The following is a 144179-nucleotide window of genomic DNA, read 5'->3' on the forward strand; positions in this document are numbered from 1 at the left end:
TACATAAGACTCTGGCCTCTATAAGAACTAAAGAAATAAGAACAAGAGAAGACCTAACACCCCATCGAGCCTGCTCCACCATTCAATACGATCATGGCTGATCTTGGGCTTCAACTCCACTTTCCCACCCACTCCCCATATCCCTCAGCTCCCTGAGAGACCAAAAATCTCTCCATCTCAGCCAGAAATATATTCAATGATGGAGCATGAACAACTCGCTGGGCTAGAGAATTCTATGTGACAGAGAGAGAGAGAGAAAAAGAGAGAAGGGAGTGGGAGAGGCAGATGGAGGAGGTTAGTGAACAAAGCACAGGATGTCAGTAAACAGAATTCAAGCACATGGGATTGGGGTAATATACTGCTATAGATTGAGAATTGGTGAACAGACAGGAAACAGAGAGTAGGAATAAACAGGTCATTCTCAGGATGACAGGCTGTTACTTGTGGGGTATCCCAAGGATCAATGCTTGGCCCACAACCATTCACAAACTAGAGAAATGATTTGAAGGCACCCATTTAAGAAGCACCTAAATTTTCACGTTCTCATCCTTGTTTTCCCCCACAGTTGTGATCATTCCTATCTCTGTAACCTCCTCCAGCCTCACAACCCCCCGAGATATCCACGCTCCTCGAATTCCGAATTCCTGAGGATTCCTGATTTTAATCACTCTATCCCTGATTGCCATTCTGTCATATTCCAAGGCCCAAGCCCTGGAATTCCCTCCCTAAACCTCTCCGCCTCTCTACTTCATTTTCATCCTTTAAGATGCTCCTTCAAACCGACCTCTCTGACCAAATTATTGATCACCTGCCCGAACATCTCCTCATGTGGCTCAGGGTCAAACCTTGTTTTGCAACATCTCCGTGAAATATCGCAGAAAACTGTATAGCATTAAATGTGCGATATAAACACAAATTGTTGTTGTTGATTTGGAACATATATCACTGTTCCTTCATCATCACTGGGTGAATAACCTGTAACTCATTACCTAACAGCATTGTGGGAGCACCTTCACCACACGGACTGCAGCGGTTCAAGAAGGTCAAACATCATCTTCCCCACAGGCAACTGGGGATTGGCAAGATATTGTAGCATCTGTGGAGAGAGAAACAAAGTTAATGTTTCAGGGTGTGCAGAATGAATTACAGGGAATAAACATGCTGCAGAATTTGATGGTTAACTTAAGCTCAGAAGTGGAAGAGAAATGGACCATAGCACAGAAAAGACAATTCCTGACTATGAAAGATACTGTGGGAAGATAAAGCTGGTAAGACAGCAGCACGTGGTCGGGGGATGGACAGCGGAGGAAACCTCATTGAGACACAGTTGGTAGAAGTAGCAGTAAAACCCTAAACAGAGCTAAAATACACCCAGTATTAGGGATAGAGGGAGTTAGACAATGGCAGAGAGGTGATCAGAGAGAACAGAGGTGAAACAGAGCAATGGATGGACATGGGTTCTGATCCACAGTAAAGGAGTCACACCACTCCAGAGCCATGGAACCCCTCACAGATACAGAGCGGAGAACTAAAACCTAAACTAAAAGTTGTAGCTGAATGGTGAAAAATACTCACCTCTTAAACAATTTCAGTTTTCAATTTTAAAATCTCCTGCTGGAGCCTGCAGCTGGAAAGACATCAGAAGCACTGGAATCAGAGAAAAATCTCCCAGTTGAGGAAATACCCAGGGAGCGGGGTGATGTCACCGTGTAATTGTCGATTTGTGATGATGTCACACACATGGACACAGAACATCTGGGTCTGTACAAACCAGTGATCACCACACATTATGAAGGATGGAAGGGTCCTGAGGTTTATATGAGGTAGATAAAGAAAAACTATTTTCGTTAACTGATCGTAAAAGGGTTACGGGAGACAGTTTAAAGATTTTGTGAAGATCTACAAGGGGGATATGAGGAAAAAAGTTCACACAGTGAGCGATGACCTGGAAGTCAATGCTTATACTCAGAGACCGATAATATCCAGGTCCGGATGAATGAAGTGATTCTTGCAGACTCTGATGTGATGATTGATTTGAATTTCCAATCTGCAAAACCTCATCTTCTGGTATCCTGTAAATGGAATTTACAAAATCCATCACTGTCAGTGCAGGATAGAAATTGAGAAGAGACAAACGTTTCTCTTGGTTTGAGTTTGCTGTGTATAAATCCTCCCCTTCTAACCCCCTGTAAAAGGAGTTTCCAAAATCCATCCCTGTCAGTTCAGGATAGAATTTCACAACATTCTTTCCTCCTGCTACCTGGACCAGGATGACCGCGCATGCGCCCTGCTGCACATTGCCCCCTATAAAGATGGCGGCCGTTACCCCGGGCCTGGCGAAGGGAGAAATCCAGACTTTTTCGGCCCGTTCTCTGCAAACACAAGACTGGTACCTTGTTATTTGGGGTCTGCGGCCTGCACTGTATCTTTATGAAGCCTCCCTGCCCACTCCGCTGGCTCCATTCCTCCTCACACACTCACTAACTCTGTTAGTTTGCTCCACTCGACATTCTCTCACCCTCTCCGGGCAGCTTTAGTCACTGACCAGCACTGCGCATGCTCATGAAAGAGACAGCAATACACATGCTCCAAGCACACATCGCAATGCGCACGTGCGGAGTTGCTGCTGTAATGAGGATAGGGCACATTCTGTCCCGCAGCGAATGCTGGGTGTCTGCTCCTCCATTGAACCGTAAAATTGTAAAATCGAAACCCAAGTTCAGTCATCAGAATATGATGGGTGTCATAGGGGCCAGGATATAAAATTGTCGAATCAATTGATACAGCAATTAAAATGCTCTGTATCCGCCATAATTCTCTCCTGGATGTAATGAACAGCAGAACAAACCCCTGTACTTAGATCTGAACTCAATGGAGTCTCAGCAGATGGGGTATTTTTCACCATACATGGAACATTTAAACCGTGTCTTGCCAGTAGGAATGCTGTGACTGTGGATTAAATCCTTTGAATTTTAAAGTTGGTGTGTTTACTGCTTTGCAAACTAAATAAATTCCTTTGCACACATAAAGTATCTGGATGGTCTCACACTGGCGCGACTGTGTTGCTGTGTCAGTACTGGGGCAATAGAGTTCCATTTTCAGCTTGTGCACACCAGTTTACTTACACATTTTCAGCTGAAAATTGGGTCTCAAACTCTTCTCGTCATGGGTTCCACATTCTTTGCACTAATTAGTTAATGAAAATCAAAATGCTGCAGATGTTGGCTTTCTGAAATGAAAGAAACCAGAAAATTCTGGAATTCTAAGCAGATCTGATAGCATCTGTGGCGAGAAAAACATATATTTTTTTTCAAGTCTGTAACCTTTCAACACAACTGCACTACATCTGTGCACAAATCTGGCAGAACAGGAATGAAAACCAATAACAGGCAAGGCACCAAAAAACTCGAAGGGAGACCCAGCTGTATGACATGGATGTGTCTGCAGTGGGTGGGATCAAACTGTTTCCATGTTTCAACAATCAATGTCTCACCTGTTCTTTGAGAAGAGTGAAACTGATAGAGAACAATTGTCATTTCAGTGTTGGCAATTTGAAGCTTTAACTCGCTGCCTCAGTTTAAGATATCTTGCAGGTTTTGCTTGTGTGAGTCTCTGTTGTATGATTGGTAGGAATTTGGTAGGAAACCGGAAGGTTAGCAGTTTAAGACCATCAGGAACGAAGTCTTTGATGTTTTCTCCCCATCATCATTCATTCCCACACAGTTCTGGGGTGACAATGGGCACTTTAGCTGCAGGTAAATGTTCGCCAAACGTTGCCAACTCAACTTTTATGCAATGGATTCCCAAACTGACATGTTTTATCATGAATATTCAATTCAAATACAATGAGAAAACATTTAGACCTACCATGTACCTACGTCATTTGCAATCTATGAAGTTAATAGATTCAAACAAACCCATCAATAATTCTCTTCCTCAGCTCCACAGTGAGGGAAACAGGGAAAAGCAGAAAAGCAGCAATATTCCGGCCCTGCACTTTCCAATCGCCCGCTGCCAGCAGAAAGCAGCGACTGCAGCTTCAATCAGCGGGTTACTGCCCATTACTGGGACACAAGATACTCCAACCAGGGCCAAACCTCCCAATATACCGAGCACAGGCTCAGGAAAACACAGGTAGATTATATCCCGATCACTAAGCCTCCGAGCAGCATTTACAGAATACCCAAGTGAGTGAGCCACAAATAAAAGTCAGACCAACTTTCTAAATCTTTTCATTGTAAAATTCCTTCTTTTTATTGAAAAGCTGACTGTTGTGAATCTGAGAATGAGCACCATAGGATTAGTGTTACCGAGTGACTTGTTTTCCATTGTTTATCCAACAGGTTTGCAATTCAATTTGTGTTGGATACTGAAGCGAATCTGATTTCAAAATGAGGTCACAAAGCAGCTAAATATTAAATCCAGGAACAGATCCTGAGGAAAATGGATCACAGTGTTTGGAAGCAGATGCAGCTGAGAAGCGAAAACTGTGAATAATGTTATTGATGATAGAGTGGAAAGCAGTGGGCCCTTGGTCAGTTTCATGGCCGAGTGGTTAAATGAATGGTTTCATAATCAGTTGGGGTTTCCCCAGGGAGAGTCAAATCTTACCGACTGTGGTTCTCATTATTGCTGATTTCAACCAGGTGTCTACAGATCTATCGGGTCAATGGGAGGAAAAGCATTCTAAAATCCACTTTCGCTCTGAAGCCATACGGACTCGAATCGTTAACTCAGTTTCTTTCTCCACAGGAGCTGCGAGACCAGCTGAGTTTTTCCAGAATTTTCTGTGTTTATGTCATATTTTCAGCATCCACAGCATTTTGTTTTTATCCAAAAATTCTCGTGGTTTTTAGGCTCTAAGGGAATGAAGGGCCATCGGAATTGGGTGGCAAATTGCTGTTGGGGCTGGAGATCCGCCATAATCTTATAAAGTGACCGAGGAGGCTTGTGGGGCCTTATGACGTATTGTTGCTGCGTTGCTTCTGTTCTATTTCAGTATCAATACCAGACAAGGCGATGGGGAGTAACAGCCTGAGCTTGATAGTGTGGCCGAGCAGTCTAAGGTGCTAGATTGTACTTCTACTTTCTGTAGAGGGATCGGTTTGAAGCTTACATTGGCCAAAATTGCACTTTCAGAACTCCCATTAATCGAAGAAGTGCCAGCCTAAAGTTGAAGCAGGCGTGTGCAGTGTTTCACTTAAACAGGAAGAGCGAGGAGAGACAATACAAGAATAAATTGCTGTGGAGAAAAGGCGGGTTGTCAAAGTCGCTGAATTCCTCTTCCATCGGCCACCAGAGGCCGCATGTCCTCCTCCTCTGCTTTCCCCATCTATGCTTGTATACCATAAGGCCAGTCGTCATCGCCGAGTGGTTAAAGCCATTGAGTCCAAATACATTGCTCTTTCCCGTTTTTTACTATGCCTGGTTTTAACTGTGTCTACAGAGTTAATTATCGGTTAAATTGAATAAAATCCATCCAAACACTCGGGAGTTTTCCTATTTCTGTTCATTCACGAAACTTGCAGTTGGAACTGGTAAAAAAATGTTATTGTCATGCTTGCTGTCTGGGTGTTTGTCTCTCCTTAGAAACAATCCCTTGCCCTCTGTCACACTCGGTGTATATGTCTGTTTGTGTTCCTCCGTGTGTGTCAATGTGCTTCAGTTCCCGAGGGGGTGAGCCCATTTTTACCAGCATAAACCTTATTCACAATAGTTGTGCAGCTTCATCTTAAAATGTTACAGGGAAAAATATCAGGATGAAAGATGTAAGAGGAATTTGCAATGTTTGGAAGGAGGTGCAGCTAAGAAGTGGAAGATGTGAACGATGTTATTGATGATTGAGAGGAATGCATTGCAACCTTGGGGCTTTTGCTGGTCGATCACCTTCTACACTTTGAAATTCAGAACAAGCTGAAGCTCCAGGTGGAAAGCAACAGTTGTTTACATGTATGTTGGCATATGGAGCTTTTTCTTCCACATGCCCGGCTAGCTCAGTTGGTAGAGCATGAGACTCTTAATCTCAGGGTTGTGGGTTCGAGCCCCACCTTGGGCGCTGTGGCATTTTTTAAAATCTTGCTGCTTTTAAGGGAAAACACCAACCGAATCCCTGCGGCAGCTGTGAAACTTACAAGGCAGACATTAACCACTAAAAGCAACCGATGCATATAAAATTCAAAGCAATTTCATGTTGTATCTCTTTCTGCTTCTGTCCCTGCCTCTCGTCCAGCTCCCTCTGTCCTTTCAGCTCCCGGGTCAATTAGCTGCTTGATGCAGAGACAGTCAGTACATGGGAATGTAAGACACAGTAAGATAGGTTTGCAGACCATAGAGTAAAAAGACATCAGGATCTCATCTTCTCCTAGATGCTGATTACAGGAATGTGCACAGTGCCCATTACCGACAGTCACACTCTCCTTCCAGTCTTGTGTAGGTTGTTCAGCTTTCAAATTGTTCATATTTTCACACTGCGTTTCAATGTGAAGAAAGCAGAGCTGTGATAAGCCTATATTGATCAGCAGATGTCCTGCAAGAAGGTACATACAGGATGATGGTAACAGTGCTCTTTGGACGCGGTGAGCTCCAGTGAAGGATTGGCACCATTAATGTGTCGCTCAATTAGTCTTGTGACAAATCTCGTGCTGGAAGTGACAAGGAAACTCATTGAATTTGCTCCGTGTTTTGGTTTCAAAAGAGCCGAATACAAGGTAAGATATTACATCTCGCTGGTCTGGACTATAAAATGGCAGAATTATTGTGAAAGCAGCCGTGGTGTTGGAAAACATAAAATTATACAAAGTTACAACATAGAAGGAGGTCTTTAGGCCCTGTGCACTGCTTTTAAAAATCAGTTCTGATTGTTTGATCGATCAGGAGTAATATTTGTGCCAGTGCAAACAGGAGGCAGCAAAGTATATCCTTCTCCAACCCATATTTTTCCTCGCACCAACATCACTATGTAAACTGCTCTGCAACCAGCCCTTCTCTTGTCTTTCTTTCATTTCTTCACTCCACGTCTGTGTATGTTCTCGTACTGTTCCCAATGTGACATTTTGAGCTCTGAGGCAAAAATTCAACTCCCCCTCCACTGACTCTGGTGCAGCTGTTAAATGTTTTCAATCAATAAGTTCGCAACACTCGTTTTTAAACATTTCACAAAATCAATAAATCTTCATTCCTTGACCGAGAACCAAACCCCACCTGAGGCGCTAAAAGCACCGAATCCTAACCACTGGACCACCAGAAAAGCTGTCAAGTTTTCTTCCGGAGTGGCTTATCTACGCTGCTTTTACCATTTAAAAAAATACTTCAGACCTCCTTTACCACAAAACTGCATATTTAGACTTAACACAAACCAATTCTTCAGCCAACAAGAACATTTGCTGTGAGCTGGAACATGACATCGACAATGAGGTGAAATAGTCCGACAAGCTGCTCATGTTCAACTTACAACTTCTAAAACCCTCCAGCCTAACCACTGTGGGCCCAATGAAAGCTGTAAATCCGAGTCACGGGACACCAGAGGAACTACCAATAAGGCTTGAAATTTGGATTATGGAGCTACTTTTGACATTTTTTTTTCATTTTAGATCTCTTTCACCAGAGACAACTTTCTCCTGCCAAATGATCTGTTTGGGTTGAACACAAGTGACTTCTTCACCAATGAGAAGAAGCATTGCTGTTAGCTGGAACATGAAATCGATACTTTCCCCCTTCAAGACAGTTCTTAAAGCCTCCCCCTTTGACCGAGCTTTTAGTCACCTGACTGAATATGTGACTCGGTGTCACACTTTGTTCTATAATGATCCTGGGGAACGCTTTGTGACGTTTCATTAGGTTAAAGATGCTTTTTAAGTTGTTGTTGTAGTCCATACATAGAAAGAGACAAACTCCTCTTGCATCTTTCATCCTGATATTTTTCTCTGTAACATTTTAATATGAAGTTGCACAACTAAAGTGAATAAAGTTTGTGATGGTTAAAAATGTGTTCACCCCCTCGGGGAACTGAACCACATCGACACACACAGAGGAACACACACAAACATATACACCGAGAGTGACAGAGGCCTGAGGAGAAACAAACACCCAGAAAACAAGGATGTCACCAACAGGTCTAATTATTGTTCTATTTCAGACAGAGATTATGGTGAATGCTTGCAGATGAACGGAAATGAAGAAACGAGGAAGGGAAGCAGGAGAACCACCCGAGAGTGGTTGGAAGGATTTTATTCCATTTCCCCAATAATTAATTTTAATCTGGAGGCACCTAAAGGAAGGAGCAGCGAGGTCGGCAGGATTCAAGCCTTCATGGGGAGAGCGCAATGGATTTTAAATCCATTGTCTTCACCACTCAGCCATGATTACAGACCTTATATCGATTTTAACTTTTTTCATATAAAATCATAGACAGGTTTAACAGAGAGAGAGGACATTCGGCCCCACACATTCCCAGTCACCCTGCAATTCCTACTATCTCTCCTGGTTCATCCTGCCAGGAGGGACATCTTAATACGGCAACAACCACAAGCCCGGGCTCAGGTGAAGTGACTGAAAGAACAAAACAGCTGAAACGTTGATGGCTTGAGGATTCGAACACATGAAAACAACGAAACCCAAGCCAATCTCGTTAAAACGTGGAGCCACGCTGCCACCATCAACAGTAGACCAACCATTGCCTTGGGTGGTGTCGGCTCTGAATTAGAACATAACAAATAGGAGCAGAAATAGACCATTTTTCCCCTCAAGCACCTCATAGTGTCAGAGAATCAGAGCCAAGGCTACACCACAGATAGAGGCCATTCGGCCCGACTCATAGGAACAAAGGACTCAGGGACAGGAGTTGGCCATTCAGTCCTTTGAGCCTGCTTCACCATCCAATAAGATCATGGCTGATCAGGCTGTGGTCTCAACTCCTCTTTGCTGTCTGTCCCCACCTCACCCCCATAACTCTTGACCCACTTGTGTATCAAAAATCTGTCTAATTCTGCCTTGAATAAATTCAATGACCCTGCCTCCACTGCTTTCTGGGGAAAATAATTCCACAGACTAACGACCTCTGAGAGAATAAGAAAATCTGCTCATCTCCGTCTGAAAAGGGAGGCCTCTTACTCTTCTGGAAACTAACTCACCTGGTCCCACTCCCCCACCTTTTCCCCGGAGATCTGCATTTTCTGTACAGTTCTCTGTTGAAATCCGCGATTGAATCTGCCTCCCTCACACTCTCAGGTGGTGCAATCCAGATCCTAACCACTCCCTGTGAAACAGAGAAACTCCTTTAGAATTATTGGTTTTGGGACAAGCGGAATACTTGGTAACAGACAAGGCACCAAAAGGCTCGAAGGGAGATGGCACCAGTTGTAGGGGATCTGGTTCCCAGTGACATGGATGTGTCTGCAGTGGGTGGGATCAGACTGTTTCCATGTATCCACAATGAATGTCTCACCCTTTATTTGGGAAGAGTAAAACTGAGAGGATAATTATCATTCGGGTAGCGGCAATCTGAAGCTTTCACTCGCTGAGCCATTGCTTTAGGATATCCTACAGCGTGCAGGCATTTTCCTTAAGTCTCTGTGGCGCAATTGGTCAGCCTGTTCGGCTGTGAGCTAAAAGGTTGGTGGTTCGAAACCACCCAGAGGCTAAGTTATAGCCATTTTCCCCCCCATCATTACTCATTAATTCTCTGGCTTGTTCTGGGACCCTGAAACCACAAGAAAACCCCCCCACGTTGAAAACTCACCTGTCGCCCACTGAGCTCCCACACGAAGCTTTGTTTATGGATATTCATTTCGGATATAACAAAGAATATGGACGATCATGAACCCCCATCTAAATCAATACAGATCAACGAGGCTATTGGATTGAAACAAGCCCATCAATTAATCGCTCTTTCTCAGCTCCACGGTGAGTGAGACAGGAAAAGGTAACAATATTCCAGCCCCACACTCTCCAATCACCCACTGCCAGCGGAAACATCTTCTTATTTTGCTGAATGTTATCTTCAGAAATGGTGAAGAGCGAATCTAATGTGGCTGCAAGATCCAGCATTCAGTTCATATTCAACAACAAACAGGAATGGGAGCGATGCAACTTTTCCACACAGTTGGGTGATAATGTTTCCCCGAGCATCGAATGGAATAACTTACACATGCGAAATGAGCAGGGTAACTACAACGCTACAGGAACATTTCCCTGCCTGGATCCCAATGGAGCTGTCTGGAATGTTAAAAGGTGACGTCATGCTGCAGTACTTTGGGTCTTTGTTTTGAAGAAATGGAATTCGGCTGTTCTCATTAGGAATGCTGGAGACAGACTGATCAACAATGTCATCGTCAAGTGGCACAGCGCAGTAAGAGGTCCTTCCACCCATTATATTTATATCAGTTTTTTTTTACAAAGATCTTGCCAATTAGTCCCAATTTCCTTCTCTCTTTCCATTTATCAGAATTTTCTCCCTTTCAACCATTGCCAAATTCCTTTTCAAAGAAGTAGTTTCTGTAGAATCCATGAAGTTTGCCTTAATGAACATTTCCTTTACACAATGAAATTAAGAGTTGGAGTAGGGTTCTTTCTGCAGTTTTCGATATTAACATAAGTTATTTATGCAAATCATTTCATGGTGAACTTACAAAAGGTGTTTATTCTGATCAGACATGTCCTCAGTATTTTCTCAGTCATGATGACCATGAAACTATCACTGATATTGCCATATAAACCCATGTGATTCACCAGTCCTTTAGGGAATTCAATCGGTCGTCCTTACCTGGTCTGACTTGCATGTGACACCAGACCCACAGTGATGTGGTTGATTCTCAACTAACCTTTGAAATGGTTTAACAAGTTACACAGCTCAAGGGGATTTGGGGATGTACAAAAATGCTGGCCAACGATGCTCATGAAAGAACTAAGAACCATGATGAAGTGCGATACAAAGTAATTTTGGACCATCTCTCCCAATGTCTCGTGTTCAATCACAGTATCAATTGCGTCTGTCTTTACGATGAAGCTAGTCTTTGGATCACACTGGTAGTCATCTTTCAGTCAGTAAGTAACTGTGAATTTGTATTTGTAAACTCATTAATTTCTGTTGTTGATGAAAGGAACTGCTAGTTTTTTGTGCCTAGTCAGTTTCACCCTTCCTCGTTTTGAGAATGCTTTTTACAGCTTTGCGAAGGGCAAATTTACTGTAGCAGCGAGATACTATATTCAGTTAATATTCAACAACAAATGTGAATTATGGAACTTTCTCTCACACTTGAATGTGTAAATTTCAATAATGTTTCTACCCATTTCCAGACAGGGGACCTTTGCATGTATGTGATAACCAATTGGTAACTACAGAAACAATGGGCAGAACCACAGGGACCGACTTAAAATATCAAACTGTGCAGCCTTACTGCACTTCCAAACCCTGTTTTATGGAAGTACAATTCGGCTGAAAAACATAGCCATGCGGCAGAGAAATTGATCTGACATTGGAATCATAAAATGACAGAGCACATCAGCAGGTCATTCAACACTTCACACATGCACAAACTATCTTACTGTAATTCGTCTCATTTTTTGTCTCTTTCTCATTACCGTGCCTTTTGGAGAAAATCATTCAAAGCCTGGTGAAGTGCCAATGTCACATGGCTGTGAGATAATGTATTCGGCTATTGTTTAGCAAGAAACAGGAATTGTACAACTTCTCACAATTAGATGATTCAGTTTTCAAAATATTTTTGCCAGCTTTCGAACCGGTGACCTTGCGCATCTGAAGTGAATGTGATAAACACTACTTGTTTATTTGTTAACTTATGGTATGTTGACATCGCTACACTACAGAAACAATGTGCAAGAAAAAGCCAAAGGGACTTGTATAGAATTTCAAACTGTGTAGACCCACTGCGCTGCAAGATCCTGTTTACCGGAATAGAACTGGGGTGTGACACTTTGGAAAGCTGCAGAGAAATTAATCTAATTGTAAACTGACACAGCTCATTAGGTGGGCATTCGACCCATCGGGTGTGCGCTTTCTTCAAAGAGCTATCAACTTAGTTCCAATATCATTCTCTTCCTTCATAACCCTGCAGTTTTTTTTCCCATTTCAAATAATCGCCCAATTCCCTTATGAAAACTCTGAGTTAAGAAAAACAATATTGGAAGAGGTGCAGGAGCTTCTGCAGTGTCCACGCTCAGTGTGTGAACATTAACAAAGTTACCCTGACCCAATGGCATGGAGAGTTGAACTGGGGATTCACATGTTGTCTTCGAAATAAAGAGGAATATTTATTTAAGCAATTGATTTCCTATTGAATATTTGAAAGAAGTTTATTCTGACCAAACATCTCCTCATTTTTCTCAGTCGATTTATACAATCGATTCCTCTTGCTGTACAAGCTGTTACAGACGCTGTTATAGAAAAGAGGGAAAGGTTTGCTACAGCTAAACAAAGGCCTGGTTAGATCACACCTGGAGGACTGTGTGTAGTTCTGGGAACCGCACCTTATAAAGGATCAATATTGGTCTTGGAAACAGGGCAGTGCTGATCCAGCAGAATGTCAGTTCTGGAATGTAAGTGGACATTCTCCCGCCCGCAAATTGAGGTCATCCAAAACTGCTGCCTGTGTCTTCACTCACAGGAAGTCCCATTCTCCTATCACCCTCTACCCGCTGACTTACATTAGCTCCCGTTCAAAGAATGTATCTACTTCAAAATTTCTTAACCTTGTTTTCAAATCCCTCCTTGTTCTCGCCTCTCCCAATCTCTGTGATGTCCTCTAACCCCACAAGTCTCTGAGATATCTGTGTTCCTCTAATTCTGGCCTCTTGTACATTCCCAAACAGAATAGCTCCACCATTGGTGACCGTGGTTTCAGTTACCGAGGCCCCAATCTCTGGAATTCCCTCCCTAAACCTCTCCGCCACGATCTCACTTTCCTCCTTTAAGACTCTTCTTAAAACCTACCTCTCCGACCAAGCTTTTGGTCACGTGGCCTAACATCTCCTTATGTGTGTCAGTGTCAGACTTTGTTATATAATGATCCTGTGAACTATCTTTGGCGGTTGAATTACGTTAAAGGCGCTATCTAAATATAAGCTGTTGTTGCAATGGGGCACACAGAGAAGGAGACAGACTCTTTTTGTACCTTTCACCCTGATAATTTTTGATCTGAAGATGCACAACTAACGTGAATAAAGTTTGTTCTGTTAAAAATGTGTCCTTTCCTTTGGGGAACTGAACCACATTGACAATCACACAGACGAACGGAAAGAAGAAACTATGGGAATGGTTTTGATTCCGTTTATAGAACAAAGAACAAAGAAAAGTACAGCACAGGAACAGGCCCTTCGGCCCTCCAAGCCTGCGCCGATCATATGGCCCGTCAACTAAAATATTTTGCACTTCCGGGGTCCGTATCCCTCTATTCCCATCCTATTCATGTATTTGTCAAGCTGCCTCTTGAACACCACTATCGTACCTGCTTCCACCACCTCCTCTGGCAGCAAATTCCAGACACTCACTACCCTCTGCGTAAAAAACTTACCCCGCACATCTCCTCTAAAGTTTTCTCCTCTCACCTTTAATCTATGTACCCCTAGTAATTGACTCTTCCACCCTGGGAAAAAGCTTCTGACTATCTACTCTGTCCATGCCACTCATAATTTTGTAAACTTCTATCAAGTCGCCCCTCAATCTCCGTCGCTCTAGTGAGAACAATCCGAGTTTCTCCAACCTCTCCTCATAACTAATAACCTCCAGACCAGGCAGCATCCTGGTAAACCTCCTCTGCACCCTCCCCAACGCCTCCATATCCTTCTGGTAATGTGGCGACCAGAATTGCATGCAATATTCCAAGTGTGGCCTAATCAAGGTTCTATACAGCTGCAGCATGACTTCCCAGCTTTTATACTCAATACCCCTGCCATTGAAGGCAAGCATGCCATATGCCTTCCTGACTACCTTATCCACCTGCGTTGCCACTTTCAGTGACCTGTGGACCTGTACACCCAGATCCCTCTGCCAGTCGATGCACTTAAGGGTTCTGCCATTTACTGTATAATTCCTGTCTGTATTAGACCTTCAAAAATGCATTACCTCGCATTTGTCCGGATTAAAATCCATCTGCCATTTCTCCGCCCAAGTCTCCAACCGATCTATATCCCGTTGTAACCTTTGACAATCCTCTTCACTATCTGCAGCTCCTCCAACCTTAGTGTCGTCTGCAAACTGACTAATTAGCCCAGTTACATTTTCCTCCAAATCATTTATGTATACCACAAACAGCAAAGGTCCCAGCACTGATCCCTGCGGAACTCCACTAGTCACAGCTCTCCATTCAGAAAAGCACCCTTCCACTGCTATCCTTTGTCTTCTATGACCAAGCCAATTCTGCATCCATCTTGCCAGCTCACCTCTGATCCCGTGTGACTTTACCTTCTGTACCAGTCTGCCATGAGGGACCTTGTCAAAGGCCTTACTGAAAACCATGTATATAACATCCACTGTCCTTCCATCGTCGATCATCTTTGTCACTTCCTCGAAAAACTCGATCAAGTTAGTGAGACACGACTTCCCCTTGACAAAACCATGCTGCCCCTCATTTCCCTACCACTGACATAAGGCTCACCGGCCTGTAATTTCCTGGATTATCCCTGCTACCCTTCTTAAACAGTGGAACAACATTGGCCATTCTCCAGTCCTCTGGGACCTCATCCGTAGCCAGTGAGGATACAAAGATTTCTGTCAAGGCCCCAGCAATCTCCTCCCTTGCCTCCCTCAGTACTCTGAGGTAGATCCCATCTGGCCCTGGAGACTTATCCGCCTTAATATTCTTCAAGACGCCTAACACCTCCTCTATGTTGATCTCAACATGTTCCAGGCTATCTACACACTCTTCCCTAGACAAATCGACCGCTAAGTCCTTCTCTTTGGTGAATACTGATGAGAAGTATACATTTAGTATCTCTCCCATTTCTTCTGGCTCCACACACAAATTCCTACCTCTGTCCCTGAGTGGGCCTACCTTTTCCCTGTCTACCCTCTTGCTATTTACATATGTATAAAAGGCCTTGGGATTTTCCTTAATCCTTGTTGCCAGTGACTTTTCATGACCCCTTTTAGCCCTCCTGACTCCTTGCTTAAGTTTCTTCCTACTTTCTTTGTATTCTCCACGGGCTTCTTCTGTCCCCAGCCTTCTAGCCCTTACAAATGCTTCCATTTTCTTTTTGACTAATCTAATAATTAACTCCATAGGCACCTTATCAAAATCAGGAATGATGAGAACTGGAGCTGGTAGGATTTGGAAGTCTGTGAGGAGACCCCACAGGATTCCAACCCCATCCCCTTATCCACTCCACCGTGAACACAGGACCTGCACTGACGTCACTGATGTTTGTATAAAATCAGAAGCGGCTACATCAGACGGTCATTCAGCATGTCGTTCACAAGCCGACTCTCTGGAAGAGGAACTCAACTACTATAATTCCACACCCTACCTTTTCCCCGCAGCAACTCATATTTGTATTGTCTCTCCTCTTTCTTCTTGACAAAATGCAGCACAGGACGCTCAATTTTCGGTGGTGTGTGTTTGTCCAAATGGGGCTGCTAAATGTTTGGCAGCGGTGGGATTCGAACCCACGCCTCCGTAGAGACTGGAGCCTAAATCCAGCGCCTTAGACCGCTCGGCCACGCTACCACATCGGTGCAAATTATTAATCATCTCCTTCATTAGCATTGCCACTGAAATAGAACAAAAGCAATGAAGTAGGAATTGACCATTCGGAATCGGGATCCAGCTCCGTCAGTTAATCAAATCATCCTGCACTTTGTAACAAATAGAAATCATCTCCACTCAAAAACACAATGAGCCGCAGTGAAGGGTTGGCACCATTTAAACTGTCATTCAACTGGTCTGGTTCCGAATATCCTGCTAGAAATGGCAAGAAAACCTCTCACTGAATTCATTCCGGGTCTTGACTTCAGAAGGACAGGACACAAGGTAACAAAGTACATTTCGGTAAATTGGGTTATAATATGGCAGAATCACCTGGAAAGAGCATCCGTGGTATTGGGAAACATAAAATTATAGAAAGTTACGGCAAGTAAGAGGCCATTCGGCCTGGCGTGCTGCTGTCAAAGAGCAGTTGTGATTGGTTGATCAGGAGTGGTCAATTACGCTTCCATTTCCAATTGCGAATTTAGGGAATGTTTGCAGATGAACAGAAATAAGAAACACGGGGGTATTTGGACGGTTGTTATTCCAATTAACCGACAAGTAATTCTACAGACCGTCAGTTAAAATCACTTGGCCACAACTATTTAGTGAAATCGAACTGTTGTTTGTATAAAATAATAGAATGGATACAGGGAGTAACAGAGAAAAAGGATTTTCAGTCCCTGCTATTAACCCAACTTCGACTGCCCCTCCCCATCCTCCCAACCAAAATGCAACACTGCACAGATCTGCCGGCCGCACGGAGCATTTTTAGGAAGTGTCTCAAAAGAAAACCACCGGAAAGTTTAATAACCGCGGGAGTGGAGCCCAAATCACAGGAACCTTGACCAGCAGCTCAGTGTACTCGGCCACTCAACCACAGTCAGAGCAGAAACAACCATTACGTTGGCCGGCATTGGCACTGAATGAGAATATATAATCATCCTCCGTTTTGTCACGTCCGGGCATTTAGTAGCTGAACAGCCTGCACTCAAAAAGAAACAGAAATAAATGTCCTCTTGCATCATTTAAAACAGCGCTTTTGTTTTCTCTGGACCATCTTAATATGAAGCCGCAGGAATAAGGTGAATAATGTTTGGATGGTAAAAATGAGGAACTGAACCACACACAGAGGAACACACACAGACAAAGACACCGAGAGTGACAGAGGGCAAGCGGTTGTTTCTAAGAAGAGACAAAACACCCAGAAAGCAAGCCTGACACCAACCTGGCTCCGTTTCTGTTCCATTTCCGAATGCAAGATTCGTGAATGTTTTCAGGAGTGAACGGAAATAGGAAAACTCCCGAGTTTCTGGATGGACTTGATTCAATGTAACCGATAATTAACTCTGTAGAAACAGAGTTTAAGCAGGAATAATGAAAAGTGGAAAAACCCAATGGGTTTGGACTCCATCGCCTTACCCACTCGGCTATGGCGAACGGCCCTATGCACAAGTTAATATGGTCGGTATAAAATTATAGATGATTACAGCAGAGAAGTACTTTCAGCCCATCATGTCCATGCCATCTCTCTGAAGAGCCATTTAACTAATTCCAAAATATCGCCTGTTCCCCACAGCAATTTATATTGATGCTGTCTCTCCTCACCCTTCCTGTTAAAATGAAACACCGCACACAAACCCAAACATTCAATCTGAACTGGCACTTGTTCGACCTGCTGTTCAAGCTGCTCATGTGCAACTTTCAATTTCCAAAACCCACCAACCTCATCACTGCGGCTCCTGTGAAACTGACAAGGGAACACACGGCAGAAATTCATCAGTGAAAGTAACAGAAACACATCAAATTCCAAACACTGTCATGTCACATCTGTTTCTGCTTCTGTCCCTGCCTCACCTCCCAAGCTGCCAAGTCAATTAGTTGCTTGATGCAGACACAGTAAGTCCATGAACTCAATATTTCCCTGGGAAGCAGGGACAGGGAAGGAAGACACGAGAATTTGAGAAGGGAAGGGTTTACAGGATCTCATTTTCCTGATTGTCCTAGATGCTGATAACAGGAATATGCACAGTGTGAATTATCCACAGCCACATTCTCCTTCCAGTCTTGTGCACGTTGTTAAGCTTTGAAATTGTTCATATTTTCACACTGGATTTCACTATGAAGAAAGCGGAGCTGAGATGAGCTTATGTTGTTTAGCAGATGCACTGCAAGAAGCAACACAACAGGTTCATTTTGAAGGGGTGAACGGTTGAGACTACTTAATTGCCGTTGAACGAGTCAGGTGTCAAATTCAGTGATAGAAATGACAAGAAAACCCACTGAATTTGCTCATTGTCTTGAATTCAAAGCGTCGGATAGAAGGGCAGGGATTACATCTCGATGGATTGAGTTAGAAAATGGCAGTAAAATTTAGAGAGATACAACTGGGGTGTTGGGAAACACAAAATGGCAGAAAGTTACAGCAAAGAAATTGGCCAATCGGCCATGTGTTCTGCTTTGACAGAGCAGTGTGATTGGTTGATCTGAATATTCAAGAGCAATCGTCATTTAAGAAGGATGGGCAAAAAGGAAAAGGAGGTGGGTTAGTGCTGTTAATAAGGGACCAGATCCGCACATTAGTGGGAGAGGATCTTAGATTGAAGAATAAGTTTGGGTGGAGCTAATAAATAGTAAGAGGCATCAAACATTAGTGGGAGTTGTTTATATACCACCAAACTGTAGTGGGAATGTTGGGAATGGGATAAATAAGGAAATTAGAATTGAAGGTAACATGGGTAATACAGGAATAATATTTTGCCTCGCATCACCAGCTCTACAGTCAGTGCTTTGTTACCTATCACAGCCCTTCTCTTTTATTTTCACTTCCTCACTCCGACTCTGGATTTATTCTCGACTTGTTGCACGTGAGACATTTCAGTTCTGATGTGAAACTTCAACTCTCATTGCCCTGAATGTGACAGAACTGTGCTGTGTTGTTTTCAGCCAGGAAGACAATAATGTTGGCTTTAGCAGTTCGCCCAAGAGCAGAAAATCTCAATTCCCTGACAGGGAATCAAACCCGGGGTGATGCAGTGAAAGTGCTGAACCCGAACCAGTCGGCCATCAGGAAGCTGCTAACCAGTTTGGAAATTCGGCTCATGGAGGCTACTTTTGGAATTTTTTCTTTCCCGATCTCTTTCACCAGTCAACTTTCTCCGGCTCAATGGTCTGTTCAGGTTGAACACAAGTGGCTTCTTCAGCCAATGAGAACAACCATTGCTGTTGGCTGGAACATGAAATCGATACTTTCCTCCTTTAAGAAAGTTCTTAAAGCCTCCCCCTTTGACAGAGCTTTTAGTCAGCTGACCGATTATGAGGCTCAACGTCACACTTTGTTATATAATGACCATGGGCGTCGCCTTGTGACGTTTCAACAGGTTAAAGGCGCTTTCTAAATGTAAGTTGTTGTAGTATGCTGTAGTATTATAAAAACTTGCCCTTTTAAGTGAGAGAAAAGCTGCCTTGTTCCTGTTTGTTGTTGGATATTAACTGAACGCATTATCTTACAAGCTTCTTATATTCGCTCTTCACCATTTCACAAAATAAACACTCAGCAAAGCGACTGTATCTTTCTGCTGGCAGCGGGTGATTGGAGAGTGCGGGGCCAGAATGTTGCTGCTTTTCTGCTTTTCCCTGTCTCACTCACTGTGGAGCTGAAGAAGAGAGAATAAGTAATGGGGTTATTTGAATCCAATAGCTTCATAGATTTCGAATGTGTTATTTGGAGGTGCATGGTTGGTCAGATTATAAATTATATTTGAAATTAATATTCAGATAAAAATATCATTACTGTTGGGACTCGTTGGGCACAGGAGAGTTGGATTTTTTTCTCATTGTCGCTTAAGAACCCAATAACAATCCGTGGCTGTGTGACAATGGATGTTGATTGTGTTTTATATAAACGTGTCATTTTGGGGAGAAACGTTTCTCTAATGAAAGAGGCCTGAAATTACAATAAAAGGCACAGGTAATATGGATTAGCCAATGCGAATAAAGTTTGTGATGGTAAAAATGTATTCAACTCCTCAGGGGACTGAACCACATTGACACACACAGACATATGCACCGAGAGTAACAGAGGCCGAAGGAGAGACAAAGACCCAGAAAGCAAGGATGTCACCAACTTGACCAATTATCGTTCCTTTTCAGACTGCAAATTTATGAATGTTTGCAACTGAAATAACGTTTAGTAACACGGATAAGAAGAATTATGATCCTGAATGGAGATGAACGGAAATAAGAAGGAAGGGGGTGTTTGGTTGGTTTTAATTTTATTTAGCCAATGATTAATTCTGCAGACAGTTTGCAATTTATTCTCGGGATGTGGGGTTCGCTGGCTGGGCCAGCATTTATTGCCTATCCCTAGTTGCCCTTGAGAAGGTGGTGCTGAGCTGCCTTCTTGAAATGCAACTGTCCATGTGGTGTAGGTACACCCAAACTGCTTTTAGGAAGGGAATTCCAGGATATTGAACCAGCGACAGTGAAGAAACAGCGACATATTTCCAAGTCAGAATGGTGAGTGACTTGGAGGGGAAATTCCAGGTGGCAGTGTTCCCATCTATTTGCTGCCCTTGTCTTTCCAGATAGTAATGGTTATGGTTTTGGAAGGTGGTGTCTAAGGAGGCTTGGTGATTTCGTGCACATGTGATAACCAGTTCACTACAGAACAATACCTAACAAAGCCAGAGGCACCTGCACCTCATGTTAAACTGTGAGGTCCTGCAGCAGCACTTTGGGTCCTTGTTTTACAGAAATAAGATTCGGGTGGCAGATTTAGAAATGCTGTCGTCAAATTAACCTGGTAATGTCATCATAAAACGGCAGACCGCTTGAGGAGACCATTCAATCATCATATCATTATCAGCTTTTTACAATTTTCTTTCAATTAGACTCAATTTCCTTTCCTTTCTCCATAACTCTGATTTTTTTCTTCCTTCCAAGTCATTGTCCAATTCCCTTTTGAAAACTCTGAGTTAAGAAAAACAAAACTGAAAGAGATGCAGGAGCTTCTGCCGTGTCCATGCTCAGTGTGTGAAAATTAACAAAGTTTCCCTGACCTGATGACACAGAGATGTGGGCTGGGGATTCTTATACAGGTTTCGAAACAATCAAGTTCATTTCAAATGGAATTTGAAAAGGAATTTTATTCTGATGAAGCATCTCCATATTTTTCTTATTCGATCTATACAATCTAATTCCCCTTGCTGTATACCCTGTAACAGAGGCTGTTATAGTAAAGAGGGAAAGGTTTGCTACAGCTATGCAAAGCCCTGGTTAGATCACACCTGGAGGACTGTGTATAGTTCTGGGAACGGCACCTTATAAAGGATCAATATTTGCCTCGAAATGTTCAGAGGAGCTGCATTGATGAGGTTGGTGGGTTTTGGAAATTGGGAGCTGTACATCCGCAGCTTGTAGCACTATTTCACCTCGCTGTTCACTTCATGTTCATGTCTAACACACTCGATGCTGTTATTGACTGAACAAGTCTTCTGTGTTTGAACTAAACACACTCCCACTCTTGGCCCTCCTCAGGGAATGTTGTTTTCTTGTTGCTATGTGAACTGTCACAATGAACTGTTCCTGGAGTCTCTTTCCCCTGGGATCTACAAATCCCGTCACTTCTCTTCCTCTTTCATTCTCACGCTTTCATTCCCAGTTTGGGAGGGAGAACGAGGAGGGACAATATAAATTGCAGGGTTCCGGGGAAAAGGTCGGGTTGTGACAGTGACAAAGCGGGCAGAAGACCCTCTTTCTCTGCTGTAACTATTGTATGATTTCATATAAATAATACAGGCCTTCCGCCAAAGTCTTTAGTCGTGGCCGAGTGGTTAAGGCGATGGATTTGAAATCCATTAGGTGTTACCCCGCACAGCTTCGAATCCTGCCGACTAAGTTTTCCATTATTTCTGATTTTAACCAGTGATCTCAGAAACAGTAAATGGAATCGACATTTTCACAACACCTGCAATAGCGAAGTTTGACCAGTGGTTGGCAGTGAAATCGTGATTGCTCACATCACATGAAGCAGGCGGTGTCTGAATTATTACTGCATTTGGCACTGTCTCTGTTCAAATTAAATTAGAGGTGTCAGTTGTGGCTCAGTTCATAGCACCCTCGCCTTTGAATCAGAGGGTTGTGGGTTCATGTCCCACTCCCGGAAACCAAGAACTGTGATTGTACTCGAAAAGAGTTGCAATCTGTGACTGTTGATAACTCGAAAGAGTTTCATATTAAATTAGACGCTGTTTCTATTACACTAGGATACGACTCTGGTCATATTAGAGAAGGTCATCTCTCAATTGTGCCTGTAATTGGCTCAGTCACAGTTGTTTATGTACTGGACTAGGGCCACAATACACTTGGCACTATCTCAGTCATGACTGCACTGAAGCAGGTTTTGGCTAAAGTTACATTAAGCCATGCCCCAGTTGGCACTGCACTAGAGCTTGTCTCTGGTTATAGAAAACTAGAACATGTTTTTAGTTGCATTTCACAAGACCCTGTCTCAGCAATTACTCCAGTAGAACCTGCCACGTGTCTATGAAACTAGGCCCTGTCTCAGGTAATGCTGCACCAAAACACCATTCATCTCACACAATTTCCTGTTTCTGTTGTTATTGTCCTAAGCCATTATTCTCATTTCTGTACTTGTCCATGTCTCTGTTTGTATTAATCTCGTGTCTTTGGCGGTATTTAAATCACCAGACACTGCGTCAGTTTATATTACAAAGAGACCTGAATTATGTGAAGCTCCACTAGACCCTGTATCAGTTTACTTATAATGGATCCGGTCTGTGTTATTACTACACTAGGCAGGTTCGTATTACACGAGGTCCTGTCTCAATTATTACTGCACTCGGCACTGCCTCACTTATGTTCCACTAGATCACGGCACTGCTTATAACACACTGAATAATGTCTGCACTTATATTCCGCTAGACCATTTCAGAACAATTTACACTAGACTCTATATTAGCCTGTATCACGTTCGACTTGTCCGTCTTTTCAATTAAAATGGATCCTGTCTTTGCAGAGGCTTTGTCTTTCTACCTCTGTCTCTGCTTCTATTCAACTCTCCCTGTCTCTGTTTTTACTCCACGAGATCATGTCTGTCTCTCTTACACTGGAGGCAATCTCCGTTATTACGGCCTTAGACACTCTGGGAAACAATTACTCTATGCATTGTGCCTGTAATAACTGCCCTATTTCACTTGATGTTGATCCAGGCCCTGTATCAGTAACTACTGTACTAGCCCCGTCTCCCATATTGCAGCAGTAGACCCTGTCTATGTTAATATAGCACTCGTCCCCATCCCTGTTATTCGTGCACTAGGTCACGTCTTTGCTTAAGTAACATTAGATGCTTTCTCTATTATTACTGCACTAGTAATTTCCCTGCTTAAATTGCACTAGGCCCTGTCTCAGTAATTACCACGCCAGGCTCTGTCTCTGTTGTTACTACACTATTCTATGTCTCTTTAAGGTGGACGTTTAGTTACAAATGGGCCTCTGACTTTGGCCTAAAACTAGAGGTTTTGTTTGTTTGACTGTTTGTTCCGCAGAGCTCCTGATATTCATTTTCATTACAGCCAACAGAATTACATATGAGACATCGCCTGTTCTGTGTGTGTGTGTGAAAAAAAATCATGCTGCATCATTCCACAAAGATTTACCTTCAGCAGAATGTTTCAGCTTTGTTTATTTTCTCTTAAACTACAGATCGTCTAATAACGCAAATATTTATTGATAGTATATTCTGTTGTGTGGTCTTGTTAAAAATTCATGTCATGCCAACCATTTCTTTGGTAAGACGGGCACGTTTGTCGCCACATTCATTGAACGTCTGTCATCTCTCCACCTGAGACAGCGTCTAACTCACTGAAACTTATTGCTCTCTCACTCTCTCTCTCTCTCTCTCTCTGTCTCTGAGAAATTGCCCATTCATTTAAATCTCCGGTCTTCTAATAACGCTTTTTTGCAAAAATGAACTTAATAAAGAATAATCCCCGACATTAACCTGAATGATAACCTTCAGCCCATCTCCACCCTCAGGGAATGTGTTAAATCCCAAACAGTTCCTGCATTTTAATTGCAAATAGTTTAATATTGCCACTATTTATTGATAACTATTCGGTTGTTTTCCATTGTTTATAAAGTATTGTAAGACTGACCATTTCACTTCCAAGAATCGACTTTTCTGTTCCCAAAGATCATTTGGAAAAATATTATTTATTATTTCACGGGACGTGGGCGTCGTTGGTTAGTCCAACATTTTTATGCCCATCCCTAATTGCCCTTGAGAAGTTGGTGGTGAGCTGCCTTCTTGAACCGCTGCAGTCCATGTGGTGTAGGTACACCCACAGTGCTGTTAGGAAGGGAGCTCCAGGATTTTGACCCAGTGACAGTGGAGGAACGGCGATACATTTATAAGTCAGGATGGTGAGTGACTTGGATGGGAACTCCCAGGTGGTGGTGCTTCCATCTTTCTGCTGTCCTTGCCCTTTTAACTAGTAGTGGTCATGGGCTTGGAACGTGCTGTCGAAGGAGTTTTGATGAGTTCCTGCAGTGCATCTTGTAGATGGAACACACTGATGCCACTGGGCATCATTGGTGGAGGGAGTGAATGATGAAGGTGGTAGGTGAGGTGTCAACAAGTGGGCTACTTTGTGCTGGATGGTGTCGAGTTTCTAGTGTGTTACTGACGCCGCGCTCAGCCAAGCGAGTGGAGAGTATTCCATCACACTCCTGACTTGAGCCTTGTAGGTGCTGGGCGAGTTTGGGGGTTCAAGAGGTGAATTACTCTCCGCAGCATTCTCAGCCTCTGATCTGCTCTTGTCGTCACAGTATTTACATTGCTGGTGCAGTTCAGTTTCTGCTCAATGGTAACGCCCACAACGTTGATAGTCGGGGATTCAGTGATACTAATTCCTCTTTAAATGTCAAGGGGAAGTGGTTCAATTTTCTCTTGTTGGAAATGATCATTACCGGGCATTTGTGTGGCGCGAATGTAGCTTGATACTTATCAGCCCAAGCCTGTATGTTGTCCAAGTCTTGCTGCTTTTGGACATGGTCTGTTTCAGAATGTGTGGAATCATGACTGGTGCTGAACATTGTGTAATCATCAATGAACAATCCCTCTTCTGACCTGATGATGGAGGGAAGGACATTGATGAAGCAGCGGAAGATGCTTGGGCCTCGGACACAATCCTGAGGAACTCAGGGATTAGAATCATATCGAGAATGACGAGCATCTTAATGGAAAATGATCACTGCCGCATCTCACAGAAACTCCTGATATTTACCTCAAATGTCTGATGATGTACGCAAGCGACGGAAAAAATGATCCTGTACGTTTACCTGACATGATATTCACACACCTGAAATTATCCGATTTATTATTCCAATTGTTGGAAAGGATTGAAACTCTCGTTGTTCTCTTTCTACGGTTTTTAACTGTGAGCTTTAAAATTTCCACCCCGACCGTTCTAATCATTTTTGGATTGGTTTGTCTGTCTAGTTAATTTGTATAATCTATGGAATCTTATCTGAAATGACTCAGGGTCTGGTGTAGCATAAAAGGATAAACGACCTGGTGCAATATAAAAAGAGATATGGGCTAGTGCAGCAATAACGGAGGCGGGCTCTACTGTAACAGTAACTGAGATATCAGCTAGTGCAGTCATAATAGAGACATTACTTGTTCAGTATTAACAGAGACATTGATCTCGTGTAATATAAATAGAGATATGGGCTAGTGAATTAATAATAGAGACAGGATTTGCTGTAATATAGATAGAAATATGGACCAGTACAGTCATACCAGTAACTGGGGCTGGTACGTTATTAACATAGATATGGGCTACTTCGGTGATTGGAGAGGCAGGACCTGCTGTAACACAAACAGAGGTATGGGTTTGTGCAGCGAGGACACTAACTGTCCCTGGATTTAATATACAAATGTGATATGGGCTAGTTTGGGGAGAAGAGGGACAGGTCCTGATGATACATTCAAAGATGCAAGTCTTTGTATCAGCAAAATGGAAAATAATTGCTTTGTATTATAAAACATGAAGAGCCCTCATTGAAGCAACTAACAGCAGCAGCGTCAACTTCAGCAATAAAAGATAAAAGTTCCTATTGAAAACTGACAGGCGCAAGGTTTCCACTAATAATAACGATAGAAGTTTCCATTAGAAATTGAATGATAGGTGGCCCCTTAATGCAACCATTGCAACGATTACACCTCAAGAAACAGGATGCCAGTGTCTATTGGCTCATGATACCACCTGAAAGATACTGGGTGACATTTTCCTCAGTGCTACAGAGCCACCCAGGTCGTCAAGATGGGAATATTAATTTGAAATGCGGTTTTTCCGGCGTTAGAGCAAGATGGCATATTGGCGTGTGTGTGCGTGTTCGTGTGTGTGGTTATGTGTATGTGCATGTGTCTGCGTGTGTGTCTTTGTGCGTGTGTGCATTTTTGTATGTGTGCGTCTGTGTATCTGTGTCTGTTTTTTTGACTGTATGTATCTGTGTGTGCATGTATGTCTGCCTATATGTATCAGTGTGTGTCTGTAAATGTATTTATATGTGTGTGTGAATGTGCATGTGCGTCTGTGTGCGTTTGTGTGCGTGTTTGTGTCAGCGTCTGTGTTTGTGTGTGTGTGTATGTATGTATGTGTGTGTGTGTGTGTCTGTTTCTGTGGGTGTATGTGTGTGTGTGTGTGAGAGAGTGTGTATGTGTGTGAGAGAGAGTGTGTATGTGTGTGTGTGTGTCACTGTGTGTCAGTGTGTGTGGTGTGTGCGTGTGTGTCTCTGTGTGTGCATGTGTGTGTGTGTTTTTGCATGTGTGCGTTTGTGTCCGTGTGTTTGTGCTCTTGTGTGTGTTTCTTTATGTGTCTTTCTGTGTTTCTGTGTGTGAGCGTGCGTTTATATGTGTGTGTCTGTGTATGTGCGTGTGTTTGTGTGTGTGTATTTGTGCATGTGTGCCTGTATGTCTGTGTGCACCTGTGTACGTCTGTGTTTGTGTGTGCATGTGTGTGTGTGTCTGTGTCTGCGCGTGCGTGTTTGTCTATCTATATGTATTGATGCGTGCTTGTGTATGTGTTTATGTGTGTGTATGTGTGTGTGTGCAAATGTATCTCTGTGTGTCTGGCTGTGTTCGTGTGTGTGTATGTGTGTGTTTGTGTGTGAAACACGTCATATTTTTTGCAAATGAATTTCACAATGATCTTCGTCATCCTTCCATTCATGAAAGATGACGGACACACATCAAACAAATCTATTTCAGATGGGTTGTCTCCATATGCTGCACAGTTTCTGATGGCTGAGGAGGTCAATCCTTGAGGGGCAGTTTCCATCACAAGTGCCTCACATGAAGCTAAAAGCGATGTTATGGGTTGTTGTTTCTAGTCTTGGCGCCTGTTGCCAAGCCGCTGTAGCAAATGGGCATCATGGTGATGCACAACAGCTCACAGGAAGTGCTGCAATCTTCCCCTGTAGTCATCGAGTGAAATTCATGTCTGATAATCGCTAATTAGGGCCTCCATGTCACGCTTGTGAGTGTCATACAAGCAGAGCGTTGGACGTCTCACTAGCCGCCTGGCCCTTAGCTATGTGACCACCTTCCATCCTGTAAACGGGCCCGAGCCATCCAACCTCCCTCTGTTTGAGGAGCCTAACAGACTTGGGAGCTCTGTCTTTGAGAGGGCTGCCGCTTCCTGATTGTGTCCCGCCAGGAGATTCCCAATAACGACCGCACACAGCGCAGATGGAAATTGCGGAGCTTCTTTTCTTGATAGCTGTAAGTCGTCCATGTTTCACAGCCAGACAACAAGGTACTGAGGACACAGGCCTAATACACCATCAGCTTGGTGCCAAAGGTCAGCTTGATGTTATGCGCGTTTCATGAGTCAGGTGGTATCTGCTTTCCCCGTGCGTGTATCAGGAACTGCATCAAGGAGCAGACTGTCTGTCACCGTGGAAACTGGGGAGCAGTTTTAACTAACCACCTCCAGCCGGGTGTCACCTTGTGTGATCAGTGGTGGAAATGCAACACTTTAAACATGATTTTCTTAACGTTTTTTGTCAAATATTACAAGTTACAAGCATGCGAGAGCTGGTAAATGATTCATTGTTCATCTTCCTGTACAACACCTCTGTGTAACAGAATTTAATAAACCCGTACAGGGTGCGCTTATGCCCTGTTATTGCAATGCTGCCGGCTGAAAATCGTGCCATTAATTCAGGAATCTAGGATCCAAATGTAGTTCCACATATATTAGCTCCAATAAAACTACTGCTCCAAGTGAGGGTCGAACTCACAACCTCGGCATAGCCCGCTGACCGCACTGCTCTATAAGTACCGCGCGCTAACCGATTGCGCCACTGGAGCGCCCGCTAGTGGCTGCATTTGATCTGGTTACATTTTTCACAGATCACTGGGGTCAGACATGATTCCTTGGTGGCAGATTGGTCAATGGGATCTCAATAAATTTTAATGATATTATATGAACTGCAATATATTTTGAATTAAATAAAATGCCGACAATGGGGCAGGTAAACTTTGTTAATTTTGACGCACTGTACAAAGACACTGCCGGAGCTCCTGCGCCTTTTTCAACATTGTTTTCCTTAACTCCGAGTTTTCAAAAGGGAATTGGACAAATATTTGAAATGGAAAAGCTGCTGGGTTATGAAGATAGAGAAAGATATTGAGACTAAATGGGCAGCTCTTTGTAAAAACCTGGCGAGGGCACGATGGGTCCCAATGAGAGATTCTATTGCTCGATCAATATCTCTACGCTGTTCCTAAATATCCCAGCCCAATCCTATTTCTGCAAAGCATAATCCAGAACTGCAGCATGAGGACACAGTTTGAAATTCTATACAAGTCCCTCTGGCTAACTCGCTGTGCGGGGTTTCTGTCGTGTCAGCCATGATCTTATTGAATGGCGGAGCAGCATCAAAAAGCTGAATGGTCGATGTTCCTCTGTCACGGTCTGAATGGCCTCAAGATTGTTACCTTGGCTCTGATTTTATAGAACTGTGAGGGGCTCGAGCGACAAAATGGTCTATTTCTGCTGCTACTTAAGTTCTTACTCAGCACCAATACCACTCAAGGCAATAGTTACTATCACATTGCCAGCAGTAGTGTGTTTGAGTGTTTGCAAGACTTTGAATTGAGACTGCAGCCTCGATCGAGTCGTGGATTTGAATCTCATCACTGCCAAAGTTTCAGTTGGTTCATCTTTTCAGACGTTTCATCAAATCCCTTAGAATAGGATCGGGGCATTTGACACATGACGTGGTTCGTCTTGGTAGGAAGAACAAGGGAGGCTGTAGGAATTGTAGGGTGAGTGGGAATTGGTGGGGCTGAATACTCTCAGACTCTGCTGTAACCATTCCATGGTTTTACATGAACAAGATTTACACCAGTGTAAGGTCTCTAGCCATGGCTGAGTGATTAAGGCGATGGATTAGAACTCCACTGGGATCTGCCCACGCAGGTTCACATTCTGCCGATTGCGCTGCTCAGTGTTCCTTCCTTTTGGAAACTCCAGGGTTAATTATTGGCTAAATGGAGTCAGAACCTTCCAAACGCTCCCGTCTGTTTTTCCTGTTTCACTTCTGTGTTCCGTCTTTCCTGTTTATCCATAAGCATTCACAGAATTTGCAGTCAGAAATGGAACAAAGCTGAGTTAAATTGGTGACATCCTTGCTTTCTGAGAGTTTGCCTCTCCTCAGAGACAAACCCTAGCCCGCTGTGACTCTCGGTATATATGTCTGTCTGTGTTCATGTGTGTGTGTCAATGTGGTTCAGTTCCCCGAGAGATGAACACATTTTTAACATCGCAAAACTTTATTCACTTGTATTATATATCTTCATGGTAAATGGTACAGAGAATAACAACAGCTATAAAAGTTGCAAGAGGAGATTGACGCTTTCTGTGTTTATTTAAGTGGACACTGCTTATTGATTCAGTGTCCATACGCTACACAGCGGAGGAAGATTAAAATTTTCACTGAGCAACATTTGAACAGACAGTGGATTCACTCGGTGTGATGGTGTGTTCCAGTTCGGTATATGCAATCAGAGAATCAATTTCTATTCGTTGCTTTGAACCCAATATTTCTAATAGGATGGATGTTATGCACATGTTTCCCCCATTTTCTCGCTTTATTTGAAATGAATATTCATAAATCTATTTGTGTGGGAACTAACTGATTAACAGTAGAACTGGGAAACTTTGGGAAAGATTTCCTTGCAGCCAAAGGACACAAAGCAGAACTATGTAGGTAATATAAGTAGAAGCAGGAAGAGAGGGAGTCTACTTGACCCTCGGTGGTCTTAACCCATTAAACCTTCAGTTGGAAGCTAATTTCGTTCAAAGGTATGCTATAAAAACACCCTAATGGTTCAGATTCGACGCTTTCACCGACTGGGTTCCATTCCCTGTCTCAGTGTTGTGCAAAATGTCGTAACTAGGACCCAATTTATGGTTTGGAAAAGAGTCATGTTAAACATGAAACCTTCACTCTGTTTCTCCCTTCATATTTGCTGTCAGACCTGCTGAGAACTTCCAGCACTTTCTGTTTTTATTATAACATGAATTATTGTCTTTATCATACACATGAGCACAAGAAATATGAGCAGGAGTAGACCACATGGCCCATCGAACCTTCTGCATCATTCAATTCAATCATGGCTGACCTTGGGCTTCAACTCCATTATCCTGCCCATTCCCCATATCCGTTAGTTCCCCAAGAGAGCAAAAACCTGTCCATCCCAGCCTTAAATATATTCAATGATGGAGCATCCACAACCCTCTGGGTAGAGAATTCAAAGATTCACAACCCTTTGTGTGAAGTAATTTCCCCTCATCTCAGCCCCAAACTATCGGCCCTTTACCCTGAGACTGTGCCCCAGTGTTTTAGACTCCCTGACCAGTGGAAACAATCTCTGTGTCCACCCTATCAAGCCCCCTCAGAATTTTACAGGTTTCAATGAGATTGCCTTTCATTCTTATAAACTCCAGAGAATAGAAGCACAATTTATTCAGCCTCTCATCATAGGACAATCACTTCATCCCAGAGACCAATTTAGTGAACCTTCTCTTTACTGTCTCCATAGACAGTATATCCTTTTATCAATGTGGAGATGAAAACAGCACACGGGATTCTAGATGCCGTCTCACCAAAACCCTTCTTTAAAGATTTCTTAATTCTTGCTCTCCAATCCCCTTGTAATAAAGGCCATTGAGCTTCCTAATTTCTTGCTGACCCTGCATGCTAACTTTCTACATTGCTTGTACAAGGACACCAAGGTCTCTTTGAAAATCACCACATTCACTTTCTCACATTTTAAAAGCATTCTGCTGTTCCAATGTTTACAACAAAGTGAACATATTCGCACCTTCTGACATTATATGCCACCTGCCATCTTGCTGCCCACTCACATGACCTTTCGATATATTTTTAGAAGTGCTGTCCTCTAAGGTTACCTTGCCACCAAATTTCAGCTATAGGCCCCAGTGAGAATTGAACTCACGACCACTGGTTTACAAGACCAGTGCTCTAACACTGAGCCATGGAGCCACTGGCTATATCCCACTCACAGTAAGTCTCCTCGTAAAACGAGGAACAGAGCAAAGTTCTGCATGGATGATATTTGATAGACCAGGAAATGTCTGAGATGGAGAACAGATAATTAAAAGATGCGACATGAAAACGGCAGAATTTGATGTGTGTGAGTTGATTTCACTGATGAATGTTTGCCGTGGTAATGTGGTAATGATTTTACTGCCGACTGTTTACACTGACACAAATATCGCTCCTGACCAATCAATCGCAACTGCTCTTTGAAAGCAGCACGCCAGGCCGAATGGCCTCTTTCTTTGCTGTAACTGTCTATAATTTTATGTCTTCCAGCATCATTTCCCAGTGATTCCGACATTTTGTTACATTCTATGGGAACGTACTTTCTTACATCCTCGCTTTTGAAGTCAAAGCACTGAGCAAACTCAAAGTTTTTCTTTAATTCCAGCACAGGGTTTGGAACCAGGCCAGTTGAACCACACTTTATTGGTGCCAACCCTTCGCTGCAGCTCACCCATTAAAAACAGTGGCTGTCATTGCCCGAAGATGTCATTTATGATAAAATTCTGTAGCAGAAACTTATCTCTGGTGAAAGTATCTGAAAAAGGACAAATGCGGCGTTGATAAAGCATGTTACAAAGTTATAGATAGCTTTCCTCTTAATTTAGAGGTGAGGATTCGGCCCTTTCACTGTGGATTCGATTCCCGGCCAGGCTGTGAAGGTTTATTGATCTGGTACAAACTGTTAAAAGTGGACTGATTTACTTATTGATTGAAAACCGAAACACACAACAGCTCCGCCCGAATCAGTGGAGTGAGAGTTGAAGTTTCACATCAGAGCTGCAAATGTCACACGTGGAACAGCTTCGAGAAGAAATACAGTTCCTAATATCCGAGGGATATCAGTTTGGACTTTTTGCATTTACACATTCATTCTCTCGATGTGTCCATTGACTTAACCACTCGACCACAAGGACTCGATGTCTGGCTGTTTAAATGTTGCTCAGTGAAGATTTCAATCACCCTCCTCTTTGTAGCGTGCAGACACTTAATAGCTGAATAGTCTCCACCCAAAAATGCAGAAACAAAATTCCTCTTGAACCTTTTAAGCCTGTTTTTATTTTCTCTCTACGATTTTAATATGAAGCCACAAAACTAAGGTGAATAAAGTGTGGATGGTGAAAATGAGGAACCGAAGCATACTGACACACACAGCAGAACACTCACTGACATGTACACCGAGAATGAGAGAGGCCTAAGGAGAGACAAACACCCAGAAAGAAAGGATGTCACCAAACCGGCTAAGTTTTGTTCCATTTCCGTCTGCAGATTTCGCAAATCCTTGCAGATGAAGTTATGTTTGATTCTATTTAATCGATAACTAATCCTGTTGGCACCTGGTTAAAACCAGGAACAACGAGAACCGCAGTCAGCAAACCAACGTTGGGGAAACCCCGATGGATGTCAGAAACATCGTCCTCAACTCTCGTCCACGACTAACAGCACTTCCTTGGGTAAAACATCTTCATATTAAACCAGAGGCGGCTATAAAGTAAGTCTTTCGGCCCGTCGTATCTGTGCTGGCTCTCAGGAAGAGCAACTAAACCAATTCCACACTGCCGCCTTTCTCCCACAGCAATTTCTATTTACATTGTCTCTCTCCGTTCACCCTGTCAAGATAAAGGACCACAACCCACCTCACTCCCCGTATTAAACTGGACTTGTCTCTTGCTCACCCAAAGAGAGTTCCTAATGTCCCCGAAAGTGGGAAGCAGCTGAAAATTTGGGAGCGGTGGGATTCGGACCCACTCCTCCAGAGACTGGAACCTGAATCCAGCTCTCCCGTTTGTAGAGAAAATGGAATTAGATTGTAGACAGCAGCTCAGAAATAATGATGACCGGCTTGATCAGGATAAAGTTCTTTTGTAATTCGATATGAAATCAATTGCATAAATAAATAATGTTTGTATCGAAAACTGTTTGAGGAATCCTAGTCCAACTCTTCATGTCAATGGGTCAGGGAAACTTTGTTAACGAAGGCAAACTGCGCATGGATTCTGCAGAAATTCCTTCTTCAAGCGAGAAATGGACAATGATTGAAAGGGGGAAAACTCAGGTTTAAGTAAAGACAGAAGGAATTTGAGACGAATTGGTTAGCTCTTTGAAAATAGCTGGCACAGATACGATGGGGTGAAGGGCTTTTTGTTAAAGTAAAAACAGAAAATGCTGGAAAAACTCAGCAGGTCTGGCAACATCTGTGGAGAGAGAAGCAGAGTTAATGTTTCGAGTCGGCCTGACTCTGAAGAAGAGACTTACGGACTTGAAACATTAACTCAGCTTCTCTCCCCACAAATGTTGCCAGACCTGATGAGTTTTTCCCAGCACTTTTTGTTTTTACTTCAGATTTCCAGCATCTACAATGTTTTGCTTCCATCTTAGGGCCTCTTACTGCGCTGTGCCATTTGATGATGACATTGTTGATCAGTCTGTCTCCAGCATTCCTAATGAGAACAGCCGAATTCCATTTCTTCAAAACAAAGACCCAAAGTGCTGCTGCATGACGTCACCGTTTAACATTCCAGACAGCTCCATTGGGATCTTTACAGCGCAGGGTTTGTGCAGGGCAGTGGGGGGTCACGGTCATTTCACATGTGGCAGAGCAGTGGTTTGAAACCTGGTAAGAGCATCATCCAAGCTTGTTTATTTAATTGTGAGTGAATGTTCAATAATTTACATTTGTTGTTTAAAATGAACACATGGGTTCGAACCCTGCCGCCTGAGGATTTATCATTTTAAATAGGAGAAAACCCACCCAACCACACCCGTATTTTCTTGTTCATATGTCAGCATTCAGGAGGTGGCGTAGTGGCATTGTCAATGGGCTAAAAATCCAGAGATAAAAGCAAAATACTGTGAATGCGGGAAATCTGAAATAAAAACAGAAAATGCTGGAAAAATTCAGTATGTCTGGCAGCATCTCTGGAGAAAGAAACAGAATTAATGTTTCGATTCAGCGTGACTCTTCTTCAGAGTTCTTTGAGCAGCACACAGGACCGAATGGCCTCTTTCTTTGCTATAACTTTCTATAATCTTATGTTTCCCAACACCACGGCTACTTCTTGCACAGTCATTCTGACATTTTATAATCCCTCTTGCGAGTGGATTCAAAGGTTAACAATGTGCACAAGACTGGAAGGAGCCTGCGACTGTGGATAATCAGCACTGTGCACATTCCTGTAATCGGTATTTGGGAGAATCAGGAAGATGAGATCCCAGATTATCTTTACTATGTCATTTGCAAACTCATTCTTTCTAAAATCCTTGGGTCCCACATTCCCTGACCCTGCTTTCTAGGGGAAGCTTGGTTTCATGAACTGACTGTGTCTGCATCGAGCAGCTAATTGACCTGGGAGCTGGACGGGCAGAGGGAGCTGGAGGCGAGGCAGGGACAGAAGCAGAAACAGATGCGACATGAAAGTGTTTAGGATTTGATGTGTCAGTTGCTTTCAGTGATGAATGTCTGCCGTGTGTTCTCTTGTCAGTTTCACGGGAGCCGCAGTAATGATGTTGGTGGGTTTTGGAAATTGACAGTTACACATGAGCAGCTTGTGGGGCTATTTCACCTCACTGTCAATTCCATGTCCCAGCTCACAGCAACTGTTGTTGTCATTGACTGAAGAATTCGTTCCATTTAAAATGGAAAATTGTTAAAAGCAGCGTCGATAAACCAAACTGATAAAAGCTTCACCGCTTCCCTGGTGGTCATGCAGTCAGAATTCAGCGCTCTTATTGCCGCTGCCTGGGTTCGATTCCTGGTCAGGGAATTCAGATTTTTGATCTTGTTAAAATGGGTATTAAGTACTTTTTGACTGAAAACATTTCGCAGCTCCATCAGAATCTTTGGGGTGACAGTTGAAGTTTTGCCTCCGAGTTGGAAATATCACACTTGGAACAGGTCGGGAACAGAGATAAAGGCGGAGTGAATGAATGAATGAAAGGAGGACAAGAGAAGGGCTGGGTGCAAAGCACTGACCACAGAGATGGTGGCGCGAGGCAAAATATGGTTGGGGGAAGGACGAATTTTGGTCCCTACTGTTTGCACTGACAAAGATATCACTCCTGATGGGTCAATCACAACTGGTCTTTAAACGCAGCACATCAGCTCATCGAGGCCGAATGGCCTCTTTCTATGCTGTAACTTTCTGTAATTTTATGTTTCCCAACAGCGCGGGTGCTTCTTTCACAGTCATTCTGCCATTTTATAACCCACTCTAGCGAGATGTACTTTCTAACCTTCCATTCGGCTCTTTTGAAACCAAAATACGGAGCAAATTCAGCGAGTTTTCTTCTCATTTCTAGCACGAGATTTGTCACGAGACTTATTGAACAACACATTAATGGTGCCAATCCTTCACTGGAGCTCACCGCATCCAAAGAGCACTTTTATCATCAGCCTGTTATGTACCTTCGTACAGTACATCTGCTGAACATTATAAGCTTATCACAGCTCTGCTTTCTTCACATTGAAATCCAGTGCGAAAATATGAACAATTTCAAAGCTTAACAACGTATGCAAGACTGGAAGGAGAGTGTAGCGGTGGATAATCGGCACTGTGCATATTCCTGTAATCAGTACCTGGGAGAATCAGGAAATTCCCTGGTGTCTCTTTGCCTTGTTATCTGTAAACTGATCACGTTGTGTTTTATGTTCACACGAACTGACTGAGATTGGTTAATTAGCTCCTGGAAGAGCAGAGAGAGCTGGAGATGAGGCAGAAAGAGATGTGACGTGAAAGTGCTTAGAAATTTTTGTGCATCAAGTACTTTCAGTGGTGAATATCCAACATGTGCAAATTTCACAAGAACCGCAGTGATGAGGTTGGTGAATTATTTGTTTCGAAGAAGCTGTGCCCGCCGTGGGGCGAACCCAAGGCCCTGGCATTACGCGCCTTCGCTCTACCGACTGAGCTAGACACAAAGTTAAAACCAGGAATAATGAGAAGAGGGAAACCCCAATGGATATTGACTCCATCGCCTTAACCACTCGGCCACGACGACTGGCTCTATGCACAGGTTAGTGTCATTGGCATAAAATCATAGGCGGCTACAGGAGGAGGACATTCTGCCCATTGTATAAATTCTGGCTCATGGAAGAGGAATTCAGCTAATTCAAAAACCCCACCTTTTCTCCACAGCCATTTATATTTTTATTGTCTTTCCTCGTTCTTCCTGTTAAAGTGAAACACCGCATATACCTGCTTTAACTGTGAGCTGGCACTTTTTCAACCAATAGGGCAATTTCAGCAGCATTGGGGTTAGAAACCACGCCTCAACAAAGAATGAGACCTCAAATCAGCACCTAAGACCGCTCAGCTGCGATACCGAGCTCAGGATGCTATTGCCCATTGCTTTGTTTGGTATTTCTACTCAAATAGAACAGAATCAAAGCAGCAGCGACATGTCACAAGGCCCCACAAGACTCCTCCGTCACTCCATAAGATCATGGCGGATCCCCAGTCCCAAGACCCGATCCCAAGAGCCCTTCATTCCCTTCCAAAAATCAGGAGAATTTTAGGATGTTTTTTCTTCCATTGATCGGTGAGCTCTGTGGACACCTGGTTGAAATCAGCAATAATGAGAAGCACAATCGATAAGATTGGAACTTTCCTGGGGAAACGCGAGTGAATTTTAAAAGCATCGTTTTCACCACTCGGACACGATGATTGACCAAGGATCCAATGCTTTCCACTCAATCATCAATGCATCATTCACAGCTTCCACTTCTCAGCTGCACCTCCTTCCGAACATTGTGATCCATTTTCCTCAGGATTTGTTTCTGGATTTAATATTTACCTGCTTTGTTACCTTATTTTGAAATCAGATTCGCTTCAATATCCAACACAAATTGAATTGCAAACCTGACGGACAAACAATGGAAAACAACTCACTCGGTAACACAAATCGCATGGTGCTCATTTTCAGATTCCCAACAGTCAGATTTTCAATAAAATGAAGGAATTTTACATTGAAAACATTTAGAAAGTTTGTGTCACTTTTATTTGTGACTCACTAACTTGGGTATTGTGTAAATGCTGCTCGGAGGTTTAGTGACTGGGATATAATCTACCAGTGTTTTCCTGAGCCTGTGCTCCGTGTACTGGGAGGTTTGGTCCGGGTTGGAGTAGCTTGTGTCCCAGGGATGGGCAGTAACCCGCTGATTGAAGCTGCAGTCGCTGCTTTCTGCTGGCAGCTGGTGATTGGAGAGTGTGGGGCTAGAATATTGCTGCTTTTCTGCTTTTCCCTGTCTCGCTCACTGTGGAGCTGAGGAAAAGAGAATAATTGATGGGCTTGGTTGAATCCAATAACTTCATAAATTTCCAATGGGTTAGATATCGGTACATGGTAGGGCTAATTGTTGTCTCATTACATTTGAAATGAATATTCGAAAAAAGCCATTTGCCTGGGAACTCACTTGGATAACAGTGGAACTGGCAACATTTCAGAAATCTTTCCTTTCAGCGCAAGTACCTAATGACAGCCTGGAACTGTGTGACGATGAATGCCGATGGTGGGAAAACAGTGCAAGCTTCATCCCTGGGTGGTCTCAAACCACCAACCATTTGATTAACAGCCACACGCGCTGACCAATTGCACCACAGAGACTGATGCGGATTTAACTTAGGGTGTTAGCGAGTTAAAGCTTCAGATTTCTGCTACCGGAATGACAATTGTTCTCTATCAGTTTACCTCTTCCAAGATAAAGTTTGGGACATACATTATGGCTACATGGAAACAGTCTGATCTCACCCACTGCAGGCACATCCATGTCACCGGGAACCAGCTCTCCTTCGAGCCTTTGCGTGTCTTGTCTGTTCCCAAGTATTCTGATTGTCCCGAAGTCAATATTAGGTTTGAATTCCTGATGTGCAGAATCCTTTCAATGTCTCAGATCAGTTAATTTCACTGATAACATCAGAGTCAATGTTCAGATGCTTCACGTGTGCAAATAGCTTTATTCAGTTTGCCCACATGTCAACATTCCAACTTTAAAAGTTCAAAGGATTTGATCCATAATAAGAGCATTGCTACTGGCACAACACGGTTTAAATGTTCCATGTGTAGGGGGAAAAATTCACTAGCTCGTCCCATCTCCTGAGACTGCACTGAGTTCAGATCTAACTGTAGGGGTTTGTTCTGCTGTTCATAACATCCAGGAGAGAATTGTGGTGGAGCCTGGAGCAATGTGGCCGTTGCATCAATTGATTTAACAATTTTATATCTTGCCCCTATGGCACCGATCGTATTTTGATTGCAGGATGAAGATATTCTACAATTTGGTCTTTCAATGGCGGGGCGCTCACCCAGCTTTCACTGCGGGACAGAATGTGCCCTAGCCTCACAACAGAAATGCTCTGCGCATGCGCATTCCAGAGTGTACTGGGCATGCGCATTGCCGTCTGTTTCATGAGCATGCGCAGTGCTGGTCTGTGACTGAAGCTGTTCAGAGCGGGTGAGGGAAAGTCGAATGGAGCAAACTAACAGAGTTAGTGGGTATGTGAGGAGGAATGGAGCCAGCGGAGTGGACAGGGAGGCTTCATAAAGACACAGTGCAGGCCGCAGACCCCAAATAGCAAGGTACCGGTCTTGTGTTTGCGGAGAACGGGCCGAAAAAGTCTGGATTTCTCCCTACGCCAGGCCCGGGGTAACGGCCGCCATCTTTATAGGGGGCAATGTGCAGCAGGGCGCATGCGCGGTCATCCTGGTCCAGGTAGCAGGAGGAGAGAATGTTGTGCATTTCTATCCTGGACTGACAGGGATGGATTTTGGAAACTCCTTTTACAGGGGGTTAGAAGGGGAGGATTTACACACAGCAAACTCAGACCAAGATAAGCGTTTGTCTCTTCTCAGTTTCTAATCTTGGACTTACAGTAGTGGATTTTAAATTCCTTTTACAGCAGGGCTGTAGAACTGAACCCAGCCAGAGCAGAGGGACATAGAAAACTGGGAGAGGAAAGAAATGGTGGAGTTTGCATGATGGGTCTGGATTTCTCACCACAGGAAGGGGAGTGTGTGTGGGACTGTGATTTACAGTTTGTGGTGGGGGAGGGGAGATGAGAGGAAGAAATATTCCGTAGCAAGTGGAATTGTCAATTATTAATTTCCAGGCTGGACTGACAATGATTACTTTTTTAAACTCCTTTTACAGGGTCTTAGAAGGGAAGGATTTTCAGATGCCAAACATCATCAAATATTAAGATTTGTAGATTGGAAACGCAAACCAAACATCACATCAACATCTGACTGAGCCACTCGATTCATCAGGACCTGAATATAATCAACCTTTGAATGTGGAAGGAGAAATGTTTGACTGTTCTTTCTATGGGAAAAGATTTCAAACATCAGTGTGACTGGAAAAGCACTGAGACACACACACCCGAGTGAGAGTGTTCCAGTGAACTCACTGCGGAAAGAGCTTTAACCAGTTACACAGCCTGAAAAATCATCGCACCATTCACAGTGGGGAGAAACTGTACACGTGTTCTGTGCGTGGATGAGAAAATGTGAGAACAGTGTGAAGTTATTCAGTTATCCATCCCAGCTGGAAATTCATTGACACACTCACATTGGGGCCAGCACCATGGTGAAACCGTGGAAATGTGGGGACTGTGGGAAAGGATTCAATTATCCATCTCTGCTGAGAAGCCATCGACGTATTCACACTGGAGAGAAGCCGTTCACCTGCTCCGTATGTGGGAAGGGATTTACTCAGTCATCCACTCTGCTGACACATCAGCGAGGTCACACTGGGGAGAGGCCCTTCAGCTGCACTTACTGTGGTAAGAGGTTCAGGTCTTCATCCCACCTGAGTGGACACCAGCGATTTCACACTGGGGAGAGGCCATTCACCTGCTCCGTGTGTGGAAAGGGATTCACTGTGTCCTCCAAACTACTAAAACACCAGCAAATTCACACTGAGGAGAGGCCGTTCAGTTGCAATTCCTGCGGAAAGAGGTTCAGGCATTCCTCCGACCTCACTGCACACCAGCGAGTTCACACTGGGGAGAAACCATTCATCTGCTCTGTGTGCAAAGGGATTCACTCAGTTAGCCAGCCTTCAGTCACACCAGCGAATTCACACTGGGGAGAAACCATTCACCTGCTCTGTGTGTGCGAAGGGATTCACTCAGTTAGCCAGCCTTCAGTCACACCAGCGAATTCACACTGGGGAGAAACCATTCACCTGCTCTGTGTGTGCGAAGGGATTCACTCAGTCAGCCAGCCTTAAGTCACACCAGCAAGTTCACTCTGGGGAGAAGCCTTTCAGCTGCACTTCCTGTGGAAAGAGGTTCAGGTCTTCATCTAATCTTAAAGTACACAAGCGAGTTCACACTGGGGAGAGGCCATTCACCTGCACTGTGTGTGGGAAGGGATTCACTCAGTCAGCCAACCTGCTGTCACACCAGCGAATTCACAAGTGACTGCAGGGATTGAATTTTGCTGTTCCTGCTGCTGTTAGTCACATCCAGGACTGATAGTCAGATAGTATTAGCTTTGATTCTGCTGATATTAACAACCCTATAACTGGCTGGAGTTTAATTTTCTGGATCTGTCACTGATTATCTGAGCTGCAGTGTCCCTTTTTAAAAGCACCATCTGTGAACTTTCCTCTTAATTTCAGAACTCTCAACAGGAACTCGATTACAATAAAATTATGAATTTTTACTTCAATCCTAAATTTATCTTTGGAGCAAAGTCTACAATTCAGTGTCTGAGAGGATCCACTGATTAACATCTCCAATTAGAGAGTACTGATTAATCCTTGCTGACAATTCTTACTGACTTGTACATTCCACACAGACACACCTCCATGATGAAATTAATTTATCAAGGAACATAAACAAAACAGTAAAATATTTTACAGGCACATCAGTAAAATCTTCATCAGTCAACACTGATATTGCTGAATCTTGGAAGTCACTGAGTTCAATCATTTCTGACCCAGCAGCAGCAACATTTGGGAAAGGTGGAACCCACAACAAAGACTGGTTTGAGACCTACTCAGCAGAGATGAATCTGTCATTGAAGCAAAAAGCAAAGCCTGCCTGATTACAACATAAACCCAACAGCTCGAACACTGTGTAACTTGCAAATAGCTGAGACAGTCGTGTAAAAAACAGGGAGATACTGTGTAAATAAACACTGGATCAGCCCAGATCATGAAATCCAAACTGCCTGTGACAATAGAAATCTACGTGCTGTGTATGTTGGGATCAGGAGGGCGTTTGGTCCGACCATCATCAAATGGATGTTGAAGTTCTCACCCAGAGATGTAAACAGATGTCCCACTGGGTTGAATCTGCTGTGAGCTGTACTCCTGTGAGAAGGACATCTCCCAGTCTCCGTTTGACTCTCTCCTGGAGCTTCCTGTCATGGTTGAGTTGGATGAGGAACCCTCACCACTTGAGCTCGAAAAGGCCATTGATTGTTTAGCAAGCAGAAAGACACCCGGCAAGGATGGAATTCCAGCTGAACTGCTCCAACCCAGAAAGTCCCATCTACTGTCACAGCTTCATTACCTCCTCCTTCTCTGTTGGAAGGTAGGATCCATTCCACAGGACACATGTGATTGAAGAATGATCACAATATACAAAAACAAGAGTGACAGAGGAGATTGTCACATTTACAGGGACATCTCACTCCTCAGTATCACAGGGACGTCCTTCACTAGGGTCAGGCTTGAAAGACTCCATCTACTTGCAGAGTGAGTGTATCCAGAAGCACAGTGCGGTTTCTGTGCTGGCAGATCTACAGTGGACATGATCTTCTCCATACGCCAGCTACAAGAGAAGTGCACAATTGGGATTGAATCTAAAATGCTGCCAGCTCCTGTGCTGAGAAAAGTGAAAGGTTATAATTACTGAGTGAAAGTAAACCTTTACGTATGAATCACAATGAACTTGTATCATTATAAAAGGCATCGAAAAGTTGGATTCCCTAAAGATAAGCTTCAGCCTTGAGGTGATGATCTGGAGCTCACAAGCTGTGGGAAGCTCCACCCTCTTTAACTCTTTTCAGTCTCAGAAGGTTGAAGCTCCTTTTGCTTGTGAAAGTGAACTTTCAGTTTTACTTTTCTTCATTATTATTACCGTCATTTGGAAAGGTGCGTAAAGAAAGAAGAAAATAATAACATTTTGGAAAAGCTGAGAAAAATATCAAGAGAATTGGAAAAACAAAGATTGAAATGGGGTTTGGTTCATCCTTGATCTGAAAATGAAGTTACATAAAGTTGACACAAGTGTGCACATTTGAGAATGTTTCTTCAGCCCCTTTGCTAACAAGCTGAGAAGTTAACCTTTTCCACTGACAGCACAGTGACAATTTAAACAAAAGACTTTGCTTTTTAGAGATTTGGCTTCATCCCATTTGTTATCATCCAAGACAAATTGTCTGAGAATGGGAGATATGGGAGTAATCTACAATCTGATTGCAAGTATCTGTACTTGTGTCTCTGATCTACAAACACCATAATATGAGAGTATTAAATGGGGCAGTAAAGTTCCTCGAGTGCTCTTGAATGAGATCGAATGGTAATTCATGGAATGACGTATTTAGAATAAAAGATAGAGAAAATCACACCACCAATTGGGAAATGGAATAATTCACTGGGGTATAATTCAATGGAATAGTTCAAATTGATATACATGTACATTCTAGTGAAAGTCAGGGAAGTGTAGATAAGACCAGTAAACAGAGATTTCTCTTGGTGATGTTTGTGTCCTTGCCTCTGTATTTAAAAGAAACTGAATTTGATCGTCTGGCCACGATCCAAGACTCCAGAACCAGGCAGGGGTAGATCAGCAAAGATCTTCAGACAGACACCCCATTGATATTTTGATAAGATCACCTGAAAGACCAAGAGTGACTTGCATAGGGTGGCACATGCAGCATGGTATTGGGATACAGCGTGAGTGTGCAGATGTGATATGTCACATGTGGTGTAATTAACATGTGGAAATGCATGGTGACCCTGCACTGAAGAACAGGTCCCAGACGTGCTCAGCTACTTGACAACAGAACAACATGAAGTGATTATTGTGGAAAATTGAATGAGACATTTTAAATCATCAAGACATTAACACACACTCCATAGTGAAAAAAATTATAAAACAATCAGCATTGAATTAAACACACTGGTACCTATCAGAGGGAGTAAAGTTAAAGTGAAGAGGGAAATAGAATCTGGATTCAGAAAATAAATAGAGGCGGGTGAACAGAGACATGGAGAATCTTTAAAGTCCGTACATGAACTTTTGTTTGAACCAGATGTATTTACAACATTCCAATAATGTAGAATTGTGAGAGATGATCGGCAGGTGGGGAGGATGAATCTAAGTCGATAGTTATCACATTTTAGTCGAAAAATTTTGACATTTATTCTTGGTGGCAGCTCAAGGGTTTGTGTTGCTGATTCTGATTATTCTAGTAGCTTTAGTATGTTATCTACAGTTTGTCATCAAGAAATTAGGAAAACAAGCTCGGAGTTTAGAAATAGGTCAGTCATAAATCAGTTGTGAGAAGTCAATAAGGATATTCCCTTCTCAAGCTGGGGAGGTCTGTAAGAAATCACTGTCTAATAACCTTATAAAACCTTCAGAAATGCATTGAATATTATGGGAATAGCTCTCTATCTTTTGCTTAGGAAGAATGAGGGGAGATGGGAGAGAAACTGGAGAAAGATGTGGGTTCAGGACACAGACAAGAGGAAACTTTAGAGACAGTTTGTCCCGGTGGGCTAGTGGAAGGGAGGGAAGCAGCAGAGGCAGCTGATCGGATTGTCTCAATCTTCGTGACAAAGAAGCTCCATGAGCTCCTCACACTTATTTCATGGAGGTGAGGATGGAGGAGTCAGGGGAGAGGGAGAGCCCTTCAAAAGGAACTAACTTGTGTTAGAGATCTTTAAAAAACTTGACACAGTGAGTTTAACACAAAGCTGATTTATTTGACTTTTATCTAGAATATCAACCTCTATAACTGGGCTGTAATTTATTAACATCAGGAGAAACAGCCCCAAATGAACATGGTTAATCCTGGATGTGATTTCACAACAACATCCAATCACTGTAGTTACTTGTGAACCCGCTGGTGTCTCAGCAGGTGGGATGACTGAGTGAATCCCTTCCCACACTTGGAGCAGGTGAATGGTCTCTCTCCAGTGTGAACACGCTGGTGTGTCAGCAGGTTCGATGACTGAGTGAATTCCTTGCCACATTCTGAGCAGGTGAATGGCCTCTCCCCAGTGTGACTGCGCTGGTGTTCAGTGAGGTGAGATGACCACCTGAACCCAGTCCCGCACTGAGAGCACCTGAACGGTCTCTCATCAGTGTGAAAACGTTGATGGGACATCAGATTCCCAGAACTTATGTAGCACTTCCCACAGTCTGGACATTTAAAAGGTCTCTGCTCAGTGTGAACTCGCTGGTGTGTCAGCAGGTTGGATGAATCCGTAAATCCCTTCCCACACTCAGAGCAGGTGAAAGGTCTCTCCCCAGTGTGAACTCGCTTGTGAGTCAACAGGTGGGACAACCGAGTGAATCCCTTCCAACACTTGGAGCAGGTGAACGGCCTCTCTCCAGTGTGACTGCGCCGATGAATTTCCAGCAGGGAAGGGTAATTGAATCCCTTCCCACAGTCCCCACATTTCCACGGTTTCTTCCCAGTGTGACTGCGTTTATGTTTTGACAGGTCAGACGATCGGCTGAAGCCTCGTCCACACACAGAACACGTGTACGGTTTCTCCCCACTGTGAACGGTGCTTTTTCCTTCCATGTTCAAAATCCAATGATATACAGGTTACGATAGAATGGGCAACTCCATCAAATTCTGAAGTGATGTTTGGTTTCAGTTTCCTGACTATAAATCCTCCCCTTCTGTGAAATTGATTTAAAACAGAAAAAAGGGAGTGAGAGAGAACCCACAAAAACACAAAGGCAGGTTGTGAAACTGAGCTGAATGAATCTGGGAATTTGTGGGGCCGGTATGAGGAAAAAGTGACCATGAAAACTGCTGGATTGTCATAAAAACCCAACTGGTTCATTAATGTCCTTCAGGGAAGGGAAGCTGCTACCCGGTCTGGGCCTACACAAGACTCTGGCCTACAAGGGTGGAGAGAGGTGGGAGGGGCAGGGGGTGAAGGGATATCTACAACACAACAAGAACTTTGACAAAATTTCCAGAAACCTCAACCTCCACCCCCTAGAAGGTTCAGGGTAGGTGTATGTGACACACCATCACCTCCAAGTTCCCCTGCAATTCACACACCGTCCTGACTTGTCTGACATCCAGTATTTGATGAGCAGAAAGTTCCTCCATTTAATTACTGGAAAGACTGAAGCCATTGTCTTCAGTCCCAGCTAAAAACTCCACTCCCTAGACACCGACTCCATCCCTCTCCCTGACTGAATGAGACTGAACCAGACTGTTGATAGGAATAGGAGTAGGCCATTCAGCCCGTCAAACCTGCTCCACCGTTCAATCCGATCAATGTCTTTTTCCCCACACTATCCCCATATCCCTTTATGTAATTGCTAAGCCTATCATCCATTCCTTTGTTTCCTCTACACTCAACTCCCGGCCAGCTTCCCACATTCAGCACCCCTGTAATCCAGAACTCTGCTTACTCTCACCAGGTCTTGTTCACCCATCACCCCTGTACTCACTGACTTACAAAGGCTCTGGGTTAAGGAGAACCTCAATTTTAAATTTCTCATCATTAGTTTAAATTCATGCAAGGTCTTACCTTCCCTATCTCTGTAATCTCCTCCAGCCTCACAACCCTCCAAGATATCTACACTTGTCTAATTCCGACCTCATCAGCATTCCTGATTTTAACTGCTCCACCTTTGGTGTCTCCCCCTTCGGCTGCCAAGGCCACAAGCTCTGGAATTTACCCCCTAAACCTCTCTTTCCTCCTTTAAGATAATCCTTAAAACCTTCCTCTTTTAGTAAACCTTTGTTCATCTGCCCTGATATCTCTTCACGTGGCTCACTGTCAAATGTTGTTTTCTAACACTCCCGTGAAACACCTTGGAGCGTTCTGTCACACAATAGAATTAATTAATTAAAGTTTCAGGGTGGACAGTATGTGATAGTCAATATGAGCTCAGAGCGGGAGAGAAATTGACTATAACACAGGAAAAACAATTCCTGACTATGAAACATACTGTGGGAAGGTAAAGCGGGGAAGCCAGCAGCACATGGTCAGGGGATGGGCAGCAGTGGAAACCTCATTTTGACAGAGTCGGCAGAAGTTACAGTAGAGTATGAAACATAGTTAAAACACACCCAGTATTAGAGGCAGGGGAGGTTAGACAATGGCAGAGAGGTGATCAGGAAGGGCAGAGATAAAAGAGGGCAATAGGTGGACATGGATTCAGATCCACAGTGGAGGAGCAACACCAGCCCCAGAACCTTTGAACTCTCACAGAAAACACAACACAGCACTAAAGGTCTCAATTGTAGATGAATACTCAAAAATATTAACGTCTGAAACTATTTCACATGTTCCAACTTCAAACTCTCCTGCTGGATCCTGCAGCTGGAAAGATATCAGAAGCACTGGAGTCAGAGAAAAATCTCCCAGTTGAGGAAATACCCGGGAAGCGGGGTGATGTCACCGTGTAATTGTCAATGTGTGATGATGTCACAGTGTAATTGTCGATGTGTGATGATGTCACAGACACGAACACAGAACATCTGGGTCTGTGCAAACCAGTGATCACCACACATTATGAAGGATGTGACTGTCCTTGAGAGGGGGCAGAGGAGATTTATCAGAGTGGTTCGAGGGATGAGGGATTTTAGTTGTAATGTTAGGTTGGTGAAATTGGGGTTGTTCTCCTTGGAGCAAAGTAGATTGAGGGGAGATTTGATAGAGGGGTACAAGATCATGAGTGGTTTACATCAGGCAGTTAAAGAAAAGCTGTTCCCATTCGCTGATCGTAAAAGGATTACAGACACAGATTTAAGATTTGGGGCAAAATCTACAGGGGAGATGTGAGGAAGAGGAAGACATTTCACACGTTGAGTGGTAATGACCTGGAACTCAAAGCTTACACTCAGAGTGCGATAATATCAAGGTCCTGATGAATCGAGTGATTCTGTCAGACTTTGATATGATGGTTCAATTGAGTTTCCTGTCTGACAACATCCTTCCATTATCCTGTAAAAAGAAGTTATAAAATCCATCACTGTCAGTCCAGGGTAGAAATTGAGAACACACAAACATTCCTCCTGCTTTGAATTTGCTGTGTGTAAATCCTCTCCTAACCCCTGGTAAAAGGAGTTTCCAAAATCCATCCCTGTCAGTCCAGCACAGAAATTCAGAAAGAACAAATGTTTCTCTTAGTTTGAGTTTGCTGTGTGTAAATCCTCCCCTTCTAACCCCCTGTAAAAGGAGTTTTCAAAATCCAAACCTGTCAGTCGAGGATAGAAATACACAATATTCTCTCCTCCTGCTACCTGAACCAGGGTGACCGCGCATGCGCCCTGCTGCACATTGCCCCCTATAAAGATGGCGGCCGTTACTCCGGCCCTGACGAAGGGACAAATCCAGATTTTTCGACCTGTTCTCTGCAAAAAAAAAACCGCTGCCTTGTTATTTCGGATCTGTGGCCTACACTGTGTCTTTATAAAGCCTCCTTGCCCACACCGCTGGCTCCATTCCTCCTCACACACCTACTAACTCTGTTAGTTTGCTCCGCTCGACATTCTCTCACCCGCTCTGAGCAGCTTCAGTCACAGACCCGCACTGCGCATGCTGATAAAAAAAAGGACCGCATCGCGCATGCGCAGGAAGCTTCTATTGTGAGGATAGGGCACATTCTGTCCCGCAGTGAATGCTGGGTGGCGCCTCCGCCATTGAAATTGAATTGTAGAATGTCAATATCCTGCAATCACAATACGATCGGTGCCATAGGGGCAAGACATAAAATTGTTAAATAAATTGATGCAACGGCCACATTGCTCCAGGCTCCACCACAATTCTCTCCTGGATGTTATGAACAGCGGAACAAACCCCGACAGTTAGTTCTGAACTCAATGCAGTCTCAGGAGATGGGACGAGCTAGTGACCTTTTTCCCCCTACACATGGAACATTTAAACAGTGTTTTGCCAGTAGCAATGCTCTGATTATGGATCAAATCCTTTGAACTTTTAAAGTTGGAATGTTGACATGTGGGCAACTGAATAAAGCCCTTTGCACACCTGAAGCATCTGAATGGTCTTACAACAGTGAGACTGTGTTGCTGTGTCAGTAAATGGGATGATGGTGTGAATCCCTTTCCTATTCCAGCTGGTGAACAATCTGTTTACAGTGTTAGTTTACCTCTACGTTTTCAGCTCAGACATGGATCTCGAAATCTACTGCTGATGGGATCCACATTCTTAGCACTACAAAAGAACAAGGAGCAGGAGTAGGCCATTAGGCCCCTCAAGCCTGCTCCATAATTCAATAAGATCATGGCTGATCTGATAGTAACCTGAAACCTGTACCCCACCTATCCCCGATAACCTATCACCCCCTTGCTTGCCAAGAATATATCCACCTCTGCCTTAAAAATATTCAAAGACTCTGCTTCCACAGCCTTTTCAGGAAGAGAGTTCCAAAGACTCATGACCCTCGGAGGAAAAAGAAATTCGCCTCATCTCCGTTTTAAATGTGTGACCCTTTATTTTTAAACAGCTATCTCTAGTTCTAGATTCTTCCACAAGGGGTAACATCAACTCCACATCCGCCCTGCCAAGTACCCTCTGAACCTCATATGTTTCACTAATCAGGTAAAGAAAAGCAAAATACTGCAGATGCTGGCTATCTGAAATAAAAACGGAAAACACTGGAATTCTCAGCAGATCTGGTAGCATCTGTGGAGAGAGAAACATGGCTTCCATCAGAACGGCACTGCATCCGAAGATGTTGTATTGCCTGGCTGGGAATCGAGTCTGGGCCACGGCAGTGAAAAGGCCAAATCCTCACCTCTAAATCACGAGGAAAGCTGTCTATAACTCTTGCAACGTGCTTTATCTGGGCCACATTTGCCATTTTTCAGACACTTTCACCAGAGGTGTTTTTAAGGGGTAGCTGCAGTGAAGGATTGGCACCAATACAGTGTCGTTCAACTGGTCTGGTTCCAAATCCTGCTCAGGAATTTAAGCAAAATTTTGAAATTGCTCAGTGTCTTGACTTCAAAAGCAAGAATGTAAGAAAGTACATTCCCCCAAGCGTGTAATAAAATGTCAGAATGACTGGGAAATTATGCTGGGAGACATAAAATTATAGACAGTTACAGCAAAGAAAGAGGCCATTCGGCCTGGCGCGCTGCTTTCGAAGAGCAGTTGTGATTGATTGGTCAGGAGTGATATTTGTGTCAGTGTAAACAGTCGGCAGTAAAATCTCTCACATCACCGCGGCAGACATTCATCACTGAAAGCAACTGAACACGTCAAATTCTGCCACTTTCATGTCGCATCTTTAACTTCCTGTTCTCCCTTTCAGGTATTTCCAGGTCTATCAAATATTATCCATGCAGAACGTTGTCCTGTTCCTCGTTCCACTAGGAGACTTACTGTGAGGGGGAGAGTGTAAGTGGCTCCATAGCTCAGTGGTTTAGAGCACTGGCCTTGTAAACCAGGGGTCGTGAGTTCAATTCTCACTGGGGCCTGTGATTAATATTCAGAAAATTTGGTAGCGAGGTAACCTTTGAGCAGAGCACTGTAAAAAGATAAAAGCTGGAAATCCAAAATAAAAATGCCTGGAAAAACTCAGCAGGCCTGACAGCATCTGTGGAGAGGAACACAGTTAACATTTCGAGTCCATATGTCTCTTCAACAGAATCTGTTGTTTCAACACTGTATAAGGATATTGGAAAGTCATGTCAGTGGGCAACAAGATGGCAGATGGAATATAATGTAGGCAGCTGTGATTAAGTTCACTTGGTTATAAAAATGAGAACAACAGAATGCTTTTAAAATGTGAGAAATTTGTAAGTGCTGATGTTCAAAGAAACTTGGGTGTGCTTGTACAAGCAATGTGGAAAGTTAGCATGCAGGATCAGCAAGCAATTAGGAAGGCCAATGGCATGTTGGCCTTTATTACAGGGGGATTGGAGAGCAGGAATAAAGAAGTCTTGCTGAAGGGTTTTTGGTGAGACGGCATCTAGAATCCCGTGTGCTGTTTTCATCTCTACGTTTATAAAAGAATAGACTTGCATTGGAGACGGTGCAGGGAAATTTCACTAAATTGGTCTCTGGAATGAGCTGGTTGTCCTACGATGAAAGGCTGAATAAATTGGGCTTTTATTCTCTGGAGTTTAGAAGAATGAAAGGCAATCTCATTGAAACCTGTAAAATTCTGAGAGGGCTTGATCGGGTGGAAACAGAGTTTGTTTCCACTGGTCAGGGAGTCTAAAACACTGGGGCACTGTCTCAGGGTAAAGGGCCGATAATTTAGAGCTGAGATGAGGAAAAATTACTTCACCCAAAGGGTTGTGAATCTTGGAATTCTCTACCCAGATGGTTGTGGATCATCCATCATTGAATACATTTAAGGCTGGGATAGACAGGTTTTTTGGTCTCTCGGGGGACTAAAGGATGTGGTTAATGGGCAGGATAATGGAGTTGAAGCCCAAGATCAGCCATGATTGAACTGAATGGTGCAACAGGTTCGATGGGCCATATGGTCTACTCCTGCTCCTATTCCTTTGATAAAGACAGTAATTCATGTTATAATCAAAACAGAAAATGATGGAAGTTCTCAGCAGGTCTGACAGCAAATGTGAAGGGAGAAATGGAATTAAGGTTTCGAGTTTAATATGATTGTTTTTCAAACCATAAATTGGTTGCTGGCTACAACATTTTGCACAACATCCAGACAGAGAATGGAACCCAGGTGATGAAAGCACCAAATCTGAATTAGGGTGTTTCTATAGCATACTTTTTGAACGAAATTAACTTGCAACTGAAGGTTTAACGGTTTAAGGCCACTTCGGGTCAAGTAGATTCCCTCTCTTCCTTCTTCTACTTATATTACCGACATAGTTCTGTGTTATGTCTTTTGGCGACAAGGAAATCTTGTCCCAACTTTGTGAGCCCTGCTGTTATTCAGTAAGTTTCCGCACAAATAGATTTATGAATATTCTTTTCAATTAAAGCGAGAAAATGGAGGAAGCATGTGCATAACATCCAATCTATTGGAAATATTGTGTTCAAAGCAACAAATAGAAATTGATTCTCTGATTGCATATACCGAACTGGAACACACCATCACACCGAGTGAATCCACTGTCTGTTCAAATGTTGCTCAGTGAAAATTTCAATCTTCCTCCGCTGTGTAACGTATGTAACTGAATCAATAAGCAGCCTCCACTTAAATAAACACAGAAAGCATCAATCTCCTCTTTTAACCTTTAAACCTGTTGTCATTCTCTGTACCATTTACCATGAAGATATATAATGCAAGTGAATAAAGTTTGCGATGGTAAAAATGTGTTCACTGCTCAGTGAACTAAACCACATTGACACACACAGAGGAATGCACACAGACAGATACACCGAGAGTGGCAGTGGGCTAGGGTTTGTCTCTGAGGAGAGGCAAACAGGGAACTACAGACCAGCGAGTCTCATGTCAGTGCTAGGGAAACTATTGGAGAAAGTTCTGAAGGAGAGTATCTATCTCCACTTGGAGAGGCAAGGTTTGATCAGGGATAGTCAGCATGGCTTTGTCTGTGAGAGGTCATGCCTAACAAATTGGATTGAATTTTTTGAGGAGGTGACCAGGTGTGTAGATGAGGTTAGTGCAGTTGATGTAGTTTATATGGATTTCAGCAAAGCCTTTGACAAGTTCCCATATAAGGGAGACTTATAAAGAACGCAAAGGTACATGGGATATAGGGTAATTTGATAAGGTGGATTCAAAATTGACTGAGTTGTAGGAGGCAGAGGGTGATGACAGAAGGATGCTTTAATGACTGGAAGCCAGTTTCCAATGGCGTACCAGAGGGATCTGTGCTCGGTCCTCTATTATTTGTCATTTATATGAACAACATAGATGACTATATGGGGGGTAGGATTAGTAAGTTTCCGGATGACACAAAGATTGGCCGGGGGGTTAACAGTGAGGTTGAGTGTCTTGGGCTACCATCTTGGGATGGTCAAATGGGCAGATAAGTGGCAGATGGAATTTAACCCTGAAAAGTGTGAGGTGATACACTTTGGAAGGAGTAATTTGACAAGGAAGTATTCAATGAACGGCAAGACACTAGGAAATTCTGAGGAACAAAGGGACCTTGGCGTGTGTGTCCATAGATCTCTGAAGGCGGAGAGGCATGTTAGTGGGGTGGTGAAATAGGCATATGGGACACTTGCCTTTAGCAATCGAGGCATAGATTACAAAAAGTACGGAGGTCATGTTGGAGTTGTATAGAACCTAAGTGAGGCCACAGCTGGAGAACTGTGTGCAGTTCTGGTCACCACATTATAGGAAGGAAGTGATTGCATTGGAGGGGGTGCAGAGGAGATTCACCAGGATGTTGCCTGGGATGAAACATTTAAGTTACGAAGAGAGGTTGAATAGACTTGGGTTGTTTTTGTTGGAGCAGAGAAGACTGAAGGGCGACCTGATCGAAGTGTGCAACTTTATGAGAGGCATGGACAGGGTGGATAAGGACCTTAGTTGAAAGGTCAGTCACAAGGGGGCATAAGTTCAAGTTGAGGGGCAGGAAGTTTAGGGGGTATGTGAGGAAAAACTTTTTTAACCAGAGGTTAGTGATGGTCTGGAATGCACTGCCTGGGTGGTGGTGGAGGGTTGCCTCACATCCTTTAAAAAGTACCTGGATGAGCAATTGGCACGTCACAACATTTAAGGCTATGGGCCATCTGCTGGTAAATGGGATTAGGTAGGGAGGTCAGGTGTTTCTCACGTGTCAGTGCAGAATCGATGGGCCAAAGGGCCTCTTCTGCACTGTGTGATTCTGTGAATAGGATGCTGATTCTTTACGTAATAGGACACTGATTAATAATGTAATAAGACGTTGACTATTAACGTAATCAGGCACTGATTATTAATATAATTAGATCCTGATTAATAATCTAATAAGACATTGATTAATAATGTAATAAAACACTGATACATTTAACTGGGCATTGTCAGGGTACATGTGAAAACCAACATGGTGCTTTTGGATGATGTCACCAAGTGGCATGTAGTTGAGAAATGGGAGGGGCCAAGGATAGAGCCTTGTGGGACACCAAGTACAAGGACTTTGGAGAGGAAAGGGAGATTGGAGATGGGGCGGCAGTTTGCAAAGATAGTGAGGTCAAAATTTATTAGGATGGTTAATTTAACAGTGAAAGGGACAGTGCCAGAAGAGAGCGAACCATTAACAATATCAGCTAACATGGAGAAGTTGGGTGACCAGTCGTTTAGTGAGAATAGGGTCAAGGGAGCAGGAGGTGGGTCTGATGGACAAGATGAGCACTGAGAGGGCAGGAGGGGAGATGGGAGAGAAACTGGAGAAAGATGTGAGTTCTGGGCTCGGACAAAGGGGGAACTTCAGAGACAGTTTGTCCCGGTGGGCTAGTGGAAGGGAGGGAAGCAGCAGAGGCAGCTGATCGGATTGTCTCAATCTTAGTGACAAAGAAGCTCCATAAGCTCCTCACACTTGGAGGAGGAGACGGGGAGAGGGAGAGTCCTTCAAAAGGAACTATCTTGCCTAAGAGATATGAAAGAAACTCAACACACTGTATGTTCAACACAAAACTGATTTATTTAACTTTCATCCAGCACATTAACCCCTACAACTGGACTGGGGTTTATTAACATCAGCAGAAACAGACCCCAATGAACATGGTTCAGTCCTGGATGTGACTAACGGCAAAATTCAATCACTGTAGTCAGTTGTGAACTCGCTGGTGTCTCAGCAGGTCAGATGACTGAGGGCATCCCTTCCCACACTCAGAGCAGGTGAATGGCCTCAGCCCACTGTGACTGTGTCAATGAATTTCCAGCTGGGATGGGTAATTGAATCCTTTCCCACACTCCCTATATTTCAACAGTTTCTCCCCAGAGTGACTGCACTTGTGTCTCGACAGGCCAGATGATGGGCTGAAGCTGATCAAAGCTGATTTATTTGACTTTTAGCCAGAATATTGAGGCCTATAACTGGGCCGGAGATTATTAACATCAGCAGAATCAGATCCCAATGGACACAGTTCAGTCCTGGATGTAAAAAACTGCAAAATCCAATCACTGTCGTTACTCATGAACTTGCTGGTGTGTCAGCAGGGTGGAGGAATCAGTGAATCTTACCCCACACTGAGGGCAGGTGAACGGCCTCTCCCCAGTGTGAGTGCGCTGGTGTGCAGTGAGTTGAGATGACCACCTGAACCCTGTCCCACACTTAGAGCACTTGAATGGTCTCTCGTCAGTGTGAACACGCTGATGGGACATCAGATCCCAGGAACTTTTATAGCACTGCCCACAGTCTGGGCATTTAAAAGGTCTCTCCCCAGTGTGAACTCGCTGGTGTTTCAGGAGTTTGGATGACTGAGTGAATCCCTTCCCACACTCAGAGCAGATGAACGGCCTCTCCCCAGTGTGACTGCGCCGATGAGTTTCCAGCTCAGACGGGAATCTGAATCCCTTCCCACACTCCTCACATTTCCATGGACTCTCCCCAGTGTGACTGTGCTTGTGTCTCGACAGGCCAGATGATCGGCTGAAGCCTCGTCTACACACTGTACAGATGTGCGGTTTCTGCCCACTGTGAACGGTGCTTTTTCCTTCGATGTTCAAAATCCAATGATATTCAGCTGACAAAAAATTGGGCAACTCTGTCAGATCCTGATGTGACGTTTGATTTCAGTTTCCCGACTGCAAATCCTCCCCCTCTAATACCCTGTGAAATTGATTTAAAACAGAAAAAAAGGAGTGAGAGAGAACCCAGAAAAACAGGTTGTGAAATTGAGCTGAATGAATCTGGGAATTTGTGGGGCCGGCACGAGGGAAAAGTGACCGTGAAAACTGCTGGATTGTCATAAAAACCCAACTGGTTCACTAATGTCCTTCAGGGAAGGGAAGCTGCCACCCAGTCTGGGCCTACACAAGACTCTGGCCTCTTTCAGAACATAAGAAATAGGAACAAGAGAAGTCCTGACACCCCGTCGAGCCTGCTCCACCATTCAATACGATCGTGGCTGATCTTGGGCTTCATCTCCACTTTCCCCCCCACTCTCCATATCCCTTGACTCCCTGAGAGACCAAAAATCTCCCCATCTCAGCCGGAAATATATTCAATGATGGAGCATCCACAACCCGCTGGGCTGGAGAATTCCAAATGACAGAGAAAGAGAAAAAGAGAGAGAAGAGCGGGAGAGACAGAGGGAGAAGGGTAGTAAACAAAGCACAGGATGTCAGTAAACAGAATTCGAGCACATGGGATTGGGGAAATGTATTATTATAGATTGAGAATTGATGAACAGACAGGGAACAGAGTCAGAATAAACGGGTCATTCTCAGGATGACAGGCTATTACTTGTGGGGTACGGCAAGGCTCAGTGTTTGGCCCACAGCCATTCACAAACTATAGAAATGATTTGAAGGCACCCATTTAAGCAGCACCTAAATTTTCACATTCTCATCCTTGTTTTCCTCTATGGTTGTGATCATTCCTATCTCTGTAACCTCCTCCAGCCTCACAACCCCCCGAGATATCTGCGCTCCTCGAATTCCGACTTCGTGAGAATTCCTGATTTTAATCACTCCATCATTGATTACCATTCTGTCAGTTTCCAAGGCTCTGGAATTCTCTCCCTAAACCTCTCCGCCTCTCTACCTCATTTGCATCCTTTAAGATGCTCCTTCAAACCGACCTCTTTGACCAAACTCTTTGGTCACCAGCCCAAACATCTCCTCATGTGGCTCAGTGTCAAACCTTGTTTTGCAACATTTCCGCGAAATACCGCAGAAAACTGTATAACATTAAATGTGCGATATAAATAAAAAGTGTTGTTGTTGATTTGGAACATATATCACTGTTCCTTCATCATTACTGGGTGAATAACCTGTAACTCCTTACCTAACAGCACTGTGGGAACACCTTCACCACACGGACTGCAGCGGTTCAAGAAGGTCAACATCATCTTCTCCATAGGCAACTGGCGATTGGCAATATATGGTGGCATCTGTGGAGAATGAAACAAAGTTAATGATTCAGGGTGTGCAGAATGAATTACGGGGAATAAAAATGCTGCAGAATTTGATGGTCAATATAAGCTCAGGAAGAGAAATGGACTATAGCGCAGGAAAAACAATTCCTGACTATGGAAGGGACTGTGGGAAGATAAAGCAGATAAGACAGCAGCACATGGTCGGGGGATGGACAGCAGTGGAAACCTCATTGAGACACAGTGGGCAGAAGTAACAGAAAAATCAAAAACAGAGCTAAAATACACCCATTATTAGAGACAGGGGAAGTTAATCAATGGTAGAGAGGTGATCAGGGAGGGCAGAGGTGAAACAGAGCAATGGATGGACATGGATTCAGATCCACAGTGAAGGAGTCACACCAGCCCCAGAGCCAGGAAACCTCTCACAGATACAGAGCATAGAACTAAAAGCTCAAAGTTGTAGCTGAATGGTGAAAACTAGTCACCCCAAGAACAATTCCACTGTTTTCAAATTTAAACTCTCCTGCTGGAGCCTGCAGCTGGAAAGATATCAGAAGCACTGGAGTCAGAGAAAAATCTCCCAGTTGAGGAAATACCCAGGGAGCAGGGTGATGTCACCGTGTAATTGTTGATGTGTGATGATGTCACAGTATAATTGTCGATGTGTGATGATGTCACAGACACAGAACATCTGGGTCTGTACAAACCAGTGATCACCACACATTATTGAGGATGTGAGGGAGCTGAGGTTTATGTGAGATAGTTAAAGAAAATCTGTTTGCATTAACTGATTGTAGAAGGATTATGGGACACAGTTTAAAAATTTTGGGCAAGATATACAGGGAGGACGTGAGGAAGAATTTTTACACACTGAGTGGTGTCAATGTTTTAACTTAAGAGACCGATAATATTCAGGTCCTGATGAATCGAGTGATTCTCACAGACTAATGTGATGCTTGGCTTGAGTTTCCAATCTGCAAAACTAAATCTTCTGGTATCCTGTAAAGGGAGTTTTAAAAATCCATCACTGTCAGTCCAGGGTAGAAATTGGGAAGGGACAAACATTTCTCTTGGTTTGAGTTTCCTGTGTGTAACTTCTCAATTTCTAACCCCCTGTAAAAGGAGTTTCCAAAATCCATCCCTGTGAGTCCAGGATAGAAATTCACAACATTCTCTCCTCCTGCTACCTGGACCAGGGTGACCGCGCATGCGCCTTGCTGCACATTGCCCCCTACAAAGATGGCGGCCGTTACCCCGGGCCTGGCGAAGGGACAAATCCGGATTATTCGGCCCGTTCTCTGTAAACACAAGACCGGTACCTTGTTATTTCGGGTCCATGGCCTGCACTGTGTCTTTATGAAGCCTCTCTGCCCACTCCGCTGGCTCCATTCCTCCTCACGCACCCACTAACTCTGTTAGTTTGCTCCACTCGACATTCTCTCATACCCGCTCTGAGCAGCCTCAATCACAGACCAGAACTGCGCATGCTCATGAAACAGACCGCAATGCGCATATGCGGGGAGCTGTTGTGTGGATAGGGCACATTCTGTCCCGCAGCGAATGCTGGGTGGGCGCTCCGCCATTGAAAGGTGAAAGTGTGGAATCAACTATGTCCTATAATCAGAACACGATGGATACCGTCGAGTCATGATATAAAATTGTTCAATTGAATCAATTCATCCAGCGACTGAAGTGCTCTGGCATTCAACATAATTTTCTCCAGGATGTAATGAACAGCAGAACAAACCCCTACAATTCGAACTGAACTCAATGGAGTCTCAGCAGACGGGGTGAGGTTGTGATTCTTTTCCTCCCATACATGGTACATTTAAACCGGGTCTTGCCAGTAGCAGCGCTCTGGTTGTAGGCCAAATCCTTTGAACTTTTAAAGTTGGAGTTTTTAGTATTCATTCATGGGATGTGGGCTTCACTGGCTGGGCCAGCATTTATTGCCCGTCCCTAGTTGCCCTTGAGAAAGTGATGGTGAACTGCCTTCTTGAACCGCTGCAATCCATGTGGTGTAGGTATACCCACAGTGCTGTTAGGAAGGGAGTTCCAGGATTTTAGCCCAGCGACAGTGAAGGAACAGTAATAAATTTCCAAGTTAGGATGGTGAGTGACTTGGAGGAGAACTTCCAGGTGGTGGTGTTCTCATCTATCTGCTACCCTTGTCCTTCTAGATGTTAGTGGTAATGGGGTTGGAAGGTGCTGTTGAAGGCGCCTTGGTGAATTCCTGCAGTGCATCTTGTAGATGGTACACACTGCTGCTACTGCGCATCGGTGGTGGAGGGAGTGAATGTTTGTGGATGTGGTGCCAATCAAGAGGGCTGCTTTGTCCCGGATGGTGTCAAGCTTCTTGAGTGTTGTGGGAGCTGCACTCATCCGGGCAAGTGATGATTATTCCATCACACTCCTGGCTTGTTCCTTGAAGATGGGGGACAGGCTTTGGGGAGTGAGGAGATACGTTTCTCGTCGCACAATTCCTAGCCCCTGACCTGCTCTTGTAGCCACAGTATTTTTATGGCTAGTCCAGTTCAGTTTCTGGTGAAAGGTAATCCCCAGGATGTTGCTAATGGAGATCAGTGATGGCAATGCCATTGAACATCAAGGGCCGTTGGATGGATTCTCTCTTGTTGCAATTGGCCATTGCCTGACACTTGTGTAGCGTGAGTGTTACTTGCCACTTGTTAGCCCAAGCCAGGATATTGTCCAAGTCTTGCTGCATTTGGCCATGGACTGCTGCAGTGTCTGAGGAGTCGTGAATGGTGCTGAACATCGTGCATCATCAGTTAACATCCCCACTTCTGACCTTATGCTGGAAGGAAGGTCATTGATGAAGCAATTGAGGACACTATCCCGAGGAACTCCCTTGGTGATGTCCTGCAACTGAGATGATTGACCTCCAACAACCACAACCACCTTCCTTCGTTTCTAGTTATGACTCTAACCAGCAGAGTGTTTTCCCCTGATTCCCACTGACTCCAGTTTTGCTAGGGCTCCTTGATGCCAGACTCTCAAATGCGGCCTTGATGTCAAGGACAGTCACTCTCACCTCATCTCGGGGATGCAGCTCTTTTGTCCATGTTTGATCCAAGGCTGTAATGAAGTCAAGAGCTGAGTGGCCCTGTCGGAATCCAAACTGGGCGTCAGTGAGCAGGGTATTGCTAAGCAAGTGCCGCTTGATCGAGCTGCTGATGACCCCTTCCATTACTTTACTGATGATGAAGAGTAGACAGATGGGGCAGTAATTATCCAGGTTGGATTTGTCCTGCTTTTTGTGTACAGGACATACCTGGGAAATTTTCCACATAGCCGGGTAGATGCCAGTGTTGTAGCTGTACTGAAACAACTTGGCTAGGGGTGCGGCAATTTCTGGAGCACAAGTCTTCAGTACTATTGCAGGAATATTGTCAGGCCCCATAGCCTTTGCAGTATCCATCGCCTTCAGCCATTTCTTGCTATCACGTGGAGTGAATCAAATTGGATGAAGACTGGCATCTGTGATGCTGGGGACCTCCGGAGGAGGCCGAGATAGATCATCCACTCAGCACTTCTGGCTGAAGATTGTAGCAGATCCTTCAGCCTTATCTTTTGCACTGATGTGCTGGGCTCCTCCATCATTGAGGATGGGGATATTTGTGGATCCTCCTCCTCCAGTGAGTTGTTTAATTGTCCAGCACAATTTACGACTGGATTTGGCAGGACTGCAGAGCTTAGATCTGATCCGTTGGTTGTGGGATTGCTTTGCTGTTTATCACCTGCTACTTATGCTGTTTGGAGCACAAGTAATCCTGTGTTATAGCTTCACCAGGTTGACACCTCATTTTTAGGTGTGCCTGGTTCTGCTCCTGGCATCTCCTCCGGCACTTTTTATTGAACCAGGGTTGGTCTCCTGGCTTGATGGTAATGGCCGAGTGGGGGATATGCTGGACCATGAGGTTACAGATTGTGTTCGAGTACAATTCTGCTGCTGCTGATGGCCCACAGCGCCTTATGGAGGTCCAGCCTTGATTTGCTACATCTGTTCGAAATCTATCCCATTAAGTACAGTGGTAGTGCCACACAACACGATGGAGGGTATCTTCAATGTGAGGGTGGGACATCATCTCCAGAATGACTGTGCGGTGGCCACTCCTACCGATACTGACGTGGACAGATGCATCTGTGGCCGGCAGGTTTGTGAGGATGAGGTCAAGTATGTTTTTCTCTCTTGTTAACAGGTGGGAAAACTAAATAAACCTCTTTGCTCACGTTCAGTATCTGAATGGGCTTGCACAGGTAAGACTGTGTTGCTGTGTCTGTAAATGGGATGATAGAGTGAATCCCTTTCCATTTCCAGCTCGTGAATGATCTGTTTACAGTGTGAGTTTACCTGTACAGTTTCAGCTCAGGCATGGATCTCAACGCCTTCTGGTAATGGGTTCCACATTCGTAGCACTAAACAGTTAAAGAAAAGCAAAATGCTGCAGATGCTGGATATCTGAAAGAAAAACTGAAAATGCTGGAATTCTCAGCAGATCTGGTAGCTTCTGTGGAGAGAGGAAGTTTTCATTTCAGGTCTGTAACCTTTCATGAGAACTGCACTGCATCTGAACTGTTAATTATGCCTCTCAATCCAAAGATGCTGCCAGATGTGGTCAGGGAACTCAAGATGAAAAAGAAAATCCCTTCGAGGAATGGAATCCAGTGCGAATGAAGGGTGAACTGTCCGACTGACCAGAGACAGTCAAGGTACCTTTCCCTTCTTTAAGACGCTGGAACATTGACTCTGATGTTCTCAGTGAAATTAACTGATCTGAGGTTTTGAAAGGACTCTTGTTACTGCACATCAGGAATTCAAACCTAATATCGGCTTCGGGACAATCAGAATACTTGGTAACAGACAAAACACCGAAAGGCTCGAAGGGAGATGGTCTAACAGAACTATTGACATTTGGGTAGTGTCAGTTTGAAGACTTGACTTACTCACACCCTGGTTGGGATACCTTACAGTTGGAACTTGTCTCACTTTATGTGGAACAATTGGTCAGCACATTTGCCTGTTGACTAAAAGGTTGATGGTTCGAAACCATGTAGGGATGCACTTTTCACTGTCCCCCCACCCCCCCCCCCCCCCTCCCCAATCAGCTTTCAATGTCACACAGTTCTGCTGTCAATGGTTATTTGAGATGCAAGAAAATATCGCCAAAATGTTGTCCGCTCTGCAGTTATCCAATGAGTTCCCACTTGAACACTTTTTAAAAATTAACTTTTCTGTCAAATATAATGTGAATAGATTTGGAACTACTATGCCCCTTCATCTAACCCATTAGAAATCCATGAAATTATTAGATTTAAACAAGCCCATCAATTATTCTCTCTTCCTCAGCTCCACAGTGAGTGAAACAGGGAAAAGCAGAAAAGCAGCAATATTCCGGCCCCGCACTCTCCAATCACCCGCTGCCAGCAGAAAGCGGCGACTGCAGCTTCAATCAGCGGGTTACTGCCCATCCCTGGGACACAAGACCTCCCACCCGGGCCAAACCTCCCAATACACTGAGCACAAGCTCAGGAAAACACAGGTAGATTATATCCCGGTCACTAAACCTCCGAGCAGCATTTACAGAATACCCAAGTGAGAGAGTCACAAATGAAGAAACACCAACTTTCTAAATCCTTTCACTGTAAAATTCTCCCATTTTATTGAAAATCTGACTGTTATGAATCTGAAAATGAGCACCATGGGGTTTGTGTTACCGAGTGACTTGTTTTCCATTGTTTCTCCGTCAGGTTTGCAATTCAAATTGTGTTGAATATTGAAGCGTATCTGTTATCAAAATGAGCTCACAAAGCAGGTAAATATTAAATCCAGGAACAAATCCTGAGGAAAATGGATCAAAATGCTTGGAAGGAGCTGCAGCTAAGTCACAGAAGCTGTGAATGATGTTACTGACGATTGGGTGGAAAGCACTGGGTCCTTGGTCTTCTGGTGGTCAATTCCTTTCCCTCCCAATGCAATCAGAGAGTTATCTCACTGTAGTAAGAGATATGGGTATTGCATTTCTAAATTCTAAATACCTGACCTGCTTAGTTGGTAGAACATGTGTCCCTTAATCTTTTTGAGCCCCATGTTGGGCGCTGTTGTTTTTAAACTTTGTTGCTTTCTTGGTCATCCCCAGCTCTCCATTCCCCAGCAGTGTACTGCTCAAACTGAGTCTTTCTCCAGCCCACTTTGTCAATCTCACAGAGATTCAGACAATGCGGGGAGGCCACTCCCTGACCACCCGCCACAGGGTCAGCAACTGGGCGAGTGGCTTCCGGGCCTGAATAAGATCCAACAGGGAGTCCCCTCCTGTGTGCCACTGGACAGCAGCTGGGGTCAGTCTGAGGACCTGAATAAGAGTCACAGGAGCTGGAGGACTGAACCCAGCCAGAGCAGAGGGAGGGAGAAAACTGGGAGTGGAGGAAAAAAATGGTGGAGGTCGTGCGATGGGTTTGGATTTCAGCAGAGTGAAGATGGAGAGTGTGTCGGGTGGAGATTCGCAGCTTTGGGGGAAAAATAGAGGAAAAAAATATTCCACAGCAACGAGAATTCTTTGTTCCGAATTTCTATCCTGTACTGACAGTGCATAATTCTGTAAACTCCATTTGCAGGATATTGAAGGGAGAGGATTTGAGGAGAGGAGACCAAAGGGAGTGGGAGAGAACCACAAAAACATAAAGACAGGTTGTGAAATTGAGCTGAATGAATCTGGGAATTTGTGGGGCCGGCACTAGGAAAAAGTGACATGAAAACTGCCAGATTGTTATAAAAACCCAAATGGTTCACTAATGTCCTTCAGGGAAGGGAACCTGCCACCCGATCTGGGCCTACACTAGATTCTGGTCTATGTGGGAGGAGGGAAAGATGGGGCATGGGAAATGGACGATGTAAATCTGCAACACAACCAGAATGTTGACAGAATCAACCCAACTCACAGCCCACAGCACCCAGAATACAAGGGCAGCTGGTGCATGGGAAAACCATCATCTCCAGGACACACACCAGCAAGTTCACACTGGGGAGAGGCCATTCACCTGCTCCGTGTGTGAAAAGGGATTTAACTGATCAAACAACTGCTGAGAAACCAGTGAGTTCAGTCTGTGAGCTTGACCCTGAGCTTCCGGTCACTTGTCATTTTAATTCTCCGCCCCACTCACACTCTGAACTCTCTGTCCTTGGCCTCTTGCACTGTTCCAATGAAGCTCAATGGGAGGTCGAGGGACAGCAGCTCATTTTCAGTTCGGCACTTTACAACCTTCTGGACTCAACATCGAGTTCAGCAGTTTCTGCACCAACAGAGAGATGTTAGGATCTGGAACACCCTACCTGGAAAGGTGCTGGAACCTGATTCTATCAGGAATTTTTACACAGCTAGTCGTAATAACCCAGAACTCAATGCCAAGGAGGCAAATGGAAGCAGACATGAGTGGTGATTTAAAATAGAACTTGGATGAGGAGGGAAATAAACTTGCAGGGCCTTGGGGATACAGGCGGGGAATGGGCCAGGCTGGATTGCTCTAGAGAGCTTGCTGGACTCAATGAGCTGAATGGCTTCTTTCTGTACTCTAATTACTCGGACTTATTTGTTTACTGTCTCCTCATAATTTAAATTTTGAAGTGCAGGTATCATTCAGGTAAATCTGCACTATCCACTAAATCCAATAGAGTCTATACTTCCTAAGGTGTACTGCCCAGAACTGAACACAGTATTCCTGTTCTGATCAAAGGTCATGTTGAACAGAAATGCTAACTCTGTTTCTCTCCACAGATACTGCCTGACCTGCTGAGTATTATCAGCAGTTTTTATTTTTATTACAGTGGTTCAGGTGCGGTCTAACCTGGATTTTGAATATCTCGGTGCTTTTCCAGTCACATCGATACCTGAAACCGTTTCTGACAAACAGAACAGACAAACCTTTTTCCTTCCACGGTCAAGTTCTGATGAATCCAGTGACTCTGTCAGATGTTAAAGTGACGTTTGGTTTGAATTTTCCGTCTGCAAATCCTTCCCATTGAAAATCCTGTAAAAAGATTATTTAAAAATCCATCTCTGTCAATTATGGATAGAAATTGAAGTGAGACAAACATTTCTCTGGGTTGGAGTTTGCTGTGTGTAAATCCTCCCCTTCTAACCCCCTGTAAAAGGAGTTTCCAAACACTCGGTGTAAACTGGGCTCCGGGAGTTTGTAATCCGGGTTTGGAGTCCTACACCGGGTGTTTGTGAATCCTCCCAGTCCACCCTCCGGCTCCATTCCTCTCCTGCACTCGGCTCTTTCTCACCCGCTGGACTTTCAACCCGACCGCCTTCAGACCGGTTCCCCCCCCGGGCACCACGCATGCTCCACTCCCAGCCGGCTCCGCCCCCTCATTCATTCCGATTGGTTGGAGGACCAGCGGCACCCGCTTGGCACTCCAGGCCCGCCCTCCTCTTCCTATTGGTCCGGAGCTGCCGTCAGTCATTCCGAGATGGAGCATGCGCAGTCCGTTGGAACAGACGGTAAGTGAGGTCGAGCGAGCGGAGTTAAAATGCGAGTTTTAGAAAGACCGAGTGCAAATTCAGAGCCGAAAGTAAAACTGTGAACATGGAGAGGGCCAACGGGTGGGTTGGGAGGCTTCATAAACTCATGGTGTCGGACCCAAACCCTCAATAAGGAGCCATCGTTTCCGCGTTTAGATGGACGAAGGCTGAGGCCTATTTTCCGGAAATAGACCCTAGCTAACGGCCGCCATCTTTCTAGGGGGCAATAAGTATCTGTGAGCATGTGCGGCCGCCATCATTGTGAAGGGCAATGTCCAACAGAGCGCATGCATAGCCGCCATCTTCAAAGAGGCTGCTAACCCGGATGAATGACCTGCAGGAAGGACAATAAATCAGAGATAGAGTTTGGTGTGAAATCAATGGGTTGTTGTAAAACAGGAGATAAGGGTAACAGTCAGAAACAACAACAACTTCTATTAACATCATACATCATCCCAGTGAGCTTCACAGGGAAATTATCAAACAAAGTGTGACACCCAGACATATAAGGAGATATTAGGGCAGGTGACCAGAAGCTTGGGCAAAGAGTTTGAAGCAGTGTTAAATGGTCGCTTGTTTCAACAGAATTTGATTATTACTGAAAAAAGAGACAAGCTGTAGAAGCTTTTCGACTTGCGCTCATCAGGACAGATGCAAGAATATCAAATTTCAAAGGGAACAACAATTTATAATGTATGAGAAAAGGGATTGGTTGGCCGATCAGCTCTGATTGGTCATTGCCATAGAGAATGCACCTTGGAGTTATTGTCCCCCATGATTTTGTTTAATTCAACACAAGGTGCGATGTCTTTTTCTTGTTCATGGGATGTGCCCATCCCAAATTACCCTTGTTCAGAGGGCATTTAAGAGCCAACCACATTGCTGTGAGTCTGGAGTCACATGTAGACCAGACACATAATGTCGGCAGATTTCTTTCCTGAATGGACATTAGTGAACCAGATGGGTTTTGACAACAATTGGCAATGGTTTCATGGTCATCACCACCATCTGCCATGGTGCGATTCGAACCTGGGTTTCCAGAGCATTACCCTGGGTCTCTGGAATACTCGTCTAGTGAAAATACCACTATGCCTCCCCCTCCCCTTAAAGTATCCTCAAGACAGGTAGTAGTCAAGTCTACAATCTTCGGATCCATAGGCAGACGCATTATCCACTGGCCCTGGTCATGTTCCTTCTGGCTGGAGGGGACAGTTCACTCTGTGTGAGTATATATAGCTTCTAGCAAGTATAAATGAGTCACATTATGAGCCTGACTGATAATCTTTGAAATTTGATGTTCTTGCGTCTGTCCTGATGAGTACAAGATAAAAAGCTGTGACAGAATGTCTCTTTTTTAGCAATATTCAAGTGTCTTAAAGGAGGAAGGTGTAGCAGACAGAGGGAGAGATTTTGAGAGTTTGGGGATGAGGGTACTGAAGGCATGGTCACTAATGGTGGAGTGATTAAAATAGAAAATTCGAGCAGTGCAGACATCCTAGAGGGTTGTGGGGCTGGAGGATATTGCAGAGATAGGGAGAGATGTAGACCATGTAGACTACATCAACTGCACTACCCTCATTTGGGATTTGAAAACAAGGATGAGAATTTTAAAAACAAGTTGTTTATTGACCGGGAGCCAAGGCAGGTCAGGAAGCAGAGGGGAGTTAGGGGAATGGGACTCACTGCGAGTGAAAACACAGACAGCAAACGTATGGATGGCTTCAGGTTTACAGAGGGAAGAATGTGGGAGATCCGCGCAATGCAGCTCCCACATTCTCCCCTCCGTAAACCTGAAGCCATCCAAACACCACATGGACTGCAGCAGTTCAAACAGGCAGCTCACCACCACCTTGTCAAGGGCAACACAGGATGGGCAATAAATGCTGGCCCAGCCAGCGAACCCCACATCCCCGGAATGAATGAAAAAAAGTGTGTTGGAATAGCCGTTTGAGTCTGGTGGTAGCAACAGCAGGGATGAGGGTTTCAGCAGCAGATGCTCTCAGACAGGGTAAGGTCGGGTGATGTTACAGAGGTTGGAACAGGTGATCTTAGTGGTGGCACAGATTTGAGGTCAGAAGCTTACCTTGAGATGAAATGTAACACCGAAGTTGTGAAGAGACTGGCTTAATCCAAGACTGTTCCCAGGGAGAGGGATGGAGTTGGTATGTAGGAAAATGGAGATTGGAGCAGGGACCGGAAAAGTCATAGATGGTCATAGAGTTATACAGCACAGAAACTAGCCCTTTGGCCCATCATGTCCATGCCTGCCACCAAGCACCTATCTATTCTAATCCCATTTTCCAGCACTTGGCCTGTAACCCTGTAAGCTGTGACGTTTCAAGTGCTCATCTAAATACTTCTTAAATGTTGTGAGGCTTCCTGCCTCTATCACCCCCTCAGGCAGTGAGTTCCAGATTCCAGCCACCCTCTGGGTGAAATAATCCCTCCTCAAATCTCTTCTAAACCTCCTGCCCCTTACCTTAAATCTATGCCCCCGGTTATTGACACCTCCGCTAAGGGGAAAACTTTCTTCCTATCTATGCCCCCCTCATAACTTTGTTTACCTCAATCAGGTCCCCTCTCAGCCTTCTCTGCTCTAAGGAAAACAACCCTAGCCTATCCAGTCTCTCTTCGTAGCTGAAACACTCCAGCCCAGGCAACATCCTGGTGAATCTGCTCTGCACCCTCTCCAGTGCAATCACATCCTTCCTATAGTGTGGCAACCAGAACTGCACACACTACTCCAGCTGTGGTCTAACTAGCGTTTTATACAGCTCCAACATAGCCTCCCTGCTCTTATATTCTAAGCCTTGGCTAATAAAGGCAAGTATCCCATCTGCCTTCTTAACCACCTTATCTACCTGTGCTGCTAATTAGGGATCGATGGGCATGTACACCAAGGTCCCTCTGATTCTCCGTACTTCCTAGGGTCCTACCATTCATTGTGTATTCCCTTGCTGTTCCAAAATGCATCACCTCACACTTCTCAGGATTAAATTCCATTTGCCACCTCTCTGGCCATCTTATCAGCCCATCTATATCATCCTGTAATCTAAGGCTTTCCTCTTCACTATTGACGACACAACCAATTTGCGTGTCATTTGCGAACTCCTATGTTCATGTCTAAATCATTAATGTGCACTACAAACAGCAAGGGTCCCAGCACCGATCCCTGCAGCATACCACAAATCACGGGCTTCAAATCGCAAAAGCCATCTTCGACCATCACCCTCTGCCTCCTGACACTGAGCCAATTTTGGATCCAATTTGCCAAATTGCCCTAGATCCCATGGGTTCTTACCTTCTTGACCATTTTCCCATGTGGGACCTTGTCAAAAACCTAACTGAAGTCCATATAGACTACATCAACTACACTATCCTCATCGACACAACTAGACACCCTCGAAAAATTCAATCATATTTATTGGACATGATCTCCCCCTGACAAAGTCATGCTGACTATCCCTGAATAATCGCTGCCTCTCCAAGTGGAGATTAATCCTGTCCCTCAGAATTTTTTCCAATTAAAAGTGTTGTCAGTCTTCTCAGTGTTTAATTGGAGTTAATTAGTCATCAGGAAGAGAAGCAGGAACCGGAATGGGCCATGAGACTGATCCCAGGTTTAACTCAGTTAGCGAGGGAGAGAAGGAAGGAAGGAAATCCTGGGAGGTTTGGAGAAACTACCTTCACAATCACTCATTAAATCTCCACACAGTAAGTTTTGGACACAAGGTTAACATCTGCTATTCTGTATGGTCGGTCAGGGAGTTTCAGATTAATGTTTTGTCACGAGTAATGACTGAAGTGAATGATCAGACATATTGTTATCACCAGTTGCAGGAATTTGTTAAAAAGATACAGAAAGAATTGTCCAAATCTCTGTTTGGATTTCAGCTCAGGGAGCAGGGAGAGTGTGTGGGACGGGGATTTGTAGTTTTGGGGAAACAAGAAAGGAAGAAATGTTCCATGGAAACTAGAATTGTCTGTTCTGAATTTCTATCCTGCACTGACAGTGATGACTTTTGTAAACTCCTTTTACAGAGAATTAGAAGGGGAGAATTTGCAGACGGGAAACTCAAACCAAACATCACATCAAGATCTGATAAAGTCACTCGATTCAGGACCTGAAAATCATCGTCTTTGACTGTGGAAGGAGAAATATTTGTCTATTCTGTCTGTGGGAAAAGATTTCAAACATCAGTGTGACTGGAAAAGCACTGAGACACACACACCCAAGTGAGAATGTTCCAGTGAACTGACTGTGGAAGAGCTTTAAACAGTTACACAGCCTGAAAAAAAATCACACCATTCACAGCGGGGAGAAACTGTACCCGTGTTCTCTGTGTGTGGACGAGTCTTCAATTGATCGCCCAACTTGGAGAGACACAGAGACACTGACACCATGGAGAAACCGTGGAAATGTGGGGACTGTGGGAAGGGATTCAATTGTCCTTCCCATCTGGAAACCCACCGACGCAGTCACACTGGGGAGAGGCCGTTCTCCTGCCCCGAGTGTGGGAAGGGATTCACTCAATCATCCCAACTTCTAACACACCAGCGGTTACACACTGGAGAGAGACCATTCACCTGTTCCGAGTGTGGGAAGCAATTCACACAGTTAACCAGCCTACTGAGACACCAGCCAGTTCACACAGGAAAGAGACCGTTCACCTGCCCTGTATGTGGGAAAGGATTCACTGGGTCCTCTGACCTGCTGAAGCACCAGCGAGTTCACACTGAGGAGAGGCCGTTCAGCTGTACTTCCTGTGGAAAGAGATTCAGGTCTTCATCCAACCTCAATGCACACCAGCGAATTCACACTGGGGAGAGGCCATTCAGTTGCCCTGAGTGTGGGAAGAAATTCACTCAGTCATCTGCACTGCGGACACACCAGCGGGTTCACTCTGGAGAGAGGCAGTTCACCTGCACGGTGTGTGGGAAGGGATTCACTGGGTCCTCTGACCTGCAGCAGCACCAGCAAACTCACACTGAGCAGAGGCCGTTCAGTTGTAACTTCTGTGGAAAGAGATTTGGGTATTTTTGCAACTTGTTGAGACACCAGCGACTTCACACGGGAGAGAAGCCGTTCACCTGCTCCAGGTGTGGGAAGGGATTCACTCAGTTTTCCAACCTGGTGACTCACCAGCGAGTTCACACAGGAGAGAGGCCATTCACCTGCTCCGAGTGTGGGAAGGGATTCACTCAGTCATCTCAGCTGCTGAAACACAAGCGAGTTCACAAGTGACTGCAGGGGTTGGATTCTGCTGTCGTTGCTGCTGTTAATCACATCCAGGATTGAACCATGTTCATTCTGACAGTTGGGGTTTGTTTCTGCTGATGTTACTAATCCCTGTTACTGGTCTGGAGTTTAATATTCTGGATCTATAGCTGATTGTGTTCTCGGAGCTGCAGTGTCCCTTTAAGAACCGCTGTCTCTGATCTTTCACCATAATTCAGGAATTCTCATCAGAAATTACTTTACAACAAGATTCTGAACTTTTACTTCAATCCTAAATTGATCCTTGGTACGAACTCTACAATTCGGTGTCTGAGAGGTTCCACTGATTAACATCTCCAATTAGAAAGTGCTGATTAATCCTTGCTGACAAATCTTACTGACTTGCACATTACTCACAGTGACACCTCCATTATCCACCAGAAAGAAGGGGAATGGGAATTGGTGGAGAATCGAGAGTTCCCAAATGTTACCCCTCCCGCTGGATACAGAAATCCCCTCGGCACAGGAATGGAGACAAGTTCAATCCAAGTAATGGACTGTAAGTAATCACTGTCTAATAACCTTATCAGATCTTCAGAAATTTATGGAATATTACAGAAATAGCTCACTCTCTCTCTTATGAAGAAAGCTTCCATAGCTTGCTAGCTGACAAACACAGGACAGGCCTGTTATCTCTGCCAAGGACATGTCTCTCACACAGACCCTGAAACAAGACATTTCTCTTGCAATGAAGGCTAACATACCCTTTGCCTTCCTAATTGCTTGCTGCCCTTGCCTATTTACTTTCATTGACTGGTGCACAAGGACACCCAGATCCCTTTGTACATCCACATTTCCTAATATATCACCATTTAAATAATACTCTGCCTTTCTGTTTATTCACACCGAAGCGTATAACTTCACCTTTATCCACGTTACACTGCATCTGCCATGTGTTTTCCCACACACACAACTTGTCTAAATCGCCCTGAAGCCTCCTTGCATCCTCTTCACAGCCCCGCCCAGTTTTGTGTCATCAGCAAACTTGGAAATATTGCATTTGGTTCCCTCATCTAAGTCATTTATATATATCGTGAATAGCTGGGTCCAAGCACTGATCCCTGCGGTACATCACTGCCTGCCACCTGGAAAAAGACCCATTTATTCCCACTCTCTGTTTCCGGTCTGTCAACCAATTCTCAATCCATGCCAGTATATTACCCTCAATCCCATGTACTTTAATTTTGCCCAACAGCCTCTTATGTGGGATCTCATCAAAAACCTTTTTGAAATCCAAATACACCACATCCACTGGGTTCTCCCTTATCTATTCTACTAGTTACATCCTCAAAAAACTCAAGTAGATTAGTTAAGCATGATTTCCCTTTCATAAACCCATGCTGACTTTGTCTAATCCCGTTAATGCTTTCCAAGTGTTCTGTTACCACACCTTTAACAAAAGACTGTAGCATTTTCTCCACCACTAATGTTAGGCTAACTGTCTGTAATTTTCTGTTTTTTCTCTCCCTCTTTTTTAAATAGTGGGGTTACATTTGCCACCCTCCAATCTGTAGGAACTGCTCCAGAGTCAAAAGAATTTTGGAATATGACCACCAATGCATCCAATATTTCCAGAGCCACTTCCTTTAGTGCTCTTGGATGTAGATTATTGGGCCCTGGGGAATTTTCAGCCTTTAACCCCATTAATTTCTCTTGCACCTTGTTCTTTAACTCATACTGATTTTCTTCAATTCCTTCCTCTCACTAGACTCTTGGTTCCCTAACATTTCTGGGAAATTATTTGTGCTTTCTTTGGTGAAGACAGAACAAAAATGTGTGTTCAATTCTTCTGCCATTTCTTTGTTCCCCATTATACTTTCCCCCGTTTCTGACTATAAGTCTTCGCTAATCTTTTTCTCTTCACATTTTTATAGATGCTTTTACAGTCAGTTTTTTATGTTACTTGCAAGTTTACTATCATACTCCATTTTCCCCTTCTCAACCAATCTTTTTGTCCACTTTTGCTGAATTCTGAACTGCTCCCAATCCTCAGACTTGCTGCTTATTCTGGAAATCTTATATGTCTCGTCTTTGGGTCTAATACAATCCATAATTTCTTTTGTAAGCCATGGTTGAGCCACCTTTCCTTTTTTTATTTTTGCGCCAGACAGGAATGAATAATTGTTCTAATTCATGCATACGTTCCTTAAATATTAGCCATTGCTTATTCACTGCCAACCCTTTTAGTAAGGTTTCCCAATCCATCATTGCCAACTCGCACCTCATATGTGGAAGTTCCCTTTGTTTAGATTCAGGACCCATGTTTTGGATTCAACTTCTTCACCCTCGATCCTAATGAACAATTCTATCATTTTATGGTCGCTCTTCCCCAAGGGACCCCGAACAACAAGATTGTTAATTAATCCATTCTCATTGCACAATACCCAATCTAGGATAGCCTGCTCGCTCATTGGTTCCTCAATGTATTGGTCTAAAAACCATCTTGCACACACTCCAGGAAATTGTCCTCCACAGTATTATAGCTAGTTTGGTTTGGCCAATCTATATGTAGATTAAAGTCACCCATGATTACAGTTGTACCCTTATTATATGCGTCTCTAATTTCCTGCTTAATGCCTTCCCTTACATCTCCATTACTGTTTGGGGGCCTATAGACAACCCCCACCAACGTTTTCTGCCCCTTAGTGTTTCCTGTCTCCACCCAAACAGATTCCACATGGTGATTTTCCGTGCCAATATCCTTCCTCACTATTGCATTGATTTACTCCTTTACTAACAATGCTACCCCACCTCCTTTCCGATTTTTCTGTCCTCCCTAAATGTTGAATACCCTGGATGTTCAGTTCCCGTCCTTGGTCACCTTGCAGCCACGTCTCCATAATTGCAACTATATTATAAACGTTTATACCCATTTGCGCTGTTAATTCATCTACCTTATTGCGAATGCTCCGAGCATTAAGATACAATGCCTTTGGACTTGTCTTTTTAACCTTGTCAGTCATCTTAACTTTATTTTGTACTCTGATCCCATTTGTTTTTCACCCTTGTTTTTTTTGCCTTCCACTTTTGCTCCTTACTTTTCTGTCTTTTGTTTCTATCCTTGTTTCCCCCTCCTCTGTTTCCCTGCTCAGATTCCCATCCCCCTGCCATTCTAGTTCAAACCCTCCTCGACCGCACTAGCAAACACCCCCCTGAGGACATTGGTCCCGGTCCTGCCCAGATGCCACCTGTCCTGTTGTACTGGCCACACCTTCCCCAGAACCTGTACCAATGTCCCAGGAATCTGAATTGCTCCCCCCAAACCATTTCTTCAGCCACGTATTCATCTGATAGATCCTGTTATTTCTACTCACACCAGTACCTTTGAGGTCTGACTTTTTAATTTACGTCCTAACTCCCTGTATTCAGCTTGTGGGACCTCATCCCTTTTTTTACCTATGTCGTTGGTACCAATTATGGCACTTCCATTGGCTGTTCACCCTCCCCCTTCAGAATACGCTGCAGCCTCTCTGAGACATCCTTGACCCTGGCACCAGGGAGGCAACATACCATCCTGGAGTCTCTTTTCCAGCCGCAGAAACGCCTGTCTGTTCTCCTTACTACTGAATCCCTTATCTCTATAGCCCTGCCACTCTTCTTCCTCCCCTCTTGTGCAGCTGCGCCACCCGTGATGCCAAGGACTTGGCTGCTGCTGCTTTCCCCTGAAAAGTTGTCTCCCCCAACAGTATCTAAAATGTTATATCTGTTAGAAAGGAGGGCAGCCACAGGAGTATCCTGTACTACCTGCATTCCTCTACTCTGCCTAGTGCCCTTCCTGCCTGTTCAGTCTTTCCCAGTGGTGTGACCACCTCACTTCAACGTGCTGTCCACAATAATCGCAGCTCCAGCTCCGAAATGTGGTTAGCCAGTAGCTGCAGCTGAACACACCTCCTGCACACATGGCCACCAGGGACACTGGAAGTGTCCATTACTTTCCACATAGTACAGGAGGAGCATATCACAAGTGCGAGCTCTGCTGCCATGATTTCCCTTTAGATTAAGCTTGTTAGTAACTCCCTTTGAAGAACACTAACTACGCTAGGGGCCTTATTCTACTGCAAACACTCCCACTCCAGTCCAAAGTCCTCACCTTATTTTGTTGAAGCTAATGCACTGCAGCAGTTTAATTAGTAGAAAAAGTAGAATAACTCACCTGACCCTACTTAACAATCAGCTGTGGCCCCTGCATCATGTCACTTTTTGAATCGTGACCTCCTCGCGCCGCTTTCAACCCTGAGTCTCCCCGGAACTCTCACTCTGTCCTCACACAGCTTTCAGCCCTGAGTCTCCCCGAAACTCTCACTCTGTCCTCACACAGCTTTCAGCCCTGAGTCTCCCCGGAACTCTCACTCTGTCCTCACACAGCTTTCAGCCCTGAGTCTCCCCGGAACTCTCACTCTGTCCTCGCGCCGCTTTCAGCCCTGAGTCTCCCCGAAACTCTCACTCTGTCCACACACAGCTTTCAGCCCTGAGTCTCCCCGAAACTCTCACTCTGCCCTCACACAGCTTTCAGCCCTGAGTCTCCCCGGAACTCTCACTCTGTCCTCACACAGCTTTCAGCCCTGAGTCTCCCCGGAACTCTCACTCTGTCCTCACACAGCTTTCAGCCCTGAGCTCAGCTGCCGCTCTTTTTAAATCTTCGTTCTAACTCTCAGCTCCCGCTCTTTTTAAATCTCCGCTCTCTCAGCTCCCGCTCTTTTTAAATCTCCACTTTGACTCTCAGTCCCGCTCTTTTTAAATCTCCACTCTGACTCTCAGCTCCCGCTCTTTTTAAATCTCCACTTTGACTCTCAGTCCCGCTCTTTTTAAATCTCCGCTCTCTCAGCTCCCGCTCTTTTTAAATCTCCGCTCTCTCAGCTCCCGCTCTTTTTAAATCTCTGCTCCGACTCTCAGCTTCCACTCTTTTAAATCTCCGCTCTGACTCTCAGCTCCCGCTCTTTTTAAATCTCTGCTCCGACTCTCAGCTCCCGCTCTTTTAAATCTCCACTTTGACTCTCAGCTCCCGCTCTTTTTAAATCTCTGCTCTGACTCTCAGCTCCCACTCTTTTTAAATCTCCGCTCTGACTCTCAGCTCCCACTCTTTTAAATCTCCGCTCTGACTCTCAGCTCCCACTCTTTTGAATCTCCGCTCTGACTCTCAGCTCCCTCTCTTTTTAAATCCCTGCTCTGACTCTCAGTTCCCGCTCTTTTTAAATCTCCGCTCTGACTCTCAGCTCCCACTCTTTTTAAATCTCCGCTCTGACTCTCAGCTCCCACTCTTTTTAAATCTCCGCTCTGACTCTCAGCTCCCTCTCTTTTTAAATCTCTGCTCTGACTCTCAGCTCCCACTCTTTTTAAATCTCCGCTCTCTCAGCTCCCGCTCTTTTTAAATCTCCGCTCTCTCAGCTCCCTCTCTTTTTAAATCTCCCTCTGACTCTCAGCTCCCGCTCTTTTTAAATCTCTCTCTGACTCTCAGCTCCCACTCTTTTTAAATCTTCGCTCTGACTCTCAGTCCCACACTTTTTAAATCGCCGCTCTGATTCTCAGCTCCCGCTCTTTTTAAATCTCCGCTTTGACTCTCAGATCCCACTTTTTAAAAATCTTCCCAAGGCCATCGCTCTTCTTGCACTGCCTCCCAGTCTCGCTCTGGAGTGATCACTATGAAGTGATCCACACTGGCTTCTGCCCAACACCCACACTCTAGCTCACAACAGTTAACCGTTCAGAGGAAACTGCAGCCACCAGCTACAAAGACCAGCACTCACGCTGTGTCATCGCAGAATTTTAACAGCACAGAAGGAGGCCATTCGGCCCATCATATCTGCACCGGCTCTCCAAATGAACACTCTGACCTAGTGCCATTGCCCTACCTATTCCCCGTACCCCTGCACATTGTTTCTATTCAGATAGTCACCTAATGCCCTCTTGAATGCCTCGATTGAACCTGCCTCCACCACACTACCAGGGAGTGCATTCCAGATGCGAACCACTCATTTTGTGAAAAAAAATTTTCTCGCTTCACATTTGTTTCTGTTGCAAATCACTTTACATCTGTCCTCTCGTTCTTGATTCTTATAAGAGTGGGAACGGCTTCTCCCTATCTACTCTGTCCAGTCCCCTCATAATTTTGAACATCTCTATCAAACCTCCTCTTCGCCTTCTTCTGTTCAAGGAGAACAGTCCCAACTGTCCCAATCTATCCTCATAGCTGAAGTTTCTCGTCCCTGGAACTGCACTTGTTAACCTCTTCTGCACTCTCTCCAATGTGTCCACATCCTTTCTATAATGTGGTGCCCAGAACTTTACACAATATTCCAGCTGAGGTCTAATGAGTGACTTATATAAGTTCAACATAACCTCCCTTCTCTTGTACTCTATGCCCCTATTAATAAAGCCCAGGATACTATATGCTTTATTAACAATTCTCACCACCTTCAATGATCCAGGCACAAAGACACCCAGGCCTTTAAAATTTCAATCCTAATTTTATATTATCTGTCCATTTTCTTCCTACCAAAATGCATCACCTCACACTTCTCCGCATTGAACTTCTTCTGTCACCTGTCTGCCCACTCCACCAACTTGTTTATGCCCTTTTGAAGTTCTGCACTGTCCTCCTTGCAGTTTACAGCACATCCAAGCTTTGTAGCATCCGCAAACTTTGAAATTTTCTCCTGTACACCAAGATCTAGATCATTAATATATATCAGGAAAATCAAGGTCCCAATACTGGCCCCTGGGGAACTCCACTACAAACCTTCCTCCAGCCTGAAAAATATCCATTGACCATTACTCTCTACTTCCTATTTTACAGCCAATTTTGTATCCACGTTGCCAATGTCTCTTTTATTCCATGAGCAATAACTTTTCTCACAAGTCTGTTGTGTGGCACTGTCTCAAATGCCTTTTGAAAGTCCATGTACATTACATCAACAGCATTATCCTCAACGATCTTTTCTGTTACCTCTTCAAAAAACTCCAGCAAGTTGGTTAAATATGATTTCCCCTTTAGAAATCCATGCTGGATCTTCCTTATCAACCCATATTTTCCCATGTGAGTACTAATTCTATCTCAAATAATTGTTTCTAGAATCTTGCCCACCACTGAAGTTAAACTAAGATAAAAAAACAAAATACTGTGGATTCTGGAAATCTGAAACAAAAACAGAAAATGCTGGACAAAGTCAGCAGATCTGACAGCATCTGTGGAGAGAGAAACAGTGTTGGCTTTTCGTGTCCGTATGACCCTCCTTCAGAGCTGAAGTTAAACTAACTGGTCTGTAATTGCTGGCCTTATCCTCACAACCTTTTTTGAACAAGGACATAATGTTTGCAATTCTCCAGTCCTCTGGCACCTCCCCTGAGTCTTGGGAAGACTGGAAAAATTATGGCCAGTCCCCCTCCAATTTCTACTCTCACTTCCTTCAACAACTTTGGATGCATCTCATCCGGTCCCAGTGCCTTGTCAACTTTAAGTACCGATAGTCTATTCAACACTTCCTCCTTATCAATTTTGAACCCTCCTAGTGGCAGAGTTTCCTCATCTGTCACCATGGTCTGGGTAGCATCTACCTCTTTGGTAAAAACGGATACAACGTGTTAATTAAATACCTCAGCAATGGCCGCTTCGCCCATGTGTAAATTCCCTTGTAGGTGCCTAATCGGCCCTGCTCCTCCCTTTACTGATCTTTTACTATTTCTATGCCTATAGAAGACTTTGGGAATCCCAAATTGATGTTGGCTGCCAGTATTTTCTCATAATTCCTCTTTGTTTCTCCAATATGCTTTTTCACCTCCCCCTGAACCTTGGTTGTATTTTCTACCTGACACCTTTCATAAACACACATCTTCTTTATCTTAATTGCAATGAGCAGCGGGGCACATGTGTGGCCGCCATATTTATAAGGGGCAATGTTTTTGGAATGTTTGTGGGAGTGTGTTAGGATAGTTTAGTCTGGAGGTCACAAAGGAATGGATGAGAGTTTCAGCAGCAGATGAGCTGAGACTGGGCTGGAGTCGGGCGATGTTACTGAGGTGGAAATAGGCGGTCTTGGTGATGATGTGGATATGTGGTTGGAAGCTCATCTTGGGGTGAAATATTTCACCATGGTTGTGAACAGTCTGGTTCAGTCTCAGACAGTTGTCAGGGAGAGGGATTGTCACGGAAAACGGAGTGAACACTCGGACCCAGGAGGTTTGTCTCGGAAGCATTTATTGAATCATGATATCACGGAGAGCCCAGCAGCATACAATGGAGCTAGCCGGCGCTCTGAGGAAGCATCAGAGTACACACATAGTTATAGCAAAAGCGTACGTGACAGAGGTCATGCAATTAACAAAGTTGCTTGACCCTTAGTAATTAATAACATTGAACATTTATCTTTGGCATGCATACAATTGTTCTATCTTAGTTTATAATTACACAAAAACCTTGAGTACCCATCTGGCGATTAGTCATCTGGACAGACAACAGATAGCGTGACTAGGCCCTGTCTCATGTGCTGATAACAGACACACTAGCTTGGTTTCAAGGACGCTTGATAGTTTGTTCAGTATACTTGTTTTCATTCCTCCACAATAGCTGACAGCGCAGGTTTGTTTACTGATGTACTGATGCAAGGACACTTTGTTGTAGTATTCCACTATAGTTTAACCACTTAACCCTTTGTTATCCTGTAGATGTATTTTATTCTCCCACAATCCCTCCTTGTTAATCTTCCTTCCAGATTAACACCAATGAGGAATAGTATCTTCATTCTCATATGGGGGTTCATAACCATAAGGAAAAGGCTGATCTCTGGCAGGGTAAACCTTTTCTCCCCACCAGTGGGCCTCACTGGGACCATTGCGCATCATTTGAGGGACAACTGGAGCTCCTCCTAACCCAGTGGTGCCTCCATTCATGGCTCCATTAATACATTGGACACAACAAATTCGCAAAGCAACACATGCACAGCACCCTATAACACATACCATGACCAACCCAATTAAAACATACAGCAGCCAACTTCCCCAACCGGAGAACCACCCCATTACTGTAGCCCACCAGGAATCCTTGTTATAAAAATTACTCAGTCTTTCCCCAACTTTCTTTATTTCTTGCACTTTATCCATAACATGCTGTCCCAGGTTAGTAATGTTCTCAGAAACATCAGGCACATAAGTGTAGCACTCTGAACCTATCATGGCACAAGTGCCACCTTTTTCAGCTAGGAGGAAATCAAGGGCCATTCTATTTTGTAAGGCGGTCAGGCGTAGGTCTATCATTTCAGTAGTGGTAGCTGAAATCTGTTTCCGTGTCTCAATAAAAGCGTTAGCAAATTTTCCAAGTGCAGCTGCCAGGTTGATAATCTCTCGGGAATTATGAGCAGCTCCATAAGAGGGGATAGCAATCATCCAGAATCGTTCAGATTCCGAGATGTCACGGTGATGTAGACGCCGATGCGTGTGAATATCTAATTTACTTATATAGCGAAGATAGGGATTCAAATCTGCTAGGTAGCAGCAACCACTCCAGGTGAGAGCAGTAGCGCCCTTGCCCGAACTTCCGTTATCTTGATTAAAGAAGGAAGATAATTGCGGCATCCCAGGCAGCCAGGGGTATGCTTTTTCCCCACAAACCCAGAACGTACCATTTAGAGGATTTTGAGGGTCATAACTGCCAGGGCTAGTAGATATAGTGTTTTTGCAACAACTGTTTCCCGGGTTATAGGCACCGGTTGCAAAGTTCGATCACCAACAGGTGGCGTTTATCGGCTCCTGAGGAGGCTTGATTCTTATCCCATGATCTGTATAGTTCCACCCATTAGCAGGTGGAGAGCGACGGAACCATCCCCTGAACATATTGGATTCTGCATCATCTGACTGGGTGTGGAAATTCGTGAGATCCTTCACTTCTTCCTCAGTCATTGGTTTTGCCTGATAGGTGCTTGACTCACCTCCATGTTGGGGAGTCTGGGCACATATCCAACAAGCGCCCTATCCTACTTGTCTAGCATAGGCGCGGCATAAAGACAAAAAGGTGTTGGGGTGAGAATCCTTTGGGTACACCCCACAAAATATAGCAAAAAGACAGAATATATCACCTGGCTGAAAGGTGTGTATAGGTGTATCCCCTATGGTTACCTGAGCCTGTCTGACCCTCTCATGTAGTTCAGCTGCTGTTTTACAAATTGCCTGGGCATAAGCCAGGGTCTGTTCATCATTCCAAATTAAGGCTAATTTTTCTGCACATACAGGAGGTTGGGCTCCGGTGGTCATGGGACGTCCCATGAGGGCTTCATGGGGTGTTATTCCAGTAACTCTATTCTTTCTGTTTCGCATAGCATAGAGCACTACTGGGAGCGCTTCGGGCCACGAGAGATCATTATCCTGACAAACCTTAGATAGGGTGTTTTTTAGTTCCCCATTCACCCTTTCAACCATTCCTGAAGACTGTGGCTGGTAAGGAATATGCAGCTTCCACTGAAAACCCATAATCTATACTAAGTCCTTTACTATCTTCCCAGTAAAGTGAGTTCCTCGGTCACTGTTTATCCCCATAGGTATACCATACCTAGTATCAGTTCTTTCCACAATATCCTCACTACTGTTCGCGCATCATCCCTTCGTGTAGGGTAGGTTTCAACCCATCGGGTGAACATATCTACTATTACCAACAGGTACTTATACCCTGAGGCCGGGGCATATGTATGAAATCAATTTGCAAGTTTTCGAAAGGCATTTTAGGCATTGGTAGGTGATCGCACTTAGCTGCCGCTGTCCCTTTATTATTCTGCTGGCAAATTAGACAAGAGCGTGTGATTTTCTGTATAGTTGGATTGATACCAGGTGCAAACCATTGCTGGTTTATTGCATGTTGCATCCCCCTTTGCCCATGTGTGCCTGTGCATGCACTAGGCGACACAGGGGCAAAAACAGACTGCGAGGACAAACCAGTCGGCCATCCGAATGAAACCAAAATATGTCTTTATAATAGCATTGTGCCCTTTCCCATGACTGTTTTTCCTGTATAGTACAGTTTTGCTGGGCTTCCTGTAGTTCGACAGACTCTAGAGCAGGCAGGGGAGGGTGATTTGAGACACGGAGCGCTTGTAAAAGTGGTATTTGTGCAGCTGCTACTTTGGCTGCCTGGTCAGCGCGGGCATTCCCTATAGAGACAGCATCACTCAGTTTAGTATGTGCTTCGCATTTGATGACCGCCAAACGTTTAGGCAATTGAATTGCTTCTAGGATGTTCAGTGCAAGTTGGGAATGTTTAATGGACTGGCCTGCTGACGTAATGAAACCCCGATTTTTCCACATTTGGCCGAAATCATGGACAACACCAAAGGCATATAGAGAATCGGTGTAAATATTGGCTGCTCGATCTCTAGCCAGGATACAAGCTCAGGTTAGGGCAAAAAGTTCTGCTGCCTGTGCCAAAGTTCCAGGAGGTAGTGCGTAGGCTTCCACGATGTGGTGTTGATTCACAACAGCATAACCGGCGAGGAGCAAATAGTCTCTTGGTCGATGAGAAGAGCCATCGGTGTAAAAGGTAACATCCGGATCTCGTAGAGGATCCATCTGCAGATCCATTCTGGGAGAAGTGGATTGCTCGACCATTGCAATTCAGTCAAGTTCCGCCTCTTCAGGGGACTCGGGAACAAAAGTGGCAGGATTAATGGCAGGCGATTGGCGATAAGTGTAATTGGGATGCGATAATAAAATCACTTCGTACCCCGTGCGTCGTGAGGCAGTAAAATGTTGTGTAGCAGCGGAGTTTAGTAGCAGCATAACAGTGTGGGGTATCCGTACCTCACAAGGGTGATCGAGGACCATTGTAGCAGCAGCAGCAACAGCACGGAGACACGCAGGCATCCCCAGCACCACAGCGGGAAGAGCCATAGAATAATAAGCGATCGGTCGTCTACCTCCGTTATGGTCTTGAGTAAGCACTCCGGTGGCGAATCCTCTCTCTTCGCAAACGTGCAGCTGAAAAGGATGCCCATAGTTGGGAAACCCCAGAGCTGGGGCCGTGGTTACAGCTGACTTGAGAGCTTGAAATGCTGACTCCTGTTTTGAGGTCCATTGGACAAGCGCTGGCGCCTCCTTCATCGTAGCTGCACGGAGGACAGCATCGTGTAGGCGATAATCGGGAATCCACTGTCTGCAATAGCCCACTATACCTAGAAAAGAAAGAATCTCTTTCTTTGTTTTAGGGGGTGGTATCCGCAGGATGGCTTGTACTCGTTTGGGTCCTATCTGCCGAGTCCCTGTTTTTAAAGTGAATCCCAGGTACTGAACTTGCAGCTGGCAGAACTGCAGTTTAGATCGCGATACTCTATGGCCTCTTGTTGCTAAAAATCGGAGTAATGTTACTGAGTGCTCCACGCAGTCTGCCAGCGAAGGGGAGGCCACTAAAAGGTCATCGGCATACTGTATGAGTGTAGGGTTTCCATTCAAATAGCACTCGTCTAAGTCACGTTTCACCGCAGCTGCATATACGGCAGGACTTTCCCTGTATCCCTGGGGAAGCCTCGTCCAGGTACACTGCTGTCCTTTATATGTAAAAGCAAACAGGTATTGACTGTCGGGATGGAGGGGGATAGAAAAGAAAGCGGAGCATAGGTCTATTACGTTATAGGCTACAGCGGCAGACGGGATAGAGGACAGGATTACATTTACATCGGGTACTACTGGTGCTGTGGGGATCACAATGCAAGTCCTGCACAAAACGCCATTCGTTTGGCCGTCCAATTTTAGGTATAGGTAGTATGGGTGTGTTACAGGGGCTAACGGTGGGGTTAAGGACTCCTTGTTGGAGCAGGGCATTTATGACTGGGGCTATGCCCGTCTCAGCGTCAGGAGTGAACACAGGGCAGGACAGCATTCTTTCCCAGCACGACGCAGCGATCTGAGGCGGAAAGCACTCGGCCGACAGGATTTTTATGCAAAGCCCACAGGTCGTCATTGACTATGTCTAACCCATAAGGACCAACAGAGCCAGGCTGCTCAGGCGGCTGTTGTCGCTGGAATTTGGCTGGGGGGTCGATTATTTGACAGGAAATCCCTGGGAGATAGATTCTACCCTCAGCAGGTCTGAACCATTCAAACGATCCGATGCACTGAGGTAGGGGTCTGCTGCAGCCTCTTGATCATGGGACCTATATGGTCTGCCTGAAAGGGGGGCCGAATAGCAAGGGTCAGATGGGGCACAGAATCAGGGCTCATTTGAAACAGAGACTGCTGCTCCGTGGTCAAATGCACCAGGATCCCAAACCCGCCTTGCTGAAATAAAGATAGGGATCAGGGCAAACGGGGGTCACCTTTCCTGTGAGAGTGCTGACCCTTTGATGATATTCAGGGTCGTCTTTCACTGTAAACCACGCGGTACAGTGTAGGCGAGAGTAATACTGTGCTACCTGTAACAGGCTCTTTAGAGTTTTAACAGGCGGTGAACATGGTAATCTGTCAATTTCCTGCCTTAATCGGCCCATCCTGGCCGTGTAAGGATTATTCTCGAGTTGCCAGCAGTATAAGATTGGTTCAGGCTTATTCTCAGGGATAAGGAGCAAGGAAGTTAACTGATGAGTCTGGGGTGACGGCACCTCCATATACATGCCTTGTGGCGTGCAGTAAATAGTGGCTCCCAATTTGAACAAAGTTTGGCGTCCTAGCAGGGGTGAGGGTCCTAGCAAGGGTGAGGGTCCTAGCAGGGGTGAGGGTCCTAGCAGGGGTGAGGGTCCTAGCAGGGGTAAGGGTTCTAGCAGGGGAAAGGGTCCTAGCAGGGGTAAGGGTCCTAGCAGGTGTAAGGGTCCTAGCAGGGGTAAACTGAAACTATCAATGTCTCCTCCACACGGTTGTCTTCCAGTGACAAGGCAACCCGCTTAGATAGAGGTTCCGACAGGGGAACGCCTGCCACTCCTACAGTTACTACCCTGTTTTGACTAAGGGGTAATCCCAGGGAGGGAGGTACAGAAGATCGGGTAGCGCCAGTGTCCACCAAGGCTTGTAAATGTGTATCTCCTATTCTAAGGGTTGCCATAGGTTGTGCTTCAGAGTCTTGAGAAAGTGATATAACCGCTCCCTGTACCATAACCTCCCCTGGGCCCCGCTAATCTTGTGGAAAAGGGTTATTGTAAGTAGAGGAGGGAATCGCGCGGTCTGCTGACCATAGGACACAGCAGGTTCCTTAGGGGGTGCAGATCGACATTCTCTAGCCTGGTGCCCCTTTTTTCCGCATTTATGACAGGTGTCTTGGGATTTACCTCTCCTCGGGCCTCTTGCCTGTCCCTTACGTGTATCCTGACCTTGACGATAAAATTGGGTCTTTTGTTGTTTGGGGCCCTCTCGGGGATTGACCAATAGTCCTTCCCGGTCCATATTAACCAAAGTAGTGGTAATTTCAGACCATTGTGTGGTTTGCCAATTTAGGTTTTGCATTTTGAAAGTCTGGGCATGTTGGGGCAGCATGCAGTTCAGCAGCGTCTGTATGGCTAAGGGCCCTTTGCCTTCCAGGGGAACACCCGCGTGCTCCTCCCAAGCGTTATGGAATCAGGCGATAAAATCAGGGGCGCTTTCCTCTTTCTTTATTAAGCAACGAGTTACTTCCCCCAATTCCCCGTGCCTTTGCGCTGCTCCCATGTTGGCAGTTCGGCCCCTTTCTCGCAGCCAATGTCCCAAACTTTCATTCCCAGCTTCCGCTTGTTCGTCATCTTTTCGCCAGGCGGCGCCTGAATGGTATCCTTCAGCGTGGCCCAGGAGCTACCATAAGCAAATTTTAACAAGTCGCCTGGAAGGGGCTGATAAGTTGCACACATCTGATCGAGCCAATTTCGAAAGGCAGCTGGGCGCTTTATGGGGTTGGCCGCTTCGGCTACCATCGCTCGAGCTGCCGCCAGAGTCCACGGTTTGAGTATCGCCGTGTTGCCGATCATTATTTTCGGGTTCTGAAGTACATGAGAGGAAGTGTCAGCCGCTACCTTCCTGGAACTGCTTCGTGTGGTCATCGGTTGCAGTTCTGCATTGCTTGGACTATCGGCTCCAGATTCCCTTGCCTGGGGGTCAGGATCAGGTTGGGCACTAGCTGGGCCATGATTTGATGGTCCCGCTCCCGCCTCTGCACCTTAACCGGCCGCTCTATTGGACTGTCTCCAAGCCGCCGTTATTTCTATGAGTTCGTCCGTTAGCGGATCAGGAGGAGGAGGCCAGTGAGGATCGCCGGACGCCGGGAGTCTTGGGTACAGGGTATAAGGTCCCAATAAGCCGGGGCTGAGGGGATATGGTGGAGGGGCAGACGCTAAAGCGGAAGACGCATCTTTGCGAGCGGTTGCGGGGGTCACCTCCTGGTCTGTCGGGATTTCATTATCTGCAGCCCGACTTTCCTTTTAATTCTTTTGCTTGGGTGGGGTGGGGTTGGGTTGGTGGCGTTTCGCCACCTCCATCCATTTTTCAAAACAACCCATCATATAATCAAAATCCCAAGTAGGATCTCCGGCCCCATTAGCTACTCCATCCCACCAGGCCTGGATGAGGGGTATTTTAAAGCTTCTCCCATACGGCCATTCTCCTTGCGTCCACCCGTACAGGTCACTGCTAAAAGGCACCGCATACCGGTCATCGCCCCTTACTCTTATAACAATGTCGGCTGGCGACCCCGGAGGGACCAGCGGATCTCCTACCTGCTGACGAGCTCTGGTTACCATTCTCCTTCGTTTTTCCGTTTTCTTACCCATCCTTAAGGTTCCTGTTTTAAGCTCCAGTTTCGGTTTGTTCTTAGTGCTTTGCGAAGCGGGGGGAGTGGCAGAGCCCGCTCTGCTGTTGCGACCTCCCATTTTTCTGAAAAGAAAACACAATTAACAGCGTGGCGCGTTTTCCTACCCTATGCGCTCACCGGTGTTTAAAAGTTCCTCAACAAGTCCTCCAATTTCTTGGGTCTTTCTTATGGTCGGTAGCTACCCTTTTATCTGCTGTCCCCCTTTCAGCTGGGACGCTAATTCACTGCACTCCCCCTTTCAGCTAGGATGCAGTTCGTACTCTGCCCAACTTAGGAGAGTTATTCCTCCCTGTCTCCGCGAGGGTTCTTTTTTAGAGATCCGACGGCCCAGGATTTCAATCACCTCTCCTACTTAAGAGGCTACTGGACTTCAGTTAGATCCCGTCCTCGTCGCCAATTTGTCGCGGAAAACGGAGTGAACATTCGGACCCAGGAGGTTTGTCTCGGAAGCCTTTATTAAATCGTGATATCACAGAGAGCCCAGCAGTGTACAATGGAGCTAGCCGGCACTCTGAGAAGCATCAGAGTACACACATAGTTATAGCAAAAGCGTATGTGACAGAGGTCATGCAATTTACAAAGTTGCTTGACCCTTAGTAATTAATAACATTGAAATTTTATCTTTGGCATGCATACAATTGTTCTATCTTAGTTTATAATTATACAAAAACCTTGAGTAGCCCATCTGGCGATTAGTCATCTGGACAGACAACAGATAGCGTGACTAGGCCCTACCTCATGTGCTGATAACAGACATACTAGCTTGGTTTCAAGGACGCTTGATAGTTTGTTCATCATACTTGTTTTCATTCCTCCACAATAGCTGACAGCGCAGGTTTGTTTACTACTTTATGTACTGGTGCAAGGACACTTCGTTGTAGTATTCCACTATAGTTTAACCACTTAACCCTTTGTTATCCTGTATATGTATTTTATTCTCCCACAGGGATGGAGTCGTTGTGTAGGGAGTTGAGGTTGTAGTAGAGGCTGAAGACAATGGCTTCAATCTTCCCAATATTTAAATGGAGGAAATTTCTGTTCATCCAACACTGGATGTCAGACAAGTCAGGACAGTGTGTGACTTGGAGATGAACTTGGAGGTGATGGTGTTCACATACACCTGCTACCCTGGTCCTTCTGGGTGGTGGAGATTGAGGGTTTTGGAGATTCTGTCAACGCTGTGGTTGCGTTGTAGATATATGAAATCTTGCTCCTTCACCCCTGCTCTCTCTCTCACTCTCTCTCTCTCTCACTCACTTTTTCTCTCTCTCTTTCCTGCCATGGAACCCAGAATTTTGTGTAGGCACAGACCGAGTGGCAGGGTCCCTTGTGATGTTTTATAATCCTTGCTCCTTATTCTTGGGGATAACAGAGCCGCTTGTATCTCTCAATAAATTTTCTTCAATTTCGGCAAGAGGGAGCTTGACTCAAGGACACAACATTGGGTCCAATGAATCCAACTTACCATCAGCCAAAGGAAGAAAACCAGTCAAGATAACCCTCCTGAAAGTCTAAGTTTCAATGAAATATTAGCTCGATTTTAAACTTCCTGAATGTTACAAGGGTCTGGGTTCAACTCCTCAGTAAATATTCCCCGACCTTCAAGAGAATAGGAGTTGGGTTCACTGAGTGATGCAGAAGACGAGGTGAGGCAGGTTAAGTTTTAAGAATATTTTTTTAAGAATCTGTCACAATAAGAAAGCATGTGATCTGGTGATTATGCAAATAGTATAATTTGCAAGGCTAAGTAAATCCCGAAAAGAAAAGATTACTCGTTCTGATCTCTATTAGAGAGTCCAAAATGTAATCTTTACTTGTTACAGATATAAGAATTCTTAGAGTAAATAAGGATATCCATCAAATATGAAAGTAATATTTCCATCATCCCCAGTATGTGAGATCCACTACGTTCAGAACAATTCTGAAGTCAATCTCGGAGAATCTGATGAATCCCCCTAACAAATCTGAAGATTCAAGTTTGAGTTGAGATATTTATAATGAATCTTGGGGTTGGATAGTTAATGGTAGAGTGGAAGATGTCCATTTGATCACTAACAGACCACCCCTAATTAGTATCCTATATTTGGTGAAAGGACCACCTATTATCATGAGGGTGCCCGTTCAATTTCTAGGAAATGTTGTTTTGAATTTATTCCTGAGAACTGAACTTCCCGTGACAGTCTTGTTGGTCAATGTTGCTGGGTCAAGGTATTGTGTCCAGTGAGATAATAAAACTTGGGGCCGAGTATTTTATTGCTCTGTTTTTTGGTTTTAATTATAAGAGCCAATATTATAGCTTGTATGTCAGTGTCATAGCAAGAACCATGGAATCCTATTTTTTAGGTGTGTGAATTTCTTATCAGTAAACTCACCTTTGTTGTGAGGGGAGTTAACCTCGCTGCTTTTGCGAGCTTGTTTTGACCCCTGTTAAAATATGTTTTACTGTGAATTTACCCAGAGTAGCTTTTAATCAAATGTTCCTGTATTAATTCCATGTTATTTGACCATTATTCCCTCACATCTCTCCCTGGTGGGCATTCGTGAACCAGTTGGGTTTTTACATCAGTCCAGCAGCTGTCATGGTCACTTTTTCAAATTCACAGGGGATCAGAAGGGGAGGATTTCCAGTCTGGAAACTGAAACTAAACATCACACCAGGAGCTGACAGAGTCATACAATGTATCAGAGCTCGAATGTCATCGGATTTTGACCATGGAAGGACAAAGCACCATTCACAGTGGGGAGAAACCGTACACATGTTCTGTGTGTGGATGAGGATTTAGCCGATCATTCGCTCTGTCAAAACACAAGCGCAGTCACACTGGGGAGAAACCATGGAAATGTGGAGACTGTGGGAAGGGATTCCGTTACCCGTGTGAGCTGGAAGCTCATCAGCACAGTCACACTGGGGAGAGGCCGTTCACCCGCTCCGAGTGTGGGAAGGGATTTACTGACTCAACCCACCTGCTGATACACCAGTGAGTTCACACTGAGGAGAGACCTTTTCAATGCCCAGACTGCGGGAAGTGCTTTAAAAGTTCCTGGAACCTGATGTGCCATCAACGTGTTCACACTGACGAGAGGCCATTCAGCTGCTCTCACTGCCGGACTGGGTTCAGGTGGTCACCTCATCTCAGTGAGCACTTGTGCAGTCACAGTGGAAAGAGACTGTTCACTTGTACGGAGTGTGGGAAGGGATTCACTCAGTCATCACACCTGTTGACACACCAGCGAGTTCACAGTGACAAGAGACCTTATAAATGCCCAGACTGTGGGAAGTGCTTTAAAAGTTCCGGGAACCTGATGCGCCATCAATGTGTTCACACTGATGAGAGACCATTCAGGTGCTCTCAGTGTGGAACTGGGTTCAAGACATCATCTGAACTCTCTGTACACCAGCGGGTTCACACTAGGGAGAGGCCATTCACCTGCTCCGAGTGTGGACAGGGATTCAGTCAGTCATCGACCCTGGTGACACACCAGCGAGTTCACACTAGGGAGAGGCCATTCACTTGCTCTGAGTGTGGGAAGGGATTCACTCAGTTATCCAATCTGCTGAGACACCAGCAAGTTCACAAGTAACTACAGTGATTGGATTTTGCTGTTCATTAGGGTCTGTTTCTGCAGAAGTTAATAAAATCCAGCCCAGTTATAGGGGTAAATTTTCTGGATAATGTCAAATAAATCTGCCTTCTATTCAACACACAGTGTGTCGTGTCTTTTTAATTTCTCAAAGACAAGTTAGTTCCTTTTGAAGGGCTCTCCCTCTCCACTGACTCCTCCATCCCCACCTCCAACACATGTGACGAGCTCATGGAGCTTCTTTGTTGCTAAGATTGAGACAATCTGATCAGCTGCCTCTGCTGCTTCCCTCCCTTCCATTAGCCTCCTGGGACAAACTATCTCAAAAGCTCCCCCTTGTCTGAGCCCTGAACTCACATCTTTCTTCAGTTTCTCTCCCATCTTCCCTCATGTCCTCTCAGTGCTCATCATGTCCATGAGACCCACCCCCTGCTCCATTGACCCTATTCCCACTAAACTGCTGATCCCCCAACTTTCCCATGTTCACTGATATTGTTAATAGTTCTCTCTCTCCAGGTAGTGTCCCTCTCTCCTAATCTGCCAAAAACAAGTCTTTGATTCCACCGTCCTTGCAACTACTGCCCCATCTGAAACTTCCCGCTCCTCTCCACACTGAATATGCTGTTACATCCCAAATACTGGGATTCTCAGTGAGAACAATGTGGGATGTATTTGGAGACAGGATGTCCCAGTTCTCCATCCTGGGATTCTCAGTGTGAACAGGGTGGGATGTGTTTGGAGACAGGATGTCCCAGTTCTCCACCCTGGGATTCTCAGTGTGAACAGGGTGGGATGTGTTTGGAGACAGGATGTCTAGGGAAGAGTGTGTATCATGTATCTGGATCATGTTGTGATCAAAAAAGAGGAGGTGTTAGGCGTCTTGAAGAATATTAAGGTGGATAAGTCCCCAGGGTCAGATGGGATCTACCCCAGAATACTGAGAGAGGCAAGGGAGGAGATTGCTGGGGGCTTGACAGAAATCCTTGTATCCTCACTGGCTACGGGTGAGGTCCCAGAGAACTGGAGAATGGCCAATGTTGTTCCATTGTTTAAGAAGGGTAGCAGGGATAATCCAGGAAATTACAGGCCGGTGAGCCTTACGTCAGTGGTAGGGAAATTATTGGAGAAGATTCTTTGTGACAGGATTTACTACCATTTGGAAGCAAATGGGTGTAATAGTGAGAGGCAGCATGGTTTTTTGAAGGGGAGGTCGTGACTCACTAAGTTGATCGAGTTTTCAAGGAAGTGACAAAGATGACCGACGATGGAAGGGCAGTGGATGTTATATACATGGATTTCATTAAGGCCTTTGACAAGGTCCCTCATGGCAGACTGGTACAGAAGGTAAAGTCGCTCAGGATCAGAGGTGAGCTGGCACGATGGATACAGAATTGGCTTGGTCATAGAAGACAGAGGGTAGCAGTGGAAGGGTGCTTTTCTGAATGGAGAGTTGTGACTAGTGGAGTTCCGCAGAGATCAGTGCTGGGACCTTTGCTGTTTGTAGTATACATAAATGATTTGGAGGAAAATGTAACTGGGCTAATTAGTAAGTTTGCAGACGACACTAAGGTTGAAGGAGTTGCACATAGTGAAGAGGATTGTCAAAGGATACAACGGGATATACATCAGTTGGAGACTTGGGCGGAGAAATGGCAGATGGAGTTTAATCCGGACAAATGCGAGGTCATGCATTTTGGAAGGTCTAATACAGACAGCAATTATACAGTAAATGGCAGAACCCTTAAGTGCATTGACGGGCAGAGGGATCTGGGTGTACAGGTCCACAGGTCACTGAAAGTGGCAACGCAGGTGGATAAGGTAGTCAGGAATGCATATGGCATGCTTTCCTTCATTGGCAGGGGTATTGAGTATAAAAGCTGGGAAGTCATGCTGCAGCTATATAGAACCTTGGTTAGGCCACACTTGGAATATTGCGTGCAATTCTGGTCACCACATTACCAGAAGGATATGGGGGCGTTGGAGAGGGTGCAGAGGAGGTTTACCAGGATGCTGCCTGGTCTGGAGGTTATTAGCTATGAGGAGAGGTTGGAGAAACTTGGATTGTTCTCACTAGAGCGACGGAGATTGAGGGGCGACTTGATAGAAGTTTACAAAATTATGAGTGGCATGGACAGAGTAGATAGTCAGAAGCTTTTTCCCAGGGTGGAAGAGTCAATTACTAGGGGACATAGATTTAAGGTGAGAGGAGTAAACTATAGAGGAGATGTGTGGGGCAAGTTTTTTACGCAGAGGGTAGTGAGTGTCTGGAATTCGCTGCCAGAGGAGGTGGTGGAAGCAGGTACGATAGTGGTGTTTAAGAGGCAGCTTGACAAATACATGAATAGGATGGGAATAGAGGGATACGGACCCCGGAAGTGCAAAATGTTTTAGTTGACGGGCAATATGATTGGTGCAAGCTTGGAGGGCCGAAGGGCCTGTTCCTGTGCTGTACTTTTCTATGTTCTTTGATGTCCCAGTTTTCCACTCTTGAGATTCTCAGTGTGAACAGGGTGGGATGTGTTTGGAGACAGGATGCCCCAGTTCCCCACCCTGGGATTCTCAGTGTGAACAGGGTGGGATGTGTTCGGAGACAGGATGTCCCAGTTCTCCACCCTGGGATTCTCAGTGTGTACAGGGTGAGATGTGTTTGGAGACAGGATGTCCCAGTTCTTCACCCTGGGATTCTCAGTGTGAACAGGGTGGGATGTGTTTGGAGACAGGATGTCCCAGTTCTTCACCCTGGGATTCTCAGTGTGAACAGGGTGGGATGTATTTGGAGACAGGATGTCCCAGTTTTCCACCTTTAAAGGGACAGGGAGAGGACCAGCTGGGCTGAATGACGCTGCTTTATGACATCACTGCAGTGCCTAGTAACCATTCTCCCTGTGCCCTGCTCATTATGGGCTGGCTTTAGCTCAGTGCTGTTACAGGGAGGGAAACAGGAGGAAGATTTGAGCTGTGTGGAGCTCAGGATTAATGGGGAGAGATACAGGATCAATTTCTACCTGACTGAGTGAGAAATGTCATTGTCCCGGACACTCCCTGTCCCTCAGTACCTGTATCCGGGGTCAGGCTGATGGGTTTACTCTGTATCTCATCCGTGCTGTGTTTGACTGGAGAGTGTTTGATTCTGACAGAAGCTGTTCACCTCGATGATGATGAGATAAACCCATCAGCTTCTCCCCTGGACACAGATCCTGAAAGACAAGGAGTGTCTGTAATATTTTGGACCATGTCCTTGATCCAGTTTTGAACTCATTTCTCACATCTCCCCTCATCCTGCTTTATTTTAATGAAAAGACCTCCCAGTTTCTCCAGTATCTCCTCATGGGAAAGAAAAGTCGGAACTAAGTTAGAAACTCAAACAGGAGATCCACTGCAGACAGGTCACCATGAGAAAACATATCATTTCATAGTCAGTTGTTATTAACTGGAATTCACTGTCTGAAAGTTTGCTGGGTGCAGGTTCAACAGTAACTTTCAAAACAGAATTGGAGAAATGCTTGAAGGAAAACATTGACAGGGCCGTGGGGAAACAGCAGTGGAGTGGATTATTCAGATAGCTCATCCAAAGAGCTGGCAAAGGCACGATGAGCCGAATGGCCTCATTTTGTGCCGTATCTTTTCATCCATGGTATCACCTCTGAATTTCTCCTGCACCCTCTCCATGGCCCTGACATCATTCCTGTTATAAGATGCCCAGGATTTGATTCAATATTCTAAATACAGCTTAACCAATGATTTACAAATTAATTTTAGAAAGAAAAGTGGGGTAACAGGTTCAAACAGCATTTTAAACCTGTCCTTCAAATTTAAAGATTTGTGTTACTGAACCCCTTGTAACATGGCTAAAAGACGTTGAGGTAAGTTGCCTTGTTCGGGGAATACAGTAAGAATTTATTGATAAGGAATTACTTAGATGGCAGACAGTGCCATCGAGTGCACTAATAGTTAAGGGTTACCAGATGAACTTTGCACACCCTTAGGGCCTGCAATCACCAGAAAGACCCTTGGAACTGGACTGGAGACAGAGGATGAAAACAAGATGGATTAAGTGTGCTCATTAACAGATAAGGAAAGGACAGATGGTGCCAGTTTAGATAGGGGGAGAAGGCTCTGCCTGGGTGAAAGCTGAACAATGTTCTTGTCAGTGATGTATAAATAAGCTATATACTTGTATTTTGGTAGAGTGCTACCTCAAGCTGCTTTGAGCTGACCCTCTTTTTGCAATTGCTGGAAAAAGTGATCGTAACCTGTATCTGAGCCTCCTGTGGTTCATTTGTCAAAGATACCGCAACAGTCTGATATAATGTGTATTATGGGATAGAGAAGTTTAGTCTGAGTTCGAAACTCAAACAGGCTCTTCACTGCAGACAGGTCACCATGGAAACACTGATAAGACATTCCATTGCCCAGAATCAGCCCATTGGAAACTCGAATCAGATCAGGGGAAAGGGCAGAGTTTGTCTGTTATTAACCACAATATAAACTGAAACCAGAGTGAGGAATAGAATAGATCAGGTTATAATTGCAATGTTAAATACTTATAATAGTGAAACTATCAGAAATAACAGAATTAACAGTGGGCAGGGGAGTTTAGGGAGAATGAGAAAATTCCTGAAGAAAAGTAACTGCTGGGAACCAGGGAATGTGTCCTTGTAAATCACAGATTAGAGAAATTCCAGCTGTCTTATCCTCACTTCCTGCCAAAACCCAGCAGAGAAGACAAAGAAGAGTCACGGTCCAGAGCTGGATCACTACAGGGTATAACAGTGAGGGGATCCTGATGTAAGGAGCCAGTCGGGACTGGAGACACCGGAGATCAAGCTTGGGGTGATCAAGGTTCCATCCAGCGGGCTGACCTCGTGTAAGTGACTGTGGACACACGGGACTTGCATGTTTACTCTGATTGATGGATTAGTATAAGATATGGTAGAGGGCAGAGAATCTGATTAGCTTGTATTTCTTAAAAAATATTTAAATTGTTGACACCGGACTGTCAAGCCTACTGATTTACTAAGACAAATTGTTAGCTGGAATCACCCATCTCTTTACTGTTCTGACCCTCTACTCCCTTCAAACTGTTCCCATTCACAAATGTCAAGGGGAATTGTTGATTTGATTATGGAGTGCCTGTAAATTGAGAAGAAATTGGAACTGGTCAGGGAGCATCTGTAAATTGCGAGGAAATGTGGACTGGTCAGGGAGCATCTGTAAATGGAGGAGAAATTGTGACGGTTCAAGGAGGGTCTGTAAATGAATAGCAATGTGACTTGTCAGGGAGAGTCTGTAAATTAACAGCAATGTGACTTGTCAGGGAGGGTGTGTAAATGAACAGCAATGTGACTTGCCAGGGAGAGTCTGTAAATGAGCAGCAATGTGACTTGTCAGGGAGGGTCTGTCGATGAGCAGCAATGTGACTTGTCAGGGAGGGTCTGTAAATTAACAGCAATGTGACTTGTCAGGGAGGGTCTGTAAATGAACAGCAATGTGACTTGTCAGGGAGGGTCTGTCGATGAGCAGCAATGTGACTTGTCAGGGAGGGTCTGTAAATGAACAGCAATGTGACTTGTCAGGGAGGGTCTGTAACTGAACAGCAATGTGACTTGTCAGGGAGGGTCTGTAACTGAACAGCAATGTGCCTTGTCAGGGAAGGTCTGTAAATTATCAGCAATGTGACTTGTCAGGGAGGGTCTGTAAATGAACAGCAATGTGACTTGTCAGGGAGGGTGTGTAAATGAACAGCAATGTGACTTGTCAGGGAGAGTCTGTAAATGAGCAGCAATGTGACTTGTCAGGGAGGGTCTGTAAATGAACAGCAATGTGACTTGTCAGGGAGGGTCTGTAAATGAACAGCAATGTGACTTGTTAGGGAGGGTCTGTAACTGAGCACAAAATGGTGGTTGGTCAGAGTGTATACAGTGTACAGAAGTAGAATTAGTCACAGAGAGCCCTTTGTTAGATGTGGGAGATATTGCAATACTGGACGTCAATAAGGAACAGAATGAAATGACGCAGAGAGAGAGAGAGACCGAGCTTACTGAAAGAAAGGAAATTAATGATTTGTTTAGTTGAGTGGGAAACAGCAGGAAACAGGTCACTAAGAAATGTGATAGTGACAAAAGAGTGACATTGAGAGAAAGTGGAGAAATGAAAGATATCTACAAATCTCAAAGGATGTGAGAATATTATCGAGGGTTAACTAAATTGGGGATAGTGCTGGGAAATATTGCTGAAGTAGAAGATCTGCCATGATCTCACGAAATGGGAGACTGGGCTCAAAGGGCTGAATGGGCTACTCCTGCTCCTATTTCATCTGTTCAATGATACATTGATTTGTTGATGATTCGATGGACTCCTCATTAAGGAAGGTTCTTGAAATGTTAAGGTCAGTGGTTCACAGATTTACTCAGTGTGTATATTGTTTAAAAAGCACACACTGGGTGATGGTGACTGTGGACTCTAATGTGATCTAGTCCCCAGCTCAGTGTTCAGGTTGATCAGACCCTTCAAATCCAAACTCTCAGCGCAGTTCATATACCTCCCTCCCACCTCAATATGTGATCAACAACTAATGTGGTCTTCAAGTTGTTCTCACATTACATCGTGATACCAAAAGTTAACAACTCATCCAGATAGGCAAAACTACATAGATTCTCTAACTTTAGAATAACTCAATGAATTAAACTGAATTCTTCACAAATACAACGTTTTATCGTTGGCTTAATGGATTCAGTCGAACTTCCTATTTCATTTTCTTTTTGCATGTTCCTCTCTTGTCATTTAATCATTATTCTACAAGCAAAACATTTAATGCTGAGTCTTTTACAGAATCAAATACATTCAGGCTCCACTCTCCTTGTTCTAAACTCTAAATAGGAAGATAATGTTTGTCGTGGAAAACGGAGTGAACACTCAGACCCAGGAGGTTTGTCTTGGAAGTTTTTATTGAATCATGATATCATGGAGAGCCCAACAGCGTACAATGGAGCTAGGCACTCTGAGAAGCATCAGAGTACACACATAGTTAGAGCAAAAGCGTACGTGACAGAGGTCATGCAATTTACAAAGCTGCTTGACCTTTAGTAATTAATAACATCGAAATCTTATGTTGGGTATGCATACAACTGTTCTTTCTTCGTTTATAATTACATAAAAACCTTGAGTAGCCCATCTGGCGACGAGTCATCTGGATAGACAACAGATAGTGTGACTAGGTCCTGTCTCATGTGCTGACAACAGACATACCAGCTTGGTTTCAAGGGCACTTGGTAGTTTGTTCAGTATACTTGTTTTCATTCCTCCACAATAGCTGACAGCGCAGGTTTGTCTATTACTTGACGTACTGGTGCAAGGACACTTCGTTGTAGTGTTCCACTATGGTTTAACCACTTAACCCTTTGTTATCCTGTAGATGTATTTCATTCTCCCACAATGTTTCTCAAAGTTATCCTCTCCTTATCATTATTTCACTATCTCTCCTGCTCTCTAACTGAAACGTTTCCATTTCAAATGATGTCCTGTTCGAAGCTGCTGATGCTGTGAGAGTCAATCTGAGTTTAAATCCTCAAAGTCACCATCTCATTATGACTGTGGAGCTCTATAATTAGAATTACTTGAAGATATTACAACATTACAGTTTCAGAGTCATACTCCTTCTTTAACAAAGGTTAAAAGTTAAACTAATGATGATACAAAGTCAAATCATTAGCGTTATTAGACCAACACCATCAGGTCATTTCAACTGCATTTTAAAACTCTGTTGCTGGTATGATTAACCCTTTCCTTAAAACAGTAAAGCAATCCCCACCCTCCCTCTCCCCATATCCCCGGATCATGACCCGGGTACTGAACACATCACTGAATTCTCTGACTGTCACTCACCTCATTGCTCCTGGAGGAGAATCCTGTCATCACAGAACTGAATTTGGATTTGCCCAGTCTGAGCTTGGGACTCACTCACATCCTTGCATAATAACTTCAGAAACACCCCTGGTTTCTGATGGTGCTCTGCTCTTTATCCAGGCAGCTGAAAGATTCTCTCTCTGCTTTGACAAGCTTCTGAGGACACAAACTGACATTTACAGCAAAGATATGGTAAATAAAATAACCTTTCCCTCTCAATCCATGTCCATTATCACGTGACACACATGGTCTGTCTTCAGAAAGAAATGAAAATTACTTATCTTGAAATTTAACTTGCTGCTTTGATCTGAAAAGTACATGGATACTTTGAAACCTTTTCTTGATTACCAATGACCTTGAGCTTTCTCTGATGTGCGGAAAAAAATAAACCCTCCCAGACAGAGTGTCTCCTGAAGAGATAGCTAACGAGAGCTCCATTGTTTAACTTTTAACACCTCACATCATGACTTCACTAACATAACATGGGGCCTCACTTTGATCTGTAATTACCCCAGGCCTGTCTACCTTCCCTTCAGACCAGGCTCTCTTCCGTTTATCCTACCTTTAAAAATTGCAATTTACAAACCGAAAATAACCTGATAATGTACACATTTGTAACACAAGACAGTCATTTTTACAAAAAAACCCAGCAAATATCCTGGTGCTGAACCCTGGGAACTGCACTGTAAATCTCACTTCATTCCAAAGAAAACACCATTCACCACAGCTCTCTTTGCTAACACTTAGATAACTTTTTATCCATTGTACCTTTGTAATGGTGATTTTGAAATGGTTTGGAATGTGATTGAAGATATTTTATGAATAAAGTATATTTTTGCAAAAAAAAAACTTTTTATCCATACTACTGCTGATGTTTTGATCCCATAGGCTTCAAGTTTGCTAACAAGCTTCATAAGTGGTACTTGATCCATTGTCCATATACACAACATAAACTGCAATGTCTTCAACCACCCTCTCTGTTAAACTTGTCAAAAAACTCAATAAAATTATTTAATAAGTAGTGAGACTTGATTCCCTCAGCATTTTATCAGAAATTTACAAAGCAAAAGTAAGGATTGTATGAACTATCATTGTCCTTTGGGTAGCTGGAGTGGCCCATTTCTCATTCCTTCTACTCACATTCTGATCTTCACCTGTTTGGATCAGGGTCACACCGAGAGGGACCAACAGAACTTTGGTCATTCCCGTCTCTCTCTTTGCTGACACCATGTGGGGTAACCCAGAGGCGTATATGAAATGTATCCTAGCCACTCTCTTCCATGCTTCAGAGCTCCTAGACACAGAACAGAAGGCTTCGTTACAACTGCATTTAAAATCAGGAAGAACAATGGTGAATGCTGGAAACATGCTGTCAAATCAGAGATTGATGTAAAACTGTGATCTGTTCCTGACTGAATGTGAAACGGCAGATTTAAGTTTCCAGGCTGAAAATGACTGTGTTAAGTATTCTGCGAATGAATATTCATAAATGAAAAAAGATTTAAGTGTGATAGTCCTCTGTCTATCATTTTAAGGCAGTTGTTAACCTTGCCAAAGGCAAAAGGCCTGAAACGTTACCTCAATTTCTCTCCACAGATGCTGCCTGACCAGCTGAGTATTTCCAACATGTTCTGTTAGATTCTTGGGAAATTAGTTTGCTAAAGAAACAACTATATCCATCCGATATAAAAGGAATATTGCTTTAGAAACAGATATTTCTGTACACGCTTTTAATCCTTGGTGTGAGAGTTTTGGTAACAAGTCTATTATATCAATTGTGCATCCCCAGTTACCCTTTGCGGAGGTAATGGTGGGCCACCTTCTTCTTGAACCACTGTCCAGTGAAGATGCTCCCACAAGGCCATGCGGTAAAATCTGAGTTCCACCATTTTCACTCAACGATGAAGGAGCAGTGATAATGTGCCCAAGGCAGAATGCTGTGTTACTGAGATGGGAAACTTGAGGATGAGTGTGTTCCTATGCATCTGCTACCTATCTCCTTCAATGTGATGAAAACCTTAGAGTTGAGAGGTTCTGTCAGAATTCTGGTTGTGTTACTGATGTGTGAAATCTTTCGTCTTCACCTTATACCGTCTCCCTCTCTCTCTCCTCATGTAGGGACACAGACCAGGTAACAGGTTTGCCTCCAGTGCACTTTCTGGCTGTATCAATTGAATTAATAATATTATATGATTGGCGCCAATCATAATCGGAGCACAGACAATTTCTTTGTATTCAAGAATATCATGATTCAATGGCGCTGTGATTACCCAGCATACACTGAGAGGCAGAATAGGCTCTATTCTCACTGCGGGAGATCATCGCGCATGCGCAGTGTCAGGCAGTAACTGGAGCATGCGCACTCGGGGCTCTGATTGGAGCATGCGCACTCTGGGGCTCTGATTGGAGCATGCGCGTTTCCGTCGCTGGGAAGAAAGTCGTGTTCGTGTTGGATCAGGGAGGAGAGCAGAAGAGTCGAACCGGCAAGTGGGCGGGGAAGCTTCATAAACATCTACCGCAGGCCTCAAGCCGCGAATAAAAAGTTTCCGGTCCCGGTACCGATTTGCCGGCTGCGGCGTTTTTCCCGAAATAAAGCGCGGATTAACGGCCACCTTGTTGAGGACGAAGTGCGCATGTACGGACGCCATCTTTATAGAGGTCAATGTGCAGGGGTGCGCATGTGCGGACGCCATCTTTATAGAGGGCAATGTGCGGACGCCATCCTTATAGAGGGCAATAGGCAACAATTGTGACCAAAGGTGGCGCAATTAAAATTGGGAATTGTCAGGAATCTGGAATTAGACGAAGTGAAGATATCTCGGAGGATTGTGAGGCTGGAAGAGGTTACAGAGATAGGGAGGGACGAGACCATGGAGAGATTTGTAAGGATCAGAAAATCAAAATTTTGGTGCTCCTTGACCCAGAGCCTTTGTAGGTCAGTGAGCACAGGGGTGATGGGTGAACAAGACTTGGTGCGAGTAAGCACACGGGCAGCAGAGTTTTGGATGACCTCAAGATTACAGGAAGGTTGAATGTAGGAGGCTGGCTGGGGGTGCGTTAGGACAGTTAAGTCTAGAGGTAACAAAGGAATAGATGAGATTTTCAACAGCAGATGAGCTGAGACTGGGGTGGAAATTGGCGGTCATGGTGGTGATGTGGATATGTGGTAGGAAGCTCATCTTGTGGTGAAATATTTCAACATGTCTGGTTCAGTCTCAGACAGTTGTCAGGGAGAGGAATGGAGTCGGTGACCAGGGAGTGGAGTTTGTAGTGGGGACTGAAGACAATGACTTCAGTCTTCCCAATATTTAAATGGAGGAAATTTCTATTCATCCAGTACTGGATGTCAGACAAGTCCGGATGGTGTGTGACTTGCAGGGGAACTTGGAGGTGATGGTGTTCACAAACACCTGTTACCATAGTCCTTCTGGGTGCTGGAGGATGAGGGTTTAGGAGAATCTGTCAAATTTCTTGTTGAGCTGTCGATATATAAAATGCTTCTCTTTTGCCCCTGACTCTCTCACATATCTCTCTATCTCTCTCTGCCTCTTTCTTTCTCTCCCTCTTGTAGATGCCAGAGTCTCATAAGGTCCGGACTGTGTCGCAGGTTCCATTCCCTGAAGGACATTAATGAATCAGTTGGGATTTTAGGATAATTTGGAACCTTTCATGATCACTTTTTCCTGATGCCAGCCCTACATATTACAAGATTCATTCAGCTCAATTTTACATCCTGCCTTTGTGTTTTTGTGGGTTCCCTCTCGTTCCCTTTTTCCTGTTTAAATCCATTTCACAGGGTACTAAAACGGGAGGATTTCCAGTTGGGAAACTGAAACCAAATATCACGTGAGGGTGGTAGGGAGTCACCCAAACTATCACAACCTGAATATCATCAGATTTTGAACATGGAAGGAAAAAGCACCGTTCACAGTGGGGAGAAACCGTACACATGTTCTGTGTATGGACGAGGCTTCAGCCAATCATCTGGCCTGTCAGAACATAAATGCAGTCACAACAGGGAGAAACCGTGGAAATGTGGGGATTGTGGGAAGGGATTTAATTACCAAGTTCAGCTGGAAACTCATCAGTGCAGCCACACTGGGGAGAGGCTGTTCATCTGCTCCAAGTGTGGGAAGGGATCCAATTACCCATCTGAACTGCAAACTCATCGCCACAGTCACGCTGGGGAGAGACAGTTCACCTGCTCCACTTGTGGGAAAGGATTTACTGATTCATCGAACTTCCTGAAGCACCAGCGAGTTCACACTGGGGAGAGGCCATTCACCTGCTCGGAGTGTGGGAAGGGATTTGCTCAGTTATCCCACCTGCTGACACACCAGCGAGTTCACACTGGGGAGGGATCATTTACCTGCTTCAAATGTGGGTTGAGATTCACTGATTCATCCACCCTGCTGAAACACCAGCTAATTCACACTGCGAAGAGAGCATTTAAATGCCCAGATTGTGGGAAGTGCAATAAAAGCTCCTGGAAACTCATGTCCCATCACCATGTTCACATTGACGAGAGACCATTCAGATATTCTCAATGCGGGAATGGCTTCAGGTGGTCATCACAACTCACCGCACACCAGTGAATTCACACTGGGGAGAAGCCGTTCACCTGCTCCAAGTGTGGGAAGGAATTGACACAGTCATCCCACCTGCTGACACGCCAGCGAGTTCACACTGGGGAGAGGCCATTCATCTGCTCTGAGTCTGGGAAGAGATTCACTCAGTCATCCCAGCTGCTGACACACCAGCGAGTTCAGAAGTAACGGATTGGATTTTGCTGTTCATCACATCCAGGACCGAACCATGTTCATTGGGGTCTGTTTCTGTTGATGTTAGTAAACTGCAGCCCAGTTATGGAGGTTACTATTTTGGAGTATTGCTTGCAGTGTTGATCTCCCTACCTTAGAAAGGATATACTTGCCATAGGGTGAGTGCAGTAAAGGTTCACTAGGCTAATACCAGGAATGGCAAAACTGTGGAAGAGGAGAGATTGGTTCAACTGGACCTGTATTCACTAGAGTTTAGAAGAATGAGAGGGGATCTGATTGAAACATATAAAAGTCTAACGGGGCTAGACAGACTAGATAAAGGGAGTATGTTTCCCCTGCTGAGGAGTCTAGAACCAGAGGCCACAGTCTCAGAATACGGAGCAGGCCATTTAGGACCGAGATGAGGAAAGATTTCTTCACTCAGAGGATGGTCTGGAATTCTCTACCACAGAAGGCTGTGGAGCCTGGGTCACTGAGTATATTCAAGAATGATTTTTGCTTTTGGATATTAGGGGCATCAAGGGGTATGGAAAGAAAGCAGGAATATGTCGTTGAGATAGAGGATCAGCCAAGATCATATTGAATGGCACAGCAAGCTCAAAGGGCCGAATGGCCTACTCCTGCTTCTAGCTTCTATGAATAATGTCATTAATCACTTTTGTTAAAAATACTGTGTCAATTCTTTTTAATATCCCCAACATAAGTTAGTTCCCTTTGAAGTGCTCTCCCTCTCCCTTGTCTCCTCCATCTTCACCTCCAACCATAAATGTGAGGAACTCATGGAGCTTCTTTATCACTAAGACTGAGAGTCTGATCAGCAGCCTCTGCTGCTTCCCTCCCTTCCACTAGCCCACCAGGACAACATTCTGGGGGTTACCGTTGACCAGAAACTGAACTGGATTAGCCATATAAATAGTGTGGCTACAAGAAAGGGTCAGAGGCTAGGAATCCTGCAATGAGTAACTCACCTCCTGACTCCCCAAATCCTGCCCACCATCTACAAGGCACAAGTCAAGAGTGTGATGGAATACTCTCCACTTGCCTGGATGAGTGCAGCTTGCACAACACTCAAGAAGCTTGACACCATCCCGAACAAAGCAGTCTGCTTGATTGGCACCACATCCGCAAGCTTTCACTCCCTCCACCATAGACGCACAGTAGCAGCAGTGTGTACCATCTACAAGATGCACTGCAGGAATTCACCAAGGCTCCTTAGACAGCACCTTCCAAACCCACGATCACTACCATCTAGAAGGACAATGGTAACAGATAGATGGGAACATCACCAACTGGAAGTTCCCCCTCCAAGTCACTCAGCATCCTGACTTGGAAATATATTGGTGTTCCTTCACTGTCGCTGGGTCAAAACCCTGGAAGTTCCTCCCTAACAGCATTATGGGTGTACTTACACCACACGGACTTCAGCAGTTCAAGAGGGCAGCTCACCATCACCCTTCCAAGGGCAACTAGGGATGGGCAATAAATACTGGCCCAGGCAGTGAAGCCCACATCCCATGAATTATTTAAAACAATGTTCTGGGCCCCATACTTATGGATGTGGAGTCATTGGAGGCATCAGAGGAGATGGGGGCAGCGTGTCAGGAATTGTGGGCAGTGAGTCGGGTGACGGGGCAGAGTGTCGGGAGATGGGGGCAGAGTGTTGGGAGATGGAGCAGCGTATCAGGAGATGGGGGCAGTGTGTCAGGAGATGGGGCAGAGTGTCGGGAGATGGGGGCAGCATGTCGGGAGATGGGGGCAGAGTGTCGGGAGATGGGGCCGAGTGTCGGGAGATGGGGGCAGAGTGTCGGGAGATGGGGCAGAGTGTCAGGAGATGGGAATGTTAGGGGGAATACAGTAAGAAGTTATTGAAAGGGAATTACTTAGATGGCAGACAGCATCATCAAGTGCACTAACAGTTAATGGTTACCAGATGAACTTTGCAGACCCTTGGGGCCTGCAATCACAAGAAAGACCTTAGTAACTGGACTGGAGATGGAGGATGAAAACAACATAGATTAAGTGTGCTCGTCAACAGATAAGGAAAGGACAGACGGTCCCAGCTTAGATAGGCGGAGAAGGCTCTGCCTGGGTGACCAGAGATATCTGTTTAATATAAACCAATATGCAGACAAGATTGGAATTTGAACAATGTTCTTGTACGTGATCAGTGATGTATAAATAAGCTGTATGCTTGTAATTGGGTAGAATGCTACCTCAATCTGCTTTGAGGTGGTTCTCTCCTTGCAATTGCTCGAGTAAATGATCGTAACCTGTACCTGATCCTCCTGTGGTTCATTTGTCAAAGATACACAACAACTGGCGTCGTCGACTGGATACTGGGATCGGATCCTCGGGACGGCTCTGCAAAGTGGGTGAGTATAATTTATTTACCACCCATAGTTAGTGCAGTAAGCCTACCCGAGAATGGTCTGGTCGAGTATCAAAAGAATCGGGAGGAGGACTCAGGGCAGGAGGTGCCGGGGTAGGAGGCGGAGCCGTGCTGGTGGGCTAGCAGTGCCGGAGCCACACAGGGAGGCCGGACCACTACCCTGAGAGGAGGCAGAGTCGCACTGGCAGGCTACGGTTTGAAATAGAACCATAGTTGAAGCTGCGCAGGGGCCAGACCCCTGGGGAAAACAAAAAAGATCACAAGTAACTAAGTTGTCAGGGCCGCGCAAACTAACTGCACAGAGATAGACGGAATAGAAGAATAGAATACCATCAGGAAAACAGGAAATTGCTATGGAACTCGACTGGGCAGCCGCGGACTCCATCACAAGGTTCATCGCGGAACAACAGTCAAAATTAATCAAGAAAATGTGGAAGGATGATTGGGACCCAAAAGGTCCCCTAGTGTATTTTCTGTAACTTAAAAAAATGAATTGTTCTAAGTTACAAGAGCTGTTTGCGCTGAAGAGAAAGAGAGCGAGAAAAAGGGGGTACCCCTAGGGGAGGTAATGAGCAGTGACAGGCAGGAGCAGAGGAAATGGGATCTTCAGTCAGTTTGATTGTCCAGATAGGTGGAGCCTCCAAGATTCCTTTATTCCCCCCGCTGCTACTTGAAGTTTCGTTTAGAGTATGAGAGTTTTAAATCGTTATGTTCAATGTTATAGGGATATAAATACATACCTTTATATATGAGTGTGTTTGTGTGCAAGGAAGCACTTGTATGTGAGCTTTAATGTGTTTTCTTCCCTAAAATGTCATGTGTGTGTGAAGTTCAGCACTTTAGAGTCGAAAGCCCCGAATTAGATTAAAGGAAAAAAATACTCAAACTTTCCAAAGTTCTGAGCATAAGGTTTGAGTTGAGATTTCTGGCAAAAATCGCAGTTTGAAGGTATTGTAAAGATAAAACAGGGTTTGCCTTTGTTTGAGATGAACCAACCTTTGTACCACCCCCTTGCAGACTAGTAGAGGGTAAGCCTTATCACCAGCTTCCAAGCTGATTGGGATTGATACATATGAGTTACATTAGCTCATACGAGTTGGTATTCTAAAATTCTGAGGGAAAAAAAAAATACCTGAAATTCAAAAGGATTCTAGCAAAACTAAAAGTCATAAACACACGGCCTAGGTGGTTCCAATGGATAAAAAGGGGTCTCTTTTGAAGAGGTAATTTAAATATGAAAGGAAATCTGCATCCCAACAGCACTGTTATTTGAATTTGGGACAATCTTGAGATGTAAAGTGCAGTGTAATTTACAAAGTTACTTTTGAATAACTAGGGTGCTATCCAAGATAAAGAGTGTGTCGATAAACATATGGGACTTTTAATCTGGATATAAATCAATACGCATGAGAAAGAGGTAGTTTTAATTTTGATAGTGTAAATTACAGTTCTTACAAAGTTTAAAAAAAATTGCAGTTTGGTTTCCAATAAACTTCTCAAAAGGGAATTTTTTATTTTTAAAGATTTTACAACAATTGACACTAATTCAAATGCTGCAAGCTTTTTGTCATTGTCAGTATGTTCCCCAAATATAAAGTTAAGCTCAAGACCTTGACGAAGTTTGACAGAAATCCAATTTTTGACCGAGTTAATTAATCTGGGGTAATTCTAAAAAAAGGATCGGACACAATTTAGTGGGTTACATTTGAGACAATAAAATGTTGTTTGAGAGGAAGATAAGGAAGCAAAACATGTCGATGCTTGACCTCTGCTTTAAAACTGTTATGAGAATACTTTATTAGACTGTAAAGTCTCTCCAGGCAACCTGAACAAGATAAGATGGTAGCTATTGCATGTGTAAAATGGTATCAGGAAAGGATTAAGGTAGGAGAAAGAGTTAGGGAAAGGGGATACAATATACAAACTGTTTTAAGGGAACTGAATTTGATAATCTGGCCACATCATGAGCAGTGAATACACAATACTAAATAGCAAGAAGTACAAGTAAATCAGTACTGTGGCAGGGACAGAAACCTGATTGGAGGAATTCAAACATGGAGTTCTTGGAAAGTTGGACATGGATTTGGGAGGTGACAACACGTTCAAGGAGTTTCAGTAGAAGGGAGGTTGCAGATGGGGCAGTCGCTGCAAGGACGGTGGAATCAAAGGCTTGTTTTTTGAGGAGGGGGTGATAATGGCAGATTCGAAGGAGAGAGGGACACTACCTGAAGAGAGAGAACGATTAACAATATCAGTGAACATGGGGAAGTTGGGGGATCAGCAGTGGGAATAGAGTCAATGGAGCAGGAGGTGGGTCTCATGGTCAAGATGAGCACTGAAAGGGCATGAGGGAAGATGGGAGAGAAACTGGAGGAAGATGTGAGTTCAGGGCTCAGACAAGGAGGAACTTTAGAGACAGTTTGTCCCGGTGGGCTAGTGGAAGGGAAGAAAGCAGCAGAGGCAGCTGATCGGATTGTCCCAATCTTAGTGACAAAGAAGCTCCATGAGCTCCTCACACTTGTTGTTGGAGGTGAGGATGGAGGAGACGGGGAGAGGGAGAGCCCTTCAAAAGGAACTAACTTGTGTTAGAGATATTAAAAAGATTCAACAAACCGTGTTTATCACAAAGCTGATTTATTTGACTTTTATCCAGAATATTAACCTCTATAACTGGGCTGGATTTTATTACCAGGAGCAGAAACAGACACCAAAGAACCTGGTTCAGTCTGGATGTGATTAACAGCAAAATCCAATCAGTGTAGTTACTTGTGAACTCGCTGGTGTCTCAGCTGATGGGATGACTCATTGAGTCCCTTCCCACACTTGGAGCAGGTGAACGGCTTCTCTACTTTGAATGTGTTCGTGTTTAAACAAGTTGGATGAATGAGTAAATCCATTTTCAAACACAGTGCCGGTGAATGGCCTCTCCCCAGTGTGAGTGTGCTGGTGCCTCAGCAGATTGGAGAAGTGAGTGAATCCCTTCCCACACTCAGAGCAGGTGAACAGTCTCTCTCCAGTGTGAATTCGCTGGTGTAGTGTGAGGTCATATGAACGTCTGAACCCAGTCCCACAGTGAGAGCACCTGAATGGTCTCTCGTCAGTGTGAACACGTTGATGGAATATCAGGTTCTGGGAAATTTTAAAGCATTTCCCGCATTCTGGGCATTAAAAAGGTCTCTCGTCAGTGTGAACTTGTTGATGTCTCAGCAGGGTGGATAACTGAGTAAATCCTGTCCCACACTTGGAGCATGTGAATGGCCTCTCCCTGGTGTGAACTCGCTGGTGTGTCAGCAGGTTGGATGACCGATTAAATCCCTTCCCACAGTCAGAGCAGGTGAACAGCCTCTCCCCAGTGTGAGTGGGCTGGTGTTCAATGAGTTGAGATGATCCTATGAACCCAGTCTCACAGTGAGAGCACCTGAACGGTCTTTCATCAGTGTGGACACGTTGATGGGACATCAGTTCCCCAGAACTTTTATAGCACTTCCCACAGTCCAGACATTTAAATGGTTTCTCCCCAGTGTGAACTCGCTGGTGTCTCTGCAGGTTGGGTGACTGAGTGAATCCCTTCCCACACTCAGAGCAGGTGAAGGGTCTCTCCCCATTGTCAGTGTGCTAGTGCCTCAGCAGGTTGGAGAAGTGAGTGAATCCCTTCCCACACATGGAGCAGGTGAACGGTCTCTCTCTAGTGTGAATTTGCTGTGTAGTGTGAGGTTATATGATCGTCTGAACCCAGTCTCACAGTGAGAGCACCTGAATGGTCTCTCGTCAGTGTGAACACATTGATGGGACATCAGGTTCCTGGAGCTTTTAAAGCATTTCCCACAGTCTGGGCATTTAAGAGGTCTCTCCCCACTGTGACATTGCTAGTGTTTAAGCAGGTGCAATGACCATGTGAATCCCTTCCCACACTCGGAGCAGGTGAACAGTCTCTCTCCAGTGTGACTGCGCCGATGACTTTCCAGCTGGGATGAGTAACCGAATCCCTTCCCACAATCCCCACATTTCCATGGTTTCTCCCCATTGTAACTGCATTTATGTTCTGACAGGCCAGATGATTGGCTGAAGCCTCGTCCACACACAGAACACGTGTACGGTTTCTCCCCACTGTGAACGGTGCTTTTTCCTTCCATGTTCAAAATCCGATGATATTCAGGTTATGATAAACTGGACGACTCCATCATATCCTGATGTGATGTTTGGATTGAGTTTCCTGACTGAAAATCCTCCCCTTCTAACACCCTGTGAAATTGATTTAAAACAGAAAAAAGGGAGTGAGGGAGAACCCACAAAAACACAAAGGCAGGTTGTGAAACTGAGTTGAATGAATCTGAGAATTTGTGGGGCCGGCACGAGGAAAAAGTGACCATGAAAACTGCTAGACTGACAACTGGTCCACTAATGTCCTTTAGGTAAGGGAACCTGCCGCCTGATCTGATTGAATCTAAGGAAGGAGGGAGAGAAGGAGACAGAGATGGGAGAGGCAGGCGGAAAAGGAGAGGGAATTTTATATCTACAACTCGACTAGAACATTGACAAAACCACTGAAACTCTCAACCACCACCACCTAGAAGGATCAGGGTAGCAGGACCAGGGTAGCAGGTGTATGTGAAAACCATCACCTCCAAATTCCCCTCCAGGTCACACACTGTCCTGACTTGTCTGACATCCAGCACTGGATGAACAGAAATTTCCTCCATGTAAATATTATTTTCCACACAGTGTGACTGCAGATTGTCAATATTTGCTGGTCTTGTTAGTGAAAGGACAGGGGAGTGGGACTAGCTGATTGGCTCTTGCAGAGAGCCAGCATGGGCACGATGGGCTGAATAACCTCCGTCTGTATTGTCATCATTCAATGATTCTGTGACTCGATGAAAAAGGACCTACACTGGAGGCCATGGACCAACTTCTGTAACCAACACCCACCCTGATACAAACCAGCTCTTAATTGGTCCGTCTGTGTTTCTAGACTCGGTTCTGTGAGCAACGCCTGCAATAACATAATAGCAAAATACTGCAGCTGCTGGAAATCTGAAATAAAAAGAGAAAATGCTGGAAATACTCAACAGGCAGTATTTGCGGAGAGAGAAACAGAGTTAACATCTCAGTGTGTGCAGAATGAGTTACAGGGAATAAAAATGGTGCAGAACTTGATGGTCAATATAGCTCAGAAGTGGAAGAGGAATGGACTATAGGACAGGAAAAACAGTTCCTGACTATGAAAGATACAATGGGAAGATAAAGCTGGTGAGACAGCAGCACATGGTGGGGGGATCGGCAGCAATGGAAACCTCATTTAGATACAGTCGGCAAAAGCAACAGTAAAATACTCAACATCATTCAAATACACCCAGTATTAGAGGCAGAGGAAGTTACAGAGTGGCAGAGAGATGATCAGGGAGGGCAGAGGGTGAAATAGAGCATCACATGGACATGGATTCAGATCCACAGTGAAGGAGTCACATCAGCCCCACAGCAATGGAACATCACACAAGTAACAGTCTCCAGTCTTACATAAGGTTAGTTTGGAGAAACTGGGGTTGTTCTCCTTGGAGCAAAGCAGATCTTGGGGAGATTTGATAGAGGTGTACAGTTTATGATTGGTTTAGATAAAGTAGACAAAGAAATGCTGCTCCCATTAGCTGACTGTAAAAGGAGTAAGGGACACAGATTTAAGATTATAAGAACATAAGAAATAGGAGCAGGAGTTGGCCATTCAGCCCTCAAGCCTGCCCTGCCATTCAAAAAGATCAAGGCTGATCTGCCCAAGGCCTCAAATCATCTCTCGTGCCAGCTCCTCATAGCCCTCAATTCCCTGACATTTCAAAAAACTATCTACATCCTCTTTAAATACTTGCAGCAGTCTAGCCTCTACAACTCTCTGGGGTCGAGAATTCCAGACATTTACTACCCTCTGAGAGAAGAAATTCCTTCGCATCTCAGTTCCAAATGAGTGCCCTCTTATTCTGTAACTATGTCCCCTAGTTCGAGATTCCCCCACTAGTGGAAGCATCTTCTCAGCATCTATCCTGTCAAGCCCCCTCAGAATCTTGTACATTTCAATAAGATCACCCCTCATTCTTCTAAACTCTAATAAATAAAGGTCAAACCTGTTTAGCCGCTCTTGATACATCAAACCCCTCATCCTAGGGTTCAGCCTAGTGAACCTCTTTTGAACTGCCTGCAATGCCAGTGTATCCTTTTTTAAATACAGGGACCAAAATTGTACACAGTACTCCAGGTGCGGCCTCACCAACACCCTATACAGTTGTAACAAGACTTCCCTCTGTTTAAACTCCAACCCCCTAGCAATACAGGCCAAAATTCCATTTGCCTTCTTAATTACTTGCTGCACCAGCATGCTAACCTATTGTGTTTAATGCACAAGAACACCCAGATCCCTCTGTGCTGCATTTTTTTGGATTCTCTATCGTCAAGATAAACGAGGGGAGGGGGGGATGTGTGGAAGAACTTGTTTTTCGCATATAGCGTGGTAATGACTTCAACAACTGATAATATCCAGGTCCTGGCGAATCGAGTGACAATATCAGGTTTTGAAGTGATGTTTGGTTTGAGTTTGCTGTGTGTAAATCCTCCCCTTCTGACTCTCCGGAAAGGGAGTTTCCAAAATCCATCCCTGTCAGTCCAGGATAGAAATTCACAAAATTTTCTCCTTGTGCCACCTGGACCAGGATGACCGCGCATGCGCCCTGCTGCGCATTGCCCCTTATAAAGATGGCGGACATTAATCCAGGTCTGACCGCGGCAGAAGCTCCACAGCTTTTCCTCCGCTTTTACAACCGACGACGGTAGCCTCTAATTCTGGAGTCAGAAGCTTACACAACATACTTACAAAGCTTTCCTAGCCAAATGCAAGATTCATCGCTCGCTCCGTTTCCTATTTCACGAACTATTTTTGGACCCGACGAACATGGAGCTTTCAATCGCCATTACTGTCGCTGCGCATGCGCTAAACACGGCAGCATTACGCATGCAGATAGGGGACGTTCACCACCTTGGGGAATGCTGGGTAAATACCCCGCCATTCTAAGTTCAAATTTGTTAACCGTGATTTGTTTTGCTGATATGCGGTGGAGTCTGGGACAGGTGGATCCAATATCAAAATTAGATAAAAAATTATAATGAAGGGCATTTGCATGGGTCATCCATTATTCACCAGAAAGAAGGAGGATGGGAATTGGTGGAGAATTGGGAGACCCAAAAACAGCAGAATCCAATCCCTGCAGTCACATGTGAACTCACTGGTGTCCCAGAATGAGTGAATTGCTGCCATACACAGAACATTTAAGCAGCCTCTCTTTGATATGAATGAACTGCTCATGCATCAAATTCTTTGAACTTCAAAGTTCAGATGAGAGAGACAGAAACGGAATGAGGACAACTGCAATTATTGGGAGATGGAGAAACTGAATAAATCCTTTGCAGTCAATAAATATCTGAGCAGTCTCTCTCCAGCGGAACTGGGCATATTTTCAGAAAAACCGGTCTGATTACTTCCCACATTTTGCCTTGCAGCACCATTTCTTTTGTCAGTTAATCTCCCGTGCCTTACATCTTATCACTGCTCTTCTCTTTTTTTTAACTTTAATTCCCGAGATCCACCTCTGTACTCATTCTGGATCTGTTGATGTCTAACATTTCCATCTCATGTCTGATCTCTATTCTTCACTCTACTTATGATGGTAGATCTGGTTTTGTTTTGTTTTGTTTTGTTTTGAGTCAGTAAGTAACTCATCTAAGTTATGAAATTTCACAAAACAGCAACAAAGCTTCATTCCAATCAGGAATCAAGCACATTCCGTGGTAATAAGAGCACCAAATCCTAACCACTAGACAACTGGGGAATCCACGTGAAAGTTGGCTGATGCACAATAATTTTGCAATGTCTTCACTTCAGACCACTTTCACTAGAGGCAAGTTTCTCTGCCAAAATGGTATGTTTACATAGAACACAAATGACTTGTTCAGCCAATGACAACATTGAATGCTGTTGACAGGTACATGAAATTGACAGGGAAGGGTAATAGTCCAACAGGCTGTGGATGTGCAATCTTCAACTTCTAAAACCCACTAACTTAATCATTGTGGTCCCTGTGAAACTTACAAGGCAATGCACTGCAGATATTCAACACTAAAAGCAACTGACACATGTCAAGTTCTAAACACTGTCATGCCACATCTCTTCCTGCTTCTGTCCCCGCCTCGCCCCTTGCTCCCTCTGTCTGTACAGCTCTGAGGTCAATTAGCTGCTTGATGCAGACACTGTCAGTTCGGGAACCCAATCTACACCTGGAAAGCAGGGACAGGGAATGGAAGACACAAGTCATTGAGAAGAGATGGGTTTGAAGATGACATGGTAAAGAAAAGCAGGAATTCATCTCCCTGATTATCCCACGTACTGATTACAGGAATGTGCACAGTGCCAATTATCCACAGTTTCATTCTCTTTCCAGTCTTGTGTACGTTGTTAAGCTTTGAAGTTTATATTTTCATACAGAAGTATATTTTCAGACAGATTTTCAATGTGGAGAGAGCGGAGCTAGGATGAGCTAATGTTGTTCAGACGATGTACTGTAAGAAGGTACATAACAGGCTGATGATAACAGTGCCTCTTTTGAAACAGTGGGAGACAGTGGAAGATTGGCACCAATAAAAGTGTCCTTCAACTAGTCCGGTTTCAAATCTCGTTCTAGAAATGACAAGAAAACAGAATGAATTTACTCTGTGTCTTGACTTCAAATAAACAGGATGCAAGGTAAGAAAATATATTTTGTGAGATTAGGTTGTAAAATGGCAAAGTGGGCGTGAAAAAATAACCGTGGTGTTTGGAAACATAGAATTATAGGAAGTTACACTTTTCAATTTGGCTTGCTGCTTTGAAATAGCAGCTGTGATTGTTTGATCAGGAGTGATATTTCTGCCGGTTTGAACATCAGGCAGAAAAGCCTTCCCCTTTACCACCCACATTTAGCCTCGCAGCATCATCCCTTTAGTCAGCTCATCCCTCATGCCTTGCATCTTATCACTGTCCATGAGTAACAGAAACGGAATGAGGACAACTGCAATTATTGTGGCAACAGTCTGAATCTTCAGCTTGTTAATACCAGCTTTAGGTATCTTGCAACTCACCTTGGTACATGTTACTGTGGTGTAATTGGTTACTACATGTAACAATTATATGAGGGGTTTTTAGATCGAGCACAACCTAATATTGTTCACTTTTTACCCCCTTGGGTATTGGCTGCCACACAGTTCCAGGTTTTTTCTTTTTGTGTCCTTTCACTGCCAGAAAAATATTCCCCAAAATTTGCCAATTCTGCTGTTATCCATTAACTCTTCAACTAAACAATACCTCGTTTTTTTTCCCCAAATGGGATATGGAGAATATGTGGTTGTGATGATACAAACCCATGTTCAAATTCAGAAATGTGAAAATACAGTTCAGTTCATAGACCGAAGAATCTGTGGTTGTTCTTCTTAAAGCCGAGAAGGGTAAGAGGAATTGTGTTTGAGCTTATTAAAATCATGAAAAGTTCAGATAGAGAAATTAAAGAGAAAATGCTTCAAATGGATGAAGGGTCGATAACAGATGATAACCAATTTAAGAAGAGTGTCTGAAGTATCAGGTAACAAGATGAGAAGTGTTGTTTTTTTTAAAACAATCATTTGGCATTTGGAAATCACTGCCTAATAGGATAATGCAAACAGAATGAACTGCAGTCTTGAAAAGGGGAAACGAAAAGGAGGACATTCTGCAGCAACGTGAGGAAAGGGTGGGGAAGTAGGACTGACTGTGCTGCTAGTGTAGACACAGTGGGTCAAACTGCCTCCTGTGTGGGGAAAGGGTGGGGAAATGGGATTGACTACACTGCCAGTGCAGACACAATGGGTCAAGCTGCTTCTGTCTGTGTTGTACTTTCCTGTGACTCCGCAATTTGACCCACTTCTGAAAACTGGATCAGACCATTTCAGAAATTTACAGCCAATTCACTATTCAGCTCTCAGCAACAATTTCATCTCACCGTCATCTTTCATTCACTTTGAGCTGCCAAGGCTCCAAATGATGGAATTCGCTCCCTCAAACTCTCTGCCTCTGTCACTCTCTCCCCTCCTTTAAGATGCTGCTTAAAACTTACCCCTTTTATCAAGCTTCTGGCCACCCATCCTAATATCTCTTTCTGGGTGGGTCACAATCAAACTTTGGGAATGCTTCCTGTGAAGTGCTTTGCGGTGTTTTATTGGGTTAAATGTCAATCAGTGAAAATTGTTGTTGTTCAGCTCCACACGGTGGGATTGGAGCTGAGGGGACAGAAAGGATCCAGCTCAGTCAGTGGCATTCTGCCTCGTGTGTGGAAGTACAGCTAGGGAGAGATACTTGAACATTTGGGCCCTATTCCTGAGCTGGATGAGCTGTTTACTACATGGAGACTATGAAATGTATTAACGGAGTCAGTGATTGAAGCAGAGACCAAGGAAACATAGAAGAACAGGTTAAGAAGGTGAGTGAATGACAGAGGGAGAAAGATCGTGGTGGTTTGGCGGGCCTGTGAGATTAGGACTAATTCTGCTAGGGAGTCTAAGCACCAACATGGACTTGTTGGAGGTGACAGTCTGATTCTATTTGATAATATTTCTGAAACTTTTGGATGTCAAAAATGCATCAATGCATAAATGGCAGCATGAAATATTGTGCACAGTAGATGAAGCTTCATGAATAAATTAGTTTCCCATTGCTCTGAGAATCCATTTATCATTCATATGGATTGGGACAGACTTTGGTAAGCTGGGATGTCATGGGAATGTGTTAATTATTAACAGGTTAATATCACACACAGTGATTCCAGGTTAAATTACCATCAGAAAATCAGTTGCTCTGAGCACTTTTTCTTATCCTTATTTTATTTATCTTATTTATTCAAGAGGGCACTAGATGATTATTTGAATAGTAACAATGTGCAGGGGTACAAGGAAAATGCAGGTCACTGGCACTGGTCATAATGCTCATTTGGAGAGCCGGTGCAGAGACGATGGGCCGAATGTCCTCCTTCTGTGCCATTCAGATTCTGTGGTTATCAGTCACATGTAGGCCAGACCAGATAAAGATGACAGATTTCCTTCCCTAAAGGGCATGTGTAATCAGATGTATTTTTTATGAAAACTGATGATAGTCTCATTGTTAACTAGCTGGTGATTACAGATTTATTAATTGAATTTAGATTCCACCAGCTGCCTTGGTGGGTTTTGAACCCGTGTTCTCAGAGCATTAGCCTGGGCCTCTGGATTACTCGTACAGTTGTCCCAGCTTTACAAAGACAGCATATCCTGAAAACAGCCCTACCTTTCCATTCAAAATAAGAAATCGAACACTATGTGGTTATTGCACCTCTCATTATAAAACAGACCAGTATTTAACTTTACAAATTTGCATAAAGTATTGGGCCAGTGTCCATAAGTTACACGTCAAACATCACACAATGAATGTCACAATGTGTTACTCATACAAAATCTTAAAATAAACAATTCCAGCTACTGACCTGGAGCCTAATATTTACAAACAGCTACAACTGTCATCTTATTTGGATTTCTCCATTTACAGCAGTGATTTTAAACTCAGAGGCCAGTTTAACAGTTAAATGTTACAAATGTGCTTCAGCCTTCAGAGGACACATGAACAATAATTAAGGATATCCAGTTAAGATGGGATGGAAGTCACCTCCATTTAATAAAATGTCTTCCTTTGGATTTTGTGAAGTTTATATAGCACAGAAAAAAACTCACCTGATGCTGAAAGGTGATGAATATAAAATTCGAGGTTGCTGATTTAAATTTGATTGCTGTCTTTGGTCATCTGGCGTCTTCAAAAGATGGGTTGGAGAACACAGGTGGAGCGCACACACAGTTTAATAAATCAATTAAATAAAAGCGTATTGTTTAACATCACTACATGAATAACTATCTTTTTCAGTACCCTTTGAGTAACATATTGCTTTAATTTCTTTGAACCAGGTTTAATTATTGGCTCTGAAAGGTTATATAATAATTAAGCAAATTAATTTGTATCATAATTAAGTCCTCTCTAACAACACGGTGTGTACACCTATACCACATGGACTGCAGCGGTTCAAGAAGGCTGGTCACCACCACCTTCTCAAAGGCAATTAGTGATGGAACATAAATGCTGTCTCACATTCCATCTATGAATACATAAAACAAAAAAAACTATCAATCACCTTGAAAACAAGGCTGGAATCAATTAAAATACAGGTCTGTAAAAATGATAATTGCACAAGATGAATTCTGAAATTTAAAAGTAAAAAACAAAGTTGGAAGTACACAGCAGCATCAGCAGCTGGGGGTGCATGATTCATCAGGACTGCTCTGTCCCGTTCCCAACAATGTGTCAACATGAAGCAGGAAACTCTCTTCTCCCTGTGCTTCCCCCTCCCTCCCTCACCGCCCTCCCCACCCGCTCCCCCCCACCCCCCCCCCCCCCCCCCAACCCCACCCCCTTCACTGAGTCTGAACTGGGTACAATGCGTCAACATGAAACAGAAAACTCTCTTCTCCCTGCTCCCACTCCCCTTCACTGACTCTGAATTGCGTCAAATGTACAAGGAGCTATTACTGTGTCCAGAGTTTTGTAAAATTATTTTTTATAAATAATGTTCAAAATAGTGTTACTTTTAGTTATGTTAGAGTGGGTTAACACAACCGTTTAAACTACCCTCGGGGGAGCTCGGACACCTGCTCCCTGCAGACAGGACATCATTTCACTTCACAAGGTATCATTGAGAAGATTAGTATATTCCCATCCCACAATTCTTTCCTTCTCATTTCAACATTCAGGCTGATAAATAATGTTTCAATCTGCTGATGTAATTTTAGCAAATAATTTATAACTGATAAACTCAATCTCAGGTGAGAATGTGCAATGTACTGAAATCAATTCACTTTAGTCACCACAAGTGTGAACAGTTTGTGTTTGATAGACCACCAGTTGTCCGGGAAAGCTTTGTTCACTTTGCGCAGTGATAGTATTGTAGCCAATGGGGTTTTTGAAAACTTTTCCCAATAGCCCGCTATGGTGACTTGCAACAAAGTCAGCATTAGCAATTTTTGGTAATCTCTTTGGAGACTGTTTATGTATGTTAAAAGATAGTGAAGTAAACTGAGCTGATATTCAGCAGGGAAGGTAGTATCAGTGAAGAGGTGACTTAACATTGAGTTCAACAACTTCAGAACATGAACTCTTTCCTTAATTTTATAGCTTCACCCCATGACTCCAATCATCATCGGATGATAAAGCCTAATTTTGCATGCAAGACTATCGCTTTCCAATGGCGGACCTCTCACCCAGCATTCAGATCGGGACAGAATGTGCCCTAAACATTGCGCCAGTGCTATACGCATGCGTAAAGCGGAGCATGATTGGCACGCGCATGCGGTCTCCTGCCTGAGCATGCACAGTGCGGAGTGGACAGGGAGGCTTCATAAACACTCGATAAAGGCTGCATACCCTGAATAAGAAACTAACGGCTCTGCGTTTACATCGAACAGACCGGAAATGGCTGGATCTCTTCCTCTGCACGGCCTGGGGGAAGCGGCTGTGTAGCAGGGCGCATGCGCGGTCATCCTGGTCCAGTAGCAGGAGGAGAGTATGTTGTGAATTTCTATCCTGGGCTGACAGGGATGGATGTTTCTATAATCTCCTTTTCACAGGATATTAAATGGGAAGGATTTGCAGACGAAGAAAACTTAAATAAAACATCACATCAAGATCTGACAGAGTCACTCAATTCGTCGTAACCTGGATATTATCAGTCTCAGAACGTCAGTGCTGAGTTCCAGGTCATTAACACTCACTGTGTAAAATTTCTTCCTCACTTCCCCCCTGTAGATCTTGCCCCAAACCTTAAATCTGTGTCCTGTAATCCTTTTACGATAAAATAATGTGAACAGTTTTTCTTTAGCTACCTTAACAACACCAATCATAAACTTGTACTCCTCTATCAAATCTCCCCTCAATCCACTTTGCTTCAAGGGGAATAACCACAGTTTCTCCAACCTAACCTGAAAACTAAAATCCCTCATCCCTCGAACCATTCTGATAAATCTCCTCCACACCCTCTCAAGGACCCTCACGTCCTTCATAATGTGTGGTGATCACTGGTTTGCACAGACCCAGATGTTCTGTGTTCGTGTCTGTGACATCATCACACATCAATTACACTGTGACATCATCGCACATCAACAATTACACGGTGACATCACCCTGCTCCCCGGGTATTTCCTCAACTGGGAGATTTTTCTCTGACTCCAGTACTTCTGATATCTTTCCAGTTGCAGGATCCAGCAGGAGATTTTAAATTTAAAAACTGAAATTGTTTCAGGTTGAGTACTTTTGATTATTCATTTACAATTTAAAGTTTTTAGTTCTACGCTCTGTTATCTGTGAGAGATTTCATGACTCTGGGGCTGGTGTGATTCCTTTACAGTGGATCTGAATCCATGTCCATCTATTGCTCTGTTTCACCTCTGCCCTCCCTGATCACCTCTCTGCCATTGTCTAACTTTCTCTGTCACTAATTACGAGTGTATTTTAACTATGTTTAGGATTTTAATGGTTCCTTCTGCCAACTGTGTCTTAATGAGGTTTCCACTGCTGCCCATCCCCTGACCATGTGCTGCTGGCTCACTAGCTTTATCTTCCCACAGTATCTTTCAGGAATTGTTTTTCCTGAGCTATAGTCCATTTCTGTTCCACTTTGGCACCTATATTGACCATCAGATTCTGCCCACCCTGAAATGGTAATCAATTAATTCTATTATGTAATGGAACATACCAAGGTGTTTCACAGGAATGTTAGAAAGCAACATTTGACACCGAGCCACATGAAGAGATATCAGGGCAGATGAACAAAGGTTTACTAAACGAGGTAGGTTTTAAGAATTATCTTAAAGGAGGAAAGTGAGGTGGAGAAGTTTAGGGAGGAAATTCCAGAGCTTGTGGCCTTGGAAACTGAAGGGGAGACACCAAATGTGGAGCAGTTAAAATCAGGAATGCTGAGCAGGTCGGAATTAGAGAAGTGTAGATATCTCGGAAGGTTGTTAGGCTGGAGGAGATTACAGAGGTAGGCAGGGAGAGACCATGGAGGGATTTGAAAACAATTATGAGCAATTTAAATTTGAGGTTCTCCTTAACCCAGAGCCTTTGTAATCAGTGAGTACAGGGATAATGGGTGAACAAGACTTGGTGCGAGTAAGCAGAGTTTTGGATTACAGGGAAGCTGAATGTGAAGGCGGCCAGGAGTGTGTTAGGATAGTTAAGCCTAGAGGGAACAAAGAAATGGATGACAGGTTGAGCAATTACATAAGGATATATGTGGATAATGTGGGAAAAATACTTTGATCGCAGAGGAGGCTCGATGGGCTGTATGGCCTGTTCCTGTTCCTATGAACAGTCTGGTTCAGCCTCAGATAGTTGGTAGGGAGAGAGATAGAGCTGATGGTCAGGGAGTGGAGTTTATAGAGGAGATTAAAGACAATGACTTCAGTCTTCCCGATATTGAAATTGAGGAAATTTCTGTTCATCCAGACAAGTCAAGATGGTGTGTGACTTGGAGGGGAAATTGGAGGTGATGGTGTTCACATACACCTGGCACCCTGGTCCTTCTAGGTGGTGGAGGTTGAAGCATCTAGAGATTTTGTCAAAGTTCTTGTTGTGTTTAGATATCCCCTCACCCCCTGCCTCTCCCACCTTTCCCTCCATCTCCACCCTTGTAGGCCAGAGATTGTGTAGGCTGAGACCAGTTGGCAGGTCCCCTTCCCTGAAGGACATAAGTGAAGCAGTTGTATTTTTATGACAATCTGGCAGCTTTTATGGTCACTTTTAGCTAGTGCCGGCCCCACAAATTCCCAGATGCATCCAGCTCAATTTCACAACCTACCTTTGTGTTTTTGTGGGTTCTCTCTCACTCCCTTCTTTCTGTTTTAAATCAATTTCACAGGGCATTAGAAGGGGAGGATTTTCATTCAGGAAACTGAAACCAAACATCACATCAGGATCTGACCGAGTCGCCTAATTTATTGTGACCTGAATATCATCGGATTTTGAACATGGAAGGAAAAAGCACCATTCACACTGGGGAGACACGGTGGAAATGTGGGGATTGTGGGAAGGGATTCAGATACCCATCTCAGCTGGAAACTCATCAACGCAGTCACACTGGGGAGAGGCCGTTCACCTGCTCTGAGTGTGGGAAGGGATTCCGTCAGTCATCCAACCTGCAGACACACCAGCGAGTCCACACTGATAAGAGACCTTTTAAATGCCCAGACTGTGGGAGGTGTTTTAAAAGTTCTGGTGAACTGATGTGCCATCAACGTGTTCACACTGATGAGAGACCGTTCAGCTGCTCTCACTGTGGGACTGGGTTCAGGTGGTCATCTCACTTCATTGAACACCAGCGGATCCACACTGGAGAGAGACCATTCACCTGCTCCAACTGTGGGAAGGGATTCACTCAGGCATCCAACCTGCTGTCACACCAGCGACTTCACACTGGTGAGAGGCCATTCACCTGTTCCAGGTGTGGGAAGGGATTCACTCAGGCATCCCACCTGCTGACACACCAGGTGGTTCACAGTGGTGAGAGGCCGTTCACCTGCTCCAAGTGTGGGAAGGGATTCACTCAGTCATCCAACCTGCTGAGACACCAGCGGGTTCACAGTGGTGAGAGGCCGTTCACCTGCTCCGAGTGTGGGAAGGGATTCATTCAGTCATCCAACCTGCTGAGACACCAGCGAGTTCACAAGTAACTACAGTGATTGGATGTTGTTGTGAAGTCACATCCAGGACTGAACCATGTTCATTGAGGTCTCTTTCTGCTGATGTTAATAAACTCCAGGTCAGTTATATAGGTTGATAATCTGGATAAAAGTCAAATAAATCAGCTTTGTGTTAAACTCACCATGTGTCAAGACCCTTTAATCTCTCTAACACAAGTTAGTTCCTTTTGAAGGGCTCTCCCTCTCCCTGTCTCCTCCATCATCACCTCCAACAAGTGTGAGGAGGTCATGGAGCTTTTTTGTCACTAAGATTGAGACAATCCGATCAGCTGCCTCTGTTGCTTCCCGCCTTTCCACTAGCCCAGTGGGACAAACTGTCTCTAAGGTTCCCCCTTGTCTGAGTCCTGAACCCACATCTTTCTCCAGTTTCTCCGCAATGTCCCCTCATGCCCTCTCAGTGCTCATCTTGTCCATGAGACCCACCTCCTGCCCCCTTGACCCTATTCTCACTAAATTGCTGACCATCCAACTTCTCCATGTTAGTTGAGATGGTTAATGGTTCTCTCTCCCTTCTGGTACTGTCCCTCTCACCTTTAAATCCACCATCCTGACCCATCCTAAAAAAAAGCATCTGTCCTTGGCCCCTCCTCTTTCTCATCCACATTCTGCCACTAGATGACATCATCCAAATGCACCGCGTTCGTTTTCACATGTACACTGACAACACCCAGCCCTACCTCACCACCATTCCTCCCCATTCCTCCCCACTGTTGCTAAATTATCAAACTGCTTATCCCATATCCAGTATTGGATGAGCACAAATTTCCTCCAATTAAAAATTGGAGGATCAAAGCCATTGTCTTCCGTCACCACTACAAATTCTGTTCTGTAACTACTGAGTCCATTCCTATGAGGTAACATTGGCCTGTGTTGTCCTATGTTTGTCAAGCCAGGAAGCTTTGTTCCTAAGCGAGAGGGAGAGAGATATTCCTATAATATTCAATGCATTTCCGAAGTTTTTATGAGGTTATTAGACAGTGGTTTCTCACAGATCTCCCCACCTTGAGAAGGGAATATCCTTATTGACTTCTCACAACTGATTTCTGACTAACCTCACTATTTCTAAGCTCCGAGCTTGTTTTCCTAGTTTCTTAATGACAAACTGTTCATAACATACTAAAGCAACTAGAATGATCAGAATCAGCAACTCAAACCCTTGAGCTGCCACCTAGAGTAAATGTCAAAACTTTTCCACTAAAATATGATAACTATCATCTTAGATTCATCCTCCCCACTTGCCGATCACCTCACACAATCTATATTATTGGCATGTTATAAATACACCTGGTTCAAACAAAAGTTCATGCATGGACTTTAAAGATTCTCCAGCTCTCTGTTCACCTGCATTCACCTTGTGGATATTTTCTAAATACAGCTTCTATTTCTCTCTTCACATTAATTTTACTGCCTCTCATAGGTACCAGTGTGTTTAATTCTGTCCAGATTGTTTGAAACTCAGTTTCTCTATGGTGTATATTTCGAAGTCTTGATAATTTAAAATGTTGTCTCATTCTACTGGCCACAATAATCAGGCATGTTCTGTTGTCAAGTAGCTGAGCATGTCTGGGGCCTGTTATTCCGTGCAGGGTCACCATGGATCTCCAGATATTAGTTACACCGCATGTAACTTATCACATCTGCATACTCACCCCGCTGTCCCAATAGCATGCCCCATGTACCATCTGATACAGCCCACTCTTGGACTTTCAAGTGATCTTATCATAAGATCAAACTGGTGTCTTCCTGAAGATCTTTGCTTATCTCTTCCTGCATGGTTCTGATGCCTTCAGGTAGTGGGCAGACTATCAGATTCAGCATTTTTTTAAAGTTCAGAAGCAAGGATACAAACACCTCCAAGAGAAAACTATCGATGTACTCATCTCATCTCCACTTTTCTGACTTTTATTAGAATGTATGTGATCCAGATCATCTATTCCATTGAACTATACCCAGAGTGACGGATTCCAATTTCCAATCGGCGGTGCAATTTTCTTTATCTTTTATTCTAATTTGGACATCCCATTAATTACAATTCAATTTCATTTAAGAGCACTGGAGGAACTTTACTGTCAAATTTAAAATTCAGATAATATGGTGTTTGTAGATCAGAGACAGAATTACATATAAATGTAATCAGAACGCAGATATCTCTCATATCTCCCATTCACAGACACTTTGTCCTGAATGATAACGAATGGGATGAAGGCCAGTCTTTAAAAAGCAAAGCCTTTAGTTTAAATTGTCACCAGGCTGTCAGTGGAAAGGGTTAACTTCTCAGCTTGTTAGCAAAGGGGCTGAAGAAACATTCTCAAAATGTGCACACTTGTGTCAACTTTCTGTACCTTCATTTTCAGATCAAGGATGAACCAAACCCCATTTAAATCTTTGATTTTTCAATTCTCTTGGCATTTTTCTCAGCTTTTCCCAAATGTGTTCTTCATTCTTTCTTCAGACGCCTTTCCAAATGACTGTAATTAAACTGAAGGAGAATAAAACTAAAAAGTTACCTTTCACAGGTAAACAAAAGCTTCGACCTTCTAAGAGCAGAAGAGTTAAAGAAGGTGGAGCTTCCCACAGCTTCTGAGCTCTGAAACATAACCTCAAGGCTGAAGCTTATCTTTAAGGAATCAAACTTTTCGATGCCCTTTACAATTGTACAAGTTCATTGTAATTCATACTTAAAGGTTTACTTTCACTCAGTAATTATAACCTTTCACTTTTCTCAGCACAGAAACTGACAGCATTTTAGATTAAATCCCAATTGTACACTTCTCTTGTAGCTGGTGTATGGAGAAGATCATGTCCACTGTCGATCTGCCAGCACAGAAACCGCACTGTGCTTCTGGATACACTCAGTGTGCAAGTAGATGGAGTTTTTTGATCAGGACCCTTCCCTATTGTGCTGAGGTGTGAGGTGGCCCTGTAGTTGTGGAAATCACCTTTGTCTTTGTATAATGTGATGATTTTCGTGTCACTTATGTCCTGTTGAAGGGATCCTACCTCCCAACAGAGAAGGAGGAGGTCATGAAGCTGTGACAGTAGATGGGACTTTCCTGGCTTGAGCAGTTCAGCTGAATTCCATCCTTGCCGGGTGCCTTTCTGCTTGCTAAACAATCAATGGCCTTTTCGAGTTAAACTGATGAGGGTTCCTCGCCCAACTCAACCGTGGCAGGAAGCTGCAGGACAGTGTCAAATGGAGACTGGGAGTTGTCTGTCTCGTGGGAGTAGAGCTCACAGTCGTGTTCACCCCAGCGGGACATTTGTTTACTTCTGTCGGTGAGAACTTCACCATCTGCTGATTTCAGGGGGCAACTTTGATGATGGTCGATCGTCGGACCAAGCGCCCTCCTGATCCCATCATACACAACACGTAGATTTCCATTGTCACAGGCAGTTTGGGTTTTTGACGTGGGCTGTTCCAGTGTTTATTTACACAGTATTTCCCTGCCTTTTACACAACTGTCTTGGCTACTTTCAAGTTACACCATGTTCTAGCTCACAGTATCAAAGAAACATAGAATCTTTACAGTGCAGAAGGAGGCCATTCGGCCCATTGAGTCTGCACTGGCTCCTTGAAATAGCATTCCACCTAGTCCCACTCCCCTGCCATATCCCAGTAATCTTGCACATTCTTTCTTTTCAGAGAACCATCCAATTCCCCTTTGAACCTGCCTTCAAAACCCTTTCAGGAAATTTGTTCCAGACTCCAATCACCCTCTGGGGGAAAACAAATCCTCACATCACATTTACTCCTTTTGCCAATCATTTTGTATCTGTGCCCTCTAGTTCTTGATGTTCTCTTGAGTGGGAGCGGTTTCTCACTATTTATCCTGTCCATACCCCTCTAGATCTTGAATGCCTCTATCAAACCTCCTCTCAGCCTCCTTTTCTCCAAGGAAAACAGTCCCAGTCTCTTAAATCTATCCTCATAGCTTCAGTTATTCATCCTGAGAATCATTCTGGTTGAATATCCTGTGTACCCTCTCCAATGCGTTCATGCCCTTCCTCAAGTATGGCGCACAGAATTAGACACAGTACTTCAGATGAGGCCTAACAAGTGTCTTATACACGTTCAACATGAACTCCTTACTCTTGTACTGAATGCCCCTATTAATAAAGCCTAAGATACTATATGCTTTATCAACTAGTCTCTCAGCATGCCCTGCCATCTTCAATTACCTATGTATTTATACATTGAGGTCCCTCTGTTTCTGCACCTCCTTTAGAAGCTCTCCCTTTATTTTATACTCTCCCACCACATATTTCCTGCCAAAAGGAATCACCTCACACTTCTCTGCATTGAACTTCATCTGCTACTTGTCTGCCCAATTCACCAACATGTCTATGTCCTTTTGAAGCTCAAGACTATCGACTATCCTCATCACAGTTAAGAACATTTCCAATCTCCATATCATCTGCAAATTTTGAAATTATACCCTGCACACCACAGTCTAGGTCATTAATATATATCAGGAAGTGCAAGGGTCCCAACACTGACTTTGGGGAACTCCACTACAAACCTTCCTTCAATCTGAAAAACAATCATTTATCTCTACTCTGTTTCCTGTCACTCAGCAAATTCTTATTTTCTTATCCAAGTGCCTACTTTCTCTTTTATTCCATGACCCAGAATTTTGCTCACAAGTCTGTCGTGTGGCACTGTATCAAATGCATTCTTAAAATCCATATACAGCACATCAACATCGTTTCCATTATCAACCTTCTCTATCACCTTCTTAAAAAACTCCAGAAACTTAGCTAAACATGATTTTCCCTTAATGAATCCATGCTGCCTTTCCTTAATTACCCTGTACTTATCTAAGTGACTATTGATTTTATCCCATACTTAGTTTGCAGCAGTTTCCCTACCACTGAGGTGAAACTGACTCGTCGGTAGATGTCAGCTTTATCTTTGCACCCCTTTTTGAACAAGGGTGTACAAATCACAATTCTCCAGTCCTCTAGCATCTCCCCTGTCTATGTAAGACTGGAATATTATCACCAGTGCCTCTGCAATTTCCACTCTCACTTCCCTCAGTACCCTTGGATGCATCTCATCCAGTCCTGATACATTATGTATTTTAAGTAAAGACAGCCATTCCAACACCTCCTTCCTCTCAATTTTAAGTTCTTCTTGTGTACCAGTTACCTCCTCTCTCACTGTGGCATGGGTAGCAAATTCTTCCTTTGTAAAGACAGATGTAAAGTACTCATTCAAAACCGCTGCTATTTTTCCAGCCTTCGCATGCAAGTGTAATTTTTTGGCCTGTTAAGTTGAGGTTGTGCATCAGGTAGGCTTTGATTTTTGCTTCAATGACAGATTCATCTCTGCTGAGTGGGTCTCAAACCAGTCTTTGTTGTGGGTTCCACCTTTCCCAAATGTTGCTGCTCCTGTGTCAGAAATTATTGAACTCAGCGACTTCCAAGATTCAGCAATATCAATGTTGGTTGTATCAATTTATTGATGTAACTGTAAAATATTTCACTATTTTGTTTACGTTCCTTGATAATTTACTTTCATCGTGGAGGTGTCATTGTGAAGAATGTACAAGTGAGTAAGATTTGTCAGCAAGAATTAATCAGCATTTCCTAATTGGAGACGTTAATCAGGCACTGAATTGTAGATTTTGCACGAAAGATCAGTTTATGATTGAAGTAAAAGTTCATAATTTTATTCAAATCGAATTCCTATCAAGAATTTTTCAATTAAGGGGAAAGATCACAGATAGTGTTTTTAAAAAGGAGCTGTCCAGGAACTATCTGAAGCAGAGGCAGATTGTATTCCAGATTGTTACCTGTGTCAGGTGAACCATGAAAGACAATGTTTAGTGGGCCTTACAGGCTTGAAAGGAGACTGACTGAAGTAAGCTATTATACTCCAAATAGAAGAAAGAAGCAGAGGGTGTGTCATGTAAATCTGCTTAAACAGTCCTTTAACCGGGAAGATAACCAAAAGGAGGTATTAGTAGTGATAGATAAGAGAAAGAGGTAAAAATGAAGGATTCTGAAATTGACTTTCTTCTACTCAAATTGGACAATGAGGAGGTAATTAAAAATGTAAATGTTAAATTCAGTTACCTTCCAGACAAGTGTCAAAGTGATTCAGAAAAGCGATTGCAGCCACATATAAATTGGGGAAAACAAATTTAGCTACACATGACGTAGATTTGGGAGATTCAGTTTCAATGAGGCAACACCCATATAGATTGAAAACAGTAAAATTAGCTCAAGTGCAGAAAGAAATCGAATTCATGCTTCAGAATGACATGACAGAGTCTAGTTGCAGTAATTGGATTTCACCTATTGTGATGGTGCCGAAAACAGATGGAACACAAAGACTGTGTGTGGATTAAAACTAAATGCAGTGACAAAAGCAAATTCATATCCTATTCCATGGTTGGAAAATTGTATTGATAAAGTGGGACAGTTAGAGTTTATCATAAAAGTTGGGCTTGCAGTGAACATATTGGAAAGTACTGTTATCGAAAAGAGCAAAACAGGTATCGGCTTTTGTAACGCCAGATAGACTATATCAGTTTAAAGTCATGCCATTTGGTATGAAGAATGCACCAGCAACATTTCAGAGACTGACAAAGTAATTGCAGGACTGAGCAATTATGCTGTTTATATTGACGACTTGGTAGTTTTCAGTCAAATGTGGGAGGAGCATTTAAAACATCCAAAAGGACTGTTTGATCGACTTCAAGAGGCTAATTTGGTGGTGAATTTGGCTAAGAGTGAATTTGTAAAAGCGGAAGTTACATAACTAGGCCATACCATTGGACATGGTCAGGTGGACCCCATGTGATATGAATGTAAATGCCATCGAGAATTTCCAAGTGCCTCTAACAAAATGGGATTCCTGGGCATGGGTCGATTTTACCGGACGTTTGTACCAAATTTTAGCAGAGTGGTTGCTCCGTTGAGTGAACTACTAAAAAAGAACAAGAAATTCCAATGTACACAGAAGTGTCAGAATGCATTTGACAGTATGAAAACTGTTTTGACGACTACACTAGTTTTGGAAGCATCTAATTATGCCAAGAAGTTTAAATTGGCAATTGATGCAAGTGATTAGGGTATTGGTGCTGTGTTGCTACAAGAATATGAAACAGGAATTGAAAAGCAGGTAGGATATTTTTCATGGGAGAGGAATGTACATCAGAAAAGATACTCAACCATCCAAAAAGAGACTCTAGGTCTGGTGTAAGAATTGCACCATTTCTAGGTTTATGTTTCAAGCAATTATTCGGAAAATATTGTTTATACAGACCACAAATCTTAAACATTTCTGGACAAATTTCGCGACCGAAGTGGAAGACTGTTCAGATGGAGTTTATTACTGCAACCTTTTAATTTACAGATTATACATGTGACTGGGCGAGGAAATTTAATTGCGGATGCATTGTCAAGAGTTAAAAGTTCAAAGGAAATTGGACATTTGATGCGTGGACACTGGACTCTGTTGATTCAAATGATTTGTATATGTTGTCATGTACATGCACGTAATAGTTCTGTGCATATAGATAAGTATAGTAAGCAATGTAAGGTGGGTTGAGAAAATGAAAACTTCTTCTAAAATTATGACGGTTCATTTTCCCATAAAGATTGAGGTGCCAAAGTACCAGCATTATTTTTCCTAATATCACTGTCGGATAATTCAAAGCAGGCTTCTGTTTGCACGTCTGTATGGTTCTGTGTGTGTGGCTAACTTAATTAAACTAGGGACGATTAGACAGCAAGGTTAAAATTATCAAAGAAGATAGGTGTAAAACAAGCATTTCAAATGGAGATGAGTAAAACGAGGGTGAGGTCAGCAGGTACAATGTGAATGAAATTTGCATTTTTAGGTAAGTGGAGAAGTGCTGGATTTTCAAAGGGATATGGAAGATGTTCACAACTGGCTAGTGGCAAGATAAATAAGGCAAGGTCCTTACGTTGATTTTTCTCCAAAAGTGCTGGCCATAATGATAACATGAAAGATTTTTTTATATTCTAGGAAAAGTAACTTCTGAAGACAAGTGGAAACAACGGGATTTACAAATCAAGAGGAAGAAACATATTTAAAGAAGGATGGAAGGCTGTGTGAGGTGTGGCTGTGTGAGATATTGAAGATAACTGTGTGAAACAGGCTTGGGGGGTGGGGGGGGGGGGGGTGGCGGGGGGAGGGTGGAAGCCTCTAGCCACCCCGCAGAAGTTTGCTGCTCCAGTAACCAAAGTTGTTTTAAAAGCCTGTGGAAGTCCATTGTCCAGTGAATGCTTGTGGTCATTATGGTGGATGACTCAATAAATTTGGAATCTACTTGGACTTTTGCCTTAAAGGATATGTATAGTTGGGAGATTGGTTAAGTAGAAATTTTGGGATCTGTTATAACTGTAACTGTAATCTTGTGTGTATGTTTAAGTTTTTCTTCTTTTGTTAATTAAATATAAATCGCAAAATCGTTTCCCTTGTGCATTTGGTCAGCCTGGCAAATAACACCTGCCGTATCATAATAGGGCACACATCCCTGAACATCAGCGACAGGTCCAGAATATTAAACTCTAACCGCTTATAAGGTTGTTAATATAAGCAGAAAATAAACTAAATATTGTCAGCTGGTCAATCCTGGACACAATTAACAGCAGCAATAACAGCAGAACACAGCTCCTGCAGCCACTTGTGAATTCTCTGGTGTTTTGGTAGATATTGTGACCGAGTGAATCCCTTCCCACACACCTAACAGGTGATTGGCCTCTCCCCAGTCTGAGTGCATTAATGTGCAGAACGTTTGAACCCCTTTCCACTGGGTGTGCAGCTGAAGGGCCTTTCCTCAGTGTGAATTCACGAGTGTAACATGAGTCTGGCTAAATGAGTGAATCCCTTCCAATACACAGAGCAACTGAACGGTCTCTCCCTAGTTTGAACTCGCCGGTGTGTCATGAGTGTGGGAGACCTCCTCAACATCTTCCCACAGGAAGTACAGCTGAAGGGCCTTTCCTCGGTGTGAATTCGCGAGTGTAACATGAGTCTGGCTAAATGAGTGAATCCCTTCCCATACACAGAGCAACTGAACGGTCTCCCCTCTGTGTGAACTTGCTGGTGTAGCATGAGGCTGGCAGGCTTCGCAAATCCCTTCCCACACATGGAACAGATGTGCGGCTTCTCCCCAGTGTGGCTGTGGCAATGGATTTACAGTAGATGTCGATAATTGAATCCTTTCCCACAGTCCTCACATTTCCATGGGTTCTTCATGGTACTGGTGTCCTTCTGTCTCCGCAGGTTGGACAATCAATTGAATCCTCATCCATGCAGAGAACACATGCACAGTTTCTCCCCGATGTGAATGGTGTGATGTTTGTTTTCAAACTGTGCAACTAATTAAAGCCCTTTCCAGCCACTACACTGGAACATTCTCAAGTGTATGTCTGTAGGTGTGTGTGTGTCTCAATGCTTTTCCAGTCGCACTGACATTTGAAATCTTTTCCCACAGACAGACCAACCACACATTTCCCCTTCCACATTCAAAGGTGGATGATAATTATGTTCTGAATAATCAAGTGAGCCGACCAAGGTATTTATTTTTGAGTTTCACATCTGAAAATCCTCCCCAAATACCCTATAAAAACAGTTTACAGAATTAATCACTGTAAATTCAGGATAAAAATTCAACCCATCACACCATCTCCACCATTTCTTTCCTCCACTCCCTGTTTTCTCCCTCCCTCAACTCTGGCTGCGTTCAGTTCTCCAGCCACTATGCGCAGAGTGAGAATAAAATCAATGAATCAATCATTTTCTCCCTTGGTCACTGGAAGTCTGAAGCTCCGCCCACCTCCTGTTGTTTCCCCAATATGCCTGCACATGAAGCAAAAAGCCCCAGAGCTGTAACACAGAAGCTGCAGCTTCTTATCGGGGGATTGCGGCCTCCAACAAGTGTTTCTGAATCCTCCCCGCCCATCTTCAAGGGTTTCCGCACTGCACAGGCTAACAATGCCCGTGAAGTGATTGACGGCAGCTCCGGACCAATAGGAAGAGGGGGGGAGGGACTGGAGAACCACGTAGTTGTGGCTGGTCCTCTAAACAATGGGAGCAAAATAAAAGCTCAACCTCAAATGTTCCAGGAACGGATAGGTTATAATCACCAGGAAAGGCTGAGCAGCCTGAAACTCTTTTCTCTAGAAAAGAGAAGGCTGAGAGATGACCTGATAGAAACGGGATGCTTTGTGCCTGTTTCGTCAGGGATTCGAGGTGATATTTATTCATTCAGCTGCAGATTTACATCCTCTGAATCGGCATCAAACAAACAATGAAATGTTTAGATATATAGAAAGAAAGGTTCTACATTGAGATGGATTTCTTAAGATCGGATTTTGTCATCTACTGAATCAGCATTTTTATCAAACTTTCCCTGCTTTTAGACTACAACAGTGACTACGCTTCAGAAAGATTTCATTGGCTCTAAAGCGCCCCCCGTTGCCCTCAGTTGGTGAAAGGCTTTATTAAATGTAAGTCTTTCTTTCTCTTCTTTCTTTCTGTTTGTCAATCAAAGTTAACAATCATATGGAATGGTGAAGTGTATCTGTTCCTTTCCGTGTCTACCCCACTGTCTTTATCTGTCTCTCTTTGTCACTGTATATCTGCCTCGCTCTCTTTCACTCTCTCAGTCTCTCTGTCTGTGTCTCTATCTCTGTTGACTCTTGTGGTCTTTGTTCCCTCCATTCACCCGCTATCTGTGTGCAACCAAGGTTCAATGGATTGATTCCTGAGTGACAGTGAACATGCTGAGAGGCTGTTTCCCTCTGGCTGGAGCGTCTAGAACTGGGCTCACATTCTCTGGATAAGGCGCCAGTCATTTAGGACTGAGGTGAGGAGACATTCCTTCACTCAAAGTCTTGTGAACCTTTGGAATTATATAGCCCAGAACTCTGTGGATCCTCAGTCGATGAGTATATTGAAGGTTAAGGTGGATAAATTTTTGGGCTTTAAGGGAATGAAGGGCTATCGGGATTAGGTGGGAAATTGATGTTGAGGTTAGGGATCTGATATAGTCTTATTAAGTGGTGGGGGAGGCTCGAGGGGGCTTATGGTCAATTCCTGCTCCTTTTTTGATGTTTGTAATATTCGATTTCAGTGGAAATACCATCAAGGCGACGGGAAACAGCAGGTTGAGGGAGGTAACCTGGCCGAACGGCCTCAGGCGCTGGATTCAAGTTCCAGTCTCTGTGGAACCGCTGCCAAAGTTATAGGTGGTTCAGCTGTGGGTCACTTTCAATGCTCTGTTCTCACAAAAAAATGCCAGCTCAAAGTGAATGCGGGTGTGTACTGGGTTTCATTTTAACTGGGAGAAGGAAGAGAGGCAATACAAATATTAATTGCTTTTGAGAGAACGCACGGCAGTTGAGTTGTTCCTCCAGACAGCCAGCATGGAGAAGATGGGCCGAATGCTCGTCTTCTCTGCTGCAGCCATCTTATATACCAACAACATTAACTGGCAATCGGGTCAGCTGCAGTGGCCGAGTGGATCTAATGATGGAGTTCAAATCCATCGGGATTTCCCCCTTCAAATTATTCCTGGTTTTAACTCTGTCTCTCGGTTAAAATGAATCCAAGCACTCGGGGGTTTTCCTCTTTCCGTTCATTCACGAAAACATTCATGAAACTTATAGTCACAGTAGAACAAAAACAGAGCCAGGTTGGTGTCAGGCTTGCTTTCTGGGTGTTTGTCGCTCCTTAGAAACAATCCCTTGCCCTCTGCCACTCTCGGTGTATATGTCTGTGTGTGTTCCTCTGTGTGTGTCAATGTGGTTCAGTTCCCCGAGGGGTTGAATACATTTTTACCATCACAAACATTATTCACATTAGATGTGCAGTTTCATATCAAAATGTTGCAGAGAAAAATATCAGGATGGAAGATGCAGGAGGAGTTTGCAATGTTTGGAAGGAGGTGCAGCTCAGAAGTGGAAGATTCAGCGAGGAGTTTTCTTCCATTTCACATGAGATTTGGAACCAGACCTGGGAGATATTTGTGTCAGTGTAAACAGTAAAATCTCCCCTATTACCCCTACATTTTCCCTTGCACTACCGTCTCGATAGTCAATGTTTTGCAGCCTATCACAGCCATTCTCTCAATCCCTATCTTCCCCTCTGTGTTTGTTCCCGAACGCTTGCGACCGGATGACATTTCCAACTCTGATGCAAAACTCGAGCGCTCACGCCACTGATTCTGGAAGAGGTGATCTGCATTTCTCGCTTTTAATCAGGAAATTATTCAGACTCATTTAAAAAGTTTGCACGAGGTCAATAAATTATCATTCCCTCACCAGGAATCGAACCCAGGCCACGGTGGTGAAAGCACCGAATCCTAATCATGAAATTACCCGGGGAGCTGCTCAGAAGATTCACAACCTGGCTTATCTCTGTTACCTGTGCCTTTTATTTTTATTTCCGACCCCTTTCACCAGAGACACGTTTCAAACTAACATAAGACCGTAAGAAAAAGGAGGAGGAGTCGACCATTCGGCCCCTCAAGCCTGCCCTGCCATTCAAAAAGATCATGGCTGATCTGCCCCAGCTCTTTTGTGCCAGCCCTTCATAGCCCTCAACTCCCCGATATTTAAAAAATCTATCTACCACCTTTTTAAATACGCACAGTGATCTAGCCTCCACAACTCTCTGGGGCCGAGAATTCCAGGCATTCACTACCCTCTGAGAGAAGAAATTCCTTCACATCTCAGTTTTAAATGAGTGCCCCCTTATTCTGCAACTACGCCCCCTAGTTCGAGATTCCCCCACTTGTAGAAACATCTTCTCGACATTAACCTGTCAAGCCTAATCAGAATCTTATACGTTTCAATAAGATCACCTCTGATTCTTCTAAATTCTAATGAATAAAGGCTTAATCTGTTTTGCCGTCCTTGATAAGCCAGCGCCTTCATCCCAAAAATAAGGCTACTGAATCTCTTTTGAACTGCCTCCAATGCCAGTATACCATTTCTTAAATACAGAGACCAATACTGTGCACAGTACTCCAGATGTGGCCTCACCATCACCCTGTACAGTTGTAACACGACTTCCCTATTTTTAAACGCCAGCCCCCGAGCAATACAGGCCAAAATTCCATTTGCTTCTTAATTACTTGCTGCACTTGCCTGCTAACTTTTGTGTTTCATACACGAAACACCCAGATCCCTCTATGCTGCACTTTTTCAGAGTCTCTCTCCATGTAAAAGTCTGCTTTTTGATTCTTCCTACCAAAGTGCATGACCTCACACTTTCCTACATTAAACTCCATCTGCCAAGTTTTTGCCCAATCACTCAACCGATCTACACCCCCTTGCAGATTCCTTATGTACTCATCACAACCTGTCCTCCCACCTACTTTTGCATCGTCAGCAAATTTGGATAAATTACACTCTGCCCTTCCTCCATGTCATTAATATAGCTAAGAAATAATTGAGGCCCTAGACTGATCCTTGTGGCACTCCATTAGTTACGTATTTCCAACCTAAAAAATCCCAACTCTGTCTTCTGTGTGTTAAATTGGGCTCTTTACATTGCAGGGTAATAGGGATCACGGTCTCTCACACACGGGAAGTTTCCCCGCTACATTGCAGGGTTTGTGTAGGGTAATAGGGATGACGGTCTCTCACACACGGAAAGTTTCCCCGCTGGAAAAGGTATAGAAGCATTAACAGAATTAAGTGTGAGGAAAGGTTGTATCGTTCCCGTTTGTTGTTAAATAGTAACTGGATGCATCATCTCAAAACCATGTGACATTTATACTTCTCCAGGTTTTGAATGATATTCTGAAAAATGCATGGCTCGGAAAAAAGAGGGAAAGATGGGGGCGGATTTGCTGTAAGTTGTTCGCACATGTGTGAAGTGTTGAATGAGCTGTTGATGTGCTGTGTCATCTGATGATTCTAATGTTAGATCAATTTCTCTGTCGCGTGGCTCAGGTTTTCAGCCGAATTGGACTTCCACAAAACAAGGTTCTGAAGTGCACTAAGACAGCACAGTTTGATATTCCAGGTAGTTCTGCAAGGAGCTGCGTGTAGCTTTTGTAGCCTAGTGGTTATCACATTTGCTTCACACGCCGAGAATTCCCTGAATCGAAACACATTGAAGAACAGTGGAACTGGCAGCATTTGTGGAAAATATTCTTGCTGCCATTCACAACCCGGATCTGTGTAACACTGAATGTTGATGGGGGAAAACCAACGGCTTCATCTCCGAACCACCAAACTTAACAGTTAACAGCCGAACGCGCTGACCAATTGTGCTGCAGAGACTGATGCAACTTTCTGTGCTCTTTGTACAGGCACAGCCAAGTCACTTTGAACATCAGCACAACTTTCTCACCTCTTCAAACATGATCTGCTTTGTTGTTTTTTAAAATTATTCTTACGACCAAGTGAGTAGCTTCAGACTTCGTGGCATTTTTCTCCGCCTGGTATTTTGTTAGCCAGTCACTTCTTATATATTACAGAAACAGGAAATGCTGGGAAAACTCAGCAGGTCTAACAGACTCGGTGGAGAGGGAAACAGAGTTAAAGTTTCGAGTCCCTATGACTCTTCTTCAGAGCTGAAGAAAGCAGAAAGTGAAGGAATTTATACTGCTGAAGCGGGGCAGGGAGAGTAGAGCAGGTGATGCTGGATAGAAGGTCAGCGATAGGTGGGAACTAAGGGGAGATTGACAAAGGTGTCATGGACACAAGGCAAATGGGCTGTTAATGGTAGTGGTGAGGGCTGAAGAAGGTGCTGATAGTGGCATAAAAATAAGAAAGCAGAATGTGTGAATAGCAGAACAAGAGTCAGCACTTTGTGAAAAACCAGCATGGAAGGAGTAACAGATGGCCCTTTGAGGGTGGGGTAGGGGGGAAGGGCGGTGCTTGGGGGAAAAATGATAGAAAAGGGGTTTAAAAGGGGGGATGAAATAATGAATAAATGAATAAAAATAAGAAAATAAAAATACATTTTTATAAAAGGATTTTAAAAAGGGTCAAAATGGAGGAGAGAGTTCATGGTCTGAAGTTGTTGAACTCAATGTTAAGTCCGGAATGCAGTAAAATGCGTAGTCGGAAGATGAGGTGCTGTTCCTCCAGTTTGCGTTGAGCTTCACTGGAACAATGCAGCAGGCCAAGGATGGACATGTGGGCATGAGAGCAGGGTGGAGTGTTGAAATGGCAAGCGACAGGGAGGTCTGGGTAATGCTTGCGGACAGACCAAAGATGTTCCGCAAAGCGGTCACCCAGTCTGCGTTTGGTCTCTCCTGTGTAGAGGAGACTGCATTGGGAGCAGCGAATGCAGTAGACTAAATTGAGGGAAGTGCAAGTGAAGAGGTGCGTCACCTGAAAGGAGTGTTTGGGCCTTTGGAAGGTGAGGAGGGAGGCCCCTAAAGGGCCATCTGTCATTTGCTCTACGTTGTTCTTTCATAGAGTGCTGATCCTTGTTCTGTATTAACACATTCTGCTTTCTTACCTTTAAGTCACAATCGGCACCTGTTTTTTATCCCTTTCCACTACCATTAACATTCCCTTTGTCTTGTGCCCCTGCCATCATCGTCAATCCCCCCTTAGCCCCCACCTATCGCTGATCTTCCCACTTGCTCCCCCCCACCCCATCGAAAACAGTATAACTTTCATCACGTTTCTGCTTCTCTTCAGCTCTGAAGAACAGTTACATTGACTCTGTTTCTCTCTCCACAGATGCTGAACTTTTACAGCATTTTCTGTTTTTAATACAGATTTCCAGCATCTGCAGTATTTTAACTTAAAAGCAAAATGCTTCTCCGCAGCATTTTATTTTTTCTTCTTATGCAGTCTCTCAGATTTCCACGTTATCTGGTATTCTCAGCTGAAGGATAAACATAGACCTCAGCAAAGATTGAACGCATGACCCCTGGTTTACAAGGCCAGCAATCCAAACGCTGAGCTATGGAGACACCTACTAGCTACAACGTACGGAAAATGGACCATATTCAGTAGAACGAGGTACAGGTTGAAGTCCCGAGTGGATGACATTTGATAGACCTGGAAATGTCTGAGAGGGAGAACAGGAAGTTAAAAGATGCGACATGAAAGCGGCAGAATTTGATGTGTGTCAGTTACTTTCAGTGATGAATTTCTGCCGTGTGTCGCCTTGTCAGTTTCACAGGAGCCGCAGGGATGAGGTTGGCGGCACCTGGTTAAAATTAGGAATAATGTGAACTGTAGTCAGCAGGATTCAAACCTACAGGGGGAGAGACCAATGGATTTCAAATCCATCACCTTAAACATTCAGCCACGACTAACAGCAGCTTCCGAGCTCAAACGTGTTCTTATCAAATCAGAGATGGCTGCAAAATAGGTCACTCGGCCCATCGTGTCCGTGCTGGCTCTCTGGAAGAGCAACTCAACCAATTCCACAGACCCCCCTTTCCCCCACAACAATTTCTATTTGCATGGCCTCTCCGCATTTTTCCAAACAAAATAAAAGAACAAAGATCAAAGAAAAGAATAGCACAGGAACAGGCCCTTCGGCCCTCCAAGCCTGTGCCGATCATATTGCCCGTCAACTAAAATATTTTGCACTTCCGGGGTCCGTATCCCTCTATTCCCACCCTATTCATGTATTTGTCAAGCTGCCTCTTAAACACCACTATCGTATCTGCTTCCACCACCTCCTCTGGCAGCGAATTCCAGACACTCACTACCCTCTGTGTAAAAAACTTACCACCGCACATCTCCTCTATAGTTTTCTCCTCTCACCTTAAATCTATGTCCCCCTAGTAATTGACTCTTCCACCCTGGGAAAAAGCTTCTGACTATCTACTCTGTCCATGCCACTCATAATTTTGTAAACTTCTATCAAGTCGCCCCTCAATCTCCGTCGCTCTAGTGAGAACAATCCCAATCCGAGTTTCTCCAACCTCTGCTCATAGCTAATAACCTCCTGACCAGGCAGCATCCTTGTAAACCTCCTCTGCATCCTCCCCAACGCCTCCATAGCCTTCTGGTAATGTGGTGACCAGAATTGCACGCAATATTCGAAGTGTGGCCTAACCAAGGTTCCATACAGCTGCAGCATGACTTCCCAGCTTTTATACTCAATACCCCTGCCAATAAAGGCAAACACGCCATATTCCTTCCTGACTACCTTATCCACCTGCGTTGCCACTTTCAGTGACCTGTAGACCTGTACACCCAGATCCCTCTGCCAGTCGATGCACTTAAGGGTTCTGCCATTTACTGTATAATTCCTGCCTGTAGTAAACCTTCAAAAATGCATTACCTCGCATTTGTCCAGATTAAAATCCATCTGCCATTTCTCCTCCCAAGTCTCCAACCGATTTATATCCCGTTCTATCCATTGACAATCCTCTTCACTATCTGCAACTCCTCCAACCTTAGTGTAGTCTGCAAACTGACTAATTAGCCCAGTTACATTTTCCTCCAAATCATTTATGTATACTACAAACAGCAAAGGTCCCAGCACTGATCCCTGTGGAACTCCACTAGTCACAGCTCTCCATTCAGAAAAGCACCCTTCCACTGCTACCCTTTGTCTTCTATGACCAAGCCAATTCTGTATCCATCTTGCCAGCTCACCTCTGATCCCGTGCGACTTTACCTTCTGTACCAGTCTGCCATGAGGGACCTTGTCAAAGGCCTTACTGAAATGCATGTATATAACATCCACTGCCCTTCCATCGTCGATCATCTTTCTCACTTCCTCGAAAAACTCGATCAAGTTAGTGAGACACGACTTCCCCTTGACAAAACCATGCTGCCCCTCACTAACACGCCCATTTGCTTCCAAATGTAATAAATACTGTCACGAAGAATCTTCTCCAATAATTTCCCTACCACTGACGTAATGCTCACCGGCCTGTATTTCCTGGATTATCCCTGCTACCCTTCTTAAACAGTGGAACAACATTGGCCATTCTCCAGTCCTCTGGGACCTCATCCGTAGCCAGTGAGGATACGAAGATTTCTGTCAAGGCCTCAGCAATCTCCCCCCTTGCCTCCCTCAGTACTCTGGGGTAGATCCCATCTGGCCCTGGGGACTTATCCACCTTAATATTCTTCAATACGCCTAACACCTCCTCTTTTTTGATCTCAACATGATCCAGGCTATCTACACACTCTTCCCTAGACAAATCGACCGCTAAGTCCTTCTCTTTGGTGAATACTGATGGGAAGTAGTCAATTAATATCTCTCCCCTTTCTTCTGGCTCCACACACAGATTCCCATCTCTGTCCCTGAGTGGGCCTATCCTTTCCCTGGCTACCCTCTTGCTTTTTACATATGTATAAAAGGCCTTGGGATTTTCCTTAATCCTTGTTGCCAGTGAGTTTTCATGACCCCTTTTAGCCCTCCTGACTCATTGCTTAAGCTTCTTCCTACTTGCTTTGTATTCTCCACGGGCTTCATCTGTCCCCAGCCTTCTAGCCCTTACAAATGCTTCCCTTTTCTTTTTGACTAATCTAATAAGTAACTCCATAGGCACCTTATCAAAATCAGGAATGATGAGAACTGGAGCTGGTAGGATTTGGAAGTCTGTGAGGAGACCCCACAGGATTCCAACCCCATCCCCTTATCCACTCCACCGTGAACACAGGACCTGCACTGACGTCATTGCTGTTTGTATAAAATCATAGACGGCTACATCAGACGGTCATTCAGCATGTCGTTCACAAGCCGACTCTCTGGAAGAGCAACTCAACTACTATAAATCCACACCCTACCTTTTCCCCACAGCAACTCACATTTATATTGTCTCTTCTCTTTCTTCTTGAAAAAATGCAGCATGCTCAATTTTCGGTGGTGTGTGTTTGTTCAAATGGGGCTGCTAAATATTTGGCAGCGGTGGGATTCGAACCCACGCCACCGTAGAGACTGGAGCCTTAATCCAGCGCCTTAGACCGCTCGGCCACGCTACCACATAGGTGAAAATTATTAATCATCTCCTTCATTGGTATTGCCACTGAAATAGAACAAAAGCAACAGAGTAGGAATTGACCATTCGGAATCTGGATCCAGCTCCGTCAGTTAATCAGATCATCCTGCACTTTGTAACAAACAGAAATCATCTCCACTCAAAAACACAATGAGCTGCAGTGAAGGGTTGGCACCATTTGAATTGTCATTCAACTGGTTTGGTTCCAAATCTCCTGCTAGAAATGGCAAGAAAACTTCTCACTGAATTCAACCCGGGTCTTGACTTCAGAAGGACAGGACACAAGGTAGCAAACTACATTTCGATAGAATGGGTTATAAAATGGCAGAATGACTGGGAAAGAGCATCCGTGGTGTTAGGAAACATAAAATCATAGAAAGTTACAGGAAAGTAAGAGACCATTCGGCCTGGCGTGCGGCTGTCAAACAGCAGTTGTGATTGGTTGATCAAGAGTGGTCAATTACTCTTCCATTTCCAATTGCGAATTTAGTGAATGTTTGCAGATGAACGGGAATAAGAAACACGGGGGTATTTGAATGGTTTTTATTCCAAATAACCGATAAGTAATTCTGCAGACCGTCAGTTAAAATCACTTGGCCACAACTATTTAATGAAATCGAACTGTTGTTTGTATAAAATAATAGAATGCGTACAGGGAGTAAGAGAGAAAAAGGAATTTCAGTCCCTGCTATTAACCCAACTTCGACTGCCCCTCCCCATCCTCCAAACCAAAATGCAAAACTGCACAGATCAGCCGGCCGCACGGAACATTTTTAGGAAGTGTCTCAAAAGCAAACCGCCGGAAAGTTTAATAACCGCTGGAGTGGAGCCCAAATCACAGGAACCTTGGCCAGCACCTCAGTCCATTCGGCCACTCAACCACAGTCAGAGTAGAAACAACCATTACGTTGGCCGGCATTGGCACTGAATTAGAATATCTAATCATCCTCCGTTTTGTCACGTCCGGGCATTTAGTAGCTGAACAGCCTGCACTCAAAAAGAAACAGAAATAAATGTCCTCTTGCATCTTTTAAAACAGCGCTTTTGTTTTCTCTGGACCATCTTAATATGAAGCCGCAGGAATAAGGTGAATAATGTTTGGATGGTAAAAATGAGGAACTGAACCACATTGACACACACAGAGGGACACACACAGACATAGACACCGAGAGTGACAGAGGGCAAGCGATTGTTTCTAAGGAGAGACAAAACGCCCAGAAAGCAAGCCTGACACCAACCTGGCTCCGTTTTTGTTCCATTTCCGAATGCAGGATTCGTGAATGTTTTCAGGAGTGAACGGAAATAGGAAAACTCCCGAGTTTCTGGAAGGACTTGATTCAATGTAACCGATAATTAACTCTGGAGACACACAGTTAAAAGCAGGAATAATGAAAAGCGGAAAAACCCAATGGGTTTGGACTCCATCGCCTTTACTACTCGGCTATAGCGAACGGCCCTATGCACAAGTTCATATGGTCGGTATAAAATTATAGATGACTACAGCAGAGAAGTACGTTCAGCCCATCATGTCCATGCCATCTTTCTGAAGAGCCATTTAACTAATTCCAAAAAATCGCCTGTTCCCCACAGCAATTTATATTGATGGTGTCTCTCCTCACCCTTCCTGTTAAAATGAAACACCGCACACAAACCCAAACATTCAATCTGAACTGGGATTTGTTCGACCTGCTGTTCAAGCTGCTCATGTGCAACTTTCAATTTCCAAAACCCACCAACCTCATCACTGCGGCTCCTGTGAAACTGACAAGGGAACACACGGCAGAAATTCATCAGTGAAAGTAACTGAAACACATCAAATTCCAAACACTGTCATGTCACATCTGTTTCTGCTTCTGTCCCTGCCTCACCTCCCAAGCTTCCAAGTTAATTAGTTGCTTGATGCAGACACAGTAAGTCCATGAACTCAATATTTCCCTGGGAAGCAGGGACAGGGAAGGGAGACACGAGAATTTGAGAAGGGAAGGGTTTACAAGTTCTCATTTTCCTGATTGTCCGAGATGCTGATAATAGGAATGTGCACAGTGTGAATTATCCACAGCCACATTCTCCTTCCAGTCTTGGGCACGTTGTTAAGCTTTGAAATTGTTCATATTTTCACACTGGATTTCACTATGAAGAAAGCGGAGCTGGGATGAGCTTATGTTGTTCAGCAGATATATTGCAAGAAGGAACACAACAGGTTCATTTTGAAGGGGTGAACGGTTGAGACTATTTAATTGCCGTTGAACGAGTCCGGTGTCAAATTCAGTGCTAGAAATGACAAGAAAACCCGCTGAATTTGCTCATTGTCTTGAATTCAAAGCGTCGGATAGAAGGGCAGGGATTACATCTCGATGGATTGAGTTATAAAATGGCAGTAAAACTTAGAGAGATACAACTGGAGTGTCGGGAAACACAAAATGGCAGAAAGGTACAGCAAAGAAATTGACCAATCGGCCACGTGTTCTGCTTTGACAGAGCAGTGTGATTGGTTGATCTGAATATTCAACAGCAATCGTCATTTAAGAAGGATGGGCAAAAAGAAAAAGGAGGTGGGATAGTGCTGTTAATAAGGGACCAGATCCGCACATTAGTGGGAGAGGATCTTAGATTGAAGAATAAGTTTGAGTGGAGCTAATAAACAGAAAGAGGCATCAAACATTAGTGGGAGTTGTTTATATGCCACCAAACTGTAGTGGGAATGTTGGGAATGGGATAAATAAGGAAATTAGAATTGAAGGTAACATGGGTAATACAGGAATAATATTCTGCCTCGCATCACCAGCTCTATAGTCAGTGCTTTGTAACCTATCATAGCCCGTCTCTTTTATTTTCACTTCCTCACTCCGACTCTCGATTTATTCTCGACTTGTTGCACGTGAGACATTTCAGTTCTGATGTGAAACTTCAAGTCTCATTGCCCTGAATCTGACAGAACTGTTCTGTGTTGTTTTCAGCCAGGAAGACAATAATGTTGGCTTTAGCAGTTCGCCCAAGAGCAGAAAATCTCAATTCTCTGACAGGGAATCAAACCTGGGGTGACGCAGTGAAAGTGCTGAACCCGAACCAGTCGGCCATCAGGAAGCTGCTGGAAATTTGGCTCAAGGAGGCTACTTTTGGAATTTTTTCTTTTCCGATCTCTTTCACCAGTCAACTTTCTCCAGCTAAATGGTCTGTTCAGGTTGAACACAAGTGGCTTCTTCAGCCAATGAGAAGAACCATTGCTGTTGGATGGAACATGAAATCGATACTTTTCTCCTTTAAGACAGTTCTTAAAGCCTCCCCCTTTGACAGAGCTTTTAGTCAGCTGACCGATTATGAGGCTCAGCGTCACACTTTGTTATATAATGACCATGGCGGACGCCTTGTGACGTTTCAACAGGTTAAAGGCGCTTTCTAAATATAAGTTGTTGTTGTATGCTGTAGCATTATAAAAACTTGCCCTTTTAAGTGAGAGAAAAGCTGCCTTGTTCCTGTTTGTTGTTGGATATTAACTGAATGCATTATCTTACAAGCGTCTTATATTCGCTCTTCACCATTTCACAGAATAAGCACTCAGCAAAGCGACTGTATCTTTCTGCTGGCAGCGGGTGATTGGAGCGTGCGGGGCCGGAATGTTGCTGCTTTTCTGCTTTTCCCTGTCTCACTTACTG

General features: G+C 44.1%; 1 protein-coding gene, 1 long non-coding RNA gene, 7 other non-coding genes and 1 pseudogene across 11 annotated transcripts; 5 read left to right on the forward strand and 5 right to left on the reverse strand.

Annotated features, from left to right (window-relative positions):
• Positions 1-5982: 5982 nt before the first annotated feature.
• Positions 5983-6055, forward strand: trnak-cuu (transfer RNA lysine (anticodon CUU)). The gene has a single exon. It is a non-coding gene; the product is annotated as a tRNA-Lys (tRNA).
• A 9540-nt stretch (positions 6056-15595) lies between these two features.
• trnal-uag (transfer RNA leucine (anticodon UAG)) lies at positions 15596-15677 on the reverse strand. Its single transcript has one exon. It is a non-coding gene; the product is annotated as a tRNA-Leu (tRNA).
• Positions 15678-21511: 5834 nt separating this feature from the next.
• On the forward strand, positions 21512-21594 carry trnas-uga (transfer RNA serine (anticodon UGA)). Its single transcript has one exon. It is a non-coding gene; the product is annotated as a tRNA-Ser (tRNA).
• Positions 21595-28000: 6406 nt separating this feature from the next.
• Positions 28001-28095, reverse strand: trnai-uau (transfer RNA isoleucine (anticodon UAU)). Its single transcript has 2 exons — positions 28058-28095; positions 28001-28036 (listed from the first exon to the last, which is right to left on the reverse strand). It is a non-coding gene; the product is annotated as a tRNA-Ile (tRNA).
• Positions 28096-31226: 3131 nt separating this feature from the next.
• On the reverse strand, positions 31227-31298 carry trnat-ugu (transfer RNA threonine (anticodon UGU)). Its single transcript has one exon. It is a non-coding gene; the product is annotated as a tRNA-Thr (tRNA).
• Positions 31299-46291: 14993 nt separating this feature from the next.
• LOC144698353 (uncharacterized) lies at positions 46292-57909 on the reverse strand. The gene is made up of 3 exons (XR_013580507.1): positions 57837-57909; positions 47412-47517; positions 46292-46392 (listed from the first exon to the last, which is right to left on the reverse strand). It is a non-coding gene; the product is annotated as an uncharacterized LOC144698353 (long non-coding RNA).
• On the forward strand, positions 49942-50015 carry trnat-ugu (transfer RNA threonine (anticodon UGU)). The gene has a single exon. It is a non-coding gene; the product is annotated as a tRNA-Thr (tRNA).
• A 45629-nt stretch (positions 57910-103538) lies between the features above and the next one.
• LOC144698335 (uncharacterized) lies at positions 103539-121720 on the forward strand. 3 transcript variants are annotated; one of them, XM_078570293.1, is made up of 4 exons: positions 103999-104711; positions 113376-113507; positions 118020-118600; positions 120760-121714. In XM_078570293.1, exon 4 carries the CDS (start codon positions 120869-120871, stop codon positions 121568-121570), a length of 702 nt encoding a protein of 233 aa, XP_078426419.1. In that variant the 5' UTR covers positions 103999-104711; positions 113376-113507; positions 118020-118600; positions 120760-120868; the 3' UTR covers positions 121571-121714. The 3 variants fall into 3 exon arrangements, with proteins under 3 accessions (XP_078426421.1, XP_078426420.1, XP_078426419.1); XM_078570294.1 differs by lacking the exon at positions 118020-118600 and having other exon boundaries at positions 103923-104711; positions 120760-121720; XM_078570295.1 differs by lacking the exons at positions 113376-113507; positions 118020-118600 and having other exon boundaries at positions 103539-104711; positions 120760-121720.
• LOC144698608 (U4 spliceosomal RNA) lies at positions 117770-117887 on the forward strand (annotated as a pseudogene).
• An 18707-nt stretch (positions 121721-140427) lies between the features above and the next one.
• On the reverse strand, positions 140428-140509 carry trnal-aag (transfer RNA leucine (anticodon AAG)). Its single transcript has one exon. It is a non-coding gene; the product is annotated as a tRNA-Leu (tRNA).
• Positions 140510-144179: the final 3670 nt, after the last annotated feature.

Source organism: Cetorhinus maximus, chromosome 23, assembly GCF_964194155.1.
Source record: "Cetorhinus maximus chromosome 23, sCetMax3.hap1.1, whole genome shotgun sequence".
NCBI lineage: Eukaryota > Metazoa > Chordata > Chondrichthyes > Lamniformes > Cetorhinidae > Cetorhinus > Cetorhinus maximus.

Bases quoted from the DNA above. Each gene is read 5' to 3' on its own strand.
- LOC144698335 (XM_078570295.1), top strand. From the start codon at position 120,869: ATGGAAGGAAAAAGCACCATTCACACTGGGGAGACACGGTGGAAATGT.